At 34.1% G+C, this 144,179-nt stretch overlaps 1 protein-coding gene and 2 non-coding genes across 4 annotated transcripts; 1 reads left to right on the forward strand and 2 right to left on the reverse strand.

The window, feature by feature from the left end:
* Nucleotides 1-285: 285 nt before the first annotated feature.
* LOC118183219 (uncharacterized) lies at nt 286-98,532 on the forward strand. 2 transcript variants are annotated; one of them, XM_085818017.1, is made up of 3 exons: nt 286-407; nt 91,588-91,694; nt 97,924-98,532. In XM_085818017.1, the coding sequence occupies exons 2-3, from the start codon at nt 91,598-91,600 to the stop codon at nt 98,358-98,360; spliced, it is 534 nt and encodes a 177-aa protein (XP_085674143.1). In that variant the 5' UTR covers nt 286-407; nt 91,588-91,597; the 3' UTR covers nt 98,361-98,532. The 2 variants fall into 2 exon arrangements, with proteins under 2 accessions (XP_085674143.1, XP_085674144.1); XM_085818018.1 differs by having other exon boundaries at nt 309-403.
* On the reverse strand, nt 78,725-78,796 carry TRNAQ-UUG (transfer RNA glutamine (anticodon UUG)). Its single transcript has one exon. It is a non-coding gene; the product is annotated as a tRNA-Gln (tRNA).
* TRNAE-UUC (transfer RNA glutamic acid (anticodon UUC)) lies at nt 78,801-78,872 on the reverse strand. Its single transcript has one exon. It is a non-coding gene; the product is annotated as a tRNA-Glu (tRNA).
* Nucleotides 98,533-144,179: the final 45,647 nt, after the last annotated feature.

The following is a 144,179-nucleotide window of genomic DNA, read 5'->3' on the forward strand; positions in this document are numbered from 1 at the left end:
CGTCAAGAATGAAAGCTAATTACTCCATAGGTCTTCAACTCACGCAAAAATGATCCCCTAACACCCACGCCGTTTGATTCCACTCCCCCAAATGCTCACTCGTAAGCAAAGATATTCATCAAATTTATTCTTACTCGCGGATACGAATTTACCTAATAATCGTTCCGAGTCCCTTGAGTGTACTTAATTCCGGGACATTGGTGCACCCCGCGCAACCGGAGGGCGTGGTTGTATCGCCCCTCCTATCCTGACGTCAATCTACTTGGGGGTCAGCTGACTGGAAAGAAGAAGATATAAAATGAGTTCGTTCCGTCCCCTTCTGATTCTCTTTCTCTCATCTTACCGATATAAACCATCTTCGATGAGAATTCAGAGCGCCAGATATTAAACTAGCATTATTAAGGCAGGTAAGCTCTAAAATTTTCTTATTTTGTTTAAATATTTGTAGATCTTGCAATTAAAAGCGAAATAAATTCATTAGAATATTAAGAAATTAATAAATTTTTCCTTTTCTGTATGTGCTTGCAGCAGAATTTTGATGCGGCAGTTTTTGAATTTTTTTTCTAACTGTCAAAGTTGGAAACAAGCCTTTCTTGTTTGAGCAAAATTTATTTTAAAAATAATGTACAAATTATATTTTAGAATAGAGATTCCAAATTCTTTTCTTGCGTTGAGTACTTCTAAAAGAATGTTTTCTTTATCGGCACTCTGATATTTTCTCTATAATACAGCTTAGTGATAAAAATAGCTTAAAAGAGAGGGGGAAAAAAAAAAAAAAAAAAAAAAAAGTAAGGAAAAGTTAGTTAAAAGTAAGGAAGTTAAAAGTAAGTTAAAAGTAAGGCTGTTAAAATTAAGGAAAAGTTTAGATTTTTACATGCACCAAATTCTGGTTATATGACATACCTTATAAAATTAAGGTATGTGCCTACATACGGAGCCCCCCCTTTTTTTTTAAATACATAAAATTTTAATTAAACACACATATTTTTGAGTAAGATGGGATATGAAACTATGAATTCAAATGGAATTTTATAGAACGTTTCATTAAATTTTCAAATATAGGCAATATTTAGTTAAAATTTTAGTGAAAATTTTCATTTACGCCAGATCACGTAAAATAAATTCTAATGAATATACTTCATTAATCTTTACAGTATATAATTAACATACTCATCTGTGTTCTGTAGCAAAAGATTTGCAGTACTTATAAAATTTTTTGAAATATTCAAAACTTGGTGCAAAATTCAAAATTTAAACTAAAAAAAAACCCTCTTTTCTTTCAAATACTGTCAATAAAATCAATAAATAAATACAACGAGGTCAGATTTTGCTACAGAATACAGATAAAGATGAACAAAACATTTTGGCAAAATTTCATTTCAATATTCTAAATACATTTTGAGAAATTAATGTAATCGCAATCAAAAGTAACGAAAAACACAATTTCTCAGAAAATGCATTTAAAGATTTTAATACAGCACAAAAAATTTTGTAGTCACTTTAGACCTTTAAATCTCGCCGTATTTGTATGTTAGGCCCTCTTTTACTTCATTAACTAATTTTACTTCTTAACTAATTTTGACTTTCTTTTAGCATTTTACTGGTTAAGTGTGCTGCTTGTGGGCATTGGCGTTTCTATTTCTGAATTCGCTGTTTGTCTATTCCCATGTAGCTTTCAAGCATAATGGGATTAATTTCTATTTCTATATACCTGAAAATAGGTAAAAGTCCTAAATATCTTGAATTAAACAATAATACAGCAATATCTGCACCTAAAAGCAATGTTTTCAGTTGGACAAAAGTTTCTTTAAGTAAAATATACCTCAAAAGGTTATTGAAATACTCATTATCGTTTTGAGTCTTCCCATGTTGGCATTTTATCAGCAAAGTGTCACACAGTGAAAGATGTGTTGTTTTCACAGCTTTTATATTGTGTAATAATTAGAAAATAGTTGTTTAAACTTATTGTTTACATTTTTAGGACCATTTAAATGCCAACTTCCGGCATCCAAAAATTCACTTCCGGTTTACTTTTTATACTATAACTTTGCTTCTATTTATCGTAAACACAAAAATAAAGCATTTTTGGAAACCTAACTATATGGCCTATAAAATGAATAAATTAAAAAATTTCCGAAAATTTTCACGAAAACGACGAATTTAGGGTAGGCACATACCTTAAACAGTTTCATTATCGAATAACATGAAGAGTTCATCATGCTTGTCTTCCGTTACATCTTCCAGGCGAATCATCGGATTTTGTTTCATCTTCATCGATGTGATTTTGATTCATAAATAAATAATCATTATCCGATCCATTTTTCACCAACATAATTTAATAGGTTACACCTTTCCTCCATGCAGGACCAACGATTTCACAGAAGCCCCATAAAGATATGACAGTTGTGTCAGGATAAGCACCCGCATGTAGACATTTAGCAAGTCCAGAAAATCCACGGCAGTTAATTTTTCAGGCAAAGTCCTCCTATCTTTACTTTATCTAACACAAGTTTCTGTCTTTTCTAACAGCGATTCTTAACAGTCTTTTGATTGCTCCTTTGCTTAATTTTAAGTAGTTCCTAACAGGATACTCTTTCCCCGTACAACAACATCCAAGGTTATATGTAGACCTTGTGAGGCTCTTAGCCGTCTATTCGACTGCGTTCCCGGAGCAGGATGGAGCAGAGAGTAGATGGTTTCTGCCAGGAAGATAACACACTGTGAGGCTAAGGCCAGGTCAGTGGTCTTCCTTGGTGGCGCTCACTCACTCACACCCTTGCTGCCTCACGTTTTCTATTAGCAGAATGGATGGCTTTGCATTTGAAACCAGCATTGCGTTTGTTTATATTCGCAGGAACCATATTTGCTGTTAAAAGGAGCACTAAATCAACTGTATTTCAAGGAAAGCGTGTAGAGACATTAGTTTAATTGGAAGCAGAAAAGATGAAAAATATGCAACCGCCTTCGCCGGGAATCGAACCATGGACCTCTGGAATACCGGTCCAGTGTGCAGAACCACTACACCACGAAGGCACGCTAGGGAAGCGGGAGAAATACCTTATATACTCCCCTTTTTAAAGGGCGACTAGGGTTTTAGGGGACCTAGTCGCCAAATTCTAGGTGCGGAGAATTATCATCCACAACCCTTTAGTTTGGGCGCCACTTGTAGAGGCATTAGGTTAGTTGGAAGCAGAAAAGATGAAAAATATGCAACCGCCTTCGCCGGGAATTGAAACACGGACCTCTGGAATACCGGTCCAGTGTGCAGAACCACTACAAGACGAAGGCATGTTAGGGAAGCGGGAGGAATACCTTATATACTCCCCTTTTTAAAGGGCGACTAGGGTTTTAGGGGACCTAGTCGCCAAATTCTGGGTGCGGAGAATCATCATCCACAACCCTTTACTTTGGGCGCCACTTGTAGAGGCATTAGGTTAGTTGAAGCAGAAAAGATGAAAAATATGCAACCGCCTTCGCCGGGAATTGAAACACGGACGTCTGGAATACCGGTCCAGTGTGCAGAACCACTACACCACAAAGGCACGCTAGGGAAGCGGTAGAAATACCTTATAAGCGAATCCGATTTACTAAAGCCTTTCATTTTCATTTAAAAATCTCGGCTTCAAATGACTATATAAAGAAAAGACATCTAACTCCTAATTCCAGGAATTCATTCAAATTAGAAGTGCTTCACTATAACATTCTTTTGGGCAGCTGCATTGAATACAATCCACCCTCTTTGCCGGATTATTTACTCCCTCAAGCATGTAACGCACACAAATATTGTTCCCCTTATCGCTTGTCAGTGCAGTTTACCATTGTTCGAAAGACTAGGATAAATGTTTGTATAAGTGACCTCAAAAGATAAGAGCATTGCACACGTATCTTTTACGTTTCTTCGTGATGAACTGGGTGCGCGTTATATGGCGAATATACGTAAAAATAAAAATGTAACTTGAAATTATAGATTCGGGTTATACGCAGGAGAATATAATTATTAGAATCAAATTATCAAATTAGACCAAGAATATGAGCAAAGTTTTCGGAGGGGAAGGGAAGAAGTTTTTTTAGATATATCTTTTTTTGTATTATTATTATTTTTATTTTCCTTATACAAATAGGTTTTCAGGGGGGGGGGAGAATCACACATTCTAACTTTATTTTTGATTTTCTATTATGTGAGGCCTGAGCTTTATGTATTAATACAGTATTTTTAATATTTGACATAAAATTGCTTAATTGATTTCTTAAATCACATATACAAAAATATTCTAGCTCTTTTTTGTTTTCCATAGTAAATTATTGACTTAAATAAAGCCTTCTTTCATTAGGTAAGAAAACGGAAAAATCAAAATTGTTGCTAAGATCTTTTACTTGGATTATTTCTCACGGACGGCTTTTTAATTCTCAAACTTAGCGTACACTTGTGTTTTAACCGTTTCCAGCACGCTACCTTTTGAAGTTGGAATTTTGTTAAAAAAAAAAAAAGGTAGGCAGTCTAATTAGGCCTAGAGGTACACATAAGTAAAATTTTGTGAAGATAGCACTTCTCGTTTTAATACTGTGGGTGTGCCTAAAGTGGCACACTGATTGAATACAGCTTTGAAAAGAGTGCTGAAACGAGCATTATTGTCAATGAACTGACCGATGAGATGCGGAGAAACAAAGAATACAGACTCTCAGTTGTTCTAGATGATCGGTGAGCCCGTTCTGGGCACACCTAGGGTTCCCCGTTTGATTTTAGGCAAGATTTCAAGGTAAAAATTTAAAACTAATATAGAATAAGGAGATTAGCATACAGCCAAAAAAAAAAAAAAAATAACATAGAAATTTCGGTACTTTTCCGTTTTGCCGGCGCAAGCGATAAAGTCGCCAATAATGGTACAATCGATGCCAAACGGAATATTCTCGCTGGTAACCTTTTACGCCTCATTTTCAAAACAAGTCGCAGCTTTTTCTTATCAGATTGATTTTTTCTTTCAATACTGTCATATAATTACATAGAATTTTTATCAGATAGTTCAATTTTATGTCTAAGGCCATTTTCTATAATTAAGTCAATTAGGATGCAATCACAGCGCTTGCCCGAAGCCGAAAATATAGAAAAGGTAAACTCAAGGGTTAAATTCATCCATTCTAATGAGAATACATTAGCGAAGTAAAGCACTACAGTTTCACATAATTTCTGAGTAAGCTATTCGTACGAATTGAAATATTTCTTGCATTTAAACTTGTGTTCTAAATTAAGATTTAACTTGAAATTAATGTAGATAATTACTGAGAGCATTAGATTTTTGTAGAGTAGTTTACGTGAGATGAGATCGCTTGGGGTCACGTGATATGAACCGGCGAATCAGGATGTTGAACCATGAAAGCATAGTAAATTCTTAAAGTAATGTCTTTTTACAAATTTATTGTTTTTATTTATTGGCTTTTTATAAAATTTTAAGCGATATTAAAATGTTTATGCCTTCTTTTTTTAAAAGAATTCTTAGAACTAACATTTTTTTAAATATTTTTTATGTGTATACTCTATGTTGTCGCCATTAAAGTCTGCTTGGCGAGATTTGCGCCGGCGAAACGGAAAAGTACCGAAATTTCTTTTCAAACAATTTTTTTATACCCTAAAAAGAATCTGGAAGATTTCTTTGAAAAATGAGAGTCTTAAAAAACTAAACATGGCTCAAATATATGGACTGGTTTGTGTTGAGTTCACTTGCGTTCAAATTTCACTTGCGTTTTTCCTGCCTCGAAAGCGCGGCTTAGGCTGTATATTAGATTTATATATAGCATTGTTCTAACATTGGTTTTTTGACACAAAATTGGACTTTTTTCAGATATGACATACCTATTTTTTTCCATATTTCGCTTTTACGACCCAAATTTTGCAAAAATGCTAGTTTTGTAAAAATCGCACGAGTAGTCTTTAAAAAGTTTAGTTCTCAAAATTTGTAGCTCGTCAGTGTTAATTGAGTTTGGTATATATTTATTACTATCTCTTTTTTTATTATTAAACTTACATACATACATAAAGCGCTTCTTTCTTCCGAAAACAATTCGCAAATATTTCCTCATTTGTTTTTAAAATTCGTATTTTTTAGTAATTTGCATAAATTTTTCAAAAATATGTTTGCATTATAACCGATAAAAGTTTTACCATCACCGTAAATTAGATGTATTTCTAGGCATACTTGCAAAAAATTAGAATTTTTCATTCTAAATTCCCAAAGATTTATGAGTATTTATACATATATTGCCGAGTTTTAAAATTTGCTATATTTGTTATAAGCTATAATAACACAAAATGTGCTTTAAGAACTTCATTTAAAATATTTAAAAGAATGAACGTTCACCTTTTTCCCACTCGTGTACAATTGAAAAACAAATCTGATGTGTACACCACATGACTTCCTTGTACGGAATATTAAATTATACGCATTTTTTCTTTCATTTCATTTAATTTTATCTGATTGAATTAAATTTGGTGCTACTTTGGTAGACGGTTGCACGGATTTTTGGCGATTTACGTTGGCCGAATTGTTGGCGCGATTTTTACAAACGTCAGCCATCTTGAAAAACGCTGTTTTTACGCATAGTAAAGTATTCGAAACTTAAAAAATAAATAAATAAATATCGTTAAAAGTAATGGATTAATTTTTTGTTGAAAATGTCATTTTTTAAGATGGCAGGCAAGTGTAAATAAATACATTTACTATGAGTATAAATACTAAAGTAAGGTTATTATTACTTTCATATAGCAAAGAAGAGAATAAAAACACCGCTATAAAAACATTGGGCCAACGTTTAATTAGATTAAAATATTACTGAAATTGAATATCGAATTAAAAACCATCATACCAACATATAAAAGAATTAGAATATTATTAAATTCAAATACTTTAAAATACGTTATATAGAATATAATTAACATTAAAACATATGGACAATAATTATCTCAGCAATTTCTGAAAATAGTGTATTAATTTTTTTAATAAAAATTGAAGTATACAATTATAAAATAAAAGAAAAAGACTATGTACTTACATTTTTTTGAGTGTTTAACCTGTTGTTTATTGATAAGTACCACAATAAAAAATCAGAATCATAATTTAGATAACATCTTTGAAGACATCTTTGAAGGAATTTGAAGATATAAATTAAATTTTAAAACGGCGCGGAAATGCACAAATTGTCAGTAACCAATCAGGGAGCTGATTATAGCTCGTTAATGCACAAATATTCTATAACCAATCAGAGACATTATTACATCACGGCTAGAATTAAAATTATTTAAAAATTCATACATAATAAAATCATTTTTTTAAAAAATGCAAAACTAAATTCTATTTTAATATTTAAGAGCCATAAATAATGTTTAAAACATTAGATTAAATTTATACATATTAAAACGAATTACTTTTAAAGTAAGGTGACGTCATTGATTACATCATCCACAACATAAAATTTCATAAAATATGATAAACAATAAAATTTTTATTTCAAATAAAAATGCATAATTAAATAGATTTTTAATATTTAAAAGCCATAAATAATATTTTAAACACGGAATTTATGCACAATAAAACGCATTATTTTTTAAATAAAATGACAACAAAGTATCGGTTACCATAAATAACTTATCCAGCAATGGGTTTACCATAAGTTGTATTACTCGCCAAAGGAAAATCGCCAAAAAATCGCCAAAATCCGTGCAACCGTCTACCAAAGTAGCACCTTAAATTTACTTCGTCGATAGCGCATAAACTACAATAGAATAAATGCACTCTTTAAAATTCCTATATTTGTTTACTATAGCTTCACTTAACAGCGTTACATTTCGTCCATTATAACTCAGAATGCATATAAATTTATATCACTTGAAGAATTCTCTAATCGTTGCCACATCTTTTATTCAAATACTATAATAAATCTAAAACGATATATAAAAGAATTTAAATAAGCACACAAAACAAAAAAGAAACAGATTTTCACAGACGATTCAGTATTTCTCATTCAATTAATTGAGTTCTCACTTACCGACAAGGCAAAAATACATAAAAACCAAAATATCTATATTAAAAATTACGAAGTAAATTCTAAACATTTATTTCCTCGAAACAATTCCAGAAAGGATTAAGCATGATTTAATTTGCAATAATAAATAAAGGTGTTATCTTTGTTGCTGCGAAGCTTAGTCTCTCTAGATTGGCAACAAATCTATTATTCTGCTGTTTCAAATGTAAACAAATATGTCTGCCATGTTATTTAAAACTTAAGGCTTCTTTTTTCCCGCTCGTTCAGAATGAAAAAAAAAAAAAAAAAAAAACATGGACAGCAAAATAGGTTGCTATCAATGGAAATTCCAAAAACTTAATCGAAAATCAATATTTCATTCACATCTTATAATTTAAAATGACAGAAAAGTATAACATGCCCTATGACATATATGTGCTTTAGTTACCTTATATGTATGCCCTGGTTATATATATGTAATTTTAACTTATATACTTCTTAATAAGTACATTATATATATAAAGTTATCTTTATAATTGGTATGGCTAGAATTATTATTAGCAATTTTTGCGTCAAAATTTTATGCATATCCACTACTATTAGCCATTACTTGTAAAGCAATTTTTCCATGCCGAATTTCCTTTTACTATTTAATACTTTAAAAAAAATTAATTAAAAAACTTTTTTAAATTAAAAAAAAATAAATATTACTTAAAAATTACGAATTTGTAAATGGGAATGCATTTAAATTTCAAATTGTAATTCTTTTACTTTATAAGCTTGTGGAAGGTCCCCCGGTGTTGAGTCCCCAAGCGAACTTGGTACTCATTTTATTGATCCAGTCAAGGTATGACTGCCTTGACTGGGTCGATAAAGGGGGGCTGGGCAAGGGAGGTTGCCCAGCCCGGGGATCGAACCCAGGACCTGTGGCGTTGCTACGCGATGCTCTACAGGGCCTATACTCAAATTTAATTGGGGCCCACCAGCGGCCGTGCGGTAAAATCGCTGAACACTGGTAGTTCGGTCTGAGGTTCGAATCCCGCGAATGGGCTGGCTGCATGGGTGTTTTCGTGGTTTTCCCCATGTGTAACGTGTATACGAGCCAGTTTCCCTTAGAAAGTCCTCCACGAAGGCATCCCTCCCCTTAGGCAGATAGCCCTAGTGTACTTTGCCATAATTAAATATACCACACCATCAAATTTAATTGTCGAGTTTAAAATAAATTTAGTTTGGAATGTATTTATTGTTACTTCTTATTTACCGACATTGTTCATTTTCTTTGCCACTGCAAATAAATTATAGATTTGTAGTCAAAATCAGAATTCTTTTATCAAAGTTAAAATCCTCACTCAATTTTCTCTACTCTGCCATTATACAGATAGCTCGCTATCGTTTTGCAGTAATTAATTCATCCAGTGTAAAATTAGTGCTATCATTTTTGGAATTTTTTTCTTTAAATTTCTTTACTCAACTGGGAATTAAAAATTTTCATTTGATAAGCAAAGTTCTGCAGGAAGTATACTTTTTAAAGATAGATACTTATTTAAAATATTTGTCATATATAAATTCGGTAAAAAAAAAAAAAAAAAAAAAAAAAAAAAAGCAGATCTATTCGTCATAAAGTAACAAAATCATGTCAAATAATTTCTGAAACTTCAAAAAGATAAGGCTTATTCGAAAACATTTTGACTTCGACGTCGTGATATGGAATAAAAAATGGATGTTATACTTGAGAGAAAAACCAACGCTGCAGCTTTCTCAGAAAGCCGTAGGTATAAAACCTGTGACCGGAAAGATTAATAGCTTATGGCTTAAAGCTTGTTGTTGAAGCTCATCGCTTAGGGAAATTCAGCCATAATGAAACAAGAAAAGTTACCATGTTTCCTCATCACACCATGCCTTGAACAGCACGGGAAATAAGCCCTATTAATTTTCCAGAAATAATTATTTAGAGTCGGAAGGATTCATATTCGTTTATTAAAGTTGCTTAAATGCAATAAATCTTTTAGTGACAGAATTTTCAGGCATTTGCGTTTATTACATCAGCATATGCAAACAACATATAAAATATATGTAATAAAGAGTTCCTTTTTAGAGCATTTTTACTTCCTTGTACGAAATAAAAAGGAAGTATTGTAATCGCGAAAAGTTTTAGGCAGCATATTTCAACGAAAATATCTATTTTGACCGCTATCGAATGCAATTTAACAATATTTTTGCGTGATATCTGTACTTAAGAACAGAATAAAAGACTCTTTTCTTCCAAAAAATTATAAAACTGCTTTAAAGTGAATTCTGAAGAGAATTTTTCCTGGCGTCTGTACGAACGTATGTACGTACGTACGTACGTATCTCCCATAACTCAAAAACGAGTAGCCTCAGAACGTTGGAATTTTGTATATAGGACTACTATTATATACAAAATTACTACATGTTATAACATGTAGATGTGGACCTCGGCCGCACCAAATGTATATAAATATATTTATATAAACATCCACTCTGTTACCCGGCTCAGTGATCTCAGTTTCTTTACTCTTATATGTTTGTAAATTGTACATTTTTTGCTTTAAAAATGATTGAATTATGTTGTTTTTATCTTCCGGTTAAGGTTTTTATGCCTTTAGTAAATCTGTATGCAATATTTTAAGAATTATCAACAATTTTATCTTCCGGTTAAGGTTTTTATGCCTTTAGTAAATCTGTATGCAATATTTTAAGAATTATCAACAATTTTAAAGTTGTTTAAGTGCCGCTAAGCCTTTTTTTTTATGGCGGCCATTGCTTGTTTACATTTGAAACAGCACACTAGTGGATTTGTTGCCAATCTAGAGAAACTTAGCTTCGCAACAACAAAAATAACGCCTTCATTTATTATTTAAATCATGCTTAACCCTTTCTGGAATTTTTTCGAGGAAATAAGCGTTTAAGATTTACTTCGTAATTTTTAATACAGATATTTTGAGTTTTTATGTATTTTTGCCTTGTCGCAAAGGGAGAACTGAATTAATTGAATGAGAAATACTCATTCGTCTGTGAAAAACTGTTTCTTTTTTGTTTTGTTTGCTTAATTTCTTTTATACATCATTCTAGCTTTATTATAGTATTTGAATAGAACATGTGGCAACGATTAGATAATTCTTTAAATTATGTAAATTTTGTGCATTCTGAGTTATAATATGAACGAAATATAATACTGTTATGTGAACCTAGCGCCAGAATGTCGCTATGGTAAACAAATAGAGTGAATTTTAAAGAATACATTTATTGTACTGTAGTTTGTGTGCTGTCCGCGAAATAGATTTAATTCAATCCAATATGTTTAATGAAATGCAAGAAAAAATGCGTATAATTTAATATTCCAATACAAGGAAGTCATGTGGTGTACACATCAGATTTTTTTATTTTAAAATTGTATACAGGACTAATTAAATTTATGTGCATGTTAAAACCAAATGAGTTTGATATTTTACAGCCAACTATGTAGCTGTAATTTAGCTTTTTTCATAGGTTTCCATTGTGTTTTGGTAATTAACATTTTGCTACACTTCTTAGAAAAGATATTTCGTTTGGAGTTAAATGATAATTTTTTTTTATTTCTAATGAGAATTCAATATTCATCGGGAAAGAATTTAATATCATTTTCATATTCATTTTCTAATATCCGTTCTAACTTCATATTTATATATGTAAATTATAAGAAGAAGAAAATTAACCTATAATTCATTTCACCCTAGTTTGTTAACACTCGACAAATATGTTCTGGATCTGTTCAGCTTTTGAATTTTGCATGCAAAAGTTTTGTTGAATACTTTTACTTTTTCATTATTTCCTGATTACACAATATAATACAATCGCTGATATTTTTCCTTTCTCTGCGCTCAAAAACTCTACACAATTGTGCTTTTCTTTTGTTTAACAGATATTAACCAAAAAATTGAGTTTCATGTAACTGTTTTAGCGCATAATTAAAAAATCTGATGTGGACACCACATGACTTCCTTGTACGGAATATTAAATTATACGCATTTTTTCTTGCATTTCATTTAAACTTATTGGATTGAATTAAATCTACTTCGTCGACAGCGCATAAACCACAATAGAATAAATGCATTCTTTAAAATTCACTCGATTTGTTTACCATAGCGACAATCTGGCGCTAGGTTCACTTAACAGTATTATATTTCGTTCATATTATAACTCAGAATGCACAAAATTTAAAGAATTATCTAATCGTTGCCACATGTTCTATTCAAATACTATAATAGAGCTAGAACAATGTATAAACGAAATTAAGCAAACAAAACAAAAAAGAAACAGTTTTTCACAGACGATGGAGTACTTCTCATTCAATTAATTCAGTTCTCACTTCGCGACAAGGCAAAAATACATAAAAATTCAAAATATCTATATTAAAAATTATGAAATATCTATATTAAATCTTAAACACTTATTTCCTCGAAAAAATTCCAGAAAGGATGATGATTTAATTCGCAATAATAAATGAAGGCGTTATCTTTGTTGTTGCGAAGCTAAATTTCTCTAGATAGGCAACAAATACACTATCCTGCTGTTTCAAATGTAAACAAGCCATATATATTTAAAAAAAAAAAAATTAGGCTTAGCGGCACTTAAACAACTTTAAAATTGTTGATAACTCTAAAAATATTGCATACAGATGTACTACAGGCATAAAAACCTTAACCGGAAGATAAGAACAACATAATTCAATCATTTTTAAAGTAAAAAAAAATACACAATTTACAAACATAGAGTAAAGAAATTGATATCACAGAGCCTGGTAACAGAGTGGATATATATATATAAATATATTTATATAGGTTTGGTGCGGCCGATTGCAACCAAAATACGAGGTACACATCTAGTACATGTTATAGCAGTCCTATATATAAAATTTCAAAGTTCTGAGGCTACTCGTTTTTGAGTTATGCGAGATATGTACGTACATACGTTCGTACAGATGCCACGAAAAATTCTCTTCAGAATTCATTTTAAAGCAGTTTTATAATTTTTTTTGGAGGAAAAGAGTATTTTATTCTGTCCTTACGTAGTGTGTGTGTGTGATTATGGCAAAGCCTCGAGGGCTATCTGCCTAAGAGGAGGGATGCCTTCGTGGAGGACTTTCTAAGGGAAACTGGCTCGTATACACGTTACACATGGGGAAAACCACGAAAACGCCCATGCAGCCAGCCCGTTCGCGGGATTCGAACCTCAGACCGAACTACCAGTGTTCAGCGATTTTACCGCTCGGCCGCTGGTGGGCTCTGTCCTTACGTAGAGATATCACGCAAAAACATCGTTAAATTGCATTCGATAGCGGTCAAAATGGATATTTTCGTTGAAATATGCTGCCTGAAACTTTTCGCGATTACAATACTTCCTTTTTACTTCGTACAAAAAAGTAAAAATGTCCTCGAGTGCTGCAAAAAGATTTATTAAATAACCAGCACAAAGATTTGTTGCCGTTTTAAGAATAGGTCAACAAAATCAAATTAGATATTTTCCCAATATTTCACATATAAATAAAATGTTTATTATTTAATGCGTGTATATATAGAAAAATACGTAAAATAGCCATAATTCTATAAATCACCAGTATTATTTGTCGTCCTTTGCTGTTAAAACTTCTGATTATGTAATCCTTAGCCCTGCTTTTGTGTACTATCTGGCACAAATTAATAATCTGCAGCGAAGTTGTACGTAGTTAACCGGTGTCACAATTAACCAACAGGTTAAGGTCAACTTATTCAATTCGTTAACGTTAAGTAATTGATCAAAATTTTCATACACGACGTCGAAACTTTAGCAAGTAATCAATCAAAGGATGAGGCAAATTAGTCCATGAATATGTAGTTCTAAGTACCGATTGCGAGTAGAATTTCCGAAAATTGTATAAAAAATAGAATTCGTCATTTGAGGAAGGTTCATGTTAATACAAAAATGTCTTTTTGGTGGAAGGCAGTCGTTTTTGCAAAAATTATTTTATTAGCATAATCGATAAGTTTGATTTGTTTAAATGAACTTCTGAATTCAAGACTACAAATATATGTTTAATTAATTTTACATTTACATTATCGCATATCACGTTTTATAGATCAGGAACAGTATTTCATTAGCAAATAAATAATTGAAATTTAAAGGTTCTTGGGACATTCCGTTAAATGACATGATAAATGCATTTCTTAAGTTTTCAAGTCAATGCAAATATTTTTATGTGTATTCTCTGATAATTTTCAGAGTTATACTAGAACATGTTGTACTGTTATTAACGTGTAAGTAACAATTAAGAAGACTCAACTGCTTATTGACAAAAGTAAAATCCTCAGTGTTTAAAAGGAATGAAGAATTTACTAGTCTACATAAAAATAACGTATTACTTAAATAATATATAAAATATTATATAAAAATAAGAACTCAGAATATAACTCGCAGTAATCTTACAGATTTTCTTTGAAATGAGACTGCAAACTGAAAAACAATAGCTTCACTGTTCGTAAAGTAACTTCGGTAAAAGTATAGTTTAGGGTACCCCTTGGCGAAACTTGGCGATTTTTGGCGGTATATGGATACCGATTTTGTGCACTTCTTTGACTCGTTACTTTGGCTTGCAAAGCGGCGAAAATCGTCGCTACACAAAGCCAAAATAACAAGACAAACAATTGAACAAACTCGGTATCCATGTACACATCGACTTATTTTCACTTAAAAAAAATCCCAGAATTGCACAAACTTGCATTGCACACTCCCTTTACTTTCTCCATGTACACATCGATATATTTTCACTTAAAAAGTCAAAGGAGCACCAAATTCTACAATATAGGCAAACAAAAAATACATAATCTCAATAAAATACATTTTGAACCAAACAATAAAATAACATAAAAAAGAAAAACATGTTATACATTTAAGCACTACCAAAAGCAAATATTCACTTACCATGATTTTCGAGTTCGCTTCGTACACCCAGAGCCACGTAAAAATCAAAATACCAATCATACTCAAATGACTTTTTCCAAACCAGGTTCTCTTTCTGACCGAACGCTTCGCATAGTGACCATCTGAACCTTTCTTCCTACAAACCCATTCAAAACCATCTAAACAGTTTTTACGTTCGACTAAACGCATATCCTTCCTACATACAGGACACTTATAATGGCTACTAAGTAAACCTTCATTTACACACCAGTCAATTAAAGCTCTTTTCCCCTTTCGCTCGAAATCAAACAGAAACTTCAAATTAATCTTACTACATTCGGTCATTCTACCGTCTAAAGAATCAAACCAACAAAAACGCTTACATCCCATGATTCAAAATTTCCCAGAATCATGCACCCGATTACGTCACAATAGGGTTTCCATAACATTCAACTACTCAGGCTACCATAAATGAAACAACTTGGCGATAAATCAAACAACAATTTCGCCATAATACAAGGGGTAACTCTACCCGTAACTTCGTATATTATGATATACTCTCTGATATGTTTTGGAAAACATTAAATTAGTATTTCTTGCTGCAAGCAAAACTTATATTACTCAACTTTTAGCTCAGAGTATCATGAAAACTTTCAAATGACTTTACTGAAATGATGTCGCTTCAAAAGTGATGAAAGGAAATGAATGCTATGAAATTGCAAACGCTTCAGACTGTACATATAACTAAGTCAATATCTTCGTTAGATGCCATGCATAACATAAAATGTGTTAAACTCCTACAGAAGTGAAAGCCATTTAAGGTTACTAACGACATGCCAACCTCTATTGAATGTAATCAAACACTGCAAATTCTGAGAAAAACTCATGAATTGGAAAGTGATCAGAAATGCTAGCGAATGCTGTTTTACGAAGTTGAAGATACCATTCAAACATCGTGATGTTAATGAACAATACGAAGCAAACCCAAATTTAAAATTTCTATGATTTTTGTTTTAATTTAGTAAGATACGGAATTATAAAAATCTTATTCTAAAAATAAAATTTAAAAAGTGAATAAATAATTTTCTTTTAGATTATCAATTATCAGAACGGTCAATAGCTAGTACTCCAACTAGCACAAGAACGTTCAGTGCAAGTGCTTCACAAACGTGTCAGTGCAAGTGCTTCACAAACGTGTTAGTGCAAGTGCTTCACAAACGTGCAGAACGTTCAAAATCACGTCTATATGTTACAGTTCTAAGACGGACAGTAACACGTCAAATACTTGTGTTTGTAACACTTTCATGCAACGTATCATTAATGTTTTAGTACAACGTTTTTGACACGTTTTACCTGAACGTTCTGAACCACGTCTATGTATTGAAGTTCAATAATGGACATTAGCACGTCAAAGATGGTACTGCTATCACTTTTTTATAACGTTCTATGAATGTTCTTCTAACGTTCTAATAGAACGTTCTGGCAGAACGTGGTGAATCACGTTAAGATATTACAGTTCAATAACGGGCAGTAGAATGTCAAAAAATGGTGTTACTAACAATTTTGTAAAACATCCCTAGAACATTCTATGGAAGTTCCGAACGTTCTTCTAGCAGAACGTTCCTTCAACGTTTTAGCAAAACGTTCTGAATTACGTCTTTAAGATGTAGTTCATTAATGGACAATAGAACGTCAAAATATGGTACTGGTAGCAATTTTATATAACGTTCCTACAACATTGTATGAAAGTTTCTGTAACGTGCTAGAGGAACGTTCTCTTAACGTTTGGGCAGACGTTCTGAATGTCGTCTATAGATTACAGGTTTATAACTAGCAATAGCACGTCAAATACTTGTACTGTTAACACTTCTGTATAACATGCAAAGAACGTTCTGAATTACGTTTAACTAGAACGTTCTGAATCCCGTCTATACGGACGGACTCTGAATACGTGAAATATTTGTGTTTGTAATACTTGCATATAATGTGCCAGACCAAGTTGTAATTTACATTGCATTACTATGGTGGCCTTGTAATTGTGTTTCGCGAAATCGTGGGCTTCTATCCAACTCCACTAAGGATTCCGAAAGCTGAAATCAAAATTTGAAAGTTTTTTTTAATATAATGCGGACAACAAATTTAAATATCTAAAATAATTAATTAAATAATGATTTCATTTTATTGTTATTGTTATCTAAAACGAGTAAAGTCCTACAAAAATGTTAATTTTCTTCTTATTTGCAGCATAAAGCACATGCAGTACTGATACATTTTCAAACCTTTTTGAATATTTACTTTCCTAAGCATGCAGGGACCTAACAAAAAATGCTCATGAATAAATATGAATTTAAATGAAGTGAAACCTCTTTGAATGTTTTTAAGATTTTATTTTCTGATGCAGGTCTAAGGATTCAACCAAAAATATACATATGTATGATTTGCAAAAAAAAAAAAAAAAAAAAAAATTAAAATCACTAATTTTAATTTGGCAATGTCCCCTGTCTGAAATATAAACTGAGTCACTTAAAAAATTAACCACATCTGCATGGCACAGAACTCTTGGCCAATCGCCAGTCAAAACTTAAGCAAAGTATTCCGATCTTATATCTAGGCCCGAATGACGTGCCAAGACATTTCGGCCATGATTAATAAGTAATTGGTGTCATCATTATCTGCAAAATGAAGGTCATTGGTTAGAGCAGCCTACTGCGGTATCGAAGGGCGCAGTCCGGAGAAGGCACTGTTTGTAAATGCAGAGAGTCTTTGCGGCATGGGGCAATCCAGTGGCGTAGCTAGGGTGGGGCAAGGGGGGACAGCTGTCCCCAGTCGCAGCATCCAAGGGGAGCCAAATTGATGCTACGAAATTTTTTAATGAAATATTTTCCATCCTTGGCACACAGAAAGGGGCGCAAATTCTTCAGTTGTCCACGGGCGCTGGAAACTCTAGCTACGCCCCTGGGAAATCTAAATAGTATATAGCGAGTCGAAAGTCATCTCGTGTGGATTAGTGGCAAAGGAGAGGGTGGAAGCCCTCAGACTAGCCCCCAGGGTTCTTTCCCTCAAATCTGGAGTGGAAATAGAAGTCCAACCTCCTTGAGGTTCCGGAAACCATACTTCCATGAAATTCATAGACAAGACAATGAAAAGAGCATGACTTATTTCGTTGTAGATACCTTGATATTAGTTGAGAGTTTGACTATGGAAGGCATCAATTATTTATGGCCAGAGTGGAATGAAATTAGAAGGTAGCTGATATACCGATGTCGTAGCGAATCACTGGAAGTGGCGGACATACTGGTGGTGTCTTGACAGGGTGTAACTTTGGAAAAACTATAAATACTTGGATAGTCACAACATACATTTATTTTCTTGAATTCTTTCGGTCCTCATCATTCTTGGATGCGATGCTCCTCACACTTTTGGTATATACTGCTTGCATTTTAAATAATGAAGAATGCAACTAAGCCAACAGACGTCATTAGCGGACAACTGCAAAAGGCATAAAGGATACGTAAGTGGTTGCAATGGTCTTTATAAGCCTGGGTCTTTTTTTTAACCCTGAATGATGATTGGGAAAGAGCTTTCGCGTTGCGGTTTTCTGCAGGGAAAGAATGATATAAGTAACGCAGTATAGATGCTTTGAAAGGGTTATATTTAAATTAAAATTAGAAATTCAAAGAGCTATTGCCAACTAAGTTAGTAATTTATTCCAATTAAATTAATAATTTTTTAATATTTTTCTTCATATTTTATATCTTTTATATATATATATATGTGTGTGTGTGTGTGTGTGTAAATTTTAATTAAAAAAGAAATGAGTTTATAAAAAATTATCCTATTTGAGGAAGAAATTGTTGATTAAAAGACAAAGCAAACAATGGCTGTTGATAAGTCGAGAGATATTGCTGATAGTGTCCAGCTGTTAGTGTGTATCCGAGGGGCCAATGATGAATCAGAGGTGATTGACGAATTAGCTTCTATGACTAGTCTACGTGGAACAACAACTACAAGTGAAAATATCTTCAAGGAAGTCGAGAAAACGATAACACAATACTATTGCAATGGAATCAGTTGAAAATATGTCACAACTGTTGGCGGAAAAAATTTGTGTAATAAGTGAAAGTATTAGTTGGACAAATTTTTAAGCCTTGTGGAGATACTAAATCTTTAAAACCTCCGGTAATTTATTGTTTTATTCACCAGCAAGTACTTTATGGAAACCTTTCAATCTGTTTTCGGTTATTGTACCAGTTGTATCATCGGTAAACTTCAGTCGCTCTTATGGACTTAATCATCACTAATTTCGTCAATTTTTATTAGAAATCGTAGCTGAATATACTTACTTTATCACACAGTTGTTCGATGGCTATGCAATGGGAATGTTTTCTTCAGATTCTTTGAACTGAGAAAAGTTGTAGATATTTTTTTAATGAGAAAATTACCCAAAACTTTTATTATCGAACAACGAATGGCTATGAAATTTAGTATTTACCCACAGACATCGTGGTGTCCATCACAAGTTATGGACTCTATGGTGGATTTGATTTTCTTTTCGGATTCCAAATCAGCCTTGGGAATCAGCCACTTCAGCTATTAATTTCCTACTAGAGCCAGAGGCATAAAGGGGAAGCAGAGCAGGGTAAAGTCCTGTGTGCTGCAATGGATTCTTGCATATGGAAACATTGAGGAAAATGAGAGTGCTGATTCTTTGTCTAAAGAAGCCAGAGACCTTGAACAATCCATTATCTCCATTACACTCACTGATACAAACGCAGTAGCTAGGTACAGATTTCTGACTCATACTTTTAAGGAACCGCTTGTCGAAGACTCCGATTGGTTTAGAGACATAATACCCATAATAGCTGGATTAAGAAGAAATCACTATAATAGCATGGAAATTCATCAGGACAAATCAAGATCGTACATAACTACAAAAACTGACCCGAGGTACAGCTCATATCAAGATATAGCTTTGAGTGCCCCACCTTCTCCTCAAATATATTAAAACTCGGATTGGTACCTCTCATTGACCCACTGCAGGAAATCCTGTAAGTAAGGTGTACGAAAAGTGTTATGATAAGAAGAATGATAAGAAATGTTTTACCCAAAGTATGCTCCATTGCTTGTTATACATTTTCCCATCTTTTGGGCAAGTTGCGATTACCACGCCAGTAAAAATCTTCCCCTTTTTGCTGCGAACCATACATCAAGCCATGTTTTCGCATCTTCGTACGAACCAAAGCGCTGCTCAGTATGTGCGTGACCCGTCGATGCAAACAAGTGAGAATCGGAAGGAACTAAGTCTGGTGAGTAAGTCACATGGGATAGAACTTCAGAGCTGAGGTCATGAACCTGTTTTTCCTTATGTGATGGAGCATTGTCAGGAAGAGAAATGACTTTGTGTTGCCTCTTTGGGTATTCTGGCCTTTTTTCAAGCAGCGAACGATTCAAATACGTCAGTTGTTGTTAGTAACGTTTAGTTTTAACACCTCAAAGTAGACTACGCCTCTCTGGTCCCACCAGACACTGACTTTCTGCCAAAGCGATTCGTCCTTGCGGTCGATGTGAATGGTGCGCCTGGGTCTACCCATGGTTTTTTGCGCTTGGAATTCTCAAATTAAATACACTTTTCAGCCACTGTAACTATACGATGTAAAAACGACTTCCTTTCGTACATGAGCGAACAAAATGTCACATACGTTTTTGAGCGTTTCCATTTGCCCGTCGTTCAACTGATGTGTTACTCATCTACTAATTCTGAATCTTTCTCTTCCCTCCTAGCCGACTGGAAACAGCTTGTTGACTGAGGCCCAACTGCTCGGCGATTTTTTTTTTTTGTGTGTGTATGTGTGTGTGTATTGTGTGTTTGTTTGCGAATCCTCTTCTTCCAATAATGCTTGCAATTCCAGATCTTCGTATTTGTTTTCGGTGGTTTTAAACGTTCTTTGTCTGCAACATCGAAGTCACCACTTTTGAAACGCCGAATCTATCGTTCAAACGTGTCTCACGATGGAGCATATTCACCATAAGCTTCTCGAACCAATCGGTGTGATTCAGCAGCGGTTTTCTTCAAACAAAAACAAAAATAAATCTATCCGCGAAAGCTCTCTGTAAATTTCGACATATTGAGCACAATAACACAATTCTATGCACACACTTTTCCAACATATTTCTCGTACGCGTCTGACACTTGCTGATGACACAACAAAATGGCGCAGTGTCAAATCTGTATCGCACAAACTGCATTGGTGCCTCACCTGTTCTCTGAAATTCGCATTTCAAACTTGTACACCTTGCATCTGAGGCACCGAGGCTGGCGGCCGCAGTCTTCCGGAGCTTTGGGGAGGTTTGATCCTGGAATCGTGTTTTAAATCATATCGTCTTCTCACTGCTAATAAATATATCGACACGAGAACAACAGCAACATCGCGGTATATCTCAATGAATTCAATTTAAAATTACAGGAAAAACGGTGAATACAGTAGTCATATGTGAAATGTATTCTATTGTACAGGCATATGGCAGAAAATTTGCATTATTTGTAATGCAAATAACGTTAAATAAATTTGACCATTTTTTATGTTGTAAGAAGTTTGAAATATTAGCGAAATCCGCATTCCCAAAAACATTCGCGCAAGATATATTTTTTAAATTTATACTACAGTTACAATAGTGTTTTGTGGATCATGATGCAAGTGCCAAAGATATTTCCATGTTTCAAAATCCATTTTGCTGTATAACTGAGGAGCTTCCATCAGACCTTCAACTGGAAGTGATTGATTTGCAAAATAATGATATGTTAAAATACGATGTTTAAATAAAGAGATCTAACTGATTTCATAAATATCTTTCGGAAGACAAACACGCAGACAAATACATTTTTGGATTAAATCACATTCACAGGGATTTACTTAAATGATATGCACGGGCATGGATATCCGTATTTGCGAATACGTACTAATGCGAACAATAATTTTTGGAATTGAAGTATGTAAAATCGTAATTCAGATCATTATTAACAGATGACCATTTGCAAACAACTTGTAAGAATTATGTTAATTTTATTAACAGTTAAATTTTAAGTTAAAGTTCATTTCCTGTCAAATTCTTAACTTCAACTTACTACTTCCGGCCAGAACGTAGTTTTGGAATCTCTCTGAATACTTAATGAGGAGGAGTGGTATTTAAAACGCGAAGTCTACTTGCTGAGTTAGAGATAATCAGAGTTTCTGATTTGCGCGCGTCTGCCTTTTGGCTACTCTCTCCCAAAGCTGTTATTATGCTCGGTCGTACTTAGGCCTTTGATAAGCTTCGTAGTCAAATAGAGTTAAGGGGCCAACTCGATTAGAATCTTGATAGCTTCGGCTATATCTCTTTAGTTAATTTTAGTTTTAATTTAATTTTTAGTCTCTTAAGTTCAAGCCCAAGTGTCGGCTTTGATTGTACACTCCAAGGCGAGTTTTGTTAAATCTTATTGGAATAATAAAGGGTTAGTTACCCTTCCATCTTGTTGTTTCTTGTTACTTAAACTTAAGCGATTATTCACTAACTAGTTCTTAAGATTCGTCACTTTCTACAGTAACTGAGAAATACACTAGTGAGAATCTTACAAATTTTAATGGTAGATAACACTGATTTTGAACTCCAGTATGATGAAACAGTATTTCAGAAAAATCAGTTACATTCTTCGCAATAGAAATTTTAATGTATTTAATAATAACGTTTTTCACATGTAAATCACTTTTTTCTTTGTTCTATGAAAAAAATCACTCATTAATATCGTCGTGTTTGCTACTTGCCCCGCCGAGTCTAAATTTTGTAAATCTGGCTGTCATGTATCTGGCTGCGGTGAGCCAATCAGCTGCCTGCCAGAGACCAGGAAGTGAGAGGGACGACAGTTGCATGTTGGCCTCAGAGGAGGAAGGTGGTAGATTTTGCTATGTTGTAGGAGCGAGGTACTGTTCCGAGTTTACTATTATTCTTTGAACGTTAATTTTAATAAATGCTTGTTTCGTTTTTTTTTAATGGTGCCTTATTCATTCGTGAAGAATGAATGTCTGGCCTTTTCTAAAAAAGAGATTTCCCGACCCCTGCTCTATATTGTCCCTCATAAACTAAGACTTCTGAAAAGAATTTCCTTTTTCCTTACTTTGGACATTATAGGGCAAAAAAAATATGCAGTCTTCCAGAAATTTATAAGAAACTACTCACGCTGATTTTAAATTTGATCAAAACAGAAAAGCCTTATCAGACTAACATAAGCATTTAAAAATTTCAAAAGTCTCCATTCTCTAAGGAGTGGTTTCTGGCCGTAAACATACAATTTGTGCCAATAAGCCGAAACATTCGCAAATTAATTTTGAAAATCAAATTGTCACATTAATTATAGTTTGAATGTTTAAGATTATGCTTCTGAATTTCTTCTAAAAAATTAATGGAAAAAATACAACACTTCAGTTATTGAGCAAAACCACCTCCGATGCAGGAAAGATGTTAAAATTTCGTACCTTTAAGGGAAATGAATAGGTCAAAAGGTCAAATAACAAAGCAAGAAACTGAAAAAAAAAAAAAAAAAAAGTGATTCAAAAGAAACTTTTTATTCAGCGCAGACCATGTGAAAATTTCATTGTTCGAAAAAGCTTCAAATTCCTTTCAGGTAGTATAATTAACACTTCGTAATTAAAGAATGTTTAAGTTACTCTGGATAAGAATATTCGATTAATTAATCTGCACCAGAAACTGCCCAGTTTGCGTCATTAAAAAAGTTTAAGATAGCTGATACTTCATAGTTACTCTAAGCGGAAATGATAAAATTTATATCCTTTGTCAAGAAAAACGCGAAAGAAGAAGGGGTAAGTAAAAATATGAAGATAACTCTGGAAATGTAAACTATTTTAAAAATTTCTTTCTAAAAAGCAAGTTTAAAAATTAATTTCAAATAATTAAAATTAATAAAGTAAAAAATTACGTGTACCATGAGTGTTACGTCTATTATGAGTAGTATAAAAAAATATTGAATTTAAAAATTGGAGAAAAAGATCTTTGACGGCATATGGTATTTTTTAAGAACCATCTCAGAAAATGTCCTTCGTATCAATGCCCAAGAAATCGATTACATAATGATATAACAAGTTAAAAATAAGTGCATTTCAGTACTATTTTAACATTAGAAAATAAGATTATAACAATCCAAGTGCACGAAGTATTCATCGAATTGCTATCAGCTCTCTTGATTTTTCAATGAGTCTTTTTTTTTCACTCTAAAACAGTCCTGAAACCATCTTAGTATTTATTAAAGATGTTAAACGTTTTCAGAAAGGATTTGTAATCATGCATTTTAAAAGAAAATAAACCGCAGGAGTTGTTATCAATGATCACGTTCTAAGAATGTCCCAAAAATGCTCCACTTGGTTAATATTAAAAAATTTATAGTCCAACATTTCATATATATCATGCTGTAAAAGTTTTTCTGCAACCATTTCGATACAGGATATCCTCACTTAGAGTGTCTTGTTTTATCATCATAGCATCAATATTCATAACGATAAAACAATACATCTTGCAATACACCTGCTTCGTCATCGTGAGATCTGCTGCTCCCATTCGAGAAAAAATGCAGTACGATGTGTAAAATCCACTACTACATTTTTACACGGTGTTACTAGCACATTTTGCATCGAAATTTATTTTGATGAATCTTTAGATTATGGTAACTTCGTGATTTTTTGGCGAAACTTTGGCGACCAACCTTGCTACAGCAACCTGCTAGTTTTTTGTGGACGCCATTTTGTTTGTAAAAAAGTAAAAAGCATTTTTTTTTTTAACTCAACATTTTTTCCAACAATCTTCTAGCCGAATTACGCTTATGCTAGAACTTTTATGGAACAAAAGTGCTTAATCATGACGAAGATTAGGTGCGAAATTGGAAGAAAAAGTGTAGAATCGCCCACTGCTTGCCGCGTTTTTAAGAATTTCATATACACGGTATCCATGTACACGTCGACTTATTTTAAATTGAAAAGTCAAAGAAAATTGACAAAAATCCAATTCTTCTTACTCTTGTAAAAAGCGCCAAACAAATAAGTGGGCGATTTTGCACTTTAGCAGCGAAATTGTTTCTAAGTGCTTATTAGCTAAAATCCCCATTGGAATTTTCCGGAAAATGTCACATTATATGTCTCATGATCTCTCATTTCTCTGAGCTAAAATAATCTGTGATTCGAACTGTGTACTTCTCTGATTATTGCTAAAGTCCTAGCTAGTAACCTTTATCGCCTTACCAAAATGTCGCCAAACTACCTGTTACCATATTCTAAAGATTAACCTTTATTTTATTTATTCTTATAAATTATTGACCTTGAGAAAGATTTTAAGATGATTAAGAAAACAGAAAAATAACATATTTTATTACAAAGTTTCCTAAATATGAAAAGGCTGCTATCTTTATGACCTCACTATCAAGCAAAATTACCAGAGATTTAAGTATTTAAAATATTTTAAGAGATACAATCATGTCGAATAGTCGGGCATAGATTTTGTACTACTTCACAGCCATCAAAATAAGAAATTTCGTATCTTTTGAGTAACCCATAATAAAAAAGCGTATAAAATTTATACCAGACCATAAAAATGTGGGGGGAGATACATATGAAATAAGAAGATTTGGGATAAATCAGTAACAAAGAACTCACATATAAATTGAAAATTTGTTTTCTCGAATTCTACATCAAATGAAGTCTTAAAATTGCATTATACTGAATAATGATTCTTCTTAATCTTAATTGAAATAACTAATAGTCGTGATAAACTAATTATACTATAATTTCCCCTCATCTTTGCGCCAATAATTTATATCCATATTTACTGTATTTTAGACAGTATTTTTTCGCATGTACTATAAATGCCAATATGAGCCAATTTCCATATAAAATGCTTTTCCCCAAAGAAAACAGGTTTACCGCTGGGCCTCTGACTTCCTATATAGGAAACCAGAATGTTTTTCAAGAGTTCTTTTGGTTTCTGCATTACAGAAAAGCATAAAAGCAGTTTCTCTCAGGTTTTCCACGGAGATATTTCTGCCAATAGCCCCTGAATATTTTGTCTAAAGCTTCTTTCAGACCCGATAAAGTTACTTTCAACTCCTGGTTTGAAGAAATTATTCCAGATATCATGTTTCAAGAAATCTGCCTACTGAGGTTATCATCTTCTCTCGATAATTTAATTTGAACACCAAGTCCACATTCATCATTCCTCATATTGAAGGTAATGCAACTTAACAATCAAAGAAGCAGAACCTAACAATTAGTTGTTCTTCAAGAAACACAGCTTCCGACGGAATTTTTATCCAAATTGTAGCAATTTATTGCTGGTAATTAGGGAAACATCGTACCGAATGCAGTCCTTCTTTCCTCCAAAGTTGCAGGTAAAAACCTGCGGTTCAAATTATCTCTGGGAAAAACGCATTTCTCTGAAAAAATGACCTATTGAGTTTCACGTACATAGATCTAATACTAGCTTTAACATAGACCGACGCAGTTAAAGAGCTTTCTGCAATAAATTTCGATATTTCTACCACTGTGAAGTGTGCTATGAATAAAAAAGTAAATGTTAGCAAAAGTCTGTCAAAAATATATTATTTAAAAATTAAAATCTCATTTTGATATCATGCCTTAAGCAAAAAATTGTTATTGTCATAAATCCATCGTATATTATCCTAGTTTGCTTTCGCAGCATCGTCATGTAAGCATTTTTAACTCTGAAAAACAAACTTGCTGTTTACCATCTATGATATACTATTCATAGAAATGTTTTAATGACTCACCATCTCAAGTTGCAGTAACTGGTGACCCGTCATTCCAGTGCGATTGGAAAACAACAGTAATTATCTTAAAACGTAATTAATCCTGCACTTACTTATACACCCAGATTATAAAAAGCAGTCTCACATCTTAATTAGGTTACACAAATATCTGGCTGTCATGTATCTGGCTGCGGTGAGCCAATCAGCTGCCAGAGACCAGGAAGTGAGAGGGACGACAGTTGCATGTTGGCCTCAGAGGAGGAAGGTGGTAGAAATGAATAAAAAGTTTCAAAATTGTTTCGTGTGAGTTACTGACCTTCTTTAAGACGAAGTCCTTCTGTCTAAAGGATTTTCAAGGTTTTTTGCTTAGTGATTAAGCTAGATTTTTGTTTTTTTTACAGTCACCAACCTTTAAATTATTGTCTTAAAAGAGGAAGAAATTACGGTTTAATTTTGTTATATGAAACAATAAAATCTTACTTTGTTGAAATATAAATGACGAAGTTGATTAAGATCTCAGCAGTATCTGAAAGCATTTTAATTGCAACACTTAACCAATTTTTCCAAGAACTCTTTTCTATGCAAACTGGAACAGATTTCAAAGAAACAGACATAAGCTCCTATTCAGTTACTAAAAGTACTTTTGTAAAGAATGTTTGGTGAATCTTCGGATTATGGTAGCTTGGCGGTTTTTTTGTCGAAACTTTGGCGACCAACGCTGCTACAGCAACCTGCTAGTTTTTTTTTTTTTTTTTGAACGCCATTTTGTTTTCACGAGGTAAAGGGAAGTTTTTATTTATTTATTTTAATTTTATTTTTTTATTTTTTTTTTTTACTTAACATTTTACCCAACAATCTGCTAGCCGAATTACGCTTATGCTAGAACTTCTATGGAACAAAAGTGCTTAATCATGACGAAGATTAGGTGCGAAATTGGGAAAAAGTGTAGAATCATCCACGGCTTGCCGCGTTAAGAAATGCATATACACGGTATCCATGTACACGTCGACCTATTTGCAGTCAAGAAAACATCCCAGAATTGCACAACAATGGCATTGCGCACACTCTTGACTTTATCCATGTACACATCGACCTATTTCCAGTTAAAAAGTCAAAGAAAATTGACAAAAATCCAATTCTTCTTACTCTTGCAAAAAGCGCCAAACAAATAAGTGGCCGATTCTGCACTTTAGCAGCGAAATTGTTTCTAAGTGCTTATTAGCTAAAATCCCCATTGGAATTTTCTGAAAAATGACACATTACATGTCTCATGATCTCTCATTTCTCTGAGACAAAATAATCTGTCATTCAAACTGTGTACTTCTCAGATTATTGCTAAAGTCCTAGCTAATAACCTTTATCGTCTTACCAAAATGTCGCCAAATTACCTGTTACCATATTCCAAAGATTAGCCGAATGTTTTGCAGTTTTGAGATATATATATTTTCTGGAGAAGGTTATTAAGAATGTATAAAATAGCACTAATTATTCTGGCATTAAAATTCAATGTGACAAATGAATTGGATTAGTCATCTTCCTTAGACGGATTGTCGTTTGATATTCATTGTACTTTTGATTATTCGGGGTACGAATTATTTGGCTGGGGGGTTAGCAGCGCGTGGAGCTGCCCACGCACGCACAGTCAACGCTATGCGTTCGAATATGCAAAAAATGAACCACGCGCTCTAAAAACCGCCTTTAGGGTTTAGTTTCAACAATTACTCCATACAAGTGGTTCTGCATGTGCATAGTCGAAGGCATCTTTTCGGTTATATCTGAGACTTTTTTTGTTTCGTATACGTATTTTCGTGCATATTACCGCAAATGATACCAGTTTAATTCAATCAATGGATCCATGGTAATCCATCAATGGCCAATTATCAGGGAAACGACTTCTGGTCTTCTCATTGCTCTTGCTAAGAAAGATGATTTAATGAAGTTCTCAAAATATTGACTATAAATGATGCCATACACGGAGCAACAAAAGGTTGATCGACAGTCAAACAAATAACACTGGTTCGATCATGGAATACGGTAGTGCACTGTGAGGATGTGTAATTAAACGGTGGAAAAGAATCTTTCTTTTACATGTAAAAGGGAGTCTGCATAGCTGAAACGGGAACAGAAATTGTACACTTAGTTTTTCACTGAAATAGTAAGGCAAGTTGTAGAGTTCCTCACTTTGTAATTATAAGTTAATGGTGGAAGTGAAGAATCTTAAGAACTGATAAGCGAATAATCGCTTAAATTCGGGTGACAAGAAACAACAAGATAGAAGGGTAACTAACACTTTATTATTCCAACAAGATTTAACAAAACTGCGCCTGGGAGTGTAGAAACAAAGCCCGCACTTGGGCTTGAACTTAAGAGACTAAGAATTAAACTAAAACTAAGATTAACTAAAGAAATATAGCCAAAGCTATCAAGATTCAAATCGAGTTGGCCCCTTAACTTATTTGACTACGAAGCTTAGCTTAACCCTTAACTTATTTCGTAGTCAAATAAGTTAAGGGCTAAAAGGGGGTTAAGCCTGAGTACGGCCGAGCGTAATAACAGCTTTGAGAGAGAGAGAGTGGCCAAAAAGGCAGACGCGCGTAAATCAGAAACTCTGATTCTCTCTCACTCTGTAAGTAACTTTGTGGTTTAAATACCGCTCCTTCTCATTAAATATTTAGCAAGATTCCAAAACTACGTTCTGGCCGGAAGTAGTAAGTTGAAGTTAAAAATTTGACAGGAAAGGAACTTTAATTTAAAATTTAACTGTTAATAAAATTAACATAATTCTTACAAGGTTTAAACCGTAATTCATTAGAACTTTTCCTTAATTATCCTGCCTAACATGAAGCTTATTCTTGAAGCATATATAGAATTTTTCCGTTTTAAATCAATATGTACTCAAAACATATTTTCAGAATTTAACCTCAAAATACACCAAATGCTATAACTTAAAGGCACCCTTAACTCCCATCATTTGCCATCACTCTTTAAGTAAAAGAGATATTTGCTTTATTTTAAAAGAAAATTTTCACTTATTTTGCTAAGCTGGCTTCTAATATTGTGTTGGGTGTAAAGTTACTAAATTCGACTAATCTTATTTAATCACATCTGCATGAAAATGGAAAAATGTGATGCGTCATTTTCGCGCCGAACGCTTTAGGACGGTGATGTGTCAGTTTTCGTAAACGCCTTTAATCCGTTTTGTTCTGCATATAGACGAAATAAAAGATCGCGAAGCCAATCATGCTCTAGGCCACGCGTCACGTATGTACAAAGCGCCGGAAGCATTCGTCCCTTCTATGTCGATTACACGACTGAAAGACTTTCCAAAGCGTGATCTATGCGGGACGCACGCAAAACTGAGAAGTTAAGAGCTTCTGAAATTTTAAATATCAGTGACGCTTTGTCTCCGTCGCCTGTTTTTTCCGTAGAAGAATTATATTAACGTTCTGCTGCTTCCGTAGCACTGCGTCTCGTTAAATAAAATTTTATCTCGGAATTTTTATTACTAAAATGTATACTTCAAGCTTTTTCAACACAGAGAGATTTTTTAACAGTTTTCTCTCATATATCTGGTATCGTTTGAATATATGCGGCAGTAAATGAATGAGTAACATCGTGGCACCGTAGAATAAAACTGCACACATGTTTAAACGCAGATATATAACCGTTAACACTAAAAATACACCTACCCAGAGGAGAAAGGTTGCTGTGTCCCGATTCTCCTTCATAGCCAAGTACATCTCCAACATGATCCTCCTTTGTCGTCATTTGTAAGATAGCCCCTTGCCTGTTAATCATTTTACTCTTTTGCAAAAAAATCGAAGCACCAAGAAGGACTTTTGCGATCGTGACGAAATTTAGTAAGCAGAAGCATCTTGATCGAAGATGCACATGATCACGGTTTCTAGGCAAATAAACCGGAAGTGCGATCATAGCGCGCATTTCTAGTGCGCGATTCGCAAAGTATAAAACCAGTAACAGAGGACAAGCGCCTGGCCCCAGCCACCACCCCAAGCTCTTATTGGACACGACTTCAGATGTCATACAGTGACGAAAAGAGTTCTCTGCAGCATTTTTGTGCGCCAAAAGCTTGAGCTCGAGGTCATTTTAGCGCTGAAACAGGCGAAGCAATGGAATAATTTGCCATATTTGCGAAAAAATTACAAAAATAAAAAGCAGCTTCAGAAATATATTGTTAATATACATATGTGCAGTCGATAACCGTTTAGCAGTATTTTGGTCATTAGATGAATATCGAAGTCATTGGACAATAAACACTTTTTATAAGATATAAAAGTTAAGAAACAAAACAATAATACATAAAAAAACAGAATGATAACTCCAATTGACAAAGTCAAATAAACGATATTATAAGTATTTTACGATTTAAAAGTATCTTATCACTTTATCTTATTTTTAACCATAAATGAGGAGAAATTAATGCCTAGGATTAGAAAGTAAAAAATTAATCTGACTACGAACAATTTTGATACCAAACAATCTCTATATAATAAGCAATAAATGAAAGGAAGGTTATTTAATTATCAAACAGTTCATTTTTATAAAGAAATAATTAAATTTTACATTTATATCACTTTTAAAAACACTTTTCTGCAAAATAAACCGCTAATTCATGAAAACTGCGGCAGACATTATTTACACAGTAAGAGTTAAGTGCTATTTCTTGACATTGCTGACGAAGCAAATCTTGTTAATGGTCTCCTTTTATATGAAATTATAAAATACATTTCTTAAATATCAGTATAGCGCTATGAATTGCATTGAATACAGATTGCTTAGCCAAACACTATTTACGCATTATAAAGTTTTATCTATTCCATTAACATGATTAAACAATTTATATAAAAAGTGCCGACATATTTTCTTATACTGTTAGGTTCCTTTTAATTGCAAATATTCTGTTACATTGCACAAATTCACATTAACACAGGAGAGAACCAAATCCAAAGTAGTTATAAGTTCCCCTTGACATAACTCAAACGAAACAGATAATGGAATCTTTTCAGTCTGACGTCATAAACGGCAACCAATAAGAACAGAGGTGGTGGCTGGGGCCAGGCGCTTGTTAACAGAGGCGGAAAATTTATCTTTTTTTGTTGTTGCTGCCATTGTGATTCCGTAAAGAATCAACTAAAGATGCCATTACGACGATATCGAAGAATCTTACGACTTCGAAAGTGACCGCATTGTAGGGTTGCGTGAAGCTGGGTGGTCATACCGAGCAATAAAAAAATTTCAGGACGAGTAGGGGCAGCGTTCACGGTCTTTTCGAACAACCGAAGAAATTTATCAAGCACAATTTCGTCTAAGCAAACATGCTTCAGTCTTCCAAGCCGAGTCCCTAGCACTCAAAGAAGCAGCACTATGGTTAGGTACGCAACCAGCAGCTCACACTTCATTCTTCACAGATAGCATGAGCGTTCTGAATGCGCTGAATTCCTTTCCTCCAAAACATCCGCACACGGCAGCACTTAAAGAGATCTTCTTGACGTTAGGCTCTTCCATACCTTTAAAGATCAACTGGATAAAAGGACATACCGGGCAGAAAGGCAACGAACGAGCGGATGAACTAGCTAAGACTGCAGCTCTCAAACCAGAAATTGACAAGGAAGTTCCGCTTTCCGCAGAAGTTGCAAAAAGGCTCCTTAAGACAGCATTTCAAGAGACATGGTCATCGCGATGGCAGGAAGAAGAGAAAGGAAGATTTACTTACAACATGTTCCCAATACCTTCTCTCAAGAGGCTGAAATGCAACCGACTCTTCCTCCAAGCCTGTACCAACCACGGGAAATTCCCAGCGTATTACAGACGATTCCTCAGACGGGACGTCGACTGTTCTTGCAGTTTTCGCGGGGAAGACGCGGACGCACTTCACTACCTGCTCTCCTGCCCTCTGACAGAGCACCTTCGACAGCAGTTCTTTCCTTCCGACTACATCACATATCCTGTGAATAGACTGTTCACGGACTATTACTGCAACAAGGGCATCTTAGAGATAATGAAGCAAGTAAATGAAAATAATTATATCCAAGAAACTACAGATTAATGTAAAACGTAGAAAGGCGGCCTAACCGTCAGAGGAACAGGTTAAGTAAAGTGACTATATACCGAGCAATAGGCCGCCACCTGCAGACACTGCTGTGCAAAAATGTTGGCAACAATGGTTGCTACAAGGAAATTGTCGACGAAATGAAGGCTCTGGATGATGGCGTCGTATAGTGTTCAGCGATAAGTCCCGCTTCATTTTTGAAGCAGATGACTACCGTGTTCGTGTCTGTAGAGAACGGGATCATAAAGGCATACAGCCATAACCCCTAATGTGATGGTGTGGGGAGCTATTTCTTTTGAGAGCAAGTCATCTTTAATCATCCTCCGTACATCTTTTCCAGCTCAACAATATGTTGACACCATCCTGCGGCCGGTTGCATTACCCTTCATGGAACGTCATCCTGGGGCCATTTTCCAACAAGATAATGCCAGACCGCATATCGCTTGCATATATCTGGACTGTCTCCGTGCGGTTGACACTCTTCCTTGGCCAGCTAGGTCACCGGACCTTTCACCAATCGAGCATATTTGGGGCATGGCAGGCCACTAGATTCGGGCACCACAAAATATCGCAGATCTGAAGCGACAACTAATGAATGCCTGGCAGAATGACTAATGTCGCAGGGTGACATTAGGAACCTCTACCACTCCTTGCCTCGACGAATTCAAACATGCATTGCCGGCAGGGGCGGTTCGACCAACTACTAATTTGAACACTCAGTGGGTGATTGTGAGCCATGAACATGTGCTATGACCTTGATTTTTTAATTATTTTATTATCTGTGTATGAGCTATACACATATTCAATTTCATCAAAAATAACCACTTTCTTCATGGTGCTTCGATTATTTTTGCAAAAGAATGTAGTTTGACCGCCAGAGTGGCGACCATGAGCACAAATACGTAAGAGACATTCGGATCGATTTATTTCCGAAATAGGTGGAATGGACATGAATCAGATAATAGGGATTTTTCTGCTTTATTTTTCCCTTTTAACCTCCACAACATTCAAAGAATACAGGCTTAAGCAGCCGCAAAAATAACTTTTAAATAAGCTAAAGCTGATATGCCGAACATCATTTGTAATTAACATTTTGATGACACTGTTTTTAATGTTTAATTTAGCGTATTTATTTATTTATATATTCTTAAAAATGTGAATGTTTTCAAAACTCCATTTTGCTTTATATATATGTATAATTTTATGACAAAGTGCACTAAGTAACCATTATTGATTATTATATTCTTGCGTACTTACGGATTCGTAATAGATTGAATGCACAAGTCCGATAAACGGTTAATAAAATTTATTCTTATCGCAAAAATATAACAGAACGCTGGATTTTTTCCTCAGAGATATACGACCCGTGGATATACTTCCCGTAAATAAATTAGCATTATTATGACAAGAATTTAAAGAGAAAGTATGAGATTTTAATGAATTGGTGTTTAACTTTACATTGCTTTCATTTCCGAAAACGGACGTGAGTAATGTCCCAGAAAATCTATAAACAGAGCTAATTATAATTAATTAAGATACAAATCTTATTGAAAAATCGAAGATATACACTTGGCAAAAATTTATTTGTTTGTACTTGTCAAAAAAGTAAATCCTCTAAATTACGAATTTTTTCAAAATTATTTAAGTCTATAAGAAAAGAAACAGGTCAACCAATAAGCATTTGCAATTCGTTAAAAATAGATTCTAGCAATGTTTCTCCAAGGTTACAAACTGCGTCAAATAAAGCACCGTGAGATGTTGTAACGGAAAGTTTTAGTAGACAAAAAGAAGTTTGTAATTATTTACAATACATACTCCTGTACGTATTTTTTCTATGCACATCGAAAGAAGAATAAGTTGTTATTATTTATTTTTAAGTTTTGTCCCACTCGGGAAGATTTCGTAATTTGTTTTAAAAAGTTATTTATTGGTTAATTTAAATACTAAAATTATTTGAAATAAATGTTAGTTTGGAAAATGTAATGTTTAACTGTCAATACGCATAAACTACAAAATATAACTAATAGGTCTTTCAAAACAGAAGAAAAACAATCCAAAATGAAACATTAAATCAGTAAAGCAACAACCGTGTGTCTGACGCAGATTTAGTCAGAAACTCAATCGATTTCGGGGGCAAATAGGTACAGGACCCTCTTCATCAGGAGGAAAGAAATATGCAAGACTGGAAAGCAGCGGGCTCAACAGTCGTACTTACACCTTCGGCACTACAGCCAACGAGAATGTAGAGTCATCTGTCGGCAAAAATAGTAATGAAATTGAAGAATTAAGTTAATAGTAAATTTCTTAAAGAGTTAGAGAGGACTGGATTGGACTTAAAGTCAAGTATTAGGGTAAGTCGAGTATTAGGGTAAGTCAAGTATTAGGGTATAAATACGACTGTTTCGCTCGCTATTTTCCAGTCTAGCATATTTCTTTACTCTCGATGAAGAGGGAACTGTACCTGTTTGAACTCGAAATCGATCGAGTTCTTGACTAAATCTACGCTAAACGCCAGATTGTAGCTTTGCTAATTTTATGTAACAGAACCTTTCTTACGGATATCAACCTTTGGGACTGAGACAAAAAATAAGCATGCAATTCAACTTTTCTTTGTTTCATTATTATTAAAATTTATATGTGTTTTGATAAATATTCAGTAAAAAATTTTAATTTAGTTAAAAATATTTCATTTTGTTAAGAAAAAAAAAAAAAATTATAGCTGGCCAGTTGACTTTAGGTCGTGCATTTGTCCCGCATCCAGTTTGAGTTTGAAACCACTGGATTAAGACGTAATCTTCTTACTTTTAATTCCTTTTAATCGAATAGGCAGCATATCTTTATTCCAATATACACAGTTCACCTTCAGCTTAACATTATTAGATACTTATCGTACAATTATATTGGCAGTGTAATTCATAGAAGAGCTGCAATATTTTTACTCAATTTGCGCCCGGTTTTTCTCTAGTAAACTGTAGTATTCCTAGATGATGGCATGCTACACTTATTAAGCAATTTTCTTATAAAACAAACACAAAGATTTGTACTATTTTACGTATTACCAGTAAAGAGCTATATTCATTTAAAGGAAGTGTTCGCAGTTTATTTGAATACTTTAAATGTGATAGAATGTGATACAAAATATTTTGTTTTCATAGAAACAGAATACCGATATAAATAATAGTACATGGAAAAGGAATCATTTTTAAAAATAAACAATCATTAAAATTAAACACACATATATATATATATATATATATATATATAAGATTACACAGAAGTTACATGAAATAATAATTTAGTTATATGGTATGGTTTATGCAAGGAGCTGCCACACATTCTTTTCTTTTTCTTCCCTACCCCCTTCACCTAAATTTATAATCTAAGAGGTTCTAGAGCGAAGCGATAATTTTTCAAAAACGGTTTAGGGTTAAATTCTCTTCAAGGATTTCAGTTTAAGGAGACTGGTATTAAACCTGAAATACATTCATGTCCATAAATTAAGGATAATGCAAAATCAGGCAAAGGAAGAGTTAGAAGCAAAACAAATTTAACTTATTTATAAAGCTTATTTATTCAACAAAAGGTAAAGAGCAAAAAAAGATGCTATATGTTTGATATTATTAAAATAAATCAGCGATTTTTTCTCCCTGGAGCAAATTACAAAAAAAACCCTATTTACAAAAAACCAATATTACATGGTTGGTATGATTGTTAATACGTTGTATGTCTTCCAGACGATGCAATACAGTCCGTACAACGCCTAGGCATGCTGAGTATCAAATTATCGATCTGATCTTGGGGGATATTACATCACTCAAAAAGCAATGCTCTCCGAAGTTTCAGTAGACATGTAGGAGGAGGTTGACGAGCTGCAACTCGTCGGTCAAGCATGTCCCACACGTGCTCTACTGGATTCAAGTCTGGTGAGAATGCTGGCCATTCCATACGGGTGATATCCTCCGATTGAAGACATTCGCTTACGATGTTTGCACGGTGAGGACGGGCGTTGTCATCCATAAACACAAATTGTGCGCCCATGGCGCCACGAAAGAAACGTACATGTTGTTCCAGAATGACGTCCCGATAGATTTGTCTTGTCGTGGTTCCAATTTGAACATGCAGGTCAGTTCTGGAACCCAGAATAATTCCACCCCAAACGAGCACTCCTGCACCACCGTAACGGTGTCGTTCAATGATGTTTTCTTGGTGGTAACGGATACCTGGAGCTCTCCATATGGAAGTCCGGCGAGAATCAGACTGCAAGCTAAACCTGGACTCGTCGGAAAACATCACACAAGCCCACTGTTCCGGTGTCCACAATTCATGCTCTCTACTTCAGGCTAACCGCAGGCGACAGTGAGTTGCAGTAAGTGGAACGTATCTGACAGGTCTACGAGCATATAGACCAATCTGCCCTAAGCGTCTGTACACGGTCTGCCTGGAAATTGTCGTACCAGTGACTGAAAAGAGCTGACGAGACAGGTCTGAGGCTGTGCTCCGCCTGTTTCTTTTGGCAGTAACTGCCAAATACCGGTCCTCATTCGGCGTTGTAACTCTGGGGCGACCTGCGCTGTAACGTCTATTCACATTACCATCATCTTGGAATCGTTGCCAAAGCCTGGAGATGACAGTCTGTGCAATTCCAAGTTCGTCTGATACTTCCAGTTGGGTACGCCCACATTCCAGACGGCCAATAATTCTACCACGTAAAAAATCATCCAAATGCGTCCTTTGTGTCATAACTATTCGGTTACTGCACTGAAATGCTTATAAAGCGCCTGCGAACAATTTTACTTCTTTGCCTGTATTCCTTATATATAACTCTCTTACACTCTCGTCATTGTGACGTACCATCGGTGTCTTCTGGTTACTTCCTGAAATTTGCATATGATTTTTGAAGATGTGTGTAGTGATTTCGCAGGTGATATATTTATTTTAGGTTCGATTTCCGCGTGACTCCTAATTATCCTTAATTTATGGACATGAGTGTATATTGTTTTAATCTGGAAAAGGTCTTTGCCTTTTGAAAGTACTGTTCATCAAGCTGAAAACTGGATCAGTTTCAGGGCTACTAATAATACCATTAGGAACTCAAAGACTAAAGTATTCAGTTCAAAATATTCTAACTTTATAACATCTTTCATCTAAGAATGAAAACTCTCGCAATAAATTTTTTCAAGCCTTTTGGTAATGCAAGTGCTTAGTTAGAAATACAACTTAAAGTAAACATTTGTATTTGTGGTATTGTCTAAAAATGACGCATTAAAAAATACAATATGTGTTTTTGAATTACGTAAAGTTTGATCACAGTTGATGCAAAATGAAAAATGAATGGAAAATTATTAATATCTAAAATCAATTTTAAGAAAGCCTCCCCTTTTAGAATGAAATCAGTTTTATATTCCTAAATAATTTCTCTTAATTGTTCATTTATTTTGCGTTATTATTCATCGTAGCCTATTTGTTAAAATTTCAGTTTTGAATAGTCCATTTAAAAAAATCGATAAAAATATTAAATTAAATATTCCTAGGATGAAGAAAAGATCAATAAACAATGTACAATTAGTTAATTTTTTCTGATTTCAAACAGAAAACTATAATGTAGGAAAATACATAAATTTCTGAAGGCAATGAAATACCTAGGACAGTAAATGAGAAGTTCTATACTGAACTTTTATATTGTTACGAAATGCACAGGCGCGGTAAGATGGCTTCCCCGCAAAGCAGTTTTAGGGTTTCCATAAAATGGCAAAGGAGGACAGAGTTGCCACATTTGGCAAGAAATCGCCCATTTGACAAAATTCGCGATATACCATGGACGGTTGGAGAAACTTCTGGAACGAATTCTTACCGGTTTAGCCCAGAATGTTCCCGAACACAAGCCGAAAGCTATATAAACCCTGCTGGTCCGCAGTCAGTGTGAGTGTGTGTGCCTCGCATAGAGTGCGAGTTAGTATCGAGTTGGTGTCTCGTCTAGCGAGTCAATCCCTGCGGAGGCGATCGCGTTGACAGCTGGCCAGCGAGTGCCGAGTGGGTCGTCGAGTGCACCGAAAGAGTCCCGTAGAGTATCGCGGTTAGTGCATCGTCGAGAGAGCGTGTTGAGCTCCGGAAACGACTGAACCGAGAGTCAGGAGCTGTGCTGTGTGTGTCGTCGAGTGCATCGCGAGTTGTAGCGTGGAGAGTCTCGAGAGTACGTGGAGTTCCGAGAACGACCAAGCAGAGTCGGGAGCTGTACTCCGGAAGGCAGAGTCGGGTGCTTTGCAGGAAGCTGTCTCCACCGTGATAGCCTGATAACCTGAAGGCTGTGTCGCTGATCGTGTCAGCGTATTTATAGTAGTTCATCGACGACTGTAAAACATGTTTTGGAGCTGTCTAATTGCGTATTGTCTAAATAAAGTGTGTTTCGATACTTCATCAAGTGTCGCCGTTATTCACTGCAAATCTACGAACCCCGTACGAACGTGAATGAAGAAAATAACATCGCAACTGGTGTCAGAAAAACGTATAATCGTAACAATATTATCCTGATTTTCTATGAACTGCCTTTCATATTACCTCAATTTCAACAGGTAAATATTTAAGTAAAACTTGACAGTTTAAGATAAAGTACAAATGCAATATATAGAGCGAGACTCAGAACTTTGCAATGGCTTGGTTTCCAGAATGGCTAATTTTACATATTTGTAAATTTTACACTTAAAAGTGATTTTAGCCTATTTTATTAAGCCAGTTATTTATCTTGATATGTCATTTATTTATCTTGGTACGTTTTGGAAGTACTGTCCATCAAGCTGAAAACTGGATCACTTTCAGGGCTACTAATAGTACTATTAGGAAGTCAAAGACTAAAGTATGATTATCCCCTTGCGTGTTATGTTAATTTTCTCTACATTATTAGGAACTTCCTGTTTAAATTTTAGTTGTTTTTATTAAATTGTTTTCCTTTTTAAATTTTAGGTTACCTTATAAGTTATTTTCTCTCTCCTTTCGGCATGCCTTCGTTGTATAACAGTAGCACCCAACGCATTCTGGTGAGAAGGTCCTTAAGGCCTTACTGACGGCTTCGGATCTAGGTGGTCTGGACCTCTCATCTAAGAATAAATAAATGAAAGAATAAATATTGGCACTCCCGTTATCTAATTATATTAAAACGTTTTACTGAATAGGAGTAATAAAACACTTAAGTTGGATATACAATGTATAATTAACGCTGTGGCCCGCGATCCGCGTTTAATTGACCATCACTATATCGCTGTTTTACATCGCAACTGCTTTCGATTTATTTAACTCTTTTCCATTAAAATTCAATTTGCCTTAAATATTTATCTTGGAATTCCTGCAATCGTTTTCTTTTAATTTAGTGACAATTCGTCAGTTACGAAAGTTTGCTTTAAATAAAATAAGTCATGTTTTAGCTAGGAAGTCTTCTTTAATAACGAATAGCCAACATTAATGGCATGTTTCTGCATCATTAATTATGAGAGGATTATCCTGGTGTCTTGTTTCTAAAGATTTAATTCTGAGTAGGTGCACAACACGTTCACTTTAAATTCAGGCTTACGCCTGAATTTGACCCATTTGTTTCCATTTTCGGAAAATAATTGATTTAAGTCATTCGCTCATGCGATATAGAGATTAACTTTATGGGTGCCCGAAAGCTTTTAAAATCTTTTCTCGGGTCATTCTGCGTTGCTGCCTTAAGATGTTCGTGAGATTTTACTCGTATATTAAAATGGAAGATAGTAAAATCCTGTTATATTTTTAAAATCTAGTCCGCCGCGATTAAGACCAAAAATATTTTGTGCCATCTTTAATGAAGGCAAATGTGGTTCTTTCATATTCCAATTAAAATAGCTTAACAATGTGAAAGAGTTTCTACGAAAATTTTATTATGAAGTATCGTAGTGAGAGTACCTTAATTTATTTTACGTGACAGCAAATATTAACCCATTTTGCTCATAAGTATTTCAAAATATGAATTAATATCACCCCCCTATTAAAGTTCTTTGACAATGATCGCAAAACGAAACATTCATAAAACATTATTTAAATAATTAATTTCTTTCAGATTTTACGTAATAACGCATTTACTTCAGTTAATGTTTAACACATTTAATAACACATTTACTTCAGATTCTGCATTCTAAAATAATATGTCGCATCAAAGAATTACAGAACGAATCAAGAATGGCTACACGTTTGAAATAAATGTAATGTACTACTGTGTATAACGGCAGTGGCTAGGGGCAAATGGTACAATAAATTTGAAATTTTAATTTTTCATTTCAAAAAATCATCAAGTATCCCAGCTTTCAGAGCGAGCAGTGGAAGAGGGAAAAAATTATCTCCAGCATGGGAGACTGTCTGTCGGAAATTCTAAAGATATGTTGTTTTTAAATATTTTAGGATTTTACTGCTGAATTGAATTTTATATGTCATAACCGCAAAGAACGTGATATTTATAAAATAAAGTAAGCAACAAAATGTTAATAATGAAAAGACAAAAAAAGTTTTGCAAACCATCTCAATAAGAAAACTGAACAATGATACGATGAAATGAGAAAAGACTGGAGTAAAAAGAAAATAAAAAATCTGATGTGTACACCACATGACTTCCTTGTACGGAATATTAAATTATACGCATTTTTTCTTGCATTTCATTTAAACTTATTGGATTAAATTAAATCTACTTCGCCGACAGCGCATAAACCACAATACAATAAATGCATTCTTTAAAATTCACTCTATTTATTTACCATAGCGATACTCTGGCACTAGATTCACTTAACAGTATTATATTTCGTTCATATTATAACTCAGAACGCACAAAATTTATATCATTTAAAGAATAGAATTATCTAATCGTTGCCACATGTTCTATTCAAATACTATAACAAAGCTAGAAAGCTGTATAAAAGAAATTAAGCAAACAAAACAAAAAAGAAACAGTTTATCACAGACGATTAAGTATTTCTCATTCAATTAATTCAGTTCTCACTTTGCGAGAAGGCAAAAATACATAAAAACTCAAAATATCTGTATTAAAAATTACGAAGTAAATCTTAAACACTTATTTCCTCGAAAAATTCAAGAAAAGATTAAGCATGATTTAATTCGCAATAATAAATCAAGGCGTTATCTTTGTGATTGCGAAGCTAAGTTTCTCTAGATTGGCAACAAATCCACTAGTCTGCTGTTTCAAATGTAAACAAGCAATGGCCGCCATCAAAAAACATTATTAGGATTAGCGGCACTTAAACAACTTTAAAATTGTTGATAATTCTTAAAATATTGCATAGAGATTTACTAAAGGCATAAAAACCTTAATCGGAAGATAAAAACCACATAATTCAATCATTTTTAAAGAAAAAAACGTACAATTTACAAACATATACGAGTAAAGAAACTGAGATCACTGAGCCGGGTAACAGAGTGGATATATATATAAATATATTTATATGCGTTTGGTGCGGCCGATTGCAACCAAAATACGAGGTACACATCTACATGTTATAGCAGTCCTATATTCAAAATTTCAACGTTCTGAGGCTACTCGTTTTTGAGTTATGCGAGATACATACGTACGTACTTACGTTTGTACGTACATACGTTCGTACAGACGCCGCGAATAGTTCTCTTCAGAATTAATTTTAAAGGAGTTTTATAATTTTTTTGGAGAAAACGAGTCTTTTTTTCTGTCCTTACGTACAGATATCACGCAAAAACATCGTTAAATTGCATTCGATAGCGGACAAAATTGATATTTTCCTTGAAATATGCTGCCTGAAACTTTTCGCGATTACAATTCTTCCTTTTTACTTTGTACAAGGAAGTAAAAAAGGGAAGAATATATGCCAACACTTATCGCTGCAACGGGAATTCTAAACGTATACTGCTTGCTGCTTTTAAAATTTTTGTAATTTAGCTGCTGAATTGTACATGGCGAAAATGCGAAGAAAATGGACGCTTAATAATAAAGCTAAAACAACAACAAAAAGGCTTAGTAGGAGGAGTGTAACAGCAGACTGGTAGGCTGGGAGCTCAGGGAGAACGTAAAAAATCTTAACAAAACCTTCCGGTCGAGCGTTAAAATCTGAAACCTTTCACACCTTTTTTTTTTTTTTTTTAATATTATTTTTTTTTCCTTCTTAGTATTTTCCTGTGAGATTAGAAATGTCATTTTACACCCATGTTACGTTACGCTACTATCACGTAAATCCACCATCGGAAATTATTTAAAATTCGCAATTTTGAAGCAAAACTTTGAATGTTTTTTTTTGAACCCACCACAGTTACAGAGCGATCATTTTCACATCCCCTAGCAAAATGTTCCTAAATCTTTTCTTATTGTTTTTTTAAATTCAGATGTCCCTCTTTTATATGTGTGTCATGGTGTTTAGAATTTGGAACACAATAGTAGATTATTAAATGCGCAAGATTTTACACTTATTTTTATTCGCAATGAAACAAATGTAAGCGTTTTGGTGCTGGGATATCTCTCCATCAATAAGAAATTAAGTTTTCTGAAAAATTACCAATACTTCAGGTATTAGAGGAAGAACCTTAACGGTCAGTTATTTCTACTGTAACTCATTTTCCATTTTCTCAGCTTTTCACGAAATCCAAATGGAAATGTAATGTTTAACAACGCCAGAACCTTACGTGTTGCTCATACAAATCATATTTAAATTGTATACGAAACATGCATTATGCAACACAAACCCATGTTCGACAACGCTTTCTTACAACGAATAAAACACGCTGCCTATTTATTTACTCCATTTATGTTAATTTGAAGGTATTGCATAGGGAATTACACTTTTTTTTAAAACTAGAATACATTGTATGCTTTAGTACGTGAAATGGTTTCTGAAAATAGTAATTTGACCTTGTGAATAAGAGTTTGACTCTGGAATTCCAATTTCTGTGCCACATAGGATTACAGCTAAGAGTTTTAACTATAAATTTAGCTCCAGTTAGTGAAAACCTTTAATGATTTTGTTAATTAATTAAATAATAATTGAAAAACATTTATTTATAAAATATATTTACTTATAAATTTTTTTATTTATGAAATAATGCATCCACGTGTTTTGACATTATAAACGTCTGTTAGCTTGTCTTTCTAATTGTCACACTGCATTTAATTACCAATTACTACGCTTTGTTTTTGCTTTACGGCACTAATAAAACACACGCCCTGACGAACGACCAACTCTGACAGTTGTTGCCAGTCTTCGTAACACATGATCTTTGACTTACTTTTCAAACTGTAAGAGCCTGTTTTTATAGTCTGCTACTTTAAAATACGCATTTTAAAACCTTTCCGTTTTTCCCCATTTGCGATTGCAATATGTGCCATCACCATCGCACAGCATTTATTTTCTTCACCACATCTGAGACTGTAGTTCCAGTCAGCTGTCATTCCTGCGCTTTTCAGGAAACTAAACGGGAACTGAGATAAAAGCAATTAGAGGTTCGATTAGCTGCCGCTATCATGGTTACAAGGCAAGACTGTCGGCAAAATACCCTTGAAATGCTTATTCTAAAGCAACAGACTATAACACATTAGTGTTTCGCACAATGAAAGCAATCCGTTCCAAGACCTCCTTACAATCTCGGCACAGCCCAATGTCAAGAAACATACTAAATAATAAAAAATATTTAAAACGCAATAAAAGATTCAGAATTCAAACAACAAAAATCAGCGTTATATTTTCAAAATTTTCACAGGACTAGTTTCGATAGTTTTACCGAACCACCATCCTCAGCTGCAAAATCGCAAATGAACAAGATAGGAAAGAATGATTAGATAAGATAAGAAAGCTTGGACAAAAATAAGCAAGTGGCGCCATCTGTTGATGGAACCAGAACTAAAACATAATTTCTTTAAAGGCCGAAGGAAGAGAACTTAAAATTTATGTAACTATTTCACATTCAAAAAAATCTTTCTGTTCTAGTTAACGATTCTAATTCCAATCCATCTTTGCCTTCGGCCTTTAAAGAAATTATGTTTTAGTTCTAGTTTCATCAACAGATGGCGCCACTTGCTGCGGCCGATTGCAACCAAAATACGAGGTACACATCTACATGTTATAGCAGTCCTATATACAAAATTTCAACGTTCTGAGGCTACTCGTTTTTGAGTTATGCGAGATACGTACATACGTTCGTGCAGACGCCACGAAAAATTCTCTCCAGAATTCATTTTAAAGCAGTTTTTTAGTTTTTTGGAGGAAAAGAGTATTTTATTCTGTCCTTTTGTACAGATATCACGCAAAAACATCGTTAAATTGCATTCGAAAGCGGTCAAAGTGGATATTTTCGATGAAATATGCTGCCTGAAGCTTTTCGCGATTACAATACTTCCTTTTTACTTCGTACAAGGAAGTAAAAATATTGAATCATTATTAAACAAAAATATAATTTAAAGCGAGGCAATGAGTAAATGAGTAGTTAGTAAAAATTTTCGGTTTATTTCGCATATGCTGAAAAATTGGGCACGACAGCGGGAAATCAATGTCAAAGTAAATTTTAATAAGTTGCTTCTGGTAAGTTATTAAATTCTCAATTGAATGAGTCAGATGATTAGCTTTTGCTGCATAAAAGCTGCACTCATTTTTGGAATATTTACTCAAGATCGAAACTTTAAGTAAATAGGTGAAAACTAATTATCAATTCCAAATCGTTAAGCGAATGACTCAGCATTTCCTTCCTTTTGAAGCGGTTTCATACGCTGTGATTCTGTATCTTGTGATTATTTGCTTTCAGGATAAAAATTTGTAAACAAACTGAGCTCTCTTTACGACGCAGCTTACGATTGCGGAAAATTTTGGTTTCCTATGCAGGTAGTAGATACCTATAATTAATGTTAGTACAAAGTTAAATAGGAATATTCTTGCTAAAATAAATAAAAGAATGAATAAATAGTAAATTATGTTATATCTAGTTTACTAAATTTGCTTAGGTAAATAATACGTTTAAATACAATAAGACGTCTTTCGAGAAATACAAAAACGACACTGAATAAAATTTTACGTTGTAAACTTTGTTTACCAATTTCAGAAGCACAACTTATTCTTCTTAATCATCTTTCAGACAGATCACCAGCATTATTTGAAGTAATTTTTCAGTCATGTTTGTGTTTCTAAGCTTAAAAACGTTAGTTTTCGATTCGTAAACCTTTTTTTATCTTAATTATTGAATAATTTAAAATTTATAAATCACTTAAAACAATCACTTAAAATTTATAATGCTTTGAAAGAAAAAAGGGCTTACATAGGTACATTGAACTTAGCATATAAGGCAACACAAACACTATCCAAAACATCCAAAACGAAAATAAAGTGATTTGGGAGGCATTGATTTATTGTACAATACATTGTCTACGTTCATTTATTATTCACCCGTGTGTAAAATTAAGAGAATTTGCACGTCATGCGGAACTTATGAAAATCTAATGGATGAATTTTAATGAATTTTGTATGAATACACATTTATAACAGTTAGAAAAAGATGTACCATTCAAAAGTCACTTATGTACGCATGATTATTCAGTCAGTCAGTAAAGTTCATAGCACCGGGATGCCTAAAATAATGAAGTTATTTTAATGAGAGTCCAATATTACCTAGATTGTAACAAAGTGCTCTGGGAACAATATGGCTAACATTTGTGGGAATACTTTATCATGGATAGCAGACTTTCTGCAACAAAGACATATTAAAGTAAAAGTTAACAAAACTCTCTCAAGCTCATATGAACTTAGCCAAGGTGTCCCTCAGGGATCAGTTCTTCGCCCCACACTTTTCGCCATGTATATGGTTGGAATGGAGAAAGAGCTTTCTTTGAGTATAAAAGTAGAAATATTTGCAGATGGCATTGTTCTCTGAAGCTCTGATACTAATATAATTGCCAACAGCTTTGTCTAACTTTACTGAAGAGCTGAAACTATGTTTTGACTCAGTCAAATCATTTTTTTACTACAATAAGTACTTATACAAATACCAGCCGAAGCTGAGGCTTGATAATCAAGAAGTTACTTATGAGAAGCATTCTAGATGTCTGGTATTTATTCTTGACCCTGAATTTACACGTCGCAAGCATTTCGAACATATTGTTCAAAAAAAGTAGAAACCGACTAAAGATTCTCAAATACATCGCGGGTAGGAACCGTCAGAACTACTTATTTGGCACTCATTCGACCCCATACTCGATTTTGGGTTTCCAGTTTGTTGTTGTGCCTCTGATTTCAACCTGAAGAAATTAGAAAAAGTTCAATTAAGTGCATCTCGTTTTATTACTGTGTTGAGGCACAGTTGCCCTACGGAAATATCCCTTTTTGAGGCCGATTTGCAACCTCCCCAGACTAGAAAACCAGCTGGCCTTGTTAAATACTTTAACAAACTCTGTAATTAAGGCTAATGCAATAAAGTTTCAATGCACCTAAATAAGTGGAAAAATCGACAAAGACTAAAGAAAAATCGCTCTTTTGGTCTAGTTGAGTCTCAAAGCCTACTTTCTTACAATTTTGAGCCCCCACTTACTACAGTATTTTTTGAATCCATTGGAGAGACTCTCTAAGGTTCACTTTCACTTTCACTGTACTACTCCTGTAAATAACAAGGATTTTATCACTGAATACCTAAAACAATTGGCTTTGGAGTAACAAGCCCCATTCCGAAAATGCTATTAAAATCTTCACAGACGGCAGTAAAATTGCTAACCATGCAAGAAGTGGCATTTATATTGAGACCCGTCGGGAAAAATGACTCTCTGTCATCGTAATGGAAATCACGGTTCTGTTTTTAAGAGTGAACTGATTGCAATCAATTCGGGGCTCGAGGCTATACTAGCCGAACAGAATTATGGTGACCTATGGATTTTATCTGATAGCCGAAGCTCTCTACAACATCTCGATGATTGGATTTTTGTAGGCGACAGACTCGGCTAAACAAAACCAGCTAAACTAGACGAACTCAGCTAAAGTAGACGACATCAGCTACAAAAACTCCAGCTAATTTCTCAGCATTATGATATCCATTTACAGTGGATCCTTTCTCATGTGAATCTTTACGGTAACAAAATGGTGGACAAATTAGCAAAGGAGGGTTGTAATCTTTTAACTCCTTCCTCTTCCGTTCTCACCTATCTGGAACTATCCTCTTTGAAAAAAGAGGACACAAATCATGTTGGAATGGCTTTGCCCTCCACCCATCACTGGTACTTGGCTAGCAAGCCTGTTTGGACATTAAACCTTAAGTGTGACAGGAGCTACCAGGCTGCGCTCTCACGTATGCCAGAGGTCACGTTAAGTGCCTCTCTTTCAAGAAGGGCATTATAACCTTTTCCACATGCATCAAGTGCCGAGAACATCAGGCTTCTGTAGAACGCATTTTGGTCTGTTTGGACCTCTCTAAGAAGGATATTTATACCATTCCCCTCTTTCTGTTTCTGCTTCGAGAGTCAACCTTTTGAACCTTGTCTGACTTCGTCAGAATCTGGAGAAAAAGCAGCAACAACAAAAGTGGACGGTAAAGATCCCCAAAAAACTGCTATGCTTAGGATTCCATACTAGCTTAATGAGATTCTGTGATGTAATAATTCTGAACTGGAGAAAATTGCAGATCTTTCGGCGAAGTTAAGTCTGTTCTTCTTGTCAGAGAAATGTTTTATAATTAGAGCTAATAAAATCTCTACATATATAGATTTATTTCGCACTTAGAAATCTCGAAATGGATTAAAAGGCAATCTTAATATTTTGGTATTTCCCACTTATTTATTAAATCTTATTCGTTAAGCAAAAAGTTTGCTGTTATATTATTCTGTTATTTTACATTTAATATGCTAGTCAAGGTCAAAGGCGAAATCCGCATCAGGCCTTTAACTCTCGCTGTTTATATCATTAACGTGGCGTAAGCGATGCTTCTCTTTCTCCAAGGTTCGAGTGCACGGGTCGGAAACTGCAATTTTCATATCTTCCTCGATATATACTCGTTATTTTCAAGACAACCTTTGCTGGATATTCTCGGTTACGTATTTACGATAACGAAAAGATATTCCAAACAAAAAAATAATTCTTTTAGAGGTTTTTAGGCCTTTTTAAAACAAACTCTGTAAAGCCAACACTTTTTACAGAAGCCAACACTTTCGGCTTCACTAAAAAAGTAACATGTAACGTAAATTGGAATAGAATTAAGTTAGTCTAACGGCTTTTCACAGATTACTTAACGCGCAGGCAGGCTCTGACGCTTAAAAATCGGCGAAAACAAGCTTAATGGCTAGAAGCGCTGAAAGCCATAGAAATCTAATCGCTCGTAAATCAAAAATAAAGACGTGGCCTTCAGGAAGGCAGAATACGCTCTCTCTCTCTCCAGTTTGTCATAGAGGGAATTGTCTTCAGTAGCAAGAGTGTTTAAGAAGTTGCTCCACCGTTGAGATTTAAAATCCCTGATATCTTTTTTAATGGTCCTTTGAAGAGCGTTTAGGTGAGCTTTAATTCTTGCGTCTCTAGTAGATTGCCCTAATTTCCAGATGCGGTTTTTATATTTAATATTTTGTCTGATGTTATTCGGAAGAGGAAGAAAATGAGTCTTACTGATGAATTTATTGGTAGCAGAACTTAAAGGTTGTTCAACACTGTTGGTAAAATTTTGAATTTCCGTGTCTAAGGCTTCTTTACTGCTAATGCAAGGATTTCCTGGTATAGTTTCATTCAGAATTTGAGAATATTTATTCCAATTGGTAATTCCAATACTGCGACCTAACGCAGGAAGGAAGCAGTTTATATTAATTTCAAGCAAGATAGGATTATGATCAGAAGATAAAGCAGGAATTTAACTGAGGTTATTTGAAAGAAAAAAGTCTATGATGGAGGAGTTATGGTAACCAAAACGTGTTGGTTCATCAGGAGCATGTATAACATAATTTTTATCTTGTACCAAATGGAAAATTTCAGTACCTTTTCTATTGCTTGCACCAGGATTCCAACATTGATGTTTCGCATTAAAATCACCACCTATAAGAGATGGATAATTAGAGTCCAAAAGATGTTCAATTTCAGCTATGACTGGTGTCTGATTCGGTGGAATATAAATATTGGAGATTATGAACATTTTAAATTCAGTTTCAATTTCAGTAGAATTACTCTCAAAAGAAGTCGATTGGTTTTGTTTAAGATGATGCTGTATACTCCTTTTAACGAAAGTAATAATTCCACCTTCTCGCCCTGTAGTTCTATCAGATCTGAAAGTAGCGTAATTTGCAAACTTTTTTTTTTTTTGCTTTTTTTTTTTTTTTTTTTTGCAGGTTGTCAGTCAGTCTCTTGTATTAACAGAACATCCGGTTCTAATTCAAGAATAAGATCACCATGTTCATCCTTTTTGTTATTTAAGCCATTTGCATTCCAGGAAATAATTTTAAAGCTTCTCATATTGACGTTTTTAGGCATATTAAACGTAACTGCAGACTTTATCAATGATGTTAACTATGATGCTGATTTTGTCAATAGCAGATTTTTGTTTTTTCATTTCTTTTAGTCTTCGGTTATTGTAGTCCATATAGTTTTTAAAGATCCAAGATTGAAAATTTCTGAGAGCGAATTATTTGCTTCTTGGGGTTCAGCGATGTGCGCATTTTGATTGTTTTCTGGATTTGTGTTGAGAGGAGGGAAATCTTCGTTATGCAGATTCCATGGATTTCCGATAGGAGGTTGGCTGGGAGTAAATTTTGATCTATTTTGTTGAGGTCTTGCCACTGAGAGAAATTTGCCAGATGTGGTCCTTTGCAGTGATAACACGTTGCAGGTTTATTCTTGTCAACAGGGCAATTTTGGGGTTCATGATTATCTCCACAACGTACGCAAACCCAGTCTCTAGTACACAGAAGCGAACTATGAAAAAATTTCTGACATCGGTAGCACTGGGGTGGGCCGGGCTTCCGTTTCAAGTATTCAGCTGAAATATTCGTATGTCCGATGTGTTTACCCCTTTAATTAGCCGGAACTCCGTTCTCTCTATTGATAATAAGTTGCTCATTTACAAAACCCTTTTGCGTCCCATACTTTCTTATGCCTGCCCTGTTTGGGGATATACCAGCCGCACAAATGTAAACAAACTGCAAGTTTTGCAGAATGTAACACTCAGACAAGTCATCAGCAGCCGTTGGTTTATAAGAAATACGGCTATACATGAGGAGTTTGAAATTCCAACTATCTCAAACTATTTTGCATTTCTTGCAGAAAAATTCTTTCGCAATATTCCAAATGTCAATAATAGTTCTATACCTGTGCCACAATATGACTTTACAAATGATGTTAATAGTAAACGGCCGCTTGCGGTATTAAGGTACCTTGTATAATGCAACTTATAAATTATATTTAATTAAGCACTCTCCCTTTCTCGTTGTTTTGATTTGACTCACTGCCTGCTGCAATGTTTGTATATAGTGTATATATCTCTCCTTATGCATTTATGTATTTTCTCTTTCAATGTATTAATACTTATTTATGTGAAAGTTATTTAATCATGTAATGTATATATGTTGAGTAGTCACATGGACTCCGATTCAGAGTAGAATTAGGCAATTTCTTTTCACTTATGCCATTGTCATGCACACTTATCTCCGCCTAAGGTCAAACAGCTGCTGGAGTTGTTTCTTCTGGACTCATTCATCGGTTCGCTACGTTATGAACTCTATGTGTATTCGAATTTCTTTTTTCTCCAATTGTTCGACGTTCAAAGATTCGAAAATCGTAAATCTCCTATGCCGGGATAGCGTCGTAACGCGGGGACCCTTTTTGCGATGAACTCATCGAGTTTGCCTGAGCCGATGTGTTTTTAGTTCAAAGATTTTTGTGGCAGAGTCTGTTTTTGGAATCTGAATTAAAAAGAGCGGCATTGGTTTATTTTCTTTTCTATTACGCATTAAGGCTATATAGCTAACTATAAATCCTTATTTAATTCTTGGACGATATAGTTAGTGCCATCCTAGTTGTTAAATCTCGGATAAGGACTTTGAGCACTTTTTCATCTGGGAGTTGGAAAGTGTGAGCTTTTAGTTTAGTTTTTTCAATTATTTTTCGGACGTATCGGTGAGTATCAATATCAGGGAGCTCAATATCTAATTTTTCACCTTTTAGGTGTTCCCATAATCTTTTTGCCAGTTTGTTTGCTTAAATTAGCAAGAAACTCGTCAGCTTTAGTCACTTTATACACTATAATGGGTGGGACTTTATTGCTATTACGAGATTGTCTCTTTGTCGATTGTTTATTCTCTGATGGTTTCTTTTCATTTATTTTGGGTGTAGAAGCACTTGTACCGTGCTGACTGGTAGTTGGTTCCACATTATCCACAGATACTTCAAGTTGCATGGTATCATCGTTTGATTCCAAGTCTTGAAATTTATTTTTAATTTTCAAATTACTGTCTTCAATTTCACTATCTAAAGAGTCGGTAGATCATTTATGATTTCTTTTTCTTTGTTTAGAAAAAGCTCCTCCATTTTGTATGGATTCGCAGAATTGTTTTAAGTCTGGAATTTGTTTCTGAAGTTGATCATTGTTAGTTTTAAGCACGTTGATTGTTTGAGCAGCTTCTGCATTCTCTTGTTCACGAATTTGATTAATTGCTTTTGCAAATAAAAGATGAATTTCGTTTGTAATCTCAGTTGGACGTTCAGATGGCGTTTGATTCAGAGCATTTTCTATATCAATGACAGCTTGTCTGGTTGAAGTGGCATCATTAGATAGAGTAATTTTATTACTCAATACATGAATCAGCTGCGGTTCAGAAGTCACAATTGTAGAATTGTTGTTGGAAGTATTAGGTGACGTAGCAGAGGTGTTCATATTCGCTGTATGCGCAAACGCAGAACCTGGCTGAACAGAAGATCTGACATCCCTACATGTCATACGCACATAGGAAAATGAAAGAGCTAAAATAAGCTGTAAGCTATTAAAAGAACCAGAATCTTTTCTATAGACTTACAAAAGCAAGAAAGAGATCTAACGAGTTATACTTTGGAAGTCCACTTAATTCTCTAAATACAAACAGCAGCAAGTTCCAGCTGTAACCTATCGAACGTTTGCGAAATCTTTCTCGACGCTGTTGGATATTATGATAACAACAAAAAAAAAAAAAGCTAGGCAGCTGTTCATAAGTACGTAAAAAATTTACTTTAAGCATCCTTACTGAATAGCCATTAACTTTGGAAAAATAGTCTGCAAAAACTGTTAGTATTTTACAGAAGACGTACTTGAAAATTGAGCTGTGAAAAATATTTGTGAATATTTTTAAAAGGGTATCTTGCTATTTTTAACGTTAAGAAGATATCCTTTGAATTATCCAACGAAAAAGAATGACCAACAAAAATAAATGAATAGAACCCATAACTTCATCAATCAGAATAAAATGTGCGGTACATATCCGCCTTTACTTCTCTAAATAAATAACAAAAATGTAACCATGGTAAAACTGTGAGAAATGAAAAAAAAAAAAAAAAAAAAAAGAATGGCTTCTTCGGTAATCCAGACGTTTCATGTTTAATATTTGTATTTCTTCTCAGTCATCATCATTTGTTTATTTACTTTATGGACGTATATTCGTGAAGTTTATTTTTTCAACAGTGATGTTAAAATTAATATAAATTAAGATTTATATGGCATTCTACTGAAAATGCCGCTAAGTAAAAACGAAGTAAACAATGATCTAATTCAATGATGGAGACACTTTTAACTTTAGATGACAACATCTTATTATGTAATATATATGAGATATGTCCTTCCATTTTTAACGAATTTCCTCCTAGGAGGCTACTGTATTCGGAATGATATAGTAAAAAATCTGATGTGTACACCACATGACTTCCTTGTACGGAATATTAAATTATACGCTTTTTTTTTTTTTTTTTTTTTTTTTTTTGCATTTCATTTAAACGTATTGGATTGAATTAAATTTACTTCGCCGACAGCGCATAAACCACAGTAGAATAAATGTATTCTTTAAACTTCATTCTATTTGTTTACCATAGCGACATTCTGGCGCTAGGTTCACTTAACAGTATTATATTTCATTCATATTATAACTCAGAATGCACAAAATTTACATCATTTAAAGAATTATCTAATCGTTGCCACATGTTCTATTCAAATACTATAATAAAGCTAAAATGATGTATAAAAGAAATTAAGAAAACAAAACAAAAAATAAACAGTTTTTCACAGACGATTGAGTATTTCTCATTCAATTAATTCAGTTCTCACTTCGCGAGAAGGCAAAAATACATAAAAACTCAAAATATCTGTATTAAAAATTACGAAGTAAATCTTAAACACTTATTTCCTCGAAAAAATTCCAGAAAGGATTAAGCATGATTTAATTGGCAATAATAAATGAAGGCGTTATCTTTGTTGTTGCGAAGCTAAGTTTCTCTAGATTGGCAACAAATCCACTAGTCTGCTGTTTCAAATGTAAACAATCAAAGGTCGCCATAAAAAAAAAAAAAAAAAAAAAAAAAAGGCTTAGCGGCACTTAAACAACTTTAAAATGGTTGATAATTGTACAAATATTGCATACAGATTTACTAAAGGCATAAAAACTTTAACCGGAAGATAAAAACAACATTATTCAATAATTTTTAAAGAAAAAAATGTACAATTTACAAACATAAAAGAGTAAAGAAACTGAGATCACTGATCCGGGTAATAGAGTGGATATATATATATAAATATATTTATATACGTTTGGTGCTGCCTATTGCAACCAAAATACGAGGTGCACATCTACATGTTATATCAGTCCTATATACAAAATTTCAATGTTCTGAGGCTACTCGTTTTTGAGTTATGCGAGATACGTACGTACGTACATACATACGCCACGAAAAATTCTCTTCAGAATTAATTTTAAAGCAGTTTTATAATTTTTGTGGAGGAAACGAGTCTTTTATTCTGTCCTTACGTACAGATATCACGCAAAAACATCGTTAAATTGCATTCGATAGCGGTCAAAATGGATATTTTCGTTGAAATATGCTGCCTGAAACTTTTCGCGATTACAATACTTCCTTTTTACTTCGTACAAGGAAGTAACAAATGTACGTAAGAAGTGCTTTAAACAAACAAACAGGTTTTTATCATCTAATCCTTTTAATACAAATGCAAGTCCTTCTTTTACAGCTTTCTTCCAAGCAAATTTATACATTTGGAATTTTTAATTTGGGATCAATTCTCTGTTCAAAATTCTCTGTTTTAAGTACACAAGTTACTGTTCCCAAATACAGAGTTTAAAGATTTTAAATACTTCTGTGATAGCAACACATAAGAGTTGAATTATGCATAAAGAACTCATGCAGACGACATTTGTCATTAATACAGAAGCAATTGAAATAAATTAATCGTAATCGCTCTTCATTCTCAAATGTATCAAAATTAAATATGAAAACAAACTGAATACTGAAAGCAACTTACTATTAACGCCGTCAGTTTTTACAAGCATTTATTTGAAAAATTCTATTTCGCCTGGTGACGACTATTTTTCTGACCGGTTATAAAAAGGTTTTCCTTTTCTATTTCAGAAATCTCCTGCAATCATGATGTATTTTGTGGATCTCAATACGGTGACTAGTTTTTTCATAGTTTAATATTTTGCAAATCAAATATTTAAAATATCATGTTGCGTATTTATTTATTTTTTTTTACGAAAAATTCTTCCAGTTTATTCTTTTTTTTTTTTTTTTTTTTTTTTTTTTCATTTCATTTAAACGTATTGGATTGAATTAAATTTACTTCGCCGACAACGCATAAACCACAGTAGAATAAATGTATTCTTTAAACTTCATTCTATTTGTTTACCATAGCGACATTCTGGCGCTAGGTTCACTTAACAGTATTATATTTCATTCATATTATAACTCAGAATGCACAAAATTTACATCATTTAAAGAATTATCTAATCGTTGCCACATGTTCTATTCAAATACTATAATAAAGCTAGAATGATGTATAAAAGAAATTAAGAAAACAAAACAAAAAATAAACAGTTTTTCACAGACGATTGAGTATTTCTCATTCAATTAATTCAGTTCTCACTTCGCGAGAAGGCAAAAATACATAAAAACTCAAAATATCTGTATTAAAAATTACGAAGTAAATCTTAAACACTTATTTCCTCGAAAAAATTCCAGAAAGGATTAAGCATGATTTAATTGGCAATAATAAATGAAGGCGTTATCTTTGTTGTTGCGAAGCTAAGTTTCTCTAGATTGGCAACAAATCCACTAGTCTGCTGTTTCAAATGTAAACAATCAAAGGTCGCCATAAAAAAAAAAAAAAAAAAAAAAAAAAAAAAAGGCTTAGCGGCACTTAAACAACTTTAAAATGGTTGATAATTGTACAAATATTGCATACAGATTTACTAAAGGCATAAAAACTTTAACCGGAAGATAAAAACAACATTATTCAATAATTTTTAAAGAAAAAAATGTACAATTTACAAACATAAAAGAGTAAAGAAACTGAGATCACTGATCCGGGTAATAGAGTGGATATATATATATAAATATATTTATATACGTTTGGTGCTGCCTATTGCAACCAAAATACGAGGTGCACATCTACATGTTATATCAGTCCTATATACAAAATTTCAATGTTCTGAGGCTACTCGTTTTTGAATTATGCGAGATACGTACGTACGTACATACATACGCCACGAAAAATTCTCTTCAGAATTAATTTTAAAGCAGTTTTATAATTTTTGTGGAGGAAACGAGTCTTTTATTCTGTCCTTACGTACAGATATCACGCAAAAACATCGTTAAATTGCATTCGATAGCGGTCAAAATGGATATTTTCGTTGAAATATGCTGCCTGAAACTTTTCGCGATTACAATACTTCCTTTTTACTTCGTACAAGGAAGTAACAAATGTACGTAAGAAGTGGTATAAACAAACAAACAGGTTTTTATCATCTAATCCTTTTAATACAAATGCAAGTCCTTCTTTTACAGCTTTCTTCCAAGCAAATTTATACATTTGGAATTTTTAATTTGGGATCAATTCTCTGTTCAAAATTCTCTGTTTTAAGTACACAAGTTACTGTTCCCAAATACAGAGTTTAAAGATTTTAAATACTTCTGTGATAGCAACACATAAGAGTTGAATTATGCATAAAGAACTCATGCAGACGACATTTGTCATTAATACAGAAGCAATTGAAATAAATTAATCGTAATCGCTCTTCATTCTCAAATGTATCAAAATTAAATATGAAAACAAACTGAATACTGAAAGCAACTTACTATTAACGCCGTCAGTTTTTACAAGCATTTATTTGAAAAATTCTATTTCGCCTGGTGACGACTATTTTTCTGACCGGTTATAAAAAGGTTTTCCTTTTCTATTTCAGAAATCTCCTGCAATCATGATGTATTTTGTGGATCTCAATACGGTGACTAGTTTTTTCATAGTTTAATATTTTGCAAATCAAATATTTAAAATATCATGTTGCGTATTTATTTATTTTTTTTTACGAAAAATTCTTCCAGTTTATTCTTTTTTTTTTTTTTTTTTTTTTTTGCATTTCATTTAAACGTATTGGATTGAATTAAATTTACTTCGCCGACAGCGCATAAACCACAGTAGAATAAATGTATTCTTTAAACTTCATTCTATTTGTTTACCATAGCGACATTCTGGCGCTAGGTTCACTTAACAGTATTATATTTCATTCATATTATAACTCAGAATGCACAAAATTTACATCATTTAAAGAATTATCTAATCGTTGCCACATGTTCTATTCAAATACTATAATAAAGCTAGAATGATGTATAAAAGAAATTAAGAAAACAAAACAAAAAATAAACAGTTTTTCACAGACGATTGAGTATTTCTCATTCAATTAATTCAGTTCTCACTTCGCGAGAAGGCAAAAATACATAAAAACTCAAAATATCTGTATTAAAAATTACGAAGTAAATCTTAAACACTTATTTCCTCGAAAAAATTCCAGAAAGGATTAAGCATGATTTAATTGGCAATAATAAATGAAGGCGTTATCTTTGTTGTTGCGAAGCTAAGTTTCTCTAGATTGGCAACAAATCCACTAGTCTGCTGTTTCAAATGTAAACAATCAAAGGTCGCCATAAAAAAAAAAAAAAAAAAAAAAAAAGGCTTAGCGGCACTTAAACAACTTTAAAATGGTTGATAATTGTACAAATATTGCATACAGATTTACTAAAGGCATAAAAACTTTAACCGGAAGATAAAAACAACATTATTCAATAATTTTTAAAGAAAAAAATGTACAATTTACAAACATAAAAGAGTAAAGAAACTGAGATCACTGATCCGGGTAATAGAGTGGATATATATATATAAATATATTTATATACGTTTGGTGCTGCCTATTGCAACCAAAATACGAGGTGCACATCTACATGTTATATCAGTCCTATATACAAAATTTCAATGTTCTGAGGCTACTCGTTTTTGAGTTATGCGAGATACGTACGTACGTACATACATACGCCACGAAAAATTCTCTTCAGAATTAATTTTAAAGCAGTTTTATAATTTTTGTGGAGGAAACGAGTCTTTTATTCTGTCCTTACGTACAGATATCACGCAAAAACATCGTTAAATTGCATTCGATAGCGGTCAAAATGGATATTTTCGTTGAAATATGCTGCCTGAAACTTTTCGCGATTACAATACTTCCTTTTTACTTCGTACAAGGAAGTAACAAATGTACGTAAGAAGTGCTTTAAACAAACAAACAGGTTTTTATCATCTAATCCTTTTAATACAAATGCAAGTCCTTCTTTTACAGCTTTCTTCCAAGCAAATTTATACATTTGGAATTTTTAATTTGGGATCAATTCTCTGTTCAAAATTCTCTGTTTTAAGTACACAAGTTACTGTTCCCAAATACAGAGTTTAAAGATTTTAAATACTTCTGTGATAGCAACACATAAGAGTTGAATTATGCATAAAGAACTCATGCAGACGACATTTGTCATTAATACAGAAGCAATTGAAATAAATTAATCGTAATCGCTCTTCATTCTCAAATGTATCAAAATTAAATATGAAAACAAACTGAATACTGAAAGCAACTTACTATTAACGCCGTCAGTTTTTACAAGCATTTATTTGAAAAATTCTATTTCGCCTGGTGACGACTATTTTTCTGACCGGTTATAAAAAGGTTTTCCTTTTCTATTTCAGAAATCTCCTGCAATCATGATGTATTTTGTGGATCTCAATACGGTGACTAGTTTTTTCATAGTTTAATATTTTGCAAATCAAATATTTAAAATATCATGTTGCGTATTTATTTATTTTTTTTTACGAAAAATTCTTCCAGTTTATTCTTTTTTTTTTTTTTTTGCATTTCATTTAAACGTATTGGATTGAATTAAATTTACTTCGCCGACAGCGCATAAACCACAGTAGAATAAATGTATTCTTTAAACTTCATTCTATTTGTTTACCATAGCGACATTCTGGCCCTAGGTTCACTTAACAGTATTATATTTCATTCATATTATAACTCAGAATGCACAAAATTTACATCATTTAAAGAATTATCTAATCGTTGCCACATGTTCTATTCAAATACTATAATAAAGCTAGAATGATGTATAAAAGAAATTAAGAAAACAAAACAAAAAATAAACAGTTTTTCACAGACGATTGAGTATTTCTCATTCAATTAATTCAGTTTTCACTTCGCGAGAAGGCAAAAATACATAAAAACTCAAAATATCTGTATTAAAAATTACGAAGTAAATCTTAAACACTTATTTCCTCGAAAAAATTCCAGAAAGGATTAAGCATGATTTAATTGGCAATAATAAATGAAGGCGTTATCTTTGTTGTTGCGAAGCTAAGTTTCTCTAGATTGGCAACAAATCCACTAGTCTGCTGTTTCAAATGTAAACAATCAAAGGTCGCCATAAAAAAAAAAAAAAAAAAAAAAAAAAAAAAAAAAGCTTAGCGGCACTTAAACAACTTTAAAATGGTTGATAACTGTACAAATATTGCATACAGATTTACTAAAGGCATAAAAACTTTAACCGGAAGATAAAAACAACATTATTCAATAATTTTTAAAGAAAAAAATGTACAATTTACAAACATAAAAGAGTAAAGAAACTGAGATCACTGATCCGGGTAATAGAGTGGATATATATATATAAATATATTTATATACGTTTGGTGCTGCCTATTGCAACCAAAATACGAGGTGCACATCTACATGTTATATCAGTCCTATATACAAAATTTCAATGTTCTGAGGCTACTCGTTTTTGAGTTATGCGAGATACGTAGGTACGTACATACATACGCCACGAAAAATTCTCTTCAGAATTAATTTTAAAGCAGTTTTATAATTTTTGTGGAGGAAACGAGTCTTTTATTCTGTCCTTACGTACAGATATCACGCAAAAACATCGTTAAATTGCATTCGATAGCGGTCAAAATGGATATTTTCGTTGAAATATGCTGCCTGAAACTTTTCGCGATTACAATACTTCCTTTTTACTTCGTACAAGGAAGTAACAAATGTACGTAAGAAGTGCTTTAAACAAACAAACAGGTTTTTATCATCTAATCCTTTTAATACAAATGCAAGTCCTTCTTTTACAGCTTTCTTCCAAGCAAATTTATACATTTGGAATTTTTAATTTGGGATCAATTCTCTGTTCAAAATTCTCTGTTTTAAGTACACAAGTTACTGTTCCCAAATACAGAGTTTAAAGATTTTAAATACTTCTGTGATAGCAACACATAAGAGTTGAATTATGCATAAAGAACTCATGCAGACGACATTTGTCATTAATACAGAAGCAATTGAAATAAATTAATCGTAATCGCTCTTCATTCTCAAATGTATCAAAATTAAATATGAAAACAAACTGAATACTGAAAGCAACTTACTATTAACGCCGTCAGTTTTTACAAGCATTTATTTGAAAAATTCTATTTCGCCTGGTGACGACTATTTTTCTGACCGGTTATAAAAAGGTTTTCCTTTTCTATTTCAGAAATCTCCTGCAATCATGATGTATTTTGTGGATCTCAATACGGTGACTAGTTTTTTCATAGTTTAATATTTTGCAAATCAAATATTTAAAATATCATGTTGCGTATTTATTTATTTTTTTTTACGAAAAATTCTTCCAGTTTATTCTTTTTTTTTTTTTTTTTTTTTTTTTTGCATTTCATTTAAACGTATTGGATTGAATTAAATTTACTTCGCCGACAGCGCATAAACCACAGTAGAATAAATGTATTCTTTAAACTTCATTCTATTTGTTTACCATAGCGACATTCTGGCGCTAGGTTCACTTAACAGTATTATATTTCATTCATATTATAACTCAGAATGCACAAAATTTACATCATTTAAAGAATTATCTAATCGTTGCCACATGTTCTATTCAAATACTATAATAAAGCTAGAATGATGTATAAAAGAAATTAAGAAAACAAAACAAAAAATAAACAGTTTTTCACAGACGATTGAGTATTTCTCATTCAATTAATTCAGTTCTCACTTCGCGAGAAGGCAAAAATACATAAAAACTCAAAATATCTGTATTAAAAATTACGAAGTAAATCTTAAACACTTATTTCCTCGAAAAAATTCCAGAAAGGATTAAGCATGATTTAATTGGCAATAATAAATGAAGGCGTTATCTTTGTTGTTGCGAAGCTAAGTTTCTCTAGATTGGCAACAAATCCACTAGTCTGCTGTTTCAAATGTAAACAATCAAAGGTCGCCATAAAAAAAAAAAAAAAAAAAAAAAAAAAAAAAAAAGCTTAGCGGCGCTTAAACAACTTTAAAATGGTTGATAATTGTACAAATATTGCATACAGATTTACTAAAGGCATAAAAACTTTAACCGGAAGATAAAAACAACATTATTCAATAATTTTTAAAGAAAAAAATGTACAATTTACAAACATAAAAGAGTAAAGAAACTGAGATCACTGATCCGGGTAATAGAGTGGATATATATATATAAATATATTTATATACGTTTGGTGCTGCCTATTGCAACCAAAATACGAGGTGCACATCTACATGTTATATCAGTCCTATATACAAAATTTCAATGTTCTGAGGCTACTCGTTTTTGAGTTATGCGAGATACGTACGTACGTACATACATACGCCACGAAAAATTCTCTTCAGAATTAATTTTAAAGCAGTTTTATAATTTTTGTGGAGGAAACGAGTCTTTTATTCTGTCCTTACGTACAGATATCACGCAAAAACATCGTTAAATTGCATTCGATAGCGGTCAAAATGGATATTTTCGTTGAAATATGCTGCCTGAAACTTTTCGCGATTACAATACTTCCTTTTTACTTCGTACAAGGAAGTAACAAATGTACGTAAGAAGTGGTATAAACAAACAAACAGGTTTTTATCATCTAATCCTTTTAATACAAATGCAAGTCCTTCTTTTACAGCTTTCTTCCAAGCAAATTTATACATTTGGAATTTTTAATTTGGGATCAATTCTCTGTTCAAAATTCTCTGTTTTAAGTACACAAGTTACTGTTCCCAAATACAGAGTTTAAAGATTTTAAATACTTCTGTGATAGCAACACATAAGAGTTGAATTATGCATAAAGAACTCATGCAGACGACATTTGTCATTAATACAGAAGCAATTGAAATAAATTAATCGTAATCGCTCTTCATTCTCAAATGTATCAAAATTAAAAATGAAAACAAACTGAATACTGAAAGCAACTTACTATTAAGGCCGTCAGTTTTTACAAGCATTTATTTGAAAAATTCTATTTCGCCTGGTGACGACTATTTTTCTGACCGGTTATAAAAAGGTTTTCCTTTTCTATTTCAGAAATCTCCTGCAATCATGATGTATTTTGTGGATCTCAATACGGTGACTAGTTTTTTCATAATTTAATATTTTGCAAATCAAATATTTAAAATATCATGTTGCGTATTTATTTATTTTTTTTTACGAAAAATTCTTCCAGTTTATTTATTTATTTTTTTTTTTTTTGTATTTTTAAATGAGAATATTCCCTTAGAACAATACTTAGTATTGATTATAACTACACATTATATGCTTAAGGGGTCTTCTTAGGGAATATACAGTAGACCAAAACTCTGAACGAATTATCGCTGTATCTAATAAATACCAGACAGGGTGTAGAGTTCCTCACTTTGTAATTCTAAGTTAATCTTGGAAGTGAAGAATCTAAGAACTGATAAGCGAATAATCGCTTAAGTTCGGGTGACAAGAAACAACAAGATAGAAGGGTAACTAGCCCTTTATTATTCCAATTAGATTTAACAAAACTCCGGCAGGGAGTGTACAAAGCCCTCACTTGGGCTTGAACTAAAGAGACTAAGAATTAAACTAAAACTAAGATTAGCTAAAAGAAATACAGCCATCAAGGTTCAAATCGAGCTGGCCCCTTAACTTATTTGACTACGAAGCTTAGCAAGGGCCTGAGTACAGCCGAGCGTAATAACAGCTTTGAGAGAGAGAGTGGCCAAAAAGGCAGACGCGCGTAAATCAGAAACTCTGATTCTCTCTCACTCTGTAAGTAACTTTGTGGTTTAAATACCGCTCCTTCTCATTAAATATTCAGCAAGATTCCAAAACTACGTTGTGCCCGGAAGTAGTAAGTTGAAGTTAAGAATTTGACAGGAAAGAAACTTAAAATTTAACTGTTAATAAAATTAACATAATCCTTACAAGGGAAAGTGTGTAATGGACGTTTTTATTAATCTAAATAAAGTTTTTCAGAAGGCACTATCTTGTGCTTACAGAAGCCAACACTTTTGCTTTAAATTAAAGATAATAGATAAACTAAAGTTAATAAAATTTAAGTCTAGTCTAAAGGTTTCACAATTAACTAGCGCGCAAATTGTATCTGACCAAAGACTGCATAAACAAGATTTAATGGTAAGAATAATACAACGCCGCAGAATGCTAATCGCTAGAGAACCAAAGTTAGCAGCGTGGCCTTCAAGCAGCGAGGCCACGCTTTGACTTCTACCTCCAAAACCTTCCTTTAAGTGCGTTCTTCTTTCTACCTAATTCGAATATCGCGTGCGCTAAAACTTTGCATTCTGGCAGGGAAATAAAACGAGGCTTGATAGGAAGTGAAATAAACATAAAATAACGGGTTATAAAGTTAAACTGATCCTTAGAGTGTATTACAAAATTTTCTATTATTGAAATATTAGATTGCAACGATGTTCCTTCTTTGAAAATAAGAAATTCAGAGATAATGTTCTGATTTTTCAAAATTACAAATATATCTCTTAAGCGGACTCATACACTTTAAACCCCTCATGATCTTCGAATATGTGACTATTGCAAGAATTGAGATATTTATTTATTTTAAAAGCAATTACTTCCAACTTTTTACAACTGACTTCATGATATAGCTGATTTGGAAACTAGTAACCAGAAAGTTTGTGTTGCCACAAATATTTTTGTAATTTAATCCTCTTTGTGACAAAATATTTCGCCATGTTTCCACCTTGCGCGCATGATATTTTAAAAATGGCTAATGGTACATACTTGAAATTGGATGGAATTCTTTATATGGGCATTATTTTCTAACTGAACCAACAATCTGATGAATATTTTACTATTGAAAAATTTTATGGACGAAAACATTACAAATTTTTTTAATAAAATACATTTTATAAATTCAACTCAAAATAAAATAAAAATTTAACATGAAATTTTTAGAATTTTAGGTTCACAGTAGTTTCCAAATGTTATAAAAGCTATATATTAAATATGAAATTAAATTATGAAACAGAATGTTTTAAACTTTTCGCGCAGGTTGGAAGCATGACGAAAAATGTGGTCACAAAGCGGATTAAATTATAAAAATATTTGTGGCAACGCAAACTTTCTGATGACTATTTCAGAAAGCAGCTATATTATGTAGTCAGCTGTAAAAAGTTGGTAGTAATTGCTTTTAAAATAAATAAGTTATCCCAATTCTTGCAACAGTCACCTATTCGAACATCTTATGGGTTTTAAGGTGTATGAGTCCACTTAACAGTATGTAAAAGCATGTACTTATAACTCTATATTTTCGAAAAACAAGAAAATTTTCTACAAGCTTGAGAACACGGGCGCTTATATGTTATAAAAAACATTCGCATTCTCTCGAGCGTGGTCTCTTAGTAACACGTCTAGTCAACAACCTAGAAGATACGTTTTTCGAATCCCAAAGAGGACACAACTAATTTCTCAAGTTTCAATGGCCCGAAATGTGTCATGGTCTCTGTAATGTTGCAATTATTTTGCCATATTTCAAGAGATGTTTCTTCGCGTCGCCGCACTGACCGGTACGGTGATTAGCCATGCGTAGCGTTGGGTCTGCATTCGAATCTCGGAAGATGGCATAGTTTTATGTAACTGTATAGTTCCTCTGCGGCATTTTGGCAATTAAAATACATTCTCTCAATTAGTTTGATGATAGGATGAGAGATAGATGATAGATGGTGATTAGCCATGCCATCAGTTAGTTTGATGATAGATGGTGATTAGCCATGCCATCAGTTAGTTTGATGATAGATGGTGATTAGCCATGCCAGCTGCCGTAGCGTTGGGTCCGTATTCGAATCCCGGAAGATGGCATAATGTAACTGTATAGTTCCTCTGCGGCCTTTTGGCAATTAAAATACATTCTCTCAGTTAGTTTGATGATAGGATGGGAGATAGATGATAGATGGTAATTAGCCATGCCAGCTGCCGTAGCGTTGGGTCCGCATTCGAATCTCGGAAGATGGCATAGTTTTATGCAACTGTATAGTTCCTCTGCGGCATTTTGGCAATTAAAATACACTCTCTCAGTTAGTTTGATGATAGGATGGGAAACCTTCGGATTCGTCCCTCGGTGTGTTCGGCATCAAAACTGGGCAGGGCTGCATAGTTATTTCGGTGGAACAAAATGACTAATAGTAAAATGTCTTTGTGTCCTGCTCATTTCCGCCTGTTACTTCGTGTCAGATGACTTCAGAATATATAATCCACAGCAGAGGGATATTTAATCTAATTTTATCTGCAAACTACAAGTTGGTTACTGAAGTCAATTAAGTATATTGCTAAATAGGTTTTTAAGGGATATCAGCAACCTCTATACCGATAATATTAAATTGGCCATTTTCGATGTACCTTTTCTCAAAATCTGCTGTAGATACACGCTTGAAATTTTTTGTGTAATTAAAGTGTACCTATTTGATTATACTGAAATGAGCTTTTGAAACATTTTGAATTTTAGAGTAATTTACAGAATATTTGATTAGGCATAGTAATCAAAAAATAAAATTTAGCCCTTTTCTCCCCCCCCCCCAAAAAAAAGTTTAAAAAAATTTTTTTTTTCTAAGTTTGTCACAAAAAGCTCATTTCAGTAAATATTAGGAAACCTAACAAATGAGCCATAAAAATTTTAGATACCTGTGAGCCGTAGCTCTTGAGAAAAGGTACATCGAGTATAAAAAAAAAATCACGTTTGGAGAAAAACGCGTTTTTATGTAAAGATCCTCATTGATCAAAGCAGTCGATGACAAATTAAAAATAGATTTTTTATTATTTTTTTTATTTTTTTTATTTTTACAGTTCTAATTTTCATAGAGATTAAAGAATGGTATTTTTAGAAAGATAAAAGCGCAGAGAATTTGAAAATGCAAAAATCCGAAATCCTAATTTTTTGAAGATTTTGGGGTTCCAACACCCCTTAAAAGAAAAATCGTATTTCTTAAATTTAACTTGAAAGTAGTTGGTTATAGGAGCATTATTGGCTGTCCTCTGCATTGCTGTTGCAAATTCAGAAAATAGTTCAGTTAAATCTCTTATTTTCACAATGTGAATTGTATTATTGCAACTATTAATTTCCTGTTAAATACTTAGCAATCCCATAAAAAACTGCCTTAATTAAAATACTTAAAATATACCAGCAGTAAATGCGCCTGCGTCAAGAATAATGCCCTGCAGTGTAATTCAGATGGGATTTTAGTAATCTGTGCTGCAATAAGTGGTTAAGGGATAAAAGAATTTTTCTTCTTTTAATAAACTAATTTCTACACAGTCATCTCATCCTTTCACTCGATTTTGTGTTTTGATCTTCTGGAAGTTCAGCATTTGTAGAATTAGACACATAGCTTTAGTTTTTACAGTTAAAATAGCAATCCATAATTTAAATGAAATAAAATTTGCTTCCCACTTTAACTACAGTCGGTGAATAATTAATTAACTGAAAATTGCAGTTTCAGAGAACAATTTGTTAAATCGTAGAATTCAACAATGTTACGTTATTCAACAGAATTAGACGGATATAACGTAAAATGCACTGTTATAAAAAAAGGGCAAATTTCTCACTTAAATGCAGCAATTCCATGGACTAGTCATATTTTGATGAAAATAAATGTGTTCTAAAGCTTTTGCGTCTTAAACTTCTTATATAAATACACATAACGACGGCGGTGAACAGAGAATTATTTAGAGACGTTTAGGGGTCTGGAATTCATTGGAATGCTGGAGGATCATTGGTTTTCATTGTTTGTTCCATGTATATGCTAATTATATCCCCAAACCAGCTTTCATTTAATAATGATAGTTGACAATGCACATGAGTACCTAATACAGAATGCTAGGTGATAAATATTTGTTAATTAATTTTTTGAAATTTTTAATTGTTTTTGTATCAATGTTCCTTTATAAGGTATTTCTCCCACTTCCCTAGCGTGCCTTCGTGGTGTAACGGTAGCACGCTGGGTATTCCAGAGGTCCGTGGTTCGATTCCTGGCGAAGGCGGTTGCTATTTTTCATCTTTCCAGCTTCCAAAAAATCCTAATGTCTCTAGAGGTGGCGCCCGAACTAAAAGGATTGTGGATGATGATTCTCCGCACCCAGGATTTGGCGACTAGGTCCCCTAAAACCCTAGTTGCCCTTTAAAAAGGGGAGTATATAAGGTATTTCTCCCACTTGTCTAGCGTGCCTTCGTGGTGTAACGGTAGCACGCTGGGCCGGTATTCCGGCGAAGGCGGTTGCATATTTTTCACCTTTTCTGCTTCCAATTAACCTAATGACTCTACACCATTACATATTAATAAATTAATGAAAAGATTATTAAATATCAAGCAATTTTTGACAGTTAATGAATTATTATAACTGAACAATTAAACATTTCTTAGTACTTATTCAACACTATTTCAGAAATGTATTCAAAAGTAATGTGAAATCATTTTTCGGTATGTTTCACATATTTTTGCACAGCTGACTTTGTTGGATAGGTTGCTTATGATCGCGTAATTTATAATAAAATCACATCAGAAAAATATAGTACACGAAAGTTACTTTAAGCTTTGACATCAGTTTCATGTCACAAACAGAAAAAGCTGGCTTTTTATTTGAGAGAAACAGATAAGATTGCTAGTCAATTAAGATCCGAAAAAACGCACTGTAAAAGTATTTTCATGTTCCCTTATTTTCTTAATTGAATATCCTCCTTTTGTGAAAATTTGCTTTAAGAAAACTTTTTAACACTTCTGCAGTTATGTTCGTAATATGAAAAACAGTTTCGCTGTGACAGGAAACAAATTCTTTTTTCATGCTATGAAGAGAATATATTAAAACGTTGCCATTTCATAAATAAGAAATCTAAACGATAACTCACGACGTACATAATCTCTGAAGTTAGGAAATTTACATGAACTAAAAATAACGTACAAGGAAAGAATCTATATATAATTTATTTTTCTTCGCTTTCATTGAAATAAACTATGAAAAGAAAGTAAGAATTTTTTTAAGCAATTAGCATTTTAGCGATCATAATTAGTAGAAGAAGAATGGACAGTAAACAATATCTAAACTTGTCTGCTGAATCTTAAGCGAGTTTCAATAAGGTTGCTCAAAAAGTATTTAAGCCGGACGTGATAAGCATTATATTTTAATCCCCATAGCCTATTTTTCTCTAATTTATGAAGCGTACTCATTTGTCTCTCGTGGATTTCAGTATAATTCATAGTGAGTTTTGACATAATTTCATAAATTGGTGTTCCACTTAATTCCACAGTCTTTTAATATTTCAATTTATTGTTTTAATCCTCCGGTAATTTCTTTTAGTTCTCGTTTTCATCACTAAAGCAGCGTTAAAAGTATTTTATAGGGTAATCTAGAAATCTTTGACACACTTAAATATTAGACTGCGAAAAAAATTCAAAATAAAAAGCTTACAGATGCCGTTACAATCTCTACATATAATAAAAGAAAGAGTCTGTCTCTGTGTGTGTGTCTTTCGTTCGCGCTTGCACGTAAGCTAATAGACACACGGCTACGAAATTTGGTACATAAGTGCATCTAGACAAGAGCCAGTGCACCTCGAAGCGATTTTTTCGAAATTCGATTTCGAATTTTTCTTTTATTTTACGTTTTGTGACGAAATCGCGTCGTTTTGAGACATTATGGGCTATAGGAAAGCGAGATTTTACTCTACACACTCCATTTTCACATCGTCATAAAACGTAGGCACTTAGCTATTTTACGAACTTAAAATACATTTCGTATTTCAATAAATCGATTCAATACGAATTTATTTAACAAAGGGAGCTTAACACCTTTTCAACGGGATTTTTTCCAAAAAAGTTTATTTTTAAAAATGCACAGTTTATTTTTCTTTGATTTTTGACATGCTAAACTTTCATCCTTGCGACTGCTTTTACAGAAAGAATTTTGGAAAAATCATAATATTTTGTACTTAAAAATTTTTTTTTAAATAAAGCTTTCAAGTACACTTCTCACATCTTTAAAATTGTGATTTTGGCAACAATTTTCCTGTCTTATTGTTGTTGATATATTTTTGATGAAATCGCATCATTTTGAATAGTTTCATTCTTTTAGAAATATGGATTTGGCAACAATATTTCATCGTATTTCTTATATCACTGTTTTTAAGAGATTGGCATATTTCATTGTCATTTATATATATATATATATATATAATGCATTTTTATTGACCTTTTTTCTGATAAAGTTGTTCTGCAGAGTTAAAATTCTGCGCGGAATTTTATGTTTTTTGAGTTGCTTTCATGTTATTTTTTGCTTATTTCATGCTTGTAAGATACTGAAAAGTTTTGCATGATTTTGTTTTCTTCAACGGAAAGTTGGTTAATTTTTTTATTAGGATAATTAATATTTGTATTAAGAGATATAGCTTATTTCATTGTAATTTTTTTCCTCTTGAAAATATAAGATAAAATAGCATTAATTATACTTTTCTTTTCAGAAACTTTTGTTTTTTGTATTCTTTTATGTTATTTATTGCTCATTTCACTGTTTTTAAGATACTGAAAAGTTTTGAGTGATTATTTTAGGAAACAAAGTTCTTAACTTCCTTTATACTATTTCAGTTCTTAAGATTTTGCAAAGGGAAGTTGGTTAATTTATTTATTAGGATACTTAATATTTGTATTAAGGGATATTGCTTATTTCATTGTAATTTTGTTATACGTAATAACTTTTTTTTATGAAGTTGTTCTGCAGAGTAAAATTCTACGCAGTTTTTAAATTTAACGTTTGGTATTTTCTTCAGCCATTTTTCCGGTACATTTAAAAGCCAGAAGAAGGCTGGTAGCGAAGTTGCTAGTAATTAAATAAAATACGAAAAAAAAAAAAAAAAAAAACTTTTCAGCTAGACAGATTTTTAGCTATTGCGCTACAAAGAAAGCTATAGTTTTCTTAGTAGTCGTAAATGTGCTTAGTCATAATGTATTAAAAAACGAAAATTGTGAGGTTGTTAATAATGATAGGTTTAAAATCTATACTATTAAAGAGAAATGTAAGTGAATTACATGTAATCCTTATTATACTACAGTGTGCAAATTAATTGGGACAAAGCGATTTTTTTCTAAAATTTTTAGTTAGTTACCATCCGGCTTCAGCAGGTCCCTCGAAATAGTTTTACCTGCTTTAATGTCACCTGAATGTTTGCTTTTGACTACTTAGAACTGAATCTGACAATAAATTAAGATTTTTGTACAGTTTTTATGTTTGTTTCTGTGAGAAGAGGAAGTTACTTTTGCATACTTTTATTACGTTTCGTAATCCTTCGTTTTAGTGTACTTTCTTTCTTTCACTCCACCGACAGCGAGGCAGCCGGTCCGCTGGGTAGTTAGCATATTTGACAGGTAGCCCCGCTGACGGAAATAACTCGATCAACATAACACACTTATACACTGAAGTGACAAAAGTCATGGGATAGCAATATGCAAATATACAGACGGCAGTAGTATCGCGTAGAAAATGTATAAATGCGAAGTGCTTTGGCAGGGCTTTCATTTGTGTTCAAGTTATTCATGTGAAGAGGCTTTGACGTGATTATGTCCGCACGACGAGAATTAACAGACTTTGAACGCGGAATGGTAGTTGGAGCTAGACGCATGGGTCATTCCATTTCGGATATCGTTAGGGAATTCAACATTCCGAGATTCCAGTGTCGGGAGTGTGCCGAGAGTATCTAATTTCAGGCATAACATCCCACCATGGACAGCGCAGTGGCCGACCACCTGCACTTAACGACCGAGACCAGCGACGTCTACGTAGAGTTGTCAATGTTCACAGACAAGCAACACTGCGTCAAATAACCGCAGAAATCAATGTGGGACGTACGACGGACGTGTCCCATAGGACAGTGCGGCGAAATTTGTCTTCTTTGGGCTATGCCAGCAGAAGACCGACTCGAGTGCCTTTACTGACAGCACGACATTGCCTACAGCGACTCTCGTGGGCTCGTGAGCATATCGATTGGTCCCTAAACGAATGGAAAACCGTGGCTTGGTCAGATGAGTCACGATTTCAGTTGGTAAGAGCTGATGGTAGGGTTCCAGTGTGGCGCAGACCCCACGAAACCATGAAGCCAAGTTGTCAACAAGGCACTGTTCAAGCTGGTGGTGGTTCCATAATGGTCTGGGCTGTTTTTACATGACATGGACTCTGTCCTTTGGTGCAACTGAACCGATCATTGACTGGACATGGATACCTTCAGCTACTCGGAGATCACTTACAGCCATTCATGGACTTCACGTACTCAAACAACGATGGGATTTTTATGGATGACAATGCGCCATGTCATCGGGCCACAATTGTTCGCGATTGGTTAGAAGAACATTCTGGACATTTCTAGCGAATGATCTGGCCACCTAGATCGCCCGACATGAATCCCATAGAACATTTATGGGACATCATCGAGAGGTCAGTTCGTGCCCAAACCCCTGCACCGTCAACACTTTCACAATTATGGACGTCTATAGAGGTAGCATGCCTCAATATTCCTGCAGGGGACTTCCAACGACTTGTTGAGTCCATGCCACGTCGAGTTGCTTCACTTCGCCGGGCAAAAGGAGGACCGACAAAATATTAGGAGGTATCCCATGAATTTTGTCACTTCAGTGTATATACATATTGTGCTCAAGCCGAGTGCTGGGGGCAGTGCAAACAAATGCTGGACGAGACGATAGTGCAGTGATGATAGAAGGGTGCATTGCGGATGAGAAGAACAATTTCAGTTACATATTTATAGAGTTATGGATAGGTGGTTACAAAAGACATCCACAACGTGAACAATAAATGAGTACAGTGCAATATATGAGCAATTGACAAAGTGACTGATAAAACAGTAAAAGTAATATCTAAAATAGGGCTAAATACTAAATAGCAATACTAAAAATAATAAGAAGTAAAATACTAAAAAGCGAAATAATAAAAATAAAAAAAAGGCAAAACAGTCAAAACAATACATAAAATAAGGCAAAATACATAATTCAAGGTTCATAATTCAGGGTTTACAGTTCAAGGAGATAAGTATATACAAGGAATAAGAAAAGCCGAATAAGCTAGCTTAAGATAAAATTAGTTTGTTACAGGTTACAGAGCATACAGGGGCTGTGCTGGTGACGAGGGCGGCAGCTGAAAATTACTCCAGCCTGTCTGAGATTTTGCGTGCAAATTTATGCAATCACATATGCGTTTCAATGCATTGCGATTTTTCGAAATACACTCATGTCCCTAAATTAAGGATAATGCAAAATCAGGCAAAGGAGGAGTTAGAAGAAAAACAAATTTGACTTATTTGTAAAGCTTATTTATTAAACAAAAGGTGAAGAGCAAACAAAGATGCTATATGTTTGATATTATTTAAAAAATTTAGCGATTTTTTCTCCGTGGAACAAATTAAAAAAAAATATTTATAAAAAACCAATATTACATGGTTGGAATGATTGTTAATGCATTGTATGTCTCCCAGAGGATGCAATACAGTCCGTTCAACGCCTAGGAATGCTGAGTATCAAATTATCGATTTGATCTTAGGGGATATTACACCACTCAAAAAGCAATGCTTTTCGAAGTTCCGATAGACATGTAGGAGGAGGTTGATGGTCGGCCAAGCATGCCCCACAGGTGCTCTACTGGATTCAAGTCCGATGAGAATGCCAGAAAGTCCATACGGGTGATATCCTCCAATTGAAGGCATTCGCTTACGATATTTGCACGGTGAGGACGGGCGTTGTCATCCGTAAACACAAATTGAGCGCCCATGGCGCCCCGAAACAAACGTACATGTTGTTCCAGAATGACGTCCCGATAGATTTGGCTTGTTATGGTTCCAATTTGAACATGCAGGTCAGTTCTGGAACCCAGAATAATTCCACCCCAAACGAGCACTCCTGCACCAACGTAACGGTGTCGTTCAATGATGTTTTCTTCGTGTTAACGGGTACCTGGACCTCTCCATAGGAAAGTCCGGCGAGAATCAGATTGCAAGCTAAACCTGGACTCGTCGGAAAACATCACACAAGCCCACTATTGCGGTGTCCATAATGCATGCTCTCTACTCCAGGCTAACCGCAGGCGACAGTGAGTTGCAGTAAGTGGAACGCATCTGACAGGTCTACGAGCATATAGACCAATCTGGCCTAAGGGTCTGGTACACGGTCTGCCTTGAAATTGTCGTACCAGTAGCTGAAGAGAGCTGACGAGACAGGTCTGAGGCTGTGCTCCGCCTGTTTCTTTTGGCAGCAACTGCGAAATACCGGTCCTCATTCGGCGTTGTAACTCTTGGGCGACCTGTGCTGTAACGTCTACTCACATTACCATCATCTTGGAGTCGTTGCCAAAGCCTGGAGATGACACTCTGGGGAATTCCTAGTTCGTCTGATACTTCCAGTTGGGTACGCCCACATTCCGGACGGCCGATAATTCTACCACGTAAAAAATCATCCAAATGCGTCCTTTGTGTCCTAACTATTCGGTTGTTGCACTGAAATGCTTATAAAGCGCCTGCGAACAATTTTACTTCTTTGCCTGTATTCCTTATACATAACTCTCTTACACTCTCGTCATTGTGACGTACCATCGGGTCATCTGGTTACTTTCTGAAATTTGCATATGATTCTTGAAGATGTGTGTAGTGATTTTACAGGTGATATATTTATTTTAGAGTTCGATTTCCGCGTGACTCCGAATTATCCTTAATTTATGGACATGAGTGTAGTTTCAGCCCATGCATGGATGTGGTTTGCTACTGGTTGCCTGAGATGATATTTTGCGGTCTCTCTGCAAGCGAACAGATAGTGGTGTGGACCTCCTACCATCCCGCATGACGTTTTAGTGTACTAAAAATCAATATAACGCCTAAAAACAGACCAAGGATTATCGCACTTAACGATCACACATCCATGACTGTAACAAATATTGCTTGTGCGGCTGGTATTGGAAAGTCGAGCGTTTCACGAATTCTGAGGAGACACAATAAAAACTGGATCATTTTGCCCCGAAAGGAAGCGCAAATGTGGAAGCAAAAGGACAACAACTCCAAAATTGATTGATTCCTACTCCAAAATGGTATAATTACCGTATATATCCGCGTATAACTCGAGATATTTTGGACAAAAAAAAAAAAAAAAAAAAAAAAAAAAAGAAGAAGACTTCAAAGTGAGGGGGGGGGTCGACTTATACGCGGGGCCATAAAAAATTAAAAGAATCGGAAGTTCAAAAATTTCTTTATATAATGCAGTTGCTTTCTTTCCGCACTCAAATTGGACGACTTATCAAATAAGTCACTTATCCACCCAATAACTGAACAGTTATGAATATTTCAAAACACCTAAAAACGACTGTGGCCGTAATTCCGGGAGGACTGACATCCGTCATTCAACCCCTAGATGTCTGCCTCAATAAGCCCTTCAAAGTAAATGTTAGAAAATATTGGACAGAGTGGATTAGTGAAAATGACGACGAAGGCTCTAGTAGTGATTGTAACAATACAGAGTTCGAGACTGAAAATATGTATGATGATGAGCCAATGACGACAGAAGCGTTCTATGAAATGTTTGGCGAATCTGACCATGAATCGGACGTTGAAGGATTTTGATTTTGTTTATTTACCAAGGTATTTTTTATCGTATATTTACTTTTTTTCCTCAGATGATATTGAAAACATTTTTTCGAAGTTTCTCGATCAATTTCGGAAGTGGGGGGTCGACTTATACGCGGGTTTCTTATTTTCTACGAATTTTTTATGTCGAAGTGGGGGGGGGTCGACTTATACGCGGGTATATACGGTAATCCAATAAAAACTAACAATGATATTAAAACAGATCCATTATCAATTTTCATTAATATTCATCCTTCAAACGTCCAGCATAGACTTCTCACTGCTAGTCGGAAGGCAAGTAAATCTATTAAAAATAACTTTTGAGACGTCAAATGAAGCAAAGTGATTACTGTAGGCCATAAAAGTACAAATCTTGGACTATAAGTGACTGGAAAAAAAGTCATTTTCAGCAATGAGACTCGTTTATTTGTTCATGGTTATATATTCAAACGCTGAAGGAGAATGAATCAGTAAGACTTCAACATATCCAGCAAATCGTAAAATGCCCTCAAAATTAGATATTTTAAGCCTTTTTCACTGCAGATGGCACTGGAAATCTAGTTCCTAGTGACAGAATGGTGAATTCAAAGAAGTATAAAGAGATTTTAAAACATACGATTGTGCAATATTGATACAATATAGAAGTAAAAGATATAGGCACAATAGAGTCAATTGTTAACCCTATTATAGATATCATTTGAGCTAAAGGAGCATATTTCCTATTAATTTTATTACTATCATTGTAGTTTAGTTTACGAGTATGCTGCAACCCTCCTGGAAGACAATAATCGGCCTCATGGTTAACGCAGCACACCCGACGCAGACAAACAACCCTCCCCCCCAAAAAAAAATGTAGTATATGAAAGTATGCACAAAAGTTATAAAAAAATTGTATTATCATTGCAGTATATGAAAGTATGCACAAAAGTTATAAAAAAAATTGTATTATCATTGCAGTATATGAAAGTATGCACAAAAGTTATAAAAAAAATTGCTTTGTCCCAGTTTATTTTATTTTTTGTCCCTCGTCACCCTGAATACTACGGTAACTAAAAACTTTTTACTAAATGCATTTAACTAAAGCCATGTATCTTACAGTGCTTATATATTACAATTACTCGTACTTAAAGAATGCGAAATAATAGTTAAGAAAGAAAATCAACTCCTTTGAACGCTGGAAAGTTATAAAACGAAGTATGCGTGACATAAATTTCAGCCCAAAAAAGGTCATTAATCTCAAAACATTTTTCATTCGAGTCTGTTGCTTTTCGACAAAATGTAAGATATCTATCTTTCAAAGTAAATCTGTTATGGATAAACAATTAAACTATTTCAAACCAATAGATGCAGTTTTTAAGAATATTATTATTTTACCTTTTAATCAGATTGATTTAAATAAAAATGCATTTAATTCATGATCTATCTAATTAAAAACATTCTGTAGTTTTATAGAATTACGTACTATATTTTTTTACTTTTCAAATATACAGAATATACGTTCCCATATTAATTTAAATGGGTGTTCATCTAGTATTGTATAAAATGTTATTCCACCCGGCCATATCTATTGATAACCTCTGCTAACAAATCATATTACAGTTCAAAAGAGCGCTTTTAGGCTACTACTTCATACCCTTTCAGACAATTTTTTTCTTTCCCTTTTGCTATTTCAAAGCCTAAATTTACTTTAAATTCACTAAAATTTTTGCGAATTAAAAATCTCATCTCATGCTTACTTAAAATCGTGATGCTGTTAACAGCGAAGAATTTTAATAATGAAGGATTTTAAAATCTTTGATGTTAGTTACGACCTCTCCCCCCCTCAAAAAAAAAAAAAAAAAAAAATCAAAGTGCTTTTGAATAACAGCCAAAAATTGGTAAATTGCGCTAAAAATTACAAAGAAACTTTCGTTTGTATGATTATTTTTTTGATATGGTGTAAAGAAGAAAATCTCAGAATGATCAAGTTCAATGTTAAAACAAAAATGTGAGAGAAAATTTACGGTATCATTTTATCAGAAATTGTAAGGATATGCTGTTTTTAAATAATTGGTGATTATACTGTTGAATTTTATGGAAGGTATATGCGACGAAAGCCATGCTTAGTAATAAAGTTAAAATGACAAAAAAAGTTGTATTAGCAGGAATGAGTTCAAAAGCAAATTAGAATGCCAACTCAGCGACCATAAGAAATCTAAAAACTTTCTGGTGCGACTTTAAAATCAGAATCCTTTCAGATTTTTCTTTCTTCTTTTTCTTCCTTTCTTTTCCATTTTTTTTTTTTTTTTTTTTATTCGCTTTATCAAAAATCCGATCTAACAGCTTTGTTTCAAAATTGGTTTCGAAATTTTCTGGAGTGAGTTTCGCAATGTTTATTATCCATTATACGTATACTCTTACCGCACGGCCGCAAGAACATGAAACATGAATAATTCGTAAAACTGAAACATTTCTGAAGGGCTTTTGACTACGTGAATTAAAAAAAAAAAAGAAAAAAAGAAGTAGGAAAAAAAGAGCACTTAGTTAATAACGATACAAAATTGAAAATTATGTTATCGGAAAACTTAAGGTTACAGTCATTATTTTAAAAAAATAATTACCGTTAAAAATTTCAAAAATATTTAAAATGAATACCATGCAATGACCTCTCTATGAATATAAATGCTCTATGAATTATGAGATACCATGCATATCAGAGAAGAAAAATATGTATACAATTAAACTAAACTGCATTAAATACAGATACATTTTCACTGTTTTAACAGAAATGCGTTGCTTATTTAGGAAAATGAATAACAATTTTTAAATGTTATTGAAAAAAAAATGAGTGTTGTATTTTGCTTCGGTGAATAAAATGGTTTAATAAAAATGACAACAAAACTACTCTACTTGGCTATAGTTCAAAAGGTCCTTCCTCCCCCCCCCCGTCACAAGTAATACAATTTTTTTAATGCATTTCCGTTTTTGATAAACCTCTGAATTTTATTCTAACACAATACAATTTCCGGCGAATTAACTTTTTACACTAATTTATTCATGAGAAAAATTGTAAAACAAAACAGAATATTCCTAAACTTTGTGCAGTCTAAATGTGATTCGTAATTTATTTTTAAATAAACGGATATTCGTTTAATAATAAATTTATTTTAAATAAATGGGTTCCTTTACTTTTTCAATAACAGTTCATTAATCTATGTAAAATGATTAAAAAAACAGAAAATATATTTAAAAAAAATCACCCCCCTTCGTTACAAGTAATACATTTTTTTTAATGCATTTCCGTCTTTGATAAACCTCTGAATTTTATTCTAACACAATACAATTTCCGGCGAATTAACTTTTTATACTAATTTATTCATGAGAAAAATTGTAAAATAAAACAGAATATTCCTAAACTTTGTGCAGTGTAAATGTGATTCGTAATTTATTTTTAAATAAATGGATTTTAAAAAATCAGGTTCCACCGAGATTTGAACTCGGATCGCTGGATTCAAAGTCCAGAGTGCTAACCATTACACCATGGAACCTGCCTTCCCATGCCGGGAATCGAACCCGGGCCGCCTGGGTGAAAGCCAGGAATCCTAACCACTAGACCACATGGGACTGATCAGAAAGTGTTAAACTGCGAACAACTTCTTGTGGAAGAACGAGGAAAAACTATATCGTATCTTTTAAACTTGGCACACATGTTATGCCATCTGAAACAAACTGCAGTTATTTTGCATCCTTTCAAGCGAATACTTGTGGCGCCATCTGTTATCGCTATCGCACACAATTTGTTTTCAAGACTTGTTCTAAGAACTAATTAAGTTTTAACTACGCGTCTTATTATTTAGTTGTCAGATAACTGCTACAATGTGATGGATATTATTTAAAAATCAGTTCTCAAAATTAAAATACATATATTTAAGCTCAGCAAATACCTCCTAGTTTTGATATAAGTATTTCCTTTCTAGTGATTTCTGTTAATTCCTTAAATTTCTTCCGATACATCAAAAATATACAGAACATTTTTTTAAATAAAAAAATTATTACTTGTAAAAATTGCTTGACTTTCATTGTTTGTAATCTTCCTCTGCATTAATCGAATGATTTATTTCGTTTCGTTAAATCATCGTTTGGTGACTGAAACAAGAACAAAATATTAGTGAAAATCACCATTATAAATTTTTCATCAATGAGGTTCTATAAAGAATTAAATTTTTTCAACTATTAACTATTATTTAAAAAAATTATTAACTATTATTATTAATTATTTAAAATTATTAATTATTTATCAATGAAGTACCCTGGATGCAAATATTCAAAACTAATCCTCCTTTTAACGCACACACATTACAAACACTTCTTTCTGTGATTTAAATTTGAAAGATATGGCCATTTTATTTTGTTAATGTTAAGCTAGTTTTACGTTAGAAGATATGTTCGAAAGCCTGATTAGTATGTTTGTATGCGTTATAAACTTTTATTTTTGTTTCAAATGGCGATGAGCTGAAATTAAAAATTTCCACTATTACTCGGCGTTCTTTCTAATAAATGTTTTTATTCTAAACGCTTTTTTATTTTACGTCTCAGGTTCTGAAATCAGACATACAGATTTGGGATTAAATTCCGAATAATAAGATTGCAATTTTTCTGCAGAATACGAGAAAATTTTATTTTTTAGTGCATTACATTTTATTTCAACTAAAAATTACAATTTAGGGGGGGGAAATTAAATATTGATATCTAAAAAATGCTAGTAATCTGAAATTCAACTTAATCTAATTACTCAGAAATTTAATATTAAAAATTTAATATTAAAAAAATTTTAAAAATTATTGCAACCTTACCTTTATTTATGATTCTAGCTTAATACAGGAAGTAGTTTTAAGCTAAACAATTATCAGAGGCCTATTGGTTTAAAGTTAATGCTGAGATATTTAAGACGCAGAACATAAAAACATATATTTAAAATATGCTGTTCGAAATAGCAGTGGGCAATTTGCCCAGAATGGCTATTAATTTCGTTTTGGCATTTTGTGTCGATCACTAAAAACCGGTGTTTCACGTTTCAAATTGTTGCCACTAAATATTACAGCCCTGCATTATATTGAAAGAAATTAAGTAATAAAGAATCTGCATTGAATAACCACGGTACCTAGAGGTGTGAAAAAACAACGGTATCCTAGAAATGTCCAATTCTGAATAACACAATCCATCACTCGAATATGGACATCTGGAAGTCCAAATTCCAATTTGGACTTTGTTTTATTATATACTTCATATTTTGTAAAACTTTAACGAATTTTGGATTAACAAACTTAACGATTTCAAAGCGAGCAATGGCGACACTGTACGATTTTTTTTTTTTTTTAAATTTCCAGCGCCCGAGACTGTGTATTGGAAATTCTAATGATATACTCCTTTTTAATATTTTGTGATATTGCTGTTGAATTGAATTTTATGGTTTAAATACGAAGAACGTGTTATTTAATAAATAAAGGTAACACGTAACGTTAAAAAAAAAAAAAAAAAAAAAAAAAAAAAGCCCGTTTAGGTTTAATATAAAATCTTAAAGCTTTCAGATTTTTTTAATTTTGAATTATACGAGGGCCATCCAGGAAGTAGATTACGTTTCCGTCTGTGTCCGCTAGGGGCGGGGCTAGCGCGGCCATCTTGGGGTCAGAGCGTTGCGCAGCTCAGTCTGCATCTAGCCGTGCTAGTGAGAGGTTCGTGCTGTGCTCCGTTCAGATACTGTGACGGTTTGAAATGTCTGCGTTAATTGAAAATCCCGCGAGCTGCGAGGTGCGCTCAGTAATAAGGTTTCTGACTGCAAAAAACTGTAAACCGATAGAAATCTATCGGCAGCTTCGTGAAGTGTATGGGGACAACATTATCACTGAAGGTGGAGTGCGTCAGTGGGTCATAAGATTTCAAAATGGCCGAACCAATGTTCACGACGAAGATCGAAGTGGGAGACCCAGCATAGTGACCGCCGAACTTCTCGAAAAAGTCGATGCTAAAGTCCGTGAAAATCGAAATTTCACAATAACGGAACTTTCTTTGAGTTTTCCACAAATTTCGCGAAGTTTGTTGCACGAAATCATCAGCGAAAAGCTTGGTTACCACAAGTTTTGTGCAAGATGGAAGGCAAGAAGAGGTAACGAAGTGGTTGAAGGCGCAGGCAGCCGAATTTTTCGACGAAGGAATTTCCAAGCTCGTACATCGCTACGATAAATGCCTTAATTTGTATGGTGACTATGTAGAAAAGTAGTATTTGAGTGTGGCTTTCATCTGTATATAATAAAATTTGTTTCCTATACTTTGTTTATTTTTTTATTCCAAAACGTAATCTACTTTCTGGATAGCCCTCGTACATTCGATACCTGAATTTATTTGTTATACAACTGTTGAATTGAATTTTATGGTTTAAATATGAAGAACATGTTATTTAATAAATAAAGGTTACACGTAACGTTAAAAAAAAAGCCCCTTTGGGCTTAATATAAAATCTTAAAGCTTTCAGATTTTTTTTAAAATTTTGAATTATACATTTGATACCTGAAGTGAGATTACATTCTTCATCATCGTCAAATATCCAAGAAAGAAAACTTAAGTTGATATATTTACTAAAATCAAACAAAAAGAAAGTCTTAACCAAAATTAAGTCCTTTTTCCTAAACTAAAAAGAAATTAAGATATTTTTAGTGATGTAAAATAATATAATTAACAGCATCGTACATATTATTGAGTGTTTATATTCCCTATTCCTGATAAATTTAAGATATTAACAAACTACGTGAATAAAAGTAAAACAAGTAATAAGAAAAATAAACGAATTAACAAGCTATATTTACCTGTCTAGGACAACCGATCAAAATAAATGGAGTTCAGTATATTTCTGTTAATTATAATTAACAATGAACTCTTTAAAATAAATTTTCCTTTCTTAAGAAATGGATAATATTGCAAACTATAGGGTATCTGAGATATCTCTGGTAATAATTTTCAAAAAGAAGGTTATTGATTACAATGTTCCGTGACCTGTTCTTTTTAATTAAGATCCAATTGAATAGAAAAGCTCAGTTATAACTAAGGCTATTAATTAAATAAAATTTTTAATATTTTTAAAAATAACACGGTAAAAAATTGTTGGGAAAGAAGACAGAGAGCACGTACATTTAAATTAAAAGTTCTCACTAGTTACTTCATATAAGCAATTTTTTTATTTAATTTAAGAAGAAAGTAATCTAACTGAAAAAATATGCAGTTTCCTTTTTAGCGTGTTTTATCGAAAAAAATAATTGTTGTGAAAAAAAAAATCACATAAAAAAAACAATACTTTTATAGCTTTAGACTACTAGGTGGAACAATAACCCCCCCCCTCCCTCAAGAAAAGTGGTTCGTGGTCATGACAGCCTTTTTCTTAGAACTTTTTAGTTATTCTTCGTTTATTCTAAAATACTGCAGTGTATTTAAGGTAAAATTAATAAACGTCAAATAATAAAGTAGGCTGAGCTGAAAACCACACACATAACTTCTTCAAAAGACAAATAAAATAATAGCATAAGTGAAAAGTTGTTCCATTAAAAAAAAAAAAAAAAAAAAAACGAATTCTTTTAAGCTTTTATAATTTTAAGGGAAAGTTTTGATCCTATTGTTTGAAGCTTGGAAGAAGCAATAAAAATTCTAATAAAGGTAAAATTAATAACATAACATTCTGGATCAATATGACTTTTTAAACCAATTTTTTCGATACTTTTTCTTCCTCGTTTAAACTTTTAAGATTCTTCTTTTCCAGCATAATATCATTCACCGCTTACGATTTTCATCTACAGTCAGAAGCGGGAAGAAAAAAGATAGAAAGAAATTAAAATCATATTTATTTTTTTTTTCATTTATTCTACAATATTACGGCTTTTCTTTGATTTAATTACACTTCATACAGCATGACAAAGTGTACGACATTTATGAAATTAAAAAAGAAAAAGAAAGAAAAAAAAAAAAAATCTGATGTGGTCTTCACATGACTTTTTTGTATAGCCTATTAAATGATATAATTTTTTTTTCTGCTCTTCATTTAAATCTATTTCTTGGAATTATTCTAATTTAATTAAACGATTCCTCGACGCAAGTTGAAAATGACATCAAAATTTGAAAATTTTGAAATTAAATAAATTAATAATTTTGTCCTACGGGAGTCAAACTTTGCATTTTTATTTTTTCATAACAAGTCTTAAATCTTTCCCAAATATAAATACAGAAACAGAAAGACCGCATTAAAAATTAGATTTCGTTATTTGCCCATTTTTTTTTTAATTTGACAATGCCATATATGAAAATTGTCGACACTTCTGTAATTGGAAGTATATGATTGCAACCAACGACTGCGAAAATTAAAGGCCAGGTAGTGACTTTTAAGCCTGGTAAGGGCGGTGGGTATAGTAGAAATTTTTAAACAAAGAGATTTAAAATATTTTCTGCGCAAAATGCTGCTGAAAAATTAATTAATTAAAGACACAGAACGTAAATAATTGTATATATACATTCACCGATTACGATTCACCGCTTATATATATATGTAAAAAAAATAAAGAATGCGTAAAAGATTAAATAAGCAACTTAAAAGTGAATTTCCCTTCTGTATTCTAAAAATAACAACTTCTGTTTCCACTGCGTCATTTCGAGAAAAATCTATATCATATTACGTAATTCTAGTGATGTAAATTGAGCTAAAACTCAAGCAACCAATAATAATTTTACAGCAATATTAACTATCCAATCAAAATGCTTTGAGAACCAAAACTAACTCAGTCTGACTTCAGATTTCATCCTGAACATTACGTACTTGCTTTCTATGCAAGGCCTGGCCGCACTGCAGTCTGTCTGCTCTTTCTTTCTTATTGCAAATTTATCTAAAATGTAAAATCTCTGGGAATAGGCACAATTAATGTGCCAACTTGATTGTCGCCGCAACATGTTTGCTAAAATAAAAAATCTGATGTGTACACCACATGACTTCCTTGTACGGAATATTAAATTATCCGCATTTTATCTTGCATTTCATTTAACGTTATTAGATTGAATTAAACTTACTTCGCCAACACCGCATAAACCACAATAAAATAAATGCATTATTTAAAATTCATTTTGTTTACCATAGCGACACTCTGGCACTAGGTTCACTTAACAGTATTATATTTCGTTCATATTATAACTCAGAATGCACAAAATTTATGTCATTTAAAGAATTATCTAATCGTTGCAACATGTTCTATTCAAATACTATAATAAAGCTAGAACGCTGTATAAAAAAAATTAAGCAAACAAAACAAAAAAAAAGAAACAGTTTTTCACAGACGATTGAGTATTTCTCATTCAATTAATTCAGTTTTAACTTCGCGACAAGGCAAAAACACATAAAAACTCAAAATATCTGTATTAAAAATTACGAAGTAAATCTTAAACACTTATTTCCTCGAAAAAATTCCAGAAAGGATTAAGCATGATTTAATTGGCAATAATAAATGAAGGCGTTTCTTTGTTGTTGCGAAGCTATGTTTCTCCAGATTAGCAACAAATCCACTACTTTGCTGTTTCAAATGTAAACAAGCAATGACCGCCATCAGAGAAATTATTAGGCTTAGCGGCACTTAAACAACTTTAAAATTGTTGATAATTCTAAAAATATTGCACACAGATTTACTAAAGGCATAAAAACCTCAACCGGAAGATAAGAACAACATAATTCAATCATTTTTAAAGGAAAAAAAAGTACAATTTACAAACTGAGATCACTGAGCCGGGTAACAGAGTGGATATATATATATAAATATATTTATATATATATATATGTAAATATATTTATATTTATATTAATATATATAAATATATTTATATTTATATAATATCTGTGTTTGGTGCTGCCTATTGCAACCAAAATACGAGGTGCACATGTACATGTTATAGCAGTCCTATATACAAAATTTCAACGTTCTGAGGCTACTCGTTTTTGAGTTATGCGAGATACGTAAGTACGCACGTACGTACATACGTTCGTACAGACGCCACGAAAAATTCTCTTCAGAATTCATTTTAAAGCAGTTTTATAATTTTTTTGTAGGAAAAGAGTGTTTTATTCTGTCCTTACGTACAGATATCCCGGAAAAACATCGTTAAATTGCATTCGATAGCGGTCAAAATGGATATTTTCGTTGAGATATGCTGCCTGAAACTTTTCGCGATTACAATACTTCCTTTTTACTTCGTACAAGGAAGTAAAAATGAAGATTTAAATCTGCATTCGCCTCCAATTTCCTAGTCATTATGGATCAACACTTCTACTACGCCATCCAAATTCCTGCTCCTGAATATATCATATATATATATTTGTAAGATAAAAATATGTGAATCAAAATTATAATTTAAACTAAAGGTAAAACTTTATTTCTCCTTCTCTGTTCTAAAAATCGTAATAACTTCTCTGAACTGCGTCATTTCTAGATCATTCCATTTTGCATGGGCTGCGCAGCTCTGATGACGTAATAATTGAAAATGCATGGACCTTATAAGAAATAGACTAAACCAATTGGGTTTTCTCCCTCGTCTGAGGCGTTCCCGTCTGTCACCTTGATCACATCCGGAGGAGTAGGGACGACTTGCAGAAATTTAGCAGTGGTTGCCTATTGCAGAGTGTATAATTTACAAGAAAAAGCTGGTTGTTAGCACCTCATTTCACAAATTAGAATTTTTACATATTTTTATTTTTGAAATTGAGATTGATTTTTTAAAAATTAGCATATTTATCAAGCATAATTAACGTTCCAAATAATTATAAAGCTATTGAATACTTTCAGGGCTGTTTTTTTTTTTTTTTATTTTTATTTTCTTTTTATTATTTAGCTTTTCCTATGCTGTAAAGAAATTTTTAACTACTGTAATTTCGCGCGTATAGTCCGCGGACTATCTGTGTTTAAAATGCGAATTTTTGAAGCTGCGGACTATCCACCAGTGCTGATAATACGCTGGTTGTTCACGGTTAAAATCGTTGAAATTTAAAAAACACGTTATCGTGAACTGCCGATGATCAAATATAAAAAAAGCACGAGATTCCAAGAAAACATTCGTATGTATCGTATCGATAGTAAACCATAGAGCATAGTGCAGAACGAATGAGTAGTAGCAAGTAAAGCTCCTAAAATCCAGGCTGGCGCATCAAGCGATGCCGGGATATGAGCCAAAGAAAGTCTTGTATGAACACTCACTTAGCGCAACCAGAGTCTTGTATCCCAGTATCCTTCGCACTGCTTTAGCGCAACTGCCGGGAGGGGGAAAAGTAATTGATGCGTCAGCTCGGTTTTTAGGAGCCATAGTAGCAAGTACCTGGAGTACAAAAAAAAAAAAATTCGTTTACTCGGTGGTTTGGCAACACCGAGTGAGTGGGGTCGAAGGTCACATTTCATTACCACTTATGACGAGTACAGCACGTTGCACAGTATTTTGTATTTCATCTTCGATAACGTTGATGAAACATCGCCAGAAAAAAGATGGAAATAGAGTAGCGGGCCGTTATTGGTTTAATCCTAGTATTCGGTGCACACGGGATTTGGCTACTTTTGGCGACTTTATGATGAGCAGTAAAAACGGGACATATACGATGAGTAGTTAACGGGTCATTTAAAAAAAATATATAGTTTAACATAGTATATACTACATATATAGTATATATACTATATATACACACATAGTATATAGTGCATAGTATATATATAGACGTTCTTTGGATCATTTTTGGTGTTGGCGATAATTTTCAAAGTCGCGCCAAGGCTGCACCGTATACTAGGATTTTACCCCGTTATTTTGAAGTGGACGAGAAAGCGGTGAGAAATTGGCGCAAAGGATGTGTTTAAAAAGCATGGGGATATTGCCGTATTAAAAAAACGTAATTTCGGACGTATAGTCCGCGGACTATCCGGTGGTGCGGACTATCTGACGACTTTTGAAATTTTTTTTATATAAAATCTTGCGTGCGGACTATACGTGCGAAATTACGGTACTTCTTTTAGAAAATAATATTTTAAATCTGAACTAATAGAAAATTTCAATCAAGCAATTTTCTCTTGCAGTTTTAATGCTTTTTATTGGTGTAAATGAGTAAAAAATACTAAAATATTTAAAAACGAATTTTTGAAAGTTGTGTTCAAAATTCTAAATTGTGCTGTTTTTTAAAATTATAGATGAGTATTAAAGCGCAATTTCTATTTATTTCTATATTAAGGAATTTTATTTCAATTATATTTCATAATACATCATAGTGATAAACATTTTTTACTCCTTAAAAAATTTTATACATTTAATTCTAATATTAAAATTGTATTTAACCGTAATAATTAATTTCGCTTGTATTTTATAGTGATTATTTTTTTAAAATTTATTTTTAGTTCTGCAGAAGATTTTTTTTATTTACTGTTAATTTAATTTATTAGCCTAAAAGAGCGGTAGCCTAGAAAGGCTGTTAGTTTCGAAGCGGCTTTTTTCGCTGTTTTACTATAAATGTCCGTGTCTCCTTGCAAATTGTTGTTACCAAATATTATCGCCCTGTATTATATTTAAAGAAATTAAAAAATGAAGAATCTGCATACATGTATGTTTCTCGCACTGTGACAAAAACGACAGTATCTAGAGCCATCAAATTTTGAATAATGCAATCCTCCACCCGAACATGGGCATCTGGGCGGCCGAATTTCAAATTTGATTTAATCTATTTCATATTTTGTAAAACTTTAACGAATTTTTGATTAACAAACTCAACGAATTTAGAGCGAGCAATGTACAGAAAATAACAGTTTTATCTCCAGTGCGGAAATTCTAAAGGTATGCTGTTTTCAAATGTATGTGGTTTACGGGCGACGAACATGATATTCAATAAATATAGGTAACACACAAAACGTTAAAAAAAGGTTCCTTTTGGGCGTAATATAAAATCTGAGTGCTTCTAGATGTTATTTTACCTTTTTTCCCCTTCATTACACTCAGAAAATTTTATGCTCGGAATTTTATAAATTACTAAAATAAATATTCCACTTTAATGTTAATAAGTTAATGATGATACAATCAAATAAATGACTGTTTTGTAATGTTATTATAGTTTTGAAAATCACTGCCTGAAAATGGTCATTTATTTTTTTAAAAAAAATTATCAGATCCTGTTTAATTTTACCTTATTTATTTCAAAGCATCACGTGCTATCAATCTTATTTAATTTTACTTTATTTGAACGCAAAATTAAGTTCATAAATTTTGTGCCTAGAGTTTTTACCGATTTACCAAAATAAAGATGTTTGTACAAGAATTACGCGTGAAAAAAATGCGCGAAATGCAGTAAAGAGTGCTTTAATGAGATATTTTAAATCCTATTTGGAAAAAACTGTGGCTTTCATAATCTTATCACTATACAACGTATGACATTTAATAATTAAAACGAGTTAAGTGATACACACGCCATAGGTTTGAGTATTAAAGTAAACCAGATCGTCCCTACTCTTTCTTGTCGACATGTCGGTGACGCGCGCCCCGTCCACTGGGTTAGTTTATCGCTTATAAAGTTCATGTGAAAATGTAATAGCAAGGAGAAAAACAGAGCAGCGATGATGCATAATAGCCATTAGATTCATATAGAAGAAGACGAATTCTGATTGCGGCTATGCTAATGTGTTGAGTTCGTAATATTTAAAACACGATATCAGAAAATTTTCAGAAAAGCCATACGTACGTTTGGGTTGGATGAAACCATCCGCATCATGTAAGTCATTTATTGACCGCTTGCTCATTTTCTTAGAAGATCTTTTAGGTTTAACAATACCTTTGTCATTATCTAAGACACCTTTATTTGCGACATTAATGTTTTACAAAAATTACATTAGAACTACTAATTTTAACATCATTTCGAATTTTGAGCTTTATAACAGCAGTGATGGAACAATTTGTAAAGTCAGGATTGGAAGCACCAAAAGAGTCTCGCTTTACCTTCAGAAACATCCCATAAGTCTTTCAGCAAATCCGCGTTCTTTTTGATAGTCCAACCGAAGAGCCGGATAATCCGTTTCGATTTGACACATATAATCCTTGGTTCTTATGTCCAGAAGTATTAATATTTGATGCAGGGCGTATACATAGTCATTTAAAGTGTAAACTTCCTTGCTAATAAATTCTTGCCGATTTTCGTCGAAAGTCCGATATCCTTAATAGCAAATATCATCCCCGAGCCAGACCACGCGACAGAATCCGGTAGAATTTAATGGGGAAATTTTTTCGTTCCATATCATAAATGCCTCTACAGTAGGAATTTTAATTCACAAAATCATAAAGTAATAACATTAAAACTTCAATGCGCAAGAATAATCCAACACAGTGAGAGTCGAAAGACACCAATCAATGTGTTGTAATCATGTTACGTTCTGACTGGGAAAAAAAGCCACATGACTCGGCAAAACCTGGTGAACATTATATTTTTTAGCATTTTTAAGCTGTAAATCTTAATTTTACTTTATTGTTGCTAGAGATTATTTTATTTATTGTTGCTAGAGATGTATTTAAGGACTCTGCAATTCATTTCTGCGTCGCCGCATTTTCTCTTTTTATCAACACATACCTTTTCATTCAAAGTCTTCATACCACGTAAAAGTGATGATTGAACCTTTTTCTCTTTCGGATTAATAATACTGCTTATTTTGCACTTAGAAATTTCAATACTATGCATTTTCGCAACGTTTTTGAATTATGCGCAATAGGAATAATTCTCGTCGGAAAGCTCAAAAATACATCCTTCGACCATGGCTTGTTTACACGCCACATTTTGAAAGAAGAATAAATTTAAAAGTAGCGGACGATATTATTCATTTCACATAACAAGCTTTTGCTAGAAATTTTTATTCCAAAAGATTAGCTTTTTTAAAATTTGTTATCCATATCGTTCTAAAATGTGCAAACACCCTATGTAAATGTCTTAGTTTTTGATTTGAAGTCTGTGCATCGATCTATCTGTCTCCAGATTCATATCAAGTAAATTGTAGGAATGCTGCGTAAATATTTCTATCCCGTTTTAGGAATATTATGTAAAAAATACATGGCAAGAACTTTTAAGAATTAATCGCTTTTTAACCAGTAGATTAAAAACTCATCTCAATGAAAAAAAAAAAAATTCTTATTATTTTTTTCCACTATAATCTTGCTATTTATTGTGATTTCATATTTTCTTTTTCAATCATGAACGTCTGTATTAAAAATTCTGGGTCGTGAATAACAGCCACTTTTCAATTGAACAAAGGCAAACCTTATTAAATTTCTTGGCGTATAAAGCACGTTAGAAGCAGCAGATACATAAGCTCCCGTGTAGGATTTCCCTTAGTTCAGTTAACCGATTATTCAAATTTTTGTTATCTTTTCTGAACTCCTCAACTTCCTCTCGCATTTCCTCGCCAGGATGCAAATTTAAAAGAAGTGAGTTCTTAAATGGGTGAATCTTGGAGTTTATTCAGAGCGTGTTTTCGCTGGCCAGCGTACGTTAGGAGTCTGTTCTTGCTGTTACGCGGAATTGTTATACGCCTTTTTAGCCATTTAAACAATTATCACGTCGGGTAGGTTCTTGGGACAACCTAGTTAGCCTTAAATTAAAGGTCTTAGTACAGCACTATTCTTTAGCTTTGAATTCTTGTGTAACGATTCTTAAGTTCCACCGCAAGTTGTTGATGTTATTGTAAGCACAAAGTAAGTGCCTTTTCTGTTCAGTGTTTGTGTAATAATAAATAAAAAGGTTATTTTTACCCTTTTCTTATGCTGGTGTCATTTACGGCTGTGAGAGAAGTCGCCAGGATAATAGGATCTAGTAGAGTTTATGTTGCCAAAGAAAATACGATCCTACATCCGAATAGAGGGGAATATACATCCAAACTAAATATAAGTTACAGAGAAACATTATGTCATAGTTGTTTTAATTTTTATCAACAGAGGGCGCCAGTAGCTTGACTCCATCCTCTGATTCTTATCGCCTTACCTTGTTTCATCATTGGCTTTTTTTCGTTATTTGGACTTCTGCAGCTGAAGAAGCAAGCTCTACATTTAAACCTTCGAAACTAGTCGTGCAAATTTATTAATTTAGTCTGACTCTTGTTGCTTCAATTCTTCCAATAACTCACATTTACTTTTAATATATGATTATATTTGATAAAATTTCAACAGTCATATGTATTAAATTTATTGCGTGTTAAATATGATTTTCATTTTAGTACTTAAAATAAATGTGCCTATAATGAAATCTAATAATAAATTTTATTTTAAGGTCAGTTAAAATGAGTCCTAGTTGGAGATATTTTGCTGTCGTCAATATTTTCTTCAGTTTTGCTGCTGTGAAGGCATCACCAGAACTTCGAAATAACAGATATCTAGGTAAATATTATGCAATTTTCGTGTGAATTTTTATTATTGTTTGCCGTATACATCATATTTTGTACGATATGTATTGTTTATCGTTTTAAAATATAGAGGCTGTTCGCACATTTTTTAGACGATTTTGGTAAGCGGTAATAAAACATCGATTGCTGCAAAAGACGTAATAGCAATTGTATGTACTTTTTAATTGCAATTGTACTAAATTTTAATAAGAATTTCTAATTGATTATCCAAAGACTTCTCAAAGTATACTAAATGCTATGCCATTTCAGAAATTGGCATGTGTATATACAACAGGTTCCTTTTTTTTCCTTCATCGATAATGAAATTTTTCCAGAATATGAAATTCTGGAATATCTATAAAACCATAGTTATTAAATCTACAAATCAAACTTTTGCAAAACAGGCATTCCTTCTTTTAGTATAGTCAAAAGTCTTTAATCCGGACTCATCGGGACTTCAGCGATTACGGATTATCGGTTTTTCCGGATTATAGATCATCAGTTTAAATCTGGTAAGATGGCATGCAAAAATTATAAAATTAAAAATATGAAACCGTAATTTATGAAATAAAGAGCAATTATGATCTAAAGAGTATCAAAATTTACAAAAAAAAAAAAAAAAAAAAAAAAAGCTTAATATTTATTTGTTTATTTTATTAAACATTTCTTTCAACGCGCGCATGCGTAAAGCATACATTACGCATAGTCGAAATTAGAAAATTGCAAACAGAAAACTATTTGATGTGTATTCGCGATATTTATAATGACGAGGAATTCGATTTAAATCATATCAAAGACGGAGTACATCGAGATGAAATACTACATTTTGCAAGAAGTCATAAGCGGAATAAAATAAAAACATCTGCTTTGAAGATAAGGATAGTGCTGACAGATCAACTTCCAGTTCATTGCGCGCCGCGTCGTTTCCCCCCTTTCCCGCAGAGCAGCGTGCAATTGATAAACATATTTCGGAATGATTAGAGAATCAAAGAATATGCCTTTATCCATTTTTTGCAGCTATTCCACTTTTTGTTTGATGGACATCGAAACATGCTTTCGCTTTGTAGATCCTTTGGTAGCTCCAGAATCGGAAATTCTTTTTGACATAATCGAAAGTTCAAGCTTACTTCTATAAAATTGCTCTAACAGTCTGCAAAAAATAAGAAGTCGGATCCAATTAGAACAACGCAATCTGCAACATTAACTGAAATAGATAATTAGAGCTTAGCTTATACCGTCCGTTATACATTATGCGTTGACGCATGCACAGAAAGTTTGTAGCTTGAGGTCCGGTTTATGGAAGTCCGGATTAAAGACTTTTGACTGTACTTGTTTTCGGATATCATGTAATTGCTATTTTAAGATACCAGACAGAACTGCTGCAGCCAGTTTATGTCTGGCACTAATTTCACCACATTAATAAATTCAAAATTCTAATTCTTCTAATAGAGGTATTAAATAAAAAATATATAAATCAAAATTCTAATTGAAATTTGCAATAGCTCCGTAAATTTTCCTTTTAATTTTGATATTTCTTTCTGTATACCAATAGAAACGCAAACAAGTTCATAGAAACCTGTCGACTCTTTTATACTTGTAATATTTTAGGATGCGATAGAATATACATGTACTTCAGTCATGAACGAGGGTTGTACAAGGTGGTGGTGTGCAGAATGCGTTAATTGCGTTGTTGCATTCAAACGCACCCATCGTGAGAATTTGATGCAATTTATTTCTGGACAAAATAACTCATCAGAAGCATATTCTGTTTCATACATCATTATTGGCGCAAACTGCACCCACTCTTCACATTTTTGGAAATTTTCTACATCTTAACGCAGATACAATGGACGAAATACAGAGAGGAAAACGACGACGTTACATTGTTAGTTCGACGTTAGTTGAAAGCAAGCAAAGCTTAGTGTAACAGAAGCTAATTCGAAAGGGAAAGTGTCTGATGCATTCAAAAGAAAGCCTGGAAGAGAATCAAAACGTTATAGTTTCCAAAGTTAACCCTTTGCGCTCGAGGCGCTTTTCTGTGCACACTGTCCATTCTGAAGGTTCAGTCTCTTCTGTACAATAACTTTGGCTTCCAGATTCACTATCGATTATTCGGATTTTTCGTCTTCTTGCTCCTCTAACGTCGTCACTATCTTTATCACTTCCGTCTTCGTTCTCATGGGCAAGCTGTCTATGTAGTGATGTAATTTCGTTCGTTATTGCCGAAAAATTAAACTTATCTTCGCTCGAAGTAACTTCTTCGTCGTGTTCCATACTTATTGGGCTCAGTAACTTTAAAAGAAATACTGCGATCGGCAAGAAGGTTGAGTTTGAACTGATGTCGAAGACAGAGTCCTACCCGCGGTGGCAAGTATTTTTGAGATAAGACATTTAATCGCATAAGCATTGCAAAGACAACCTTTATTTGAGATAAAACATCCTTATAGCTATTCAGACACCTCGTAATATGATCTACAAAAGGCCAAGTAGATCTCTCAAGCGATATTCCTTAGGTCAAACACAGATAAACACATCGATTCGAATGGTGCCTCTCAGGCACAGCTCGAGTTATCGCATCACATGCAGTGGTGCCTGAGAGGCACCACTCGAGTGCAAAGGGTTAATTTCGTTTTTAAATCATCGTGATTAGTTAAAGCGCACCTGCATCGTCATTGGCTAAAGCGTATCTGCATTATGTACCTATTGTTGAATGATGTACCTGTTATTGCATAATATAGATTAATTTCTTTTGATCTTCTTCGGCTGTGATTAACTCGTAAAAATTTGCATCAATTTGATAGCTCTTTCAGCAGTGTCATTTAAAACCTTTAGACGACTAACTTTTCTTTTAGCTTCCGCATAAGCAGCATTATTTTCTCATGAAGACACACTTATCTGAAGAAAACTGTAGTCGATATTTAGTCGAGATGACAAATGTTTGCTGTTCTTTGAAAGTTGACAACCGTTTTCTTCTTTATTTGGTTATCAACTTCATTATCAAAGAGTGATAACATGACTGTTTCCTCACATGGCCAAAAACTTATTTGATAAAAACTTATTTGATTTGTTGGCTAAACTTTCTTAACACTGCTTTAGAAACTGTTGTGTCAACGTTTTCGTAATTCTTTAACGTCTTCAAGAAGCATAAATCTTGGCGAGGTGTTTTTATCGCCACTGTGCATTCGAACCAAGGTTTTGCATATACTGTAACAATAAACAAGCAGACATCTTGAAGGGCTTGTTTGTCCTTCGCGGTTATTTTGAACTGAGACTGAAGCAAGCTCATATTTTTAAAGAATTCATCGGTCTTGCCATCCATCTTGCCTGATACATAGGTCTAGAAGGCCTAATTTTTATTTTCGTCTCTGGCTCTTCTCCCAAATATTTAGCTTTTCCCAAATATTAGCGAAATAGTTCGATCAATGCGCGATAATCATCTCTTACGAAAATTTTGTCTAGTTCCATTGTATAAATGTTAGCAAAGATGTAATTTTCATATCAGAAAACTGCTGTATTACGAAATCTGTCCAGACTTCTATCTTATTTGAATCAATGTTTTTCCATTTGCCTCGAAAGTGCTTGAAGAGCGGAATATCTGGACTGCTACGACTTGTTTGACTTTTCGAACACAGTTTTAAGAACCAACCCATAAACATCATAGCGTCAAGGGGAAAGTAACATTTCCCTTTGTAAGTTTGTTCCGAAAGGGCACAAGCTCCATTGAAGCGGCCAGTGTGTTCGAAGCTGTTGTGTCACAACACATTATTGTTCCTTGCCATTAAGGTCCCAATCACAGAGTGCATTTCAAACGACTTCAGCTTGATCTTTCTCAGAAGAACTCTCCAATTTTGGTACTGCAAGAAGTTGTTCTGTATCATCAAATGAAATGAGTATTGGCAGGCGTTCTTCTTTTGAACTTCTCATATCTAAGCCTCGTAACAGCTCTCCGTCCCAATGAACTGTGACTACGTCAGGCACATCTTTCTGAAAATAAGGTTGTATACCTTCTGCTCTGATTTTTCTCATCTGTGTTCTAATTCGTTGAATCGAGGATTTGTTTATTGGAAATTCATCACAGCTCAGACCCAATGCTTCTACGACCACCTGAAAAATATAAATGGAGTCTCTTATGCTTAGCTGGCATGTCTAAAGCTGCAACTCATTTAGAAGTAATTAGATTCTTTCTTCCTCTTTTGGAACGCGTTTCAGACTAACGTGTGAGCGAAACCTTTTGCAAGTTGACTCCAGAACTCCCAATCTCTTATTCTTCGTCTGGATCATTAGGGAGGCAAACTTTTTGTGAAGAAGAAGCTAATGCAACTTTGTCCCCGCTTTATTTTTCTTCTTCTAATTTCCGTTGCCTTGCCCTTTCTTCATTATCCGCTAACTTTTTGTCTACAACGGCTAAGCGCCCTGGCTCTCTTTGTTTTATCAAAAATATTTTGTCTTTTTCTGTTTTCCTTCTTTTAAAAACATCAGCATGAGCAATATTAAATAAGTTGTCCAGCTCTCTTTTCAAAACTATTTTCACGGCTTTTAAAAAGTCCTGAATTTTCATGCAATTTTTTGAAGCTCTCTCCAAACATAATATAAATCAACGAGTTTCTTCATGCAGTTAGGAAATGCTTTTGTGGGAATGCTTTCCTTTTCCCAAAATATAATACATTCCCGAATCATAAGATTTGCACTTTCACTGATACTGAGCTAAACTACGCGAATATTGTAAAACAAGACTGCAAGAACTTGTCGATTAGATGGTAATTTCGCGTCATTTATTTGGTAGCTAGGCACTTCGATTAAGACAACAATCTGTTTGCCACTTCGAAATTCAACCGACATTTTCAAAAAATAAACTACAGCGAGCTTATTATTTGAAAAATAGTACAAAAATGACTATTGTGATTGACTGGTGCTGTATGAAGATGTTGACCGACTGCTTGGTCGGGGTTTAAAGGGTTGCATGTCCCATCGCCGCACCAATCAGAGACGTTTGGATACTTTAGTTGAGGCCCGCGTGGTGGGGGATCGATGTTTCAACTGCCGCAATAATCAGCGACGTCGAAAACTTCCCTTAAGAATCATACTATGATGTATAACTGTTTTAACATCCGCATCAATCGCCAGCAGTTTAATCTCACACTTTGGACTCGAAAGAATACTTGATATTTTACATTTTCCTCTGTGGAATGTTTTTACGGTCTTAGCGCCATGCCCGTGCATTTCGCACAGCGTAACTTGTATGAACTGTTTCAAACGCAAGTCGGCACTGGTTGCCGTTCATAAAAAGAGCTCATATTAATTTTCAGATTATATTGGGTTAGTGTGAAAATATATAAGATGTATGCATAATATATATATATATATATATATATATATATATATATATATGTCAGTAGAGGCACTTTTAGTGAATCAAACACAATCGCCTACTTTAGCTGCAATCGAATTTTCAAGGACATGAAGGAGGTATGAACAAAACAACAAGTGCAAAACATGGCATTCTGCAATCACCCACAACCCCCTGAAGAGGGCTTTTAAAATGCCGCATGGGCTTGCAATATTTGCGTATAAAGTATATTATACGATTAGCCAAATGAATTGTCAATCTTATGCTGCGTAAGAAATAGACCTAAGAAATAGAAGGAAAGAAATAGGAATTTACCAAAATATGATCCAGTTTCAACGTAAATCGACAAGCGCTTTGGACAAGAGTCGTTTACAACTACCTAAACAACACAAATCTTTAGCAACAGCTACTATAATTTACGAGAAAATACCAAAATTAGTTGCAAATTGTTACGGATGTTAAAATAAGGGCCACAGAGGAGCATGAAGTGACACGAATTCGGCAGCATGTGTACATCAAATTCCAACAAGCGAGTAACATAGAATTCGTTGATGACAAATGCCTGAAAACTCAGAGACGCGTAATGTGTACCAAGCTGTGTTTGCAAATATTGGGGGTACACACGTCATTGCTTTATACTGCTTTGTGTTGTTTTGAGAGTTGTAGCCAATTACAAAATGCACCACTTTGCACATATTGTTTTGGCCATGGGTTTGGTCACCTTCGGAAGCTTCGTAGTGATTAACCTCGGAAAGTCTAATAGCTTTCATTGTTAAAGAGTGTTTTACTTGGCGCGTTATATTTTGCAATATTCTAATGACTGTCATTTTCTATAAATTATTCATGATTCCTATTTATGCTATGTATCTTTTTATAGACTTGCCTGTAACATCTAGCAGTGAAGACTACGCGGATTCCCATGAAGCGAACGTTGTTGATCGGAACCCAGACTACTATCATTTCCGCCCAAACTTTCTACCTTCGAGCGATGGCAGCTTCGCATTCAAAAACCATCCACAGATTGAAGATACACCGGAAAACAAAATGGCTATGGAACTTCAAAAAAGAATTTCAAAATTCGTTATCAGTCCTCAATCCAGAAGGTGGAAAGAAATGTTTGGTGGGATGCCAAATGGCAATATGCTACTGAATCCCAATCGGGAGTTCATATATAACGGGCAGAGGATTCGACCTATTTTAAGAAAGGATTTCATTGATGGAAGTTTCCAGATATCTTATCCTCCAGGAAGGAAAAGGCCATATTATTATTCCGAGCCTGAAGGCTCTGAATTTTTAGGTGGGCCTGGTAAGTAAGGACGAAAATCAGGTTAGACTAGATGAAAAACGTGCTACTGTTTTAAAAATACTATAAGCTGTTGAAAATGATGCACATATGAACGACTAATGCATTATATCCATGTCCTGTGAAGTATTATTTATTAATATAATACATGAGAGATAAATAAAACATTTCTTATGAATACGATTCTTGTGTTTTTGTATTGTTCATATTTCTTATTTTTCCTATTTTTAAAAAGCAATTATTTAGGCCTTTAACTTTGGGTTTTGAATCGCTTATCAGAATTTTTGAGATATGGGGGAAGCATTATTTCTTAATTAACATAATACCTCCATTTAATAACATTTTCATCAATTTTATTTCGACTAATCCGATACTTCCATCATTTTAATACTATAATATACTTTCAGCAATTTTTGTCTCTGGACAAAAAGTTAATATAAAACATGAGAATGGGATATAACGAAGAATAAGAATAACGAAGGGGGAAAAAATTCATTTGAGCAAATTTCATGATTAGTTCAGAGCTCGAACGAATAAATGGCGTTATCAAGCATTTCTTCTTTGCGTGAGTACTGTCATGGACATCAGATTAAACACAATTGTTCAGGTCAAGCCCAAGACATTTCAAGCTGGGTTCTTGAAAACAATCATAAAGTGAATATTAAAGGTGCGGCTTAATGTGATAACGTTTGTTTATGGTTATTATGAAAACATTAATCGAATGATAACATTAAAGGATAAGAAAAAAAATCAATCAAAACAGCAAACATGCAAATATAAAATTTAAAATTACGCAAAAGACGACCTTAGTTCGGCTTAGATGGAACTTCCCCCAAGAGTTTCTGGGGATTTCTCCCAAAAGCAGGGGGGGGAACTTTTGCAGAAATTGCTTTGCTCTTGAAGAAGAGGGACCTATGTGTAATCCCATTCAATATCGACAGAGTTGTTCAAAATCTATGCCATCTAAGGTTGCGCTTTTCCCCTTATTTTAATTTGGTTGACTAAAATCAAAAACAGGTTTTTGGCTCTTTAATCCCCTACTTGGTGACATTTTTTGACTGACTTGGTGACTTGCTGACTACCCTGACTTGGTGACATTTTTTTGACACTTGGCAATTTTATAACATATTTTGATCTTATTTCGCAACTTCATTCAGTTTAACAGTATTATTCTATATTACTTGGATGATATTAACCGAATGTTTCATCACAATAAGCGATATATGTTCCATTCTTTTGTATACAAACGGGAAGGACCTTGGGCAATTCGATATTAATATCCAAATCATAACATTAACCGCGATCACATTAAGGGCATATACTGCATTGCAATAAAAGTCGTCAAGCTTATTTTTTGAATTTAAAAGTCATATAAAGGCTGTATTTATGCTACTGATGCATGCGGACGAATTCATAAATATCTCCTTAAATAATTAGCCCAGATGAACAGGGAAAAAAAAAAAAAAAAGGCAGTTATCACCAGACAACAAGCTTAAAAATACAGCAGTCTGCAAATGACATGTTTTCAACTGAAGTCAACTGACTTCCGGTGTCTTACTCCTTCGTCACCAATTAACAGTGATAATCGACAGTGGCTACGTCACTTTCTTAAAACACTTTATTATTGAGAGAAGAAATGAGACTAGAATTAACAGGACAGCCTGTGGCCATTCAAACGCATAAAGAATACAGTAATTAAAATGTATTGTTTGCACTGCATAGCGAATGTTAAAAATTATTACAGTCTATCTGCTAACAAACCACTATATTAAAGAAAGTGTTCTGCTTGACTAGCAAAAATTATTTAGGGATTAAATAAAAGGGATCATCGAGTTATACGGAATGTCGAGTAATCAAGAGTCGAGTATGGGAGACACTACTTAATTTAAAATAATCATTTTGCTCAAGTGAATGAGTAATAATTTCTGTTTTGCTAGCACAGTTTAAAAATTCGCCTTTTAAAAGCAGGTGCAGCTTTTACAACGAGTGAAAAATCTCAAGCTGTTGTTGCCATAATATTAAATTCGAAACTAACCTCTCCTTCTCTTCAGCTCTCTCCCCCCCAAATTAAAAACTTTATATTAACATTAATCAAAAGTCCTTTTACTGTGGAAATACTCAGTATTTCGAAGAAGATAATAGAATACGTCATTATTATGAAATTTCTATTTTCCACCTAAGTTTTTAAGGGTTACAAAAAAAAAAAAAAAAAAAAAAAAAAAAAAAACCCACCATATTAAATGCAAATTTAATAACTACACCAAATGAATAGGGAAAAAAATCTGATGTGTACACCACATGACTTCCTTGTACGGAACATTAATTTATACGCATTTTTTCTTGCATTTCATTTAAACTTATTGGATTGAATTAAATCTACTTCGCCGACAGCGCATAAACCACAATAGAATAAATGCATTCTTTAAAATTCACTCTAGTATTTGTTTACCATAGCGACAATCTGGCGCTAGATTCACTTAACAGTATTAATAATTATATAACAGTTAACTTATAATTACATAACGGAAACTAAGTTAACTGTTATATAATCCAATAATTATATAACAGTTAACGTATATATTTCGTTCATATTATAACTCATAATGCACAAAATTTATATCATTTAAAGAATAGAATTATCTAATCGTTGCCACATGTTCTATTCAAATACTATAATAAAGCTAGAATGGATGTATAAAAGAAATTAAGCAAACAAAACAAAAAAGAAACAGTTTTTCACAGACGATTGAGTATTTCTCATTTAATTAATTCAGCTCTCACTTCGCGAGAAGGCAAAAATACATAAAAACTCAAAATATCTATATTAAAAATTACGAAGTAAACCTTAAACACTTATTTCCTCGAAAAAATTACAGAAAGAATTAAGCATGATTTAATTCGCAATAATAAATGAATGCGTTATCTTTGTTGTTGCGAAGCTAGGTTTCTCTAGATTGGCAACAAATCCACTAGCCTCCTGTTTCAAATGTAAACATCAATGGACGCCATAAAAAAAGGCTTAGCAGCACTTAGACAACTGTAAAATTGTTGATAATTCTAAAAATATTGCGTACAGATTTACTAAAGGCATAAAAATCTTAACCGGAAGATAAAAACAACACAATACAATCATTTTTAAAGCAAAATATGTACAATTTACAAACATATAAGAGTTAAGAAACTGAGATCACTGAGCCGGGTAACAGAGTGGATATATATATATAAATATATTTATATACGTTTGGTGCGGCCGATTGCAATCAAAATACGAGGTGCACATCTACATGTTATAGCAGTCATATATACAAAATTTCAACGTTCTGAGGCTACTCGTTTTTGAGATATGCGAGATACGTCCGTACGTACATACGTTCGTACAGACGGCACGAAAAATTCTTATCAGAATTAATTTTACAGCAGTTTTATAATTTTTTTGAAGGAAAAGAGTATTTTATTCTGTCCTTACGTACAGATATCACGCGAAAACATCGTTCAATTGCATTCGATAGCGGTCAAAATGGTTATTTTCGTTGAAATATGCTGCCTGAAACTTTTCGCGATTACAATACTTCCTTTTTACTTCGTACAAGGAAGTAAAAAACAAAATTTTTCTGTAAAAAATAATAGCCCATATTCCAAGGTAAACAGCTATAGATAAAGTTACGGAGAAAAGCAGAGATAAGGCGAATTCTCCTTAATACGAAAGAAATGTCGCAGATCACTATTATCACTTATAAAGTAAGCTACAAAGCAATGCTCATCGAGTAGAAGCTGAATGCAATCACACAACTCTGAGTTGAACACTTGGACTAACTAACTTTCAGTTGATCGTAACGCTCTATTTATAAGATTGCTCAACGCTCTATTTATAAGATTGCTCAAGAGTCGAGAATGTTATCTATTCTATGTATTTTGTTATTTCGCGAAAACTCGCTCTTGGATCTTCTACTTTTCAGAGAAATTTCGGAAGTATCACCACGCAAGCTACAAACCATTAAATGTCGCCAAACTTTCCATAAAACTAATGCCAAAGACTGAAAGGAGGATTTTTTTCCCCATATCACAGATTCTACTGAGCAATCCTCACAAATGAAACATCAATCATTTCATAATTAAAGGACCTATGGGAATGTACACGAAATCAACACTTACAAGAACAGTAAGTGATAAAAATTTGATTAACAACAAATACACAATAAAACGCATTAAATAAATAATGTATACGTTATAAGTAGTAAAATTAATATTCACTCATGTCCATAAATTAAGGATAATGCAAAATCAGGCAAAGGAAGAGTTAGAAGCAAAACAAATTTGACTTATTTGTAAAACTTATTTATTAAGCAAAAGGTAAACAGCAAAAAAAGATGCTATGTGTTTGATATTATTAAAAAATTAGCAATTTTTTCTCCCTGGAGCAAATTACAAAAAAAAAAAAAAAAAAAAAAAAAAAAAACCCTATTTACAAAAAACCAATATTACGTGGTTGGTATGATTGTTAATACATTGTATGTCTCCCAGACGATGCAATACAGTCCGTACAACGCCTAGGCATGCCGAGCATCAAATTATCGATCTGATCTTGGGGGATATTACACCACTCAAAAAGCAATGATCTCCGAAGTTCCGGTAGACATGTAGGAGGAGGTTGACGGGCTGCAACTCGTCGGCCAAGTATGTCCCACACGTGCTCTACTGGATTCAAGTCCGGTGAGAATGCTGGCTAGTCCATACGGGTGATATCCTCTGACTAATCAAGCATTCGTTTGCGATGTTTGCACGGTGAGGACGAGCGTTGTCATCCATAAACCCAAATTGTGCGCCCATGGCGCCCCGAAACAAACGTACATGTTGTTCCAGAATGACACCCCAATAGATTTGGCTTGTCATGGTTCCAATTTGAACATGCAGGTCAGTTCTGGAACCCCGAATCCCGAATAATTCCACCCCAAACGAGCACTCCTGCACCACCGTAACGGTGTCGTTCAATGATGTTTTTTTGGTGGTAACGGGTCCCTGGAGCTCTCCATATGAAAGTTCGGCGAGAATCAGACTGCAAGCTAAACCTGGACTCGTCGGAAAACATCAAACAAGCCCACCGTTGCGGTGTCCACAATGCATGCTCTCTACTCCAGGCTAACCGCAGGCGACAGTGAGTTGCAGTAAGTGAAACGCATCTGACAGATCTACGAGCATATAGACCAATCTGCCCTAAGCGTCTGCACACGGTCTGCCTTGAAATTGTCGTACCAGTGGCTGAAGAGAGCTGACGAGACAGGTCTGAGGCTGTGCTCCGCCTGTTTCTTTTGGCAGCAACTGCCAAATACCGGTCCTCATTCGGCGTTTTAACTCTGGGGCGAGCTGTGCTGTAACGTCTACTCACATTACCATCATCTTGGAATCGTTGCCAAAGCCTGGAGATGACACTCTGGGCAATTCCAAGTTCGTCTGATACTTCCAGTTGGGTACGACCACATTCCAGACGGCCGATAATTCTACCACGTAAAAAATCATCCAAATGCGTCCTTTGTGTCATAACTATTCGGTTATTGCACTGAAATGCTTATAAAGCGCCTGCGAACAATTCTACTTCTTTACCTGTATTCCTTATATATCACTCTCGTCATTGTGACGTACCATCGGTGTCATCTGGTTACTTCCTGAAATTTGCATATGATTCTTGAAGATGTGTGTAGTGATTTTACAGGTGATATATTTATTTTAGAGTTCGATTTCCGCGTGACTCCAAATTATCCTTAATTTACGGACATGAGTGTATTTTAAATTTCACATTGATAGTAAAACATATTTTTGTAATTAGTTTAGTACTCAGCTCTTATTCTAATTCAAGAATTATCCAAACGAGATTTCATTGAACTTTCTTAGCGTATGAACCAATGTGTAGCACAGATATAAACTGCATACTACGAATATTTAGGAATGTATCCCATTCGCTGCACGTGAGACGAAAATTGACAATCATTTCGATTTTCTTAGTGTGTATTTCCATAAAAAAGTCTAATAGCAGCAGTGTTTTGAAGTACAACCGACTGAAATTTGCTACCGGAGTCAAAAGGTATTAAAAGAGATTAAAACTTTAAATAACTCGAAGTGGAACTGACAGGTGAGATTCCAGCCATTTCTCAAAACAATGCACCGCTTTAAGAGTTCATAAGGAATTAGGAAATGGCAACAGCATGTCAGTAGCGTCTTAATATTGCGAGAGATTTCGTGCAATGAACTTTTCAGAATTGTGTAGTGTCGCCTTTACCAGTTAAAGATTTTTATATTCATAAAATGATGAATAAGAAGTGGAAGTAAATGGTTGAACGAATGTTAACTTCGATCAAAACCCTTAATTTTCGCAAAATTCATAAATTTATTAAATTTTGATAGCTCGGTTTCCATATTTTTATCCTTATTGTTGTAAAATTCAAATTATCATTGCTTTGAACTTTATGAAAACAATAAATTAAGTATTAGTTCGATTTTTAAGTCTATGTATGAGACAGAAACATCTTTTCTAGATTAATTTAATTATTTGTACGATATTTAAATAGTGAATTCGCTATTCAGAAAACATCTGAATTTTAATCTGAAATTAACTTGAATCCCCCCTAGAAATCCAAGTTTTTATAGAGTCAGAAAATGGTGATGTAATCAAAGTAAATAGCCATGCATTACCAAACTAAATATCACATTTTACATAAACTATAATTTTTCGATACTACAAACTTCTTCTTAAGTCAAAAAAAAAAAAAAAAAAAAAAAAATTAAAGATCAGGAAAATAAATGGAATGGATAAAAATATGAGGAAAATGGTATTTTAAAATTACAATTAATCTAATTTTTACACGACTTTTTTTTAGCTTCTGTCTCTATCTGTTTTTGAACCAAAGATTGATATCAGTTTTTGACACCTTCTAGTAGAGTAGCCCACCAGCGGCCGAGCGGTAAAGACGCTAAACACTGGTAGTTCGATCCGATGTTCGAATCCCGCGAACGGGCTGGCTGCATGGGCATTTTCGTGGTTTTCCCCATGTGTAACGTGTATACGAGCCAGTTTCCCTTAGAAAGTCCTCCACGAAAGCATCCCTCCCTTTAGGCAGATAGCCCTCGTGTGCTTTGCCGTAATTAAATATTCAAAATAGTCCTTCTAGTAGAGCCTTTCCTTTTCCCTCTCATGTGGAAGTAAGCGTATTGTTTCCATGCTGAATACAAAAACCTGTCTTGGCAAAATTGACGAATGATATAAACGAAAAGAATCTAGAAGAAACCCTTGACAAGTATTGCCACCACTCAAAACATAAGATCTTTAATTTATCTTTTACTTGCAGTCGTGAAAGGTGATTCTTAAACTAAGCAAAAGATATTCAATTTATTTTGCAAATTTTATCAGTTTAGTCATGCGTTTTGCACTAAAAATAATACACAACCTAAAATATCCATTAAATTGATATAAAGAATGCATTGTCAGAGGCAGATGAAAATTCGATTACAGACCGGGTTGCAGATCACTTCGCGAAGAAGAAAGAAAATGTTCAATTAGAAAAGAAGATATCAAACTTCAAATACATGTAATGAAAAAATACCTTTTTTTCTTTCATTAAATTTATCTGATTAAAAACGCAATTAAAGATATAAGCGTTCTCTATCACGTTAGCTGCATTTTGAATGTTCACGTGACTAATGTGTTTGGCAACATATGTACAGCAACTACCATATTGTTGCGTTTTTCTTTTCTGACAAGAGTTGTTACGTTATTTTCTTCCTTCACGTTCGGACAGGGTTTGTAGAATAACGACGACACTTGACGAAGTATCGAAACACACTTTATTCGGCCAATATTAATCAGGACAGCTCCAATAACACTTTTTACAGTCGTCGAAGATCTACTATAAACACGCTGGAACAATCAGCAACACAGCCTTCACACTGTCAGGCAATAACGGTGGAGACAGCTTCCTGCAAAGCACCCGACTCTGTTTTCCGGAGTACAGCTCCCGACTCTGCTTGGTCGTTCTCGGAACTCCAAGTACTCTCGAAACTCTCCACGCTACAACTCGCGATGCACTCGACGACACACGAGCACAGCTCCCGACTCTTCGGTTCAGTCGTTCCCGGAGCTCTACACGTTCTCTCGACGATGCACTAACCGCGATACACTAACAGACTCTTTCAGTGGACTCGACGATCCACTCGGCACTCGCTGCCCGGCTGTCAACTCGATCGACTCCGCAGGGACTGACTCGCTAGACGAGACACACTCTGAGACACTAACTTGCACTCTGACTCGCCCTCTCGACGAGGCACACTCATTCGATACTAACTGACTGCGGACCAGCAGGGTTTATATAGCTTTCGGCTTGTGTTCGAGAACATTCTGGGCTAAACCGGTAAGAATTCATTCCAGAAGGTTCTCCTTCCGTCCATAGCATATTGCCAATTTTATCGCCAAATGGGCGATTTCTCGCCAAATATGGCAACCCTATCTTCCCTTGCCATTTTATGGCAACCCCAAAACTGCTTTGCGGGGAAGCTATCTTACCGCGCCTGGACATTTCGTGACAATATCTAGGATAGTGCCGCTTCTTCTGTTCACAAAAGGTAGGGAGAACAAATCCAATTTTTCTCTCCCCCCCCCGGATTCTATTGAAACCTTAATGCAGATAAAAGTAGTTTCACTGCTGATCCAGAAAGTCCATTGGAAAGACATTTGATAAACAACTCAAATATTTTTAAACTTCATGCTGTTGTTTTGCCTTGCGACATTCTAGCTAAAATAGAGTTCCTTGAAAGCCAGAATACTGAAGAACTATCTAGCGACTATTCGCTGAGTTATTGGAGCGTAAGTAAGAAGTCCAAAGAAGGGTTAAATTACCCTTTTATTCCATCTCAAAATGAATATACAGATGGATCTTGTCGGACGAACAAGAAGCCACTACTTAGAATTTAACTGAAGAAACTAAATACAAAATTAACTAATCCTGAATAAAATTAATCATTCAAAGCTGCACGGAACCAATCCATGGAGTTGGTCCTTATTTTTAAAAATACCCGGCGTATACTAGCAGGTACATTGAAGTATGGCCGTAGAATAGTAAGCTTAAATCAATAGCAACAGCGTGGCCGAAAGGCATCTTAATCCTGAAAACTCATTCTGACAGAGAAACATAGGTGGAAAATTTGAATGTATAGGAAAGGCTTGACCTAAAATAAATAAATAAATAAATAAATAACTGTTAGAAAATTAAAGTGAACCCCTACCGCCTAAGTTTAAAAATTTCCCATGCTAATAATAAAAATGTGTGCCTTTTATATAAAGGTGCTTATGCCTTTGACCATGCAATTCAATTAATAGATTTCGTTATTTAGGCGCCCCCGCTTTTACCATTCTTGATATAAAAATGTAGATGAATTTTGCATAGAACATGAATTAATCTTTTATTCTTATTAACCTATATGATAAATTACGTAGTTTTATCCTTTTCGTTAATCAATTATTTTATGAGTTTTAAATAAAAGCTTATTTCATAAAAGAACATTTTTGTATTTGCATTTTTGCAGTCTGATTGTCATTTTATCAAACAAATTATTCAACTGAAAAAGTCACTTATCAAAAACGAATAATCACTCTTTTACATCTAAACGGAACAAAACATATGTGATTCAGAAGTCAAACAACAAAAATCAGCGTTAATTCACAAAATTTTGTGAATTAACGCGCTGATTTTTGTTGTTTGACTTCTGAATCGGTATTTGTTCGGCGTGTTATTGTGTCTTAATATTATGTGATGTAAATATATCATAACCTTGAAACTGATGTACCAATACTTTTCTTTTTTTTCCCTATTGCAGTATAATTTAGAAAAAACTTGTAGAAAATCTCTCAATTAATAATTTTTTATCATTCTTGTTTCATAAGAAAGCCAAAAGAGTTTGTTTTATAATCTGTGAAAATTTCAAAATTTTGTAACCGATACATTTCTTACATTAAAATTTTAAAATCATAAACGCCAAATTGTGATTCGAAAAAATTCCGAAAATTCGCCGTTATGAAACGTTAAAGTTTTCATAAAAATTTCATTTTAAAGATTTTTTTCTGCTTTATTGTACTGTAATCCACAAACACTATACGTAGAAAATATGAACTCGATTATTAATTGGAGTAAAAAAAATTTTGTAAAAGAAAGAACGTTCAGTTTTAACACAGGAAATAGCAGTAAGAAAATAAAAGAAAAAATCTGATGTGTACACCACATGACTTCCTCGTACGGAATATTAAATTATACGCATTTTTAGTTGCAATTCATTTAAACTTATTGGATTGAATTAAATCTACTTCGCCGACAGCGCATAAACCACAATAGAATAAATGCATTCTTTAAAATTCATTCTAGTATTTGTTTACCATAGCGACACTCTGGCGCTAGATTCACTTAACAGTATTATATTTCGTTCATATTATAACTCATAATGCACAAAATTTATATCATTTCAAGAATTATCTAATCGTTGCCACATGTTCTATTCAAATACTATAATAAACCTAGAACGATGTATAAAAGAAATTAAGCAAGCAAAACAAAAAAGAAACAGTTTTTCACATACGATTCAGTATTTCTCATTCAGTTAAGGGGACTCATACACCTTAAAACCCATAAGATGTTCGAATAGGTGACTGTTGCGAGAATTGGGATAACTTATTTATTTTAAAAGCAATTACTACCAACTTTTTACAGCTGACTATATAATATAGCTGCTTTCTGAAATACTAATCAGAAAGTTTGTGTTGCCACAAATATTTTTATAATTTAATCCGCTTTGTGACAACATTTTTCGTCCTGTTTCCAACTTGCGAGCACAGTTTAAAACATGTAGTTTCATAATTTGATTCCATATTTAATATATAACTTTTATAACATTTGGAAACTACTGTGAACCTAAAATTCTAAAAATTTCATGTTACATTTTTATTTTGTTTTGTATTGAGTTTATAAAATGTATTTTATTTAAAAAATGTTTAATGTTTTCGCCCATCAAATATTTCAATATTAAAATATTCATCATATTGTTGGTTCAGTTAGAAAATAGTGACCATATAAAGAATTCCATCAAATTTCAAGTATGTACCATTAGCCATTTTTAAAATATCATGCGCGCAAGGTGGAAACACGGCAAAATATTTTGTCACAAAGAGAATTAAATTACAAAAATATTTGTGGCAACACTAACTTTCTGGTTACTAGTTTCCAAAGCAGGTATGTTATGTAGTCAGCTGTAAAAAGTTGGAAGTAATTGCTTTTAAAATAATTAAAATATCCCAATTCTTGCAACAGTCACATATTCGAAGATCATGAGGTGTTTAAGGTGTATGAGTCCCCTTAATTCATTTCTCACTTCGCGACAAGGCAAAAATACATAAAAACTCAAAATATCTGTATTAAGAATTACGAAGTAAATCTTAAACACTTATTTCCTCGAAAAAAATCCAGAAAAGATTAAGCATGATTTAATTCGCAATAATAAAAGGGGTTATCTTCGTTATTGTAAAGCTTACTTTCTCTAGATTGGCAACAAATCTACTTTTCTGCTGTTTCAAATGTAAACAAGCAATGGCCGCCATCAAAAAATTATTAGGCTTAGCGGCACTTAAACAACTTTAAAATTGTTGATAATTCTAAAAATATTGCATACAGATTTACTAAATAAAGGCATAAAAACCTTAACCGGAAGAGAAGAACAACATAATTCAATCATTTTTAAAGCAAAAAATGTATAATTTACAAACATCTAAGAGTATAGAAACTGAGATCAATGAGCCGGGTAACAAAGTGTATATATGTATAAATATATTTTTATAGGTTTGGTGCGGCCGATTGCAACCAAAATAAAGTGAACATCTGCATGTTATAGCAGTCATATATACAGAATTTCAACGTTTTGAGGCTACTCGTTTTTGAGTTATGCGAGATACGTACGTACGTACAGACGCCACGAAAAATTCTTTTCAGAATTAATTTTAAAGCAATTTTATAATTTTTTTTTTTTTTTTTTTTGGAGGAAACGAGTCTTTTATTCTGTCCTTACGTACAGATATCACGCAAAAACATCGTTAAATTGCATTCGATAGCGGTTAAAATGGATATTTTCGTTGAAATATGCTGCCTGAAACTTTTCGCGATTACAATACTTCCTTTTTACTTCGTACAAGGAAGTAAAAAGGAAAATTAAGCAATTGGCAAATATCAAGGAAAAAAGGTAAAAAACTGCTAAGAAATATAAGCATCTGCGGTTAAAATTCTGCTTTTCAGATTTTCAAGACACCATAAAATCTGAATTGCCGTATTTATTGCGAATATATTTCGATTATTTGTTTGATATTGAATATCTGAATAATTTTTTCAAGTTTATTAAGATTTTTCCGTTAATAATCTTAAAATTATTCAGCAATTTTAAAATCACAAACATTTTTAGATGCTTTGAATAAAAAAGTTAAATAGGCTAAGAGATTAAAAGTTCTAAATTAACGTACGCAAAAATATTTAAAGATTAGATTGTGCACTTAATCTCTAAAATAAACAGAATTTTTAATAAACAAAACAAAGCCCAAATATTAACAATGCTAAGAACGAAACGCAAATCTCTAAAAGCTCTAACGCAACACAATCATTCCTTAGTGAATATATTTTCAGCCTACTTGACAGAATTCCTATACATCACGCCGTAATAACCTCGTTGCAATAATTCCGCACCATTGCTGAGCTACCTGAAGAGCCACGTAGCATCAATGCCTGTCAGCAGCAGCAGTGGCTTTCTCACCTCAAGATGTGACGATGACGACCAACAGTGCCTCCTAATAGATTTGTAAATTCCCTATAAGCAGAGAGACTCTTGGAGCTGATGAATAATTACTTTTAGCATTCAATGGCGAGAGCAAATAGTTGTTCCCATTCTTGGAAAGCCCAAAATAAACTTCAAAAAGGAAAATATTTGTTACTTTGGAAGCAACAACAATATTGAAGTGTGGCTTATAAAAGAATCCTGCAAAGATAAGATTCCAAAAACTATAAATGAAGTATTCTTTTTAAGATGAAAATATTTCTTTTCAACATAGTCATTGGTTTCAGTTCATGTATTTCGAATACTGGAGAAGCAGAAAGCATTGCCACTTCAGAAAAACATTTCCGGACGATCGAATGAAATAAATGTGCAGCTATGTCTTGAATAGTTAAGTTTTCTTCTTTATTAAATAAACTCAAATTCTCTACGCGGTGTTAATATATGGTGAAATAATATCACAGAAAATATTTTTTTCTTCCATTCGGCTTCACCATTTTGAACATCTTGTAAGGTTTATCTTACGTTATGTAACAGTTAATTTTTAGTTAAAGTTACTTTACTGTCCATTCTTAATTTCAACTTACAAATTCCGGTCAGAACGTAGTTTCAGAATCGTGGTCAAATGCAAATGAGGCGAAGAAGTATTTAACTTTCGTTCTACTGACTTCGAAGTTCTACTGACTTCGTTAGCCGTTACACGGTTCGTAGCCACATTTTAGTTAAAAAAAATAAGCACCTATAAGCATTTTTCAAGCACATTTTAAGGAAAAAATAAGCACCTGTCTAATTACATTACACACAACTGCATAACCTTAAAAGATAAATTAGACTTGTAATTTAAAATATGAGCAATGCAATATTTATTAAGAGAATGAGCATTACCTCAACCATGGAAAACAATTAACTTTTTTTAAAAATTTTAAATGACAGTTCAATTTATAGAATTAGTTTACAATGAGAGGAAAAAAAAACTATGCAGAACTAAACTATATGACAAGATTTAATGATGAAATTTCAGTTCAAAATATAGAAATTAAATATTAATAAGCCATATTAATTGCATTTTTTGGCAGCTAATAATAAATACAATTTATTTTTTCACTCATATTAATATTTAAATAATTTAATTGAAATCAAAATTCTGAACATTTTCTAAATTTTCATTGCATAACAGTTTTCCCTTAACATATATTCCAAGCAAAGTAATTTAAGTAAAAAAGAGGCACATTTCTGAAATCAGAAGACGGGAAATTGCTTCATGCAGTCATCCTTTAACAGTAAAAGCTTAACTAACCCGCATACTCGGAAATTGCAGAATATTTCGAATAGTAACTGGAAAAAGAGGAGTGGGGGAGATTGTAGCTGTTCTTTAGATTTCTCGGCTAAATAAATGATTTTGACATTTCGATATGTGCATCATATAAAAATAGACCAACGGAACTCAGAAATATTCTGCTTAGAAAGCACAGTAAAACTCTTTTAAGCGTTCATAAACAAATCTCAGACTGAACATGAAAATTAATTATCTCTGCAAAATACCGTAAACGTTATTGCGCAATACGTGCGGCGTAATTCTTCCATATGTGATATTACGCAATCGGAATCAACAGCTGCCGGTATTCGGAGAATAAAGAACTAAATAAAGGAAAAGAAAGAGACTTACCAACCTGGGGTGTTTCTAATTCTAATTTTCAACAGACTGCGTTAAATTTCCGGAATAGAATCAATCTTCGCTTGGGTTGGATAGACTGCAAAAACTTTTAGTCCTATTCAATCCAGATTGGGCAGTGACAAAAAAAAAAAAAAAAAAAAAAAGTCTGCTGCTTCAATAGTAGAGATTTTGCGGAGAATGGGGAGAACCCCCCAACCTCCGTATTTTATAATGTATTGAGGAAAAAAATTGACTATTTGATTACTTTCCTTTTATTTAAGCCATTCCGAATATTATTTCTTAGAAAGCTAATCTGTGTAAAAACACACCAATTTTTGGAAGTTTATCTATACTTAAGCAGTTACTGCAACCATATTATTATAAATATTCATGCATATGCTCATAATATAAGCTCAACGATTATAATAAACACGAATACGAACTGACCACGCAGAACGAGAATGCAAATTATTAAAATCTTGATAGAAATCCAAACGTGTGTAGTATATGGCGGGAGGAAAAGAATACCGTATGTACCGGAATTTTCTACCGTTTTCGCAATTCTTTGACCAATAGAACGACGTGCACCTGTCTATACTCCATAGGTTAAGTTAATGCAGAGAAAGGGGAGAAAGCAATTTCCGGGAGTATGATTCACTATCTGCCGTTGCATATAAGGAAGAAAAGTTGTTTATTTAGTTTCCGCTTTAGTACGGGGGAAAAATGCGCGTTCATTTGTATGGTTTATATTTATTTTAAGTTTAAGCTATCTTTCCTGTCAAGCCTTTACTTTCCCCTAGAATTGCCAATGCCAGAGTATGTAAATCGTAGTAGAACGTGCAGAGTATTCAAATTTTAGCAGAAGTAAATTGAGTTAAATAGAAGGGAAACGAGATTGTAAGTGTGCTTCTTGAATCGTCAGCGTGAAGGTTGCTAGGTAGAAATTTTAAGAACCGCGCGTTTCGGCCTGTGTGCCTATTTCGGCAGTTCGTTGAATCTTTCAACTTCTTAATCAGAAAGTTTGCTGAATCTCAGCTGTATCTTAGAACGCGTTTAAGTTAGTTACGATTATAGAGCCTCGTAGGTAGTGATTTCGTTATTTATTCATCCTGTCATTTATTTTTAGTTGCATTTTTGTCTATTTTGTTAAACCGCCGGGTCGGCGTAGTTTGTGAGCGTCAAGTGAACGCAGCTGTATTTCGAAAGTGGAATAAAAAGGGATTTAAACCCTTCTTACGAGTTTGTGTAATTTACAGTTCAAAGCAGTCACTACCACTATTGCTGACAAGTTGGGGCCTCGCAACATTATACATTAAAAAAAAGGATTAAAAAAAAGCACTAAAAGCAAAATATAAGCACTAAAAACAAAAAATAAGGGCTTTAAAGAAAAAGTAAGCACCTGTGCCTTCATATTTTATTTTCAAATATAAGGACTTATAAGCACTTGTAAGGACCGCTACGAACCCTGCGTTAGTTAGCATTAAGGGGCCAACTCTGTTAGAATCTTGATAGCTTCGGCTATATCTTTTTAGTTATGTTTTATTGCTTATTATTCCTGAGTTAAGTGGAGTCTTCATTGTAACTCCAAGAAGAAGTCGACTGTTAAATTTATTTTGAATAATAAAGGATATTTAACTCTTCTTAAGTTCTTCTCTCTGTTCACTGAACTAAGCGATTATTCACTTGCCAGTTCTTAAGGTTCCTCATTTTCAGATTTAACTTAAAGGCAGGAATCTTACAATCTTAAATATAATATCTTTAATTTCTTAAGAATTGATTCCAAATTACAGTTTTTTAATTTTATACTTTTAAATAGTTTGCATCCTTTTTTGGGGGGTATGCATGTCTTGTTTTGGCAATATTAATGATTAGACTGCAATATCGAGGCATTAGACCAGCGGTTCCCAAAGAAGTGGGTATCTATGAATAGGTGGGTATCCCTTGGGGATCTATGAAATTTTAAAGGGAGTCGATAATGATCAAGGTTTCGACTGGGGGTCAACAGCCAAATATGCACGGCCAATTAATCGGCATAATGAAAATCCATTGATTACCAAAAATTATTAATTCCGTAAAATTGATAATTAATTGTGTACTTGAAGCTATATCATGTAGTAAGGAAGCAATCATATAAAACAAACATAAGGGAAACGATACACAAAAATTATTTAACATATTTTAAAAACAATAATATTTTTAAAAAATCTATTCATTTTTATACAGAAAATGCAATATAAAAGAGTAAAAAGCAGGAGCGCAAGAAAACACAATGAAAACAATACTGAGAACCTGAAACTTCCTCAGAAAAGATATTGTTCTGCTGAAGCCCCTTGCAAATTTCGAAAGATTTTACTTGAAAATTTGAATGTGATAGCATGGCTCACAGAAGAACAGAACTGCGATCTATTTCCCGCTCATATTATGATGCAAGAAAAGTTGATTACATTGAAGGAGGATGTTTAAGCATAAAATATTAAACAAAGTACCTGGATACATATTAGTTTAGGAATTTAAAAGTCATCCAACAGAAATATCCCAAAATAAAAGATGAATTAACATGATTCAATTTTTCCACTTCTTACTTAGTAGAAGCAGGCTTTAGTCAAGTCAGCAATTTACCGCGGAAATCAAGAAGCAGGTTGGACATTTTTGAACGAGGTGATTTAAGATTTAAGTTAAACAATTTTATGCCAAATATTAAAAAATGACTACATTAAACGCAGAAAGTACATTAATTAAAATCGAGCTTTTCTGCAGCTAGAGTCACCCGACGTGCAGTTTTATTTCTGAAGGCTTGTTTATATTTGTAAAATTAAAAATAACAATAATGCACTACCTACCAATAAGTATTTGGACACTCATGCAAATGCCGATATACCTCACGCCTTCAGCCGTTAAATATCGTGCATGAAAAACACATCGGCATTCAGCGCATGCAAGATTCCGCAAAGTGCAGAATTATCTGATTCCGAAGAAGATATAATTGTCAGGTATCACAGAAATTCCGATCCTTTCGGGGCATATCTATGGAGCTGAATTACCCAAAATGGAGAGTGGCCTATGCGATTCAGAAGTGGAAATTGAGTGGTGATTGTCGGAATGTGCATCGAGTCGCCAAACCCACGAAACTAGGAGATAGAGAAAGACCTGCGCTATACAGAGAAATTCAGAAGAAGCACACCCAACCGATCGCCCACATACTCCAAGTGTTTCAGAAAGCATGTGGGTGTGTTGTTTCAATAAATACCATCCGAAAAGATTGCTTGATTTCCATTGTTGCGCTGCCTTTGATTTCAAATTCCAACCGCGCTGCTCGGTTAATGTGGTGCTAAGCACATCGACAGTGAACTGTAGATCAGTGAAAACGGATTCTCTGGAGCCACGAATTAAAATTCACCTTCTACCGTTTGGATAGCAGGATAGCATAGACCCATGGTACATTTAACACGACAACGCCAGCGGTCCTGTTGCGAGGTCCTCCATCGATTGATGTAGAGACAATGGCGTTAGTCGAATGGACTATTCTGGCACAGGGTGCAGACCTGAAGCTTGTCAAGACCTCTGGGATGAGTTGGATCGCTGAATTAAGGGAAGCACTAGCCTTCCAACATCAGTGAAGGAACTTAACCCTTTGCGCTCGAGGCGCTTTTCTGTGCACACTGTTCATTCTGAAGGTTCAGTCTCTTCTGTACAATCACTTTGGCTTCCAGATTCACTATCGATTATTCGGATTTTTCGTCTTCTTGCTCCTCTAACGTCGTCACTATCTTTATCACTTCCGTCTTCGTTCTCATGGGCAAGCTATCTATGTAGTGATGTAATTTAGTTCGTTATTGCCGAAAAATTAAACTCCATCTTCGCTAGAAGTAACTTCTTCGTCGTGTTCCATACTTATTGGGCTCAGTAACTTAAATACTGTAACTTAAATACTGCGATCGGCAAGAAGGTTGAGTTCGAAGACAGAGTCCTACCCGCGGTCGCAAGTATTTTTGAGATAAGACATTTAATCGCATAAGCTTGCATAGACAACCTTTATTTGAGATAAGACATCCTTATAGCTATTCAGACACCTCGTAATATGATCTACAAAAGGCCAAGTAGATCTCTCCGATATTCCTAAGGTCAAACACAAATAAACACATCGATTCGAATGGTGCCTCTCAGGCACCGCTCGAGTTATCGCATCACATGCACCGCTCGAGTGCAAAGGGTTAGATGTTTTCTCCAAGCCGAGAAGAAGAAAATACCAATAACCGTTCTACAAGAAAGGCATTCTCCGATGGGTTGAGGCCTTAACTGCCGCTTGTGGAGGCTTTACGAACTACTGAATATGAATAAATTTTGTTTTTCTTTCTATTATAGGTGTCCAAATACTTACTGGTAGAAATGGTACAGTAATCCTCAGACGCGTAATTTGAACTAGACCGCTATAATGTTCCCCAGCGAATGATTTAGAAAGCCATTTAATTGCTGCAAGAAATTGGATTCACCATTTAAGGACGGACGAAATAAATATACAGATCTCTAATTACATCTGAGGTAAGAAGTAATAAAATTAATATTGAATAATAAGGTGTATTTATTGAGCAAAATGTCTTTTGGAGAACATAAAGAAAGAAGTCTTTGAAAAGAGTTATCATATTTGCATATACAATACGTGTATTATACTACCAGGTGTTACAAGCTCGCATAAATACTACGAAATTCCAGAAAGCACGCTTTGAAACTCCAGTCACCACAGGTGAGTCAATTTTAAGAGTACTAGCGCTGCTAGTTGCGAAATCCTAGAACTTAACACTTTCGGTCGCTATTTAAAACCCATCTAATTCGTATTTATGGTAGAGCTGATGGAAGAAACAGAAGTAAAGGTATTAGCTTAAACATAAAACTAACGTATTAATTAAAATAAATGTTACAAATCTTAATTCTGATATGCACGATGGATGATTCAGTTTTTACGTATGAGATATTTTCAGATTTCGTCCATTAGAAGTAAGAAAGTTTTTAAATGTCTCGGACCACATATCCAGTTATTCTAACCATCCAGTATATGTTATACAGAATTTCGACAGGCTTTCGGAAACGCTGTTCTTCTCTTTCAGATTTTCATCATTTTTCTAGAAATATATGTTTAGCTTTCGTTGTTGAATACTTAAAAAATGTTTAATTAAAATCAATGATTTCCATTTACTGACATTCTTAGTGATTTTGAAAGTTTTTCTCGGATACTAATTACCCGAAAAAATGAGAACAAATGGTAGCCCTACCCTATTTGAAGAGTACACATATTTGAGCTCTAAATTATATGGAGAAAAAGATCTTATTCATTCAGAAATTCTGTTAATAGAATTATTTGTACTCTAATACTTTCCGCTACCAACTAAAGCCATTTTAGAAACTTAATTCTAAAATTATGTTCTCATCTTGTTCTTCGTAAAGTAATTTCAGTTATTCCTTTTGAAATAAATACTCTTTTACTGGTTAAAATTAGTTTTCCATATTGATTTTTTTTTTCCAATCGTATTACTACTGAACAAACAGTTACAAACATACTTTCGCGGATTTGTCACAACAGTTTTTATCATTAACGATAATTGTCATAAAACCTCAGTCGAACGAGAGTATAAAATGTTATTTTTCTTCCATTCTTCGCCGCCACCTGGAGAGTGAAGTAATCACAATCGACGAAATGTTCTAAAATACAGGATGGTTATTATTAAAGTTCCACTTTAAAATGATCATAAAAGGAAAACTACTGGGCCAAATGTTTATCAAACTTAGTAATCGTGTAAAGGAGGTCATGGGAATTTATTTTCCGAGGAAAAAAAAAAGATAAAACTCTTAGCACTGTTGGAGGAATAACACTATATGCAATAGGTAAAGGTAAAAGTATGGGGGACACCAGCGATGTACCATAGGCCAACTGGTAATGCCTTCCCATACTAACTCTTTGAAAAAAAAAATAATAAATGGGGGATGAATTGCAAGCTTTATAAGAATTTGCATAGACTGAAGCTTTCCAAAAGGTCTAGAGTTTGCCTATTATGGTACATCGTGCAACCTCACAGTACGCCCCGCATCCAGTATTTATTAAAAAATAATGATGTAGGGCATAAGTAGATTACAAAATAGACGGAATACAATTTGAGATTCATTCACAAGATAAATTGAGCATCTGATTTGGTGCAACAAAAATAGAAGATAAACATAATGAGATAATTATAATTAGTACTGGCAACATAATGTTAAAATGAATTGTTATAATAATGCTAAAGAGGTGGGTGTCCATGGGTTATTTCAGATATATTGGTTTACTGCAGTTATTATAAAGTTCACGAGCGGAGCCATTTTGTCCATAATCACAGCATGTAAAAGTTCACTGAGTTTAAACAGTATAAGGACTTACACTTGACAAAGATCTAGGCCGTAGGAAGAGAGTCTTTGCATAATTTTCTGAAACTTTGGATACTGATGTTTATCTTTAAGTAAAAAGCTTTGGAATGCCAGGAGATCAGTTCTTGGGGATTTTATGTGAATATCATCAGTTAAGGGGCAATAATCATATGCTATATGAAATATTGTTAAACGAAATAAGACATGAAGACATCGATTTAAAACGTGTTTAATGGTTTCTCAAACATGTTACAAAGCATGTTCAATGTGGCATCCACCATTTTGCGAAAGCAATTTAAACCGTATTACTGCATTTTCAAGAGCAGCTCTTAGCATATCAGACGGAATGTTACGGACATGTCGGTGTACTGCATCTTTGTTTCCGCCAAATTTTTTGGATTATCACCATAAATAGTGCTTTTGAGATAACCCCATAACCAAAAGTTTCAGGGGTCTGGTGACCGAGGTGACCAAGAAGCAGGGAGGTATAATCCGTTCATTCGTTCATTCGTATAATCCGTTCATTCGTGAAATGTTGCCTAAATAACTGTGTGACACATGTATGTACCAATGTAAGGTAGGGCCCCGTTCTATATAAAAATCGTGGTACTTAAAATGCCACGTTGCAGCAGTTGAGGTATCACGAAACGTCTTAACACTGACGTTAGCTGCAGTTACACTGCATGTAACACGTCCAGCTGTCGACAAAGAAAAATGGTCGTTATGAAACTAGCTGTCATACCACATCAAACGATGACTTTTAGGAGAATGCTATGGAGCTAGGTAGATGACATGAGAGATCTGTAAGAAAACGATTTCCGGAATGCGCACTTTTTGCATGTGATTTATGATCTTACATTTTCTAATCTCTAATTTGTGGTCTTCACGGAAGGATTTCTCCGTCACACGGATGGCGCACTCGACTTTCATCGCCTTTAACGCCATTAAACGGTAGTTTTGTTTAGGTCAATGTTTCTTAAGGGTATACAACATGTTAAACCCGTGTAGCAAAAGGTTAAGTTAGATTCCGACCCTTGTTTCGTTTAACAATATTGCATACAGCGTCATTTCCCCCCTGGTGGTGTGTTTTTGAACTTCTTCTTTTTTTTTTTCCTGTAAAATAAATCCCCATGATCTCCTTTACACAATTACCAAGTTTGATAACATTTGGTGCAGTAGTTTTCCTTTCACGACCATTTCAAAGTGGGACTTTAATTATTACCACCCTGTAGATGGGCTAAAAATGGGCTAAAAAAAGCGGTTTTGATGATCTAAAGAAATACAACTACAAGTAGAAATTTGTATTCCTTGCTGTTAAATGTTTCTTGTTTATGTCATCGAAGCTTTTTCCGTTTTTCTTATTAAGCTTAGATCAGGAGAATGGTAAAAATATTTTGCACTGCTTTAATTTTTCTCTCATACAGGTGGCTACTAAATAATATCATGGTTACCGGAAGGTATGTGGGCATGATGTGTTCCGGTTTTAATCCAGAATTGCTCTGACAGACATGGCTGACATGTTTGTAACTGCAATAACTTTAAGGAATGCGAATACTTATAGAACTAAAAGTTATCAAGTTAGCGGCAGTCGAAAAAATATACGGATTTAAGATCTCAATGTAGCCCACCAGCGGCCGAGCGGTAAAATCGCTGAACACTGGTAGTTCGGTTCGAGGTTCGAATCCCGCCAACGGGCTGGCTGCATGGGCGTTTTTGTGGTTTTCCCCCATGTGTAACGTGTATAAGAGCCAGTTTCCCTTACAAAGTCCTCCTCGAAGGCATCCCTCACCTTAGTCAGATAGCCCTAGTGTGCTTTGCCGTATTTTCAATAAAGCAAAAAAAAAAAAAAAAAAAAACCAGATCTCAATGCCGTTTGTCAAAGTCTGCGATTAAATAGCATTTGTATGATTGTTTTATCTTTATCTTATTAAAGAAATTTATTTACACACGCTCATAAAAATACCATGAAAATATTAAGAAATTACGCTTCTGTATCATATTTCCAATATTTCTCCGACTGAACTTAGAAGTATATTAGCTCCTTCATTATAATAAAAAATAATGCCTAGATATTTATATATTTTTTCGAGATTGTAGAGAGAATGGAAAGTAGATTCATACAACTGAATGCGTAAAAAAAAAACATTATGAGGATATCAACGCAAACACGAAAATACATCTATTCAAAAATAAATTATATTAGCATAATATCTTTCACATATTTTCCTTTTAAAATCGGAAGCCTCTTTTTGAAAAAATTAAATACATAAAGTTTAAAATAAATTGCACTCAACTGAGTAAATCATAAAGTTTAATAAATTGCACTCTGAACTTCGTGTTCACATTTTAGTTAGCATTTGAAGCAATTTTAATGCTAGCAAGTACGACAGGTTAACTAATTTAAGAATTAAGTCTTCAGAAATTAAAGATATAGAACACAGAACTTCCTTCGAGAGGCAATGTATATCATTTTGTCACAGCATGAAAATCTCTTACTCAAACACTAATGTTTCTTCTAGGCGATTTAAATATTATAATATACAGTGGTGGTCAAAATTGTGGACACTTTTGGAAATTTTTATGTTTTTGAACTTTGTATGCTTTTAGGAAACGTTACGTTTCACAAAATGCAACTTGTATATATCATTTTAAAGAGACTTTATTACTGAATTCAATACAAAACACAAAATTCAATTATTTGCAATACAAAAATAGTTAAACGATAATAGTTATCGATATACATTAGATAGTGATGATTCCAGTGAGTTATCAGTACTTAGTAGGGTACCCTTTATTTTTGATTATAGTTTCATTGAGCTGACAAGAGTTTAAAGCTCTACTTTCGTTATTACATGATGCCAGGAAACAATTATAGCCTCAATTAGTTCCCTTTTATTTGATGGGCGCCTCATTCGGACAAGAGGTTTCAAACGGTGCCACAAATTTTCGATAGGATTGAGGTCAGGACTGTTTCCTGGCCATGACAACAATATAATGCTCTTTGTACGAAACCACTCTTTCGATATTTTGGCCGTGTGGCAAGGAGCAAAATCCTGCTGAAAAATAAACGAAGCATTGTTAGGAAAGAGATCTCTGATGGAAGGTAGAAGTTTTGGTTCTAGAATAGTGTCAATGTATTTTCTGGCATTCAGTGTCCCATAGATGACATAAAGGTGACCAATACCATCTGCTGACATGCATGACCAAATCATAACACTAACTGGGTTCTTTACAGTTGCTTGAATGAAGTCAGGATGTAGCTCTTCTCCTATTCTACGTCTTACATATTTTCGCCCATCACTACCGAATAACGATATCTTAGATTCATTACTCCATATAACTTGTGACCACTGATCATCTGTCCAATTAATGTGTTCCTTTGCCCACTGTAGTATTTTTTTTCGTTGCTGAAAATTAAGGCTTTTTTCGTGGAATTCTACCTCTCAGTCCAACATCTGTTAATTTTCTCCTGGTTGTTCTTAAAATGACAGAAACACCAGCATCATTCAGATCACTTCTGATGGCCGCTGATGACATTTTTCTATCTTGGAGATTTTTATTCTTCTGTCATCAATAGATGTGGTGCACCTTTTCCGGCCTTTTCTTTCTTTGCTTTTTATTGAATTTGTCTCCTGATATCGTAAACAAAACTTTCGGACTCCAGATGTAGTCACTGAACCACCCACCTGTCTTGCAATTTCAGCATAGGAAAGACCACTTTCTCGTAACACAATAATATTACATCTCTTTCTAGGTGTCCAATCTACTCTTTTATTTGATGTCATTGCTTCTTGACTAAATATTAAAAATTTTTACAAAAATTCCTACTTGTAATTGCAGGGTATAAGAAACAGGTTCTCCTTCTACAGAACAAAGCAAAATAATGAATTTTTTCAAGTGTAAACATGATGTCAGCTTCTACTGGCAGTTACTAACATTTGATTGGTTCTCAGAACAAGAACAGTGATTGGCCAGGAAAGCTAGACATTACAAACCACTTCATAACTGTGTTTTTTTATTTATATTAAAGTACATATAACTTTTTTTTTTTTGTATTGCAAATAATTGATTTTTGTGTTTTGTATTGAATTCAGTAATAAATTCTCTTTAAAATGATATATACAAGTTTGCATTTTGCGAAACGTAACATTTTCTATAAGCATACAAAGTTCAAAAACATAAAAATTTCCAAAAGTGTCCACAATTTTGGCCACCACTGTATATTGTTATATATTGTGCTCAGCTAAATAGCTTTAATATAAATTTTACTGCTATACTTGATATAGGAAAAAAAGTCTCTTTGTAAAAAATAACGGCACAATACATTTGTTAATTGCATTCATGTAAATTGTTTAAAAACTAACATTTGAAATTGGTTTTATTTTCGAAATGCCTTGAGTGGTGTTTTATTCTATCATATCTCACATTCTTCAAGAGTTCTCTTCAGCGCCATTTTTCTGCATTTCTCAACTCCTTCTTCTGTGGCATATGGTGGGCCATTTTTAGATAAACGTGTGTTATTTATTAACTTTAAAAACATTTGTTTTCGAACAGAAATATGATAATATTATGAAAATATTTAATCGCTTTCCGTAAAGCAGACAATTGCAAAAGCTTCTGTAGGAAATATTAATAATTGTAAGAAATATCTTGTACTGCAAATCAGATTTTAGGCTGCTACTGTAAACATCAGCCTCAAATTATGCAGAATATTGCCTTTGAAATTGTTTAAGAAGGAATTCATTCAATATTTTCGAAACTCGCTTGCATATTCATTGATGAACGGCTTAATGAGTTTTAAGAATTGTTTGACTTTTAAACCCACTTTTAAATATACTACCGTATTGTATAAATTTACAAGATGAATGATTTGAGCTTCATGATGCTTAAACCCGAGCGACATTTGGTTTAACAATAATATGGTAAGTAAATAAAATGCAGTAAATGTTTTGATCATTTTGTTGCTTTAAAATAAAGGATGGCATATGTTATATCTACTCATTTTGTAATGTATTTATTTATTTATTTAAAACAACCAGTTGTTTTGTCTATATTCGGAAACTTTACAGACACTTCTTCCTTTCCTTTTTTCTGCCAGAATATAAATTTTACCTCGTGCGTATTTAAATAGGTAGAAAAAGAGAGTATTTAAAGGGAGGTTTTAGATTGCTTAGACAGAGTGTGGTGCGCCTGCTGAAGGCCACGTTACTAGTTGATATTTTACAGTATTTCTGTCCACGGCGTTGCTTTAACCTTGCAAATAGGGCTGTCAAGCTGGTGAACCTTTGAGCCAATTGCGAGTTATATTTCTATGTAGCCCTTATCTGATAATTTTTAAATTCTTCTTTTGAGTTTACTTCATTACTGCTGGCTGGTTTTGTAAGCACCAGCAGTGCATTTTGTTAAACTTATCTGAGTTGTCAAGAAAAGAGTCTCTTTCACCCTTCTTACTTTTTTTTTTGTCGATATTGTAGGAGTAGAGATACGTGTAAGTGGCTTAGTTCTATCTAAAGTTGCTAAAACGACACAATACATTAGTGTGTAGAGTCATTAGGTTAATTGGAAGCAGAAAAGATGAAAAATAAGCAACCGCCTTCGCCGGAAATCGAACCACGGACCTCTGGAATACCGGCCCAGCGTGCTACCGTTACACCACGAAGGCACGCTAGGGAAGTGGGAGAAATACCTTATATACTACACTTTTTAAAGGGTGACTAGGGTTTTGGGGGACCTAGTCGCCAAATCCTGGGTGCGGAGAATCATCATCCACAACCCTTTTAGTTCGGGCGCCACTTGTAGAGTCATTAGGTTAATTGGAAGCAGAAAAGATGAAAAATATGCAACCGCCTTCGCCGGGAATCGAACCACGGACCTCTGGAATACCGGCCCAGCGTGCTACCGTTACACCACGAAGACACGCTAGGGAAGTGGGAGAAATACCTTATAAGTGTATACTACCAAAAAGTCTTAACCTAGTGTGTACTACCAAAAAGAGTGAAACTCTATATTTCTGGAAGGTGTTATAATGGTGTATTTAATCATGGCAAAGCACATTAGGGCTATCTGCCTAAAGGAAGGGATGCCTTCGTGGAGGACTTTCTAAGGGAAACCGGCTCGTATACACGTTACACATGGGGAAAACCACGAAAACGCCCATGCAGCCAGCCCGTTCGCGGGATTCGAACCTCAGACCGAACTACCAGTGTTCAGCGACTTTACCGCTCGGCCGCTGGTGGGCATATTTCTGAAAGGAAAACAAGAAGTGGCAGTCACGTTTCTGAACATAGACTACCTGTTTATTGGAAATAAATCATCACCTTACAACTTTAAATAGCAAAAGAGCATGAGTGAATGTTTGTATTACATTTATATGATTGTGAAATAACATTATAAGCAGAGGCATTTACAGGTGCGTATAATAAGAACGTTATAGACAGAAAATCTTGTAAACAGTGTTCTCTTTTGCTTGGATGCACTGTTTTGGCGATGCAGGAACGCCTCCATGAAGCGCCCCAAAGTATGTCTTCAGGAATAGTGTCGGAGTATAAACATATTTGTGCTTGCTATTACGCCGGCCTGTTAGAACCAGACTGTATATTGCCGTTGTCTTTCCCACAGCTTTGCCGAGCCTGTTGGCCTCAATCCCCACTGACGACCTGACACAGTCTGCTGTAATGAAGACTTCTACCACTGCTAGAATTCTGTGGCTGGCATGTCAAATTAACATGTCAGGACGGAACAAATAGTGATCGGTACAAAATGCTTCACTGTTCTTGGGACTAGTGTACGAATAGACAAAAGGCATTATTTATTAATAACTAAATTTGGCAAAGTGGTCGAAAAAAATCACCGCGTTATCGCTATTTAAAATCACCGAGACTGACTAGCCAACATCGATTTATATGGTGCTAAACTTAACGAAACTTCGAACACAGCCTCGTCGTCTGTCCGTCTTAAGTTATAATACGAGGCATTTCGAAAAGTAAAGATACAATGACTCGCATTCCTTTAAAAAAAAAAAATATATATATATATATATATATATATATATATATATATATATATATTTAGAAAACGCCAATTACATCTTATTAACTGGATTATTTATTATTTTTCGATATAATCATCCCCGTTATCCAAATATTTCTTAAGTCGGTGCACAAGCTTTTGTATCCCACAGTCATAGAAGGTTGCCGCCTGTTAGAACCCAGCGCGCACATAATTTCCTGTAGCCTAACTTGACAGTCACAACTTCATAAAGAGTTGTCATTGACACTTCCGGTATGATCTGATGCAATTCTCTCAATTTGGGACGTCTATTCGCACGAATTGCTTCCGTTGTTCTCTGAAGAAGGGCATCAGAGATCACAGATGCCAGACCTGTTCTTTGTTCGTCGTGAACATCGATCCTCCTTCAGAGAAATGACGACACTATTTCGTTTCATTTTGTCGATTCATAATGTTCCCATAAACAGAAACAATTTCTTTGTGAATATCCGCTGGTCGCTGACCTTTTGCATGAAAAAGAAACATATGATGGAGCGCACTTCGCATTTGGCGGGATTCTGAATCGGCACAGCCATTTTAAACACGACCTACTCCAACCAGAATCAATGTTGAAATGCCGAACGACCGCGAGAAGAAAGCTAACGATTCAAGGTTAACACCTGTATTGCCAACTTGCTCACCAAAACTTTTCTTTCCCTCTGGCGTACGGTGTATCTTTACTTTCCGAAATGCCCTCGTACACTGAACTTAGTGGGAACAGAATGATCAAGTATCGGCTCCTTGAGTACGTGTAAAATTCAACTTGGTATAATATTTATTGAAAATGTAATTTCTAGTTTTGTTATTTTGATTCTACTTCTTGTCTCTTTCATTTCATTCAATTTTTACTTACTATACGTTCCTGAAACTACCGCGTTGTCCCCAAAAAGTGCAAGCAAAGCCCAATGGGCGCCAGGGAGCACAATTTGGAAATCGTTTGTCTACCTGCCTCAAATACACATCTTAATAAAGTGTTTGAAATCAGGTCTGTAATCTTTTATGACTCTTTACAGGGTAAAAATTAGCAAGCAGCCTGTTTTCTTTTTTCTTCTTTTCCTTTTACTAGCTACTCGCGCAATTAGTTACGTTACTCTTAATTAGTTATTTAATTCTGTCTAATTTTATGAGGTTTATGTATTTCAGAACAATTTTTTTATATAAATAAAGTTTTCTAACTCAGAAAGTATATCGGCTTTGGAAATTTTCGTGATAGCTACGAATTTATCTTGATTTTAATTTATTGAGACAACATGTGAGGAACATTTCTAATGGATTAATGGACTCTTGAGTGATTATCTGAGAATAGTGCAGAAAAAGTGAAAAGATCCACAAGATCAGCTCGTAAATTTTGATTAAAGAAATACATTAACCTTTCAAAGCGTTAATAAAATGCGCAAATGATAAATATCAGTATTCGACTAAAGAAGAAAAAAAAAACAGTTTTAAGATAACATGTTACACCCATTTAGAATGAAATATTAGGCCTTCTGTTGCCATTTTTAGAAGAAGAACATGTACGACAGCAGAAGACCGTCAAATATTTTCAAATAAGTTTGCAATTGCGCACAATATTAATAACATAGCGCCTCAAATAATAATTTTCCTAGTAAACACATTGATAGCGGTATATCGTAAAAATCACTTGGTCTTAATTTCCATATATTTCTTCAAGTCATGCAATAAAAGAATTCAGAAGTACGATATTTTATAAAATGTTAATCATTATATTTCATGATCTTTTAGTAATAGTTTAGGTATTAACTAACACGCTTTAACACAATTTTCTTCCTGAAAAGGTGGCATACAGAAGTTACAAATACGCCGTATATTTTCTCTTACTTTTGTTGGTAAATCTTCGGATTATGATAACTTGGCGATTTTTTGGCGAAAATTTGGCGACCAACCCTGTTACAGCTACCTGCTAGTTTTGTTTTGGACGCCATTTTGTTTTCACAAAGTAAAGGCATTTTTTTTTTTTTTTTTTATTCAACATTTTTTCCAACAATCTGCTAGCCGAATTACACTTATACTAGAACTTTTATGGAACAAAAATGCTTAATCATGACGAAAATTAAGTGCGAAATTGGGAGGAAGTGCAGAATCGCAAACTGCTTGCCGCGTTTTTAAGAATTGCACATACACGGTATCCATGTACACTTCGACCTATTTTCACTTAAAAAAACATCCCAGAATTGCACAAAAATGGCATTGCGCACACTCTTGACTTTATCCATGTACACATCGACCTATTTTCACTTAAAAATTCAAAGAAAATTGACAAAAATCCAATTCTTCTTACTCTTGTAAAAAGCGCCAAACAAATAAGTGGGCGATTCTGCATTTTAGCAGCGAAATTGTTTCTAAGTGCTTATTAGCTAAAATCGCGATCGGAATTTTCCGAAAAATGTCACATTACATGTCTCATGATCTCTCATTTCTCTGAGCTAAAATAATCTGTGATTCGAACTGTGTACTTCTCTGATTATTGCTAAAGTCCTAGCTAGTAACCTTTATCGCCTTACCAAAATGTCGCCAAACTACCTGTTACCATATTCCAAAGATTATCCCTTTTGTTTTCAGTGCATACACGGCATCTCTCCCTTGAATTTATTTGTTTTTCCTTACTAACAGTGTTCTGAAAAATATGCTGTCACATATTACTAGTTTGATCGCCACAAAGAAGCCGTGGAATAATAGTAGAAACTATGTATAATATAAACATTATTATCACACTTACCACAGAACCCAAAACATATTGTTTTATTTTATTTATTTTCATTTTTATTTTTGCCACCAGACGAGCTACTAATCTTGAAGCTCACTTTTTCTTCGTATCACATTTGTGTCATAATTAACTTTTCAAATTGTTGCCACCAATGTCATTGTGTTGTATTTCTTAAAAAATTAAATAATGAAGATTCAGTATTGAGGAATATATCCTCGCATTGTGGAAAAACGACGACACCTAGAACCACTGAATTTTTAATACACGTAGTCCTCCACGCAAATGTGTTCACCTCAAAACCCGAATTTTGAATTTCGAAATTTTTTTTTATTTATTTCATATTTTTTACAAATTTAAAGAATTTTTGCTTCACTAACTCAGCGATTTGGAAGCCAGAAGTGGCAACACTGTTCGAAATAAAACATTTTTGTCTTCAGCAGACCAGACTGTTTCCATTTGACAAAATGTAAGAAATGTATCTTCCAATATTAATAAAAAAAAATTCGGCTATTTGAAATCAATACGTTGCCATTGCCTCAAACAAAATACTTATTAATCTCCACGCAATAGCGTGTCGCCTATCAATAAAGCGCAAGATATTTAACTTTTCATATTTAATCTTTCTGTTACTGAGTAGCAAACTAAGTGACCGAAAAGCAAAAAACGCAGTTCTTTAAAATATTTTTTCTGCTTTTTATTTTGAGTGATTTAAATAAAAATGTATTTATATGAGATGTCTAATTAAAAATACGATTGAAATAATAAATCATAATAAAATTATGTAATGACACTAGTTGGTGTCCCTCCTGTGATACTGATCGAGTTGTTAAAATAAGTATCTCTCGTCACAAATAGTCGATTAACGAAAGACGTCAACTATCCTCTCTATCAATAATATATTAATGTTTGCAAAGCCATCAGATTAAGCCAAATGTTACGTAGAATTATAAAACAGTATATGTTACTGTCTTCTAAGAAAACGCAGAAACGCTAAAATTTACGCAATGATGCTTTACCTCATTTCGAAATGAATTCTTATTACCTGAAACAATTTCATCAATTTATTGTCAGCATAAACGATTCCATTTAAATAGGTTCTCGGATTGCGAGATATATTTCTTCACAATAAAACAAAACCAAGCGCTTTAAATACAAAATGCAGTGATGCGATTGATAAATCAAATTTATGAACGGAAAACTATTATTATATATTATTTGGTAAATAATGACTTTATTATTATTTGGCATTTGGCTAATGACTTTATTATAATACTGACTAATTTGATGACTATAATAATGACTAATAATGACTGACTTTTAAATAATGACTTTATTATTATTTGGCGTTTATTGATATTTGGCTTTATTATTTAGTAAATAAAGCCAAATGCTACGTATAGTTATAAAACAGTATATGTTACTGTCTTCTAAGAAAACGCTGAAACGCTAAAACTTACGCAATGGTGCTTTACCTCATTTCGAAATGAATTCTTATTATCTGAAACAATTTCATCAATTTATTGTCAGCATAAACGATTCCATTTAAAAAGGTTCTCGGATTGGAGACATATTTCTTCACAATAAAGCAAAAGCAAGCTTTAAATACAAAATGCAATGATGCGATAGATAAACCAAATTTATGAAAGGTAAACTATTATTATATGTTATTTGGTAAATAATGACTGAAGTTTGCCAAGTAATAATTCAAGAATTTTATACTAGGGCACATTAACGAATAGTTCCGTTTTTCAAAAGCACATATTTATCCTCTCATTCAGAGCATTCAAAATGATAAAAGTATTGAATTTTTGAGAATTCAATATTTGATGCGGACACCACAAAACTTGTTTATCACCACTTTTAAATCGTTGATAATTCTACAACTGTTACATGCAGATTAACTAAAGGCATAAAAACCTTAACCGAAACATAAGAACAACATATTTCAATCAAATTTAAAACAAAAAATGCTCAATTTACCAACATGTAAGAATAAAAAAACTGAGCTCAGCGAACAGGGGAAGGGAATATATATATATATATATGTTTGGAGAATTCGATTGCAATTCAAAAGGGAAGTGCACAAATGCATGTCATAACAATCCCGTATGCAAAATTTCAACGTTCCACGGCTACTCGTTTTTGAGTTATGCGAGATACGTATGTACGTACGTTCAGACATTACGAAAAAAATCTCTTCTGAATTCATTTTAGAATCTGTTTTCAATGAAAGAGCTCTTTATTCTGTCCGTACGTACAGGTGTCATGAAAAGCATTGTTCAGATGGACATTTTAGTTGAAATATGATACTCGAAATTTTTCGCTTTTACAATACTTCTTTTACTTCGTACAATGAAGTAAAAATTCTGAATTCATTGTTCATTTTGCATTAGAAATGCATTATGTTAACGACAACAACAACAAATAAATAAATAAATAAAAATAAATAAATAAATTAACATTTCCTTGCAGAATAAATTCTTGCAGTTTAGAAAGCATGTCATTCGTTAAATATTAAGGGAAAAATGCCAGCTTGCTATGTTAGATATTCCATGTGTATACCTGCCATAAAAATGCATAAATCAAAGAGGTAATAAATTTCACATTGCACGCGCTACTGCTGCAATAATTCTCCATCGAGATTCTTAAGATGTGGTAGGGGTGGAATGCACATGATCTCTTTGAGGAATCTCTAGACGGCAAGAAGAAATCAGATCTGAAGATTTGGGAATTCAAACACACAATAAAAGGCTTGCGTACTTCGATCGATTCGAGTATCAAATATAAAAAAATTTAGACAATACGCTGAATGCAACTGAACCCAGAAAACGAGTCATGATATTCTTTCTGTGAATGCCGTTATGATGAATGACACATTCACTCAGCCCTTGTCGGTGCAGTGGTTATCGCTACTGGCTGCCATATCGTTCAGGTGGGTTTCGAAGCCCGAAGAAACCTTACATATAAATGTATAAGGGAACACTCAAAATACTAGCAAGCCGCTAGTTCTCTCGAGATATTTAATGGTAGTTGAAAAGGGGTAGAAAAAATTTGAGATTGCGTAGCTGTTCTCCGTCGATATTAAGATGGAATCTCCCGCTTTTGACGATGTAAACTGGGTCTCGTCGTGTGCTATACCATAAGCAACGCTGTTAGTGATAAGACAGCTTAAATAGTGTGTGTGAAAAACATGCGCTTTTCAACTGAAAAATCCGTCCTTTCATTCCAGGCGATTCATTTCCAGTCGAGGATACAGGTATGATTTTTCGTATTCCCTATTCAAAGAGAACTTAACGGCATTTAATCTAAAATGTGCTGTAGAATAATTTGTCAACGTTTGGTTTGATAGATTATGGCAAAACGCATTAGAGATCTCTGTCCAAAGAAGGAATGCCTTCGCGGACGACTTAACCCTTTCCGGCACGCTACCTTTTAAAGTCGGAATTTTGATTTTTAAAAAAAAAAGGTAGGCAGTCTAATTAGGCTTAGAGCAGTACACAAGTAAAATTTTGTGAAGATAGCACTTATCTTTTAATTCTGTGGGTATGCCCAAAGTGGCACACTGATTGAATAGAGCTTCGAAAAGAGTGCTGAAACGAGCATTGTTGCCAATGAACTGACCAATGAGATGCGGAGAAACAAAGAATACAGACTCTCAGTTCTCCTGGATTATCGGTGAGCCCGGTCTGGGCACACCTAGGGTTCGCCGCTTGATTTTAGGCAAGATCTCAAGGTAAAAAATAAAATAAGGAGATTAGCATACAGCCAAAAAAATAACATAGAAATTTCTTTTCAAACAATTCCTTTTATACCCTAAAAAAATCTTGAAGATTTCTTTAAAAAATGAGGGTCTTAAAAAACTAAACATGGCTAAAATATATGGACTGGTTTGTGTTGAGCTGCTATCTACTACTATAAATAAAGAAGGTTCAGAGTAACCTATAGTAACCCATAAATCCTTTTTCATTCAATTTTTCTCTGCTGTACAGAAGGAAATTTTTAAGTGTGTCCACACCGGACACACTGTGCCGCAAAGGGTTAATAAGGGAAACTGGCTCGTATACACAATATACATGAGGGAAAACGACGAACATGTTCAAGCAGCCAGCCCGTGCCTGGAATCGAACCCAAGTCGGGACTACCAGTGGTCAACGATTTTACCACTGGGACCCTGGTTGCCTGAATTCGTTAGCATCTGGATCTAGACGATCGGTTCTCAGTCATTTCTCCCGGTCACCTTTTGAGTAGTGTAGATTGTAAGGAATTGTGGCATTTCATCCATGCTTTCTTTTGATGTGTAGTGATTGGCACAAGAAGCAAATGGAAGATTAGAGGTTTGGTTCTTGGCGAAGTCACGATAACTTTCTCGTATCTCCCACTTCAATAAAAAACAATAGTCTCCGCAAAACTTTCTACTTTTTCTTATTAATATAAGCATGTCAATTTATTTTGATATAAGAAATAACAGTGATACAAGTAGTCTTCTTTTTAAAACACAGTGTGCAAGCAAATGTATAAAAGGGCTTTTTTTACAAACGCTTTTAACAACTGGGGACCAAGCTACCAAACTGGTAGGTAATTCTTTACAAAAAAGTATATATGGGGGCTCTATGACTTCGAATTTTGTTTTAATGAAGGACCTTACCAACAAATACAAACAGTATCAAGTGGGACAAACTCACTTTCCCTAGCACACACTTTTTGAGAAGACTTTCGGCTGGTCGTGTGTTTTGAGTGCCACCTTGTCGCACAGACACTATATGCATATAAACATGCTTTCTCCGGGATTCGAAACCAGACCTATCAGTATGGGAGTCAGTGTCACTAATTACTACACCGGCTGGGTGACTGGATCTTTCCGACAGAAATAAAACCATATATTAAATCATTAAAGATAAACTAAATCACGAAAACTGTTTTGTAATATTCTTTCCCTGGGAAACCGATTCGAGGTTATGCTCAGTAGTTTTGCATACTTCGAGTAAGGTCTCTAAATTGTCCTTAAACAGTCAGACTTTTATATTTTATACCCAAGTTCGAAGACAGAAAATCTTTCCCAATCTACTAGAACATTTTATATAGGTATTCTGCAGTATATAATATAAAACGTAATATTATGTTTATCCTTTCATAGAATTTTTAGCGTAAAAAATTAATGTCATTAAGAGTTATTTCTTATTAACTATTCTCCCATAAATTTCATGAATAATACCTGAATAAAGGGAAATAATTCAGAATTAGAGCGATATAAATAAAACACTTTTTTAATGGCATCTGAAACTTCACACAACTGCTATCATCTAAATAAATGGATTATAAAACTTCACTTTCGAAACTTTAAAAGAATAACAATTAAAATACTTTAATTGTTTACAATTTAGTTTACAAATTGTAAACAGTTAAAGTATTTTAATTGTAAACAATTAAAGTATTTTATTTGTTTATTTTACGTTCATTCGCTTTCCAGCCCTCCTCATTTCTCGTTTTCCTTCCATAGGCCCACCAGCGGCCGAACGGTAAAGACGCTTAACACTGGTAGTTCGGTCAGAGGTTCGAATCCCGCGAACGGGCTGGCTGCATGGGCGTTTTCGTGTTTTCCCCATGTGTAATGTGTATACGAGCCAGTTTCCCTTAGAAAGTCCTCCACGAAGGCATCCCTCCTTTTAGGCAAATAGCCCTCGTGTGCTTTGCCATAATTGAATAATATCAATACCTTCCGGAATATAAATTTCTAGCTCGTGTGATATTCAAATGAGGTAGAAAGGAGACAGTATTTAAGGGAAGGTTTTAGAGCGTAGAATCAGAGCGTCTGCTGACTGCTGAAAACCACGTTGCTAATTTTGATTCACCTTAGAGTAGTATTCTGTAGCTTTGTGTTATTTCTCGCCATTAGACTTGTCATAGGGAGCCTAGGACAGGGCCAACTAGCGCGTTACTTTATTTGTGCAGTCGTTAGGCTAACTTACCTTTTATGAGTCAAATTCATTAAAAGTTTAAGTTTTCTTTTTAACTTTAAAGTTTAAGTCAACTTCATTATCTTTCATTTAAACCAAAAATGCTGTAAGCACGAGTGGTGCTTTCTGTTAACTTTTATTTGAGTCAAATAAAAGGGTCCTTTACATTCTTTCCCTGTCTCTGCGGTACTTTACAAGACAGTAATAATTCACTCCTAAGTCTTTAATACGTTTCGTACGTTTTATACTTCCAAACAACACGAGATGTTATAGTGTTAATTTGAATATGAAGATAAAAATTCATTCATTAACGAGGATAAAATATTCACTGCATAAAAGACGTAACCGAGAAAAATGGTAAAGTAAAAAAAGTAAAAAATTTCGTTATTACTGAATTCCCCCCCTCCTGAGGTATTTTAGTTGCCCCCTTACTTCCCACTGCTTGTAGAGTCATTAGGTTAATTGGAAGCAGAAAAGATGAAAAATATGCAACCGCCTTCGCCGGGAATCAAACTACGGACCTCTGGAATACCGGCCCACCGTGCTACCGTTACACCACGAAGGCACCTTAGGGAAGTGGGAGAAATACCTTATATACTCCTCTTTTTAAAGGGTAACTAGGGTTCTAGGGGACCTAGTCGCCAAATTCTGGGTGCGGAGAATCATCAACCATAACTCTTTTAGTTCGGGCGCCACTTGTAGAGTCATTAGGTTAATTGGAAGCAGAAAAGATGAAAAATATGCAACCGCCTTCGCCGGGAATCGAATCACGGACCTCTGGAATACCGGCCCAGCGTGCTACCGTTACACCACGAAGGCACGTTAGGGAAGTGGGAGAATACCTCATATACTCCTCTTTTTAAAGGGTGACTAGGGTTTTAGGGGACCTAGTCGCCAAATTCTGGGTGCGGAGAATCATCAACCATAACTCTTTTAGTTCGGGCGCCACTTGTAGAGTCATTAGGTTAATTGGAAGCAGAAAAGATGAAAAATATGCAACCGCCTTCGCCGGGAATCGAATCACGGACCTCTGGAATACCGGCCCACCGTGCTACCGTTACACCACGAAGGCACGTTAGGGAAGTGGGAGAATACCTTATATACTCCACTTTTTAAAGGGTGACTAGGGTTTTAGGGGACCTAGTCGCCAAATCCTGGGTGCGGAGAATCATCAACCATAACTCTTTTAGTTCGGGCGCCACTTGTAGAGTCATTAGGTTAATTGGAAGCAGAAAAGATGAAAAATATGCAACCGCCTTCGCCGGGAATCGAACCACGGACCTCTGGAATACCGGCCCAGCGTGCTACCGTTACACCACGAAGGCATGCTAGGGAAGTGGGAGAAATACCTTATATGCTTGCACTTGAAATGTGTGACAACAGCAATTTCTGAGGTAGAAGACATCAATTTCATTTTTATTCATATATGCAATGAGTGTAACTTAGACTGGAATAGATTCTAAAAATCTGTGCAACTATCTGGCAAGGTGCTCTGGGCCAATCTGTAAGCCAAGCGTATCAAACTCGTGGCCACTAGCTCATTTTTCTGCGACAAATTTTTAAAAAAATTATATAATTATACTATACACTGAAGTGACAAAAGTCATGGGACAGCAATATGAAAATATACAGATGGCGGAAGTATCGCATAGAAAATGTATAAATGCGAAGTGCTTTGGCAGGGCTTTCATTTGTGTTCAAGTTATTCATGTAAAGAGGCTTTGACGTGATTTTGGCTGCACGACGAGAATTAACAGACTTTGAAGGCGGAATGGTAGTTGGAGCTAGACGCATGGGTCATTCCATTTCGGATATCGTTAGGGAATTCAACATTCCGAGATACACAGTGTCAATAGTGTGCCGAGAGTATCTAATTTCAAGCACAACATCCCACCATGGACAGCGCAGTGGCCGACCACCTGCACTTCACGAGCGAGACCAGCGACGTCTGCGTAGAGTTGTCAATGTTCACAGACAAGCAACACTGGTCAAATAACCGCAGAAATCAATGTGGGACGTACGAGAGGCGTGTCCGATAGGACAGTGCGGCGAAATTTGTCTTCTTTGCGCTATGCCAGCAGAAGATCGACTCGAGTGCCTTTACTGACAGCACGACATCGCCTGCAGCGACTCTCGTGGGCTCGTGAGCATATCGGTTGGTCCCTAAACGAATGGAAAACCGTGGCTTGGTCAGATGAGTCACGTTTCAGTTGGTAAGAGCTGATGGTAGGGTTCGAGTGTGGCGCAGACCCCACGAAGCCATGGACGCAAGTTGTCAACAAGGCACTGTTCAAGCTGGTGGTGGTTCCATAATGGTCTGGGCTGTTTTTACATGACATGGACTCCGTCCTTTGGTGCAACTGAACCGATCATTGACTGGAAATGGATACCTTCAGCTACTGGGAGATCACTTACAGCCATTCATGGACTTCACGTACTCAAACAACGATGGGATTTTTATGGATGACAATGCGCCATGTCACCGGGCCACGATTGTTCGCGATTGGTTAAAAGAACATTCTGGACAATTCCAGCGAATGATCTGGCCACCTAGATCGCCCGAAATGAATCTCATCGAACATTTATGGGACATCATCGAGAGGTCAGTTCGTGCCCAAAACCCTGCACCGTCAACACTTTCACAATTATGGACGTTTATAGAGGCAGCATGGCTCAATATTCCTGCAGAAAGAAATTACAGAAGAATGCGAGCCCATTTACAAATGGACATTATAGAAAAGTGCAAGCCCATTTACAAATGAAAATTACAGAAAAGTGCAAGCCCGTTTGCAGAAGGAAATTACACAAAAGTGCGAGCCCATCTATAAATGGACATTATTGGAAAAGCACGATCCCATTTACAAATGACAATCACAAAAATGTGCGACCCGTTTGCAGATGGGAATTACAGAAGATTGCGAGCCCATTTACAAATGAAAATTACAGAAAAGTGCGAGCCCATTTCACATGAAATTCATTGCGACTCAGCTCTGAAGCAAATATTTAGGGAGGTGAGTAATCCCAAATTTTACAAATTCTTGCCTATGCGGTTTCTAGAAAGCAGCAAATTTACATCATATATAATTTTCATGTTTGGTAGTACGTATTGGTATGAACAAGTTTTCTCATTTATGAAAATGAACAAGTTCTTAACGAGCTTTGCGCTAACTAACACTCATCTGACCTCTGTTCTCAAAATCCAAACTACGAGCAGCATATATCGCCAGACATCAGAAAACTGGTCTAAAGAAAACGATGTCAGGTAATTGGAAAAGAATTAACAGGTATCCATCATCCATTACCAGGATCTCCTTATGTTCCTTCTATTTTTTAAACAATTGCAGTATTATATAAGATTTTATGTACTTATCCACGTTTTAAATACATAAGTAAGAAAGAAAATGGCTTTTCTCCTTTGCGGCCCACACTACTGTACACTGATGACTATTTGGCTCACTTGAGATACTGAGTTTGAAATGTTTGCTCTAAACGCTACGTGTTATCGGAAATAGCTAAGAATTTAGAAACTCCAACACGTCAATCGTCAGAATTTAGAATTTGGAAACTGGCAACACTTTAACTGACCTTCTATTACACTTGCCTAGAAATTTTCCGTAAAGACTAAGTGTTAACAATCCAATCACATACATGAATAAAACATTGTGCATTCTGAAGAAGTTGGAATGCTTGTTTCCTTACTGCCCGGCAGATATGTCGTTTCGTTGCTATATGTGTTGACAATGTGATGGAATCCATTGTGTTTGATCTAGTATGATAGCTTTGTTGTAAATTTAGATTCTAGTACGCACTGCTTACATATTATTTTAATCGTTGATAGTCTGGCAAACAAATCTGCGTCGTAACTCTTCCTGATGGTATCAGCGATGCTAGCTGTCGTATCATCGGGGATTCGAATGTCAGTGAAGGGTTTGAGAGATCCTGCAATCTGCCTTCCCAGAATTCTTCCTTCCAAATTAGCCCTCTCGGACCAAGTCATTCTGTTCCGAATAAGGTGTCCAATGTCTTGTGCCAAAGACAGGCGCAATCCTGCACTTCTAACCACGATTCGTGAATTTTTATTGTCAGACAAGTGAGACAAGTCACAACAGCAGCAGGTTTTTATACTGAAAGTGCCATGAAGCTTAAGAATTAGCCATAGCAAATTTGACACAGATAAATGCACTTTTGAAAAACCCTTTTTGGACTGAAATTTTCTATCGCTGTATCTAGAAGAGGAAGTAATTATCTTTACCAGAAGTAAAGAGAAAATAAACTAAACTAAACTCGGAGGCACAAACAGCCCTTAGAGAGCTATGGCTGGAAATGCCCTGATAATTTGCTTTCTAGACCGTGTGCTCCGGGCTGCCTGCGCATCTTAGCCTGGACAAGTGGGCAGATTGTCTCAAGACCCCCGATGTTTAGTTCCCAAGCGAACTTTGTGCTCATTTTATCGACGCATTCCAGTGATGGAAAGCTGAGTCAACCTTGCCCAGCCCGGGGATCGAACACGGATCTATAGTGCTGCTGCGCGACGCACTAGCCACTGCGCCACCGGGCCTCTAAAGAGACAATAAGCATATGAAAATAATGCGAAACAAGTATTTTGTTTTTCTAAATCTGCGTATAACAACCGGGCATAAAATATGGATTTTAAAGCCAAGCAGTTGTAGTAAAATGTTTAGATGCATCATGGCTATATTAGATATAATCGCATATATATAACTGCCTGGTTAATCCAGAAGCGAATTTTGCAGATTAAATGTCTGAAAAAATGTTGTCTAATGTACAACGACGAAAAAATTTGTTATCGCAAACCAGCAGCGTAAAGCACAAGGTGGCCGGAAAATTTAAAGAAAGGAAAAAAGGAAAAGAAAAATGCGTCACGCAATAACAAGGATAGCAGATAATTTCCCAATATTTGAAAATTATTTTTAACCACAACCGTATGTAATTTAATTGCACGCAATCAGGAATACATAAGCATTGGGAAATCACCTCAAAAATAAGATCATTGATCTTAAAGAAAAGGAAACTCTTCCAAAAATCAAAAAGCTCTAACCTACTTTTCCCCCCTCGAGTTTGAAATCTAAATATATTTTTCAAGTTTCTTTGTAAATACTATTCTTTGAAGCAGTTTATGACTTAGTTTCATTTCGAAAGATATTTACTCTTCTGTTTTTACAATGTTTCTTTTTGCTTGGAATATTTAAAAGAATTTTCTCCTGCCTCACAGCATACCTTCATGGTGTAATTGGAAGCACGTCCAGCTAACATCGGAAGGTCCAAAATTCGAATTCCAGCTAGGTCATTGCTAGTTCTTCATGTACTTCGACTTCGAAGACAATTCAAAATAGACTACAAATGGCGGTCAAATTTGTAGAGTCTCTTCAGAGTAATAGAATGTGGTGGAAGATAATTCGTAGCTCGTTGGATTTCGCGACTGGGTCCCCATCCTCCCTAGTCACAATTTGAATGGGGGAGAATGTAAGGAATTTTCTACTTCCTCACTTATGCCTTCTGGTGTAATTGGAAGCCTGTCCAGCTAGCAATAGGAAGTTCCAGAGTTCGAATCGCCTGAAGATTATCGTTGCTTTTTCTTGTTTCTTCTTTGGAGAACCCTTACATATTTTTAAATACTGATTTAATTTACGTACTTAAATTATCTTATTCTGTAAATCAGATTAATAGTATTTTTCTGTCAATCATGATGTGGTTCATTCTGCTTTCCTGTAAGTTTTTACCTGCCTTAGTATTAATTGTGAATCTGAGTTAACATCATCCCTGTATTAACCCGATATGTAGGAATTTGATTATAAATGCAATATATAGCATTTTGATACTATTCCGTTTTGAGGACCATAAAAAATGCGTGGGCGCTTCTGCACTTTACCGAGAATTTTTTCAAAGAAAAGGCATCATTCATTATAGAAAATTATACTTGAACAACCAACGACATGAAATTATGCTTTAGCGATAACTCGGTAGCAAAATAGCGATGCAGGCTTCCATTCAGTTATGTTTAGCAATTTTTATATAAATTATAAAAATGATTTGAAATAGTTATTTATTCGTATGCTTCTATTCAGTCATGTTTAGCCTTTTTTTTTTTTTATAAATTATAATAATAAAAAAAGTATTATATGAAATTAACCTTTCATCTAAATTAAAACATCCATCTTAGATTGTTATTTACTATTATACTTTTTTATGGTCCTCAAAAAATTGCAGCGAAAATGTATGGGCAAAAGCGCCAAATCTAGCAAACGCGCCCATTTAACAGCGCGCCAAATCTAGCGTACGCGCTGATTTCAGATTGCGTAAGTTTATATAGTTCTATATTTCTTAAGACGCCATTGAAATACTAGTTTAATTTTAAATCCTTTTTTGATTTTAAATCCTTTTTTAATATCCTATGGATTTAACAATTTGGGAATTGCCCATGACGAAAAGTCGGCAATAGAATTTTGGGTAAAGTGCAGAATAACCTACTGCTTGACGCGTTTTTAAGAATCGCACATACTCCGTATCCATGTGCACATCGACCAATTTTCAATTTAAAAAAAATCCCAGAATTACACAAAAATGGCACTGCGCACACCCTTGGCTTTATCTATGTACACATCGACCTAGTTTCACTTAAAAAGTAAAATAAAATTGACAAAAATCCAATTGTTTTTACCCTTGTAAAAAGATGAAACAAATACGTGGGCGCTTCTGCACTTTACCGAGAATTTTTTCAAAGAAAAGGCATCATTCATTATAGAAAATTATACTTGAACAACCAACGACATGAAATTATGCTTTAGCGATAACTCGGTAGCAAAATAGCGATGCAGGCTTCCATTCAGTTATGTTTAGCAATTTTTATATAAATTATAAAAATGATTTGAAATAGTTATTTATTCGTATGCTTCTATTCAGTCATGTTTAGCCTTTTTTTTTATAAATTATAATAATAAAAAAAGTATTATATGAAATTAACCTTTCATCTAAATTAAAACATCCATCTTAGATTGTTATTTACTATTATACTTCCTTTCTTGCGTTAGGGTTGCCGCAATTATTTTTGGCAGCACTAGCATCAACAATAGTTTGGCGATTTTTTACGGCCCTCAAAACCGAATAGTAACAGCATTTTATTAGAAGTATATGTTTGATTACAAACGTATGCTATAATGCATAAAACGTATACTAATTCTTTCATTACAACATCTTGTGAAATTCCAGTCCATTTTGCAGGGAATTGTAGCGGAAGTACCATTCCCTTAAGAACTGGGAGTTTCCAGGATATTGTTGTAGAACGATGTAAAAATAAATCTATTATACTATCAAATGTATTTATTTCATGGTCACAATTCAGCCAGTTTCCCTTAGAAAGTCCTCCACGAAGGCATCCCTCCCCTTAGGCAGATAGCCCTCGAGGCTTTGCCATAATCACACACACACACACACACATGGTCACAATTCTCAGTAATTCCTCATTTTCAATATTAATTCCAAAAGAGATTTCAATCCGGATGTAAAGATATTATCAACAATAAATTCACTTTTTATCGCACTTCCATCAGGAATACGTGGAATTTCGCTTCGCAAGGTGTCGTGGAAAAGAGACAGAAAAATCCTTAGACGAAGTCCTTTTTTTCAGTTTTGACGGCTGATGATAATTACCCAAGATTTTTTCCCCGTGTCGTTTCAGCAATCTAGCTTTCATGAGCCTCCGCCCTACTAAAACGAAGCTCACGTGACCTCCCTGTGTGTGACGCCTCTTCAACTTACGAACCGTTGATTTCCCTGAAGACGAGTCGTCACGGAAGTGTTTCGTCACGAAATCCGGAAGGGGCGTGTTACGTAAATGGCAGAGCACTATTGCGAGTTAATGGACACTAATTAAAAATCATAGAGGGTATTTTACACGAAGAATTCTTTTTCTCTCCATTCTTAGAATCGATGTTCATGTGTCCGTAAGAATTATTAAGGGTATTACTTACTCCCTTGAGTTCACTGTGTTAAATAAAAACTCCTAGTTAATTATGTTTAGTACCGGTTTGTTTCTATATTTTTACTTTGAACTTGGAACGACGAAAGAATGGCAAAAGGAATGTTAACTTCGTTTGATGAATAACACATCACCCCTTTCACCCTAAATAAGATGTTTCATGTAACCTAATTTATAAAACTCGTAAGAGGGTCACCTGGATCTCTATTAATATAAATTCTTAAAAAAAAAAAAAAAAAAAAAAAAAAAAAAAAAAAAAACAGAGATTCTTTACGGATATAAGAAATATATGAGATTAGAAACATCTTTCATTAATAGCAGTAAAGTTGCAAATATTCATATAATCAATCTCAGTCAGGTATAATACAAATACGCTGAACTTTATATTATATCAGTTGAATGAACTCAAAAAATAAAATAAAGCTTTAAATTATAAAGAAGCATACTAGTGTTATTGAGTCAGCATGCTAAATAACTTCGCCATCAAGTTCGACTGGAAAATTAAAAAATTTGTGTTTTACGAAATGGCAATAATTTGAGAACTAATTCTTTGCAAAAGACCGCATGAATGACACGTTGTAAGCAATGGTAGTTGCGTGGATCATAAAAGCTTAATAACGCAACTAGCGTAACGAAAACAAAGGCCTGAAAACTTTGCAAAATTTCCACTGTAAGTATTTGAAAGTCGAAACAAAATTTGTAGAATTCAAATAGTCGAATTCAAGATTTAAAAATTTTGAAGAATATATGAAAAAATTTCATTGAATGATATTAAACTGCAATACGTTTAGGATTCAATTGTGAGAATTTCTGTAAGAGTCATGATTGGATTATTTAATTATGGCAAAGCACACGAGGGCTATCTGTCTAAAGGGAGAGATGCCTTCGTGGAGGACTTTCTAATGAAAACTGGCTCGTATACACGTTACACATGGGGAAAACCACGAAAACGCCCATGCAGCCAGCCCGTTCGTGGGATTCGAACCTCGGACCGAACTACCAGTGTTCAGCGTCTTTACCGCTCGGCCGCTGGTGGGTCTTGTAAGAGTCATGATGAATACTACTTCTAGCTTCACTGTCTACTACTATGCACGCTCGTATGATATACGCACTCACTTTTCTTGTCCAACAATTTTTTATAAAATAGAAAAAAAAGGAAAGAAAGGAAATAATTTCAGAAGGGGACATCGAACAAGTTATTCATTTTCTAAGTTCGGTCTC

Source organism: Stegodyphus dumicola, chromosome 6 (genome assembly GCF_044657685.1).
Source record: "Stegodyphus dumicola isolate Sdum_Otavi_A_Nest chromosome 6, ASM4465768v1".
In the NCBI taxonomy this organism is placed as follows: Eukaryota; Metazoa; Arthropoda; class Arachnida; order Araneae; family Eresidae; genus Stegodyphus; species Stegodyphus dumicola.

Excerpts from the sequence above, each read along its gene's own strand:
- LOC118183219 (XM_085818017.1), top strand. The coding sequence starts at position 91,598 with ATGAGTCCTAGTTGGAGATATTTTGCTGTCGTCAATATTTTCTTCAGT. Across the intron at positions 91,695-97,923 it reads TCGAAATAACAGATATCTAG|ACTTGCCTGTAACATCTAGC; the intron begins GTAAATATTATG and ends ATCTTTTTATAG.